The sequence below is a fragment of the Rutilus rutilus genome, assembly GCF_951802725.1.
Source record: "Rutilus rutilus genome assembly, chromosome: 3".
Lineage (NCBI taxonomy): Eukaryota > Metazoa > Chordata > Actinopteri > Cypriniformes > Leuciscidae > Rutilus > Rutilus rutilus.
The window spans coordinates 30060992-30205170 of NC_140211.1; the positions used below are offsets into that span (position 1 = coordinate 30060992).

Here is a 144179-nt window from a genome sequence, read left to right on the forward strand (position 1 = left end):
ACTTGAGGCCCAGTCAATGAAACCAGTCACTCACATAATCTTCAGACCTTACTGGGAGAGTCTGCAAAACACTTATATACATACATCTATCACTTAGAAATCAAAACTCAATGTTTTCAGAAATAAAAAATTGTTTACCCTCTTGCACTTCTGTTTATAGTGTAAATATGCCTAATTTGATCACTTAATAATCAAAACCTCAGTGTTTTGCGAAACAAATGAAATGTTTACCCTTGCATTTCTGTTTATTTTGTAAATATATACTGCATATACTTATGTCATCGCCTTTATTTGTATAGCATTCTATACAATACAGATGGTTTCAAAGCAGCTTCACAATAGTAACAAATTAAAATTCTGCTGTAAAGCAACTCTAACAAGCCAATGGAGTCATTATTCAGCTCAAATCAGTTTAGTGTTGATTCAGTTCAGTTCAATAACGGTAAAGTTAGTCAATTGTACAACAATTGTGCATGCATGCTGTATGTGTATTTGTGCACATACATGTATCTGTGACAAACTCCTGTGCACTCCACTGCACACTGCAAAAGACACAAGAGAGTTAGTGTTTTACATTTATCAATTTTAATTCAATGCAATTAGGGTTGACACATCAACATCGACCTACAATTGTTTCAGTGGTTGCTTGCTATCTGGGGACACTACATCCTGCCTCCTGCTATCTCAATCACCTTAAAATGTGTTTAAATAAATGTTTTTTTTAAAAAAATTTTTAAAATGAATTCAAAGCATTTTTGCTATTTGATACAATGGAATGTAAATCACCACCCCTTTTCAGCCATGCCAGGTAATGGTTCCTACATTCAGATTCATTCTGTCTCTCTAACATTTCTGACTGAGAATGAGAGTGCTGAGGAAGATTAGAGAAAAGTGATCCCAACAAGTCATTCCTATTGTGACAGTGTCACAGGAAATACCATTACATCAGCCTTAGAAACTGATGATGCAACCAATGTTGCAACCTTTGCTGACAACAAAATGCAGGATTTTCAGTATTGACAAAAAAAACCAAAAAACCCTTTTGAAATCTCCTTTTTGAAATCTTCAGTGCGCCGTCATCTTTGTGAAGCTTAAGAGGTCAAAGACATTAGATTTTCAGGTTAACAGTACATTTCATATCAAGTTAAAACATGAATTTTAGTCTGAAATGTGCAGTAGAGTAGAATAGTTATTAATTATGGATTCTAATAAAAATGTGAAATCATGCTTTTAAAAAACTGCATTCATATGTTCATATATTGTCAACAGTAAATGGCCAAATGACAAATCTATAGCAACTGAATATATTTTTTAGCAAAATAAACGTGTATAGGTTTAAAGGGATCAGATTATCCAGCATTTATCTTTGAATGTATACTATTGATATATTGATGTAATAGAATATAAAAAGAGAACAATTAATATTTGAATAAAATGAATAAATGAATAAAATAATTTTGAGATTTATTTATTATAGTATAATGTTGTTCATAATAAAGAGGCCAGGTTTGCAACTCTGGTTGTCCAGCAGATGGCAGGATATGCTGCATTCTTCTTACTTGGCTAAAATCAATTGAAACTGTTTGAAGAAATCAGTTGATACCATCCTTTTTTTTTTTTCTTTTTTTTTTGGATCTGGATCTGGATCTGTATCCACATCTCCTTTCATTCACTTCTCTTTAGGGTGATTATGAATTCAATCACACAGACGTCATCAGAGGATTACAGGCATTATATTTTTTTATTTGGGAATCTGTTTTCTTATTTGAATGTGTCCTGTCACACTGTTGGCAGGGCTTCTGCCAGTCTCACATTTTCTGACACCAGACAAGCCATAATCCAAAATCAGATGTTTTCCTTTAAACTTCCCTTTGAAAGCAGCAAATAATCCTATTGTCTGTCCTGTCCTGACAAGCCTCCACTGAGCACAGAATGTGACTGGGGCTGTTGCTTTATAGCTGCCTTCTGCTTAGTGTAATAATGTTGTGGATTGTAAATTGCACATTAATATGGAGAAAAACACTCATTATACACGTATTCATTGTGTAGAACACATAGCCAATCCACTTAGAATTTGATGGGTTTTTATTCATTCATTCCTGGAAATGTTTGACAAAACACTGTTTCATTTGTTCTTATACTGTAGTCATATATACAGGCTGTATAACATCAATATAATATCTAATCAAATGTTTTTCAAAGACTTTAAGCCTGGTGGATTTGAATGACATATTTATGCTTATAAAGTTAACTCTGACTTTATTCACAGACTCAAACAGTGTTTAAACTTCTGAACATAGTGATTAAGGTGTTTGTAGTGAGAAATTAGATTAAGATATCAGTTTTTCTCCTTCAAGTTCTAGGAGATTTGTCTTGAAACTAATGGAAACAGGGCTCATTACACTTGCATTATATTTAATTAAGTCTTTCCCACAGAAATTAAAAGGCTGAATTGCAATATTAAATACAAAATGTTCCCCACAGGATATGCTTGCAGGGAATAATACAGTGTGGCAGTGTATGGGAGCTGACAGCAGTCTCTACTTAACTTGGATTGGGTTGACAGACAGCGGGACTGCACTGCTGTGGACCAGGGGAATTCTGGGGTGATGTATGAATTTGCAGACAAATGAACTGTGAATGTGGGACTAGAGTGAACTCCACCCATCAGAGGTCAGAGAATGCACAAGCTGCCATGAGAGAACAACATATGGTGTACCACAGCATATCAAACATACTGAAACAGTAGAATTGGCCTCTTTGTGTTTAAAGGGGCTATTTGTAAAAATTGAGGTAAAAATATCCAAAAAATGAGCTACACGCATCAAAAGAATGAGAAGAAATAAGGGCGATGATGTCATTAAAAAAATGTCAAGTTATAGTGCTGCAGAGATATCAACCTAAATTAGCATTAGCATTACTAGCCACGGCCCGACAGGTGTCGTAATACCAGTTTCGGCCATGGGAGGCGGTATGCGGGCAACATAACCACCAGCCAAACATGCAGTACACGAATAACTCGCACGGCTTGTGGGCGTACTTGAACCTGATGTCAATCGTGTGGAAAGTAGCCTACAGCCCCACTACTACATTCAAATAAAATCTGATAAAAAAGGAACAGAACCAGAGTAACCATTGGCACTGCTTTCCATCGCTGGAGACAACTAATGGACATGAAAAAAATGAGGTTTGACTCCGAACTTGCAACATTTCTTTTGGATTGGTAAGTAAGATGCTGTTAGTATTTCGTTAGAAGTTTGTTTTATATGTTTGTGTAGATTTTCGGGAAGTTATAACATAGAAATGTATCGAAGGCTGTTCGATAAACGTATATAACGTTCATAAATACAGTATTGTAATATAGTACACATAGCACAATCTCTATTGCTCTTTTTTTCTTGCCAACTACGTGACCTATATTATGTATATTAAATGGCTTTCCTGAGGTAAATCTGACATAATTGTTCTCCAGCTGTGTTATTGACCTCTTCACGCTGATAAAAAAACACTGATTGGTCGATATGTATGAGGAATACATTTTGGTAAGTTGTAGCCTAACGTTACTGTATCTTTCAGTGTTCGTGTTTTTTTACTATTATTAGCTAGTAGAGATGTTCGGTTTACGTGCGCTAGGGATCTGTCGTGTAACATTTACAAGCGCCAAAACGGTATTTATTGTTTGAATTGCGTGATAAAATTGACAGAATCTGAGAGCTGAGATTTTTTTATATCATAACTAATCTGCTCTGTCTAGTCTGTCGGTATCCGTGTCCTCTTTGCTTCGCGATTTTTCTGTGCGTGAGAAAATTGATGTGTGGGGTGAGAGCATGAGAAAAGTGTTTGCGTGTCTCACGGTTAATGCGTGAGAGTTGGAAGCTCTGGTTATGTTGGCGCTAGCTTGGTCAACATCAGCGAATGCTGTCTGTCAAATTAATGTAATTCAAACTAACAATAAAAATGTAATATGAACAAAACGAATATGAACATATTCACTGGTAAAGGTGAAGGGGAGTAGCTTGAAGATATTCATACTCTAGAGTAGAGCAACTCACTTTCTGGAGGTATACTGCCCCCATCTGGTATGGAATGTGGAGTATGAATTGATTTATTTTTACACAGGGCACCTTTAAAGGGGCTATTTGTCCAATTCAGAAACCCTTGTTATTAGTGACACTTGTGGACGTTAAGTGAATTGCAGCCAGCAAACTCTTTGCTCGTGCTTGCAACATAAAGTACAACAAGAGACTGAACGTGATTCAAGATCCCGATATACTGGTGGCCGTGACATTCTTTATCGCTCTTTGCTTAGAAGTAAAAAGAAGTTGGAGATACTGTTAACGAACATCCAGACGCCGTTCATGTTGCTGAGGGCTTTAAATGAATATGTGAATATTTGCTGCGTGCTTTCCTCTCAGTAACAAAACAACAAACGTGACAGTGGTGAGAAAATAGCAGTTGAGAAAGCATTTGATCATAGGATGTGGAAATGTTTGCACAAGCTCTGCAATTCACCGGGATCATGTCGACAGATGAGGTAATTCAAATTACACTGTTATGATAGTTTGAATATTAAATATATTTGAGACTATAGCAGTAGAGGCTCCTGAGCATAAATTTATGTAGGGCAGATTTTTTGTCTTGGCGCTAGTTTATGTTAGATATTTTGTAAGCTTTATATTCTAATCGCTGAACTGAACACACACATGCAGACACTTATGGCTGAGGTCTAGTGTCCTTGTGTTATTATGCCTGAGGGTGGCGCTCTAATGTTGATTGGCGCTCATAGGATGCTATTTTAGAATTGCCTTAATGAAGTATTTATTGCCTCAGAATGTTGTTTTGGAATATTAGCCTACAAGTTGAGGAGAAGAATGTCATGTCTGTTTTTAGAACAAACATAAAACAAACAAAACATAACTATATAAATGCTATTCACACGAGCATGAGCCATCGCAGTCTGTGAAAAGGGTCCTTTGCGTAAGAAGTTGCTTTTGACAAATCACATAATAGCCTATGGCACTGCTTGCCTGTAGTGTGGCATGAATGGGTTCAGCGTTTTTTACAACAAGATGCCGATGCTGATGCCGTGCTACTCCGGACCCGTCCAATCTTGCATTTATGTCAGGAAGAGGACCATTCCAGATGTTATTTAATTAACACCAAACGAAACTTAAACATAGATTTTAGAATATAAACTACTTCATCGGCCAGTTAGGTTTACTAAATATGAAGTGTTTGTATGCCTGCTATTGTGCGGTTAACTTTAATCATGCCCAACAGATATGTTTTAAAGCAGTGGGTGAGTAATTCACTCCTTGATTTGCTTAATAAAAGCCTACTTTGAGATTCTGTTGAGAAACATGTTTATAGTGCATTATTTTCGTCGTAGTGGGGCACTGCCCAACCTGCCCTTGCAGACGGGCCATGGCTGGACTATAGACAATATAGATCTTAAGTTTAAATCACAGTCCCTTTTCTTTGCATGACACATTTACATAACAGTACAGAATGGCTGTTTTGGCATTATCCTAAACATTGTATAAGCATTCATTTCATGTGTCAAAGAAAGGAGGCTCTCTGGAGCGCACGGAAACATCACATCCTTTTGAGTTCCCGGCAAAAACGTGTCCTTGAGATAAAAATTAGTCTACACCGCAGGCTTTCAACCTAGGAAGTCGGGGGAAGGTCTCAAATTTGAGTTTAGTTACTAGCTGTAATTAGTTTAGTTACTTAAAATTCAGGCTTGGGTAACATGATGAAGTCCTTCAGTATATGGCACCAGAAATTATACAGAGCAGAATTAAATCAATATAAATGTAATGGCATTAAACATTAATTAATCTCATTGATCAAAGACAATAAAAAAAAAAAAAACGTCAATATTATTGTAATCTAAACATTTTCATTTCTCTAAAGTTGTTAATATTCAAAATGCTTTCATTTTAGATGTGGCCAATATGTTAATAATCTAAATTTCAGCATCTAGGCAAACATACAAAAAAGTGTGCTTGGGCTACACTTTACATACAAATACCCACAATTACTAATGAGATGACATTGGTTTTTATTGTATCCTGCACTGTCTAGACCCCTTGCAGTGCTTGTAACCATTCTGTAGTTTATATGACAGTTATATGACAGATAGTTATCCTGCCCGATATATTGTGCGTCCTTGTGTCCTTGCATTAATTCTTCAGTATAATTTACACGTTTATTGCCCTTTAAAATGAGGAAATTTGAAAATTCTTGAAAGTTAAATCTAATTATTTATCCTCTGTTTAGGCATATATTCTCTCTTTCACACACAAACATACTTTTTATACTCTACATCTTCAGGCAATCATGACAATATTTGGCTCCCTCTATACAGGAAGCCAGTCCATGAAAGCCATGAAAGAATAAAATTACAATCCATCATTGACAGCGTAATCCCTGCTAGTCTCCACACACTTCACAGTCGGCACAAGAACAAGGGGAGTGACACACACCCATCAATATGTTCTCTTTCGCAGAGATTATCTCACCTCACAAACCTTCTCATTCTGAAATGTTGGGAGCGCTCCAGTCTGTGCAAGAACAATAAAGTCAATAAAGTTGCGTGAAATGCACATATCATACAGTGACAGTCTGTGGCTGTTCGTGATCCAGACTCTTAGACTTACTCGCAACTGTAGTTTAGAGTGACATTCAAATTGCTTTATTGCATTACGTCTGACATGTTAAGAGAGAAACAATTCAGGAAATAAATACTGAGGGTACAAATTACTAATAGGTTTGAAATGGTTTGTGTGACAACTAAAATTACTCTCTCCAAAAGCAAACACAAAGAAAACAATGGCCTGATATTTATCAATTAGTCAGGTTTGAACCTCAGGCATGGTATTGTGCTTGGCGTATTGGTGAGCTGAGGTCCACATGACTGTTGTAGCAACATGGCGTATAAATACCAGAGGTTGCTAATGTGATTAAAGTTGCAAGTGATGATGTGAATACACATCACTTCGTGAATGCTAGATTGATGTCACCAGGTATGGAATACATCATAGCTGATTTATACTGTACCTCTAAACACTCGCATAAATCTATAAGTAAACTAAGGTGCCACGTTAGATAATATAACACTTAGTTGAAGGTTTAAAGCTCCCGTTTACCACACAACCTAGAACAATATTTTAGCTATGCCTATTATCAACCGTGTGTTCCTTTCCTTAGCATTTTTGGTTTAATATACCTTTAAAGACAGACCAACGAAGTTGTGAATTGATGAAGCCAGCAGCCTGCATTATATGATTCTGTAGAGAAATCTCCACCGATCTGACAATCGAAACAAGTCATTTTAATGGTTAATTCAACATACAAATCATAACCATTATAATGGACTTTTTTTTTTATTCTTACAGGAAGATACAAGATAACAGACAGATCAAATTATATGATAATTTAAACTAAAATCAACATTTCAACACATGTATTTGGTGAATAGCCAGTGGTGAATCGCTCAGCAGATTTATGATGACTTATGCTTAATGGCCTGCTTTGTGTAAATCATTAGCCACCAGCTAATGTTACCTGCTTTATCTCTTTGGTGTGTCATCTTACTAGAACAAACAGTATGAAATGGACAACTTCAGGGAGTGACGGAGGCACACAGTGAGTGAAAGACTGGAAGGGTTAAAAAAGAATATGAAAAATGTGGCCCAAAACTTCAGGCCTCTCATTCCTCTCTTGACAGTATTTTGTGTGTCTCTGGCAGTGTGATTAGTCATCAGCTTGAGTGGTCTGATTTGACGGTGATTATTACCATGTGAACTGTGAGCTAATGAAGCCCATTATCCATTATGAAAGTATGATGTCATCACTTTTTTGGAAGGATAGAGAGAAAAGGTCAGAGGGGAGTTTTGTTGTGGGAAAGATGGTAACTGCAAAAACTTGTGTTCCTCATACCACACCAAACATTAATGTGACAAATTTTATATTGAATTTTGCTTCCACACAGATAATAAGTCACTGATGCACTGAAGGTTTGAGGTGGCTTTCTTTTAAATGTCAAGTAGCCTATGAATATGCTCAGTAGACCATCAGCATGGCAAACAAGCCATTCTGCTTAAAAAAAAAAGAGCAGTCAGTAAAGTTCCTCCACGCCATGGTTGTCACCATTATGTTCCGTTTAGTTCATGGACTTTTAGTTTGTTTTCGTCAGCCACATGTGCTTTGTCTCTGTTTCCCGCCACTCATCTGTTCCTATGGTTATGATCGTTAGTTAGTTCAGTTCAGCTGTGTTTAGTCAATTACCTTGTTTGTGTTCGCTACTTAAGTTGTGCCTTTGCTCTCACTCATTGTCTGGTCAACATAGTGTATAGCGTGTTGCTGCCTGTTTTGCTATCATTTATATTATTACCATTTAAACCTTCATGTTTGAAATATGTCCTCATCTTCGTCTGCCTTCCTGCAACCACCTGTGACAATGGTATACTACCACAACCCTGGGATTTTGTATATTAAAATTGCATCCGTATAAGGCCTTTTAGCTGACCCATGTAGTTGGGTAAAAAAAAAACATACTGTTATGAAGAAAAAAACATTAATCTTACGAAGCTAATTTTAACTTGCATTAAATGTCGAAAGAATGCTCAGTTCCATTTTTTTTTTTAAACAGAACTCGGTTCTTGCACGTGAATTCTTCCACCTATGCGGACACAACTCTAAAAGTGTTACCCATGTTATTCAGAGCTAAACAAACAGTGTGACCAGTGAAAGCCAGTCAAAATGTCATTACATCATGAAAATGTAAACTCGGAGGAAGACTGTGAAGAGGCTTAGGATGCCATTTGGGACAGGGCCATACTATTCGTAAAGTCTAATTCCAAAAAAAAAAAATTCAGAGTCGATTCTTTACTGAATCAAATATATTCTGTGACCCAGTAAAATCCATTTCCCAAGAGAAAAGGTGTGTTCAAGGCACCTTTGCAATTCAAAGACCTGTTTCAACACCATATCTTAGTTTTTGGAAGCTTTTTTATTAATCTTGGTGCCATTTTTGCCCCAACCCCCCTGTTAATTTCAGACCCGTGTGTGAGCTGTGTCATGGCGGTGGGTGGGGCTTTTTTTTGTTGTGAGGTCCGTTTCAAGTGAACTGGGTGAAACATTGCAAAGGCCGCTACTGTTGACTTGAAGCGACACTGCGCAGATCAATAGGTGCATGACACTGAAGTACCACAAGAGCAATTAGAGAGACGGCTCCATATGCTTTCGAATCGCTCTCGCAGTATTTTGATGTCATACACCAATCGGTCTGTGCAGCACCACTTCAAGTCGAACACACCCTGTCGAGTCGGTTATTTTTAGTGGATCATATACTGCATGACCAGTGAAGTCTGATTCCTGAGAGAAAGGCTGCATCCGAAATCGCATACATCCCTGCTATGTAGTAGCGAAAAACAGTTTGTGACAAAATAAGTATGTCCTAATTTACAGTAGGCTACTCATAAAAGAGTAGGCAGAAAGTACCCAGATGACCTACTATTTCTAGCGAGATTCTGAAGTGCGCATACGATGGACACTTTACTATCCCATGAGGCCACAGGAGAGGATGTGTGAATGGCATTGAAGCAACTCGACGCAACTGATACACTACTGTATTTTACTGTACCTATGGTTCGTGAAACCTCAATCAGTGTAGTTACTGACCAGTTGTTCATATGACATTGTGTAAAACACAGTGTTATAATCATAAGTTTGTTGTTTGTTGCACATTTTTGCTTTGTTGTTTTAGAAATTATTGGAACAATCCCAGCATTTGGCAACATAATTGCATTTCTTTCTGAAATTCAAAAGAATCATTAATGCAACCATTATGAAAAAAGGATTATTAAATTCCTTGTGGTTCCATTGCTGCTCAGTGCTTCAGGAATATTGTTATAATCCCTTGCTATAATTTGGGTTCCAGTGTGACTGGATGTGCATGTTTACTGTTAATGTACGGTAAATAAGCTTAAAACATGCTAAAACCCAAACCTTGTCCAATAGATCAGATGTACATCATTTTTGGAAAGGTTTGTATTATCTCTTTCAGCTTCAGTATGTCGGGATGCTAATTTAGTTGGCCATTTTTAGAGTGTGGCTGCAGGTATATTACTGTCTATTTGAATCAGGATTAATCTGACCTGAGTTTTACAGACAGCATGCAACACAGCCAGAAGCATTGGCAAGCAATGGCAATAATATGGACGTGGTGCAGAGTGCGAGCTGGAGGAATGTTCTAGATTAATGATGGGTTTAACAGATACTTGTTTTCACACTCCCAGGCGCCTGCACAAGGGAATCTTACTGGACCAGGCACAATCAAACATGATCTCTGTTAAAATCTCCCTCCAGTCCAATTTGGCTGGGCTCCATGCAGTGCTACCTGCTTGAGGAAACCTTATCCCTGAACTTGCTTCGGATGCCCCCACGAGGTGGATGTTAACCACAATGCTTTCTACACATGTGCAGGGGTGGAGGTGGGTGTTGTGGTGTTGGAGTTCTGAAGCAGTAGGGTTCTGAGGAAGCTTCACGGCAGGGGAATTGTGCAAATAAGGATAAAAAAATAATAATAAAAAAAAACAACAATGCAGAGAACCCTATATTTTGCTTTGAACCAGACAGGATGTGGGATTAAGAGGAGCAGGAAAAATAATATTGAGCTAAAGGAACCCACACACACAAACAAACATGCAGTTTCAGCTTCCAGGGCCTCTCAGCTTGACTCTTTGAATAAGCTCTTCGAGTGCAGACATGCTCAAACTGATTTGTTTGCTCCGTGTCCAAAATACGGGTTCCTCTATAGCCCCTGGAACTGGAAGGTTTTTACTTTAAGTAATTATTATGAATGAGAGACATGAGAAAGCAGGGAACATCCTTAAGACAGCCAAAAGAGGATAAATAGGGTGAAAACACAGGGTGAAAACCACAAATGGAGATTGAAAGATAAAGAATGGGAAATTAGAGAAGGTTTCGCTTAGTGCCAAATGTGGGTCAGGCATGACCATGACCTTCCCATACTGCAGATGTTGTCCTCTTTGAAGCATGTTCTTACCATCCTAGAGGGAGTCTACCAATAACACAGTTGTAGACACACTTTCCTGTGCTGAGCTGTGTAATTTATGGAAGGGGGGCGCCCGATGGTGTCACGAGAGAGGGGTTTTCCCTGTCAGAACGAGATCCTGGTTGCTGGCAACAGCCCTGGATAGAGCCAGCGATGAGAACCGATGTAGATAAAGTCATGAGCAAAGAACGGAAAGAGGCCCCTCTTGTCTCTTGTATACACATCCTCTCAGGCTGCCAAGCTTGGAGTTGCATGTTCTGCACAGCTCACCATAAACAGCTCTCGCAGTCCGACAGACTTCATGCCTGAGTGGGGCTCCTTCAAACCGCTGAATCATGAAATGTTTCAAGAATGGTGTCATCGCACCAAAGATTCATCATACAAGACATTGCCACTGGAGGGAGGTGGTGAGCAGCTAATCACTCATGAAAGATAATGCTGGGTACACACCAAAAGATAATCGGGCTGATTTTGGGCCGATTTCTCCCCTTCCGACAATCCTAGCTATGTCCCGATTATCTTGATGGTTTAACAGATTATTTTATCAGATTTTCCCTTGGTGTGAGGTGTGTTAAGAGTGTCCGAACCTGCTCGGAAGAACGTCGGAGCCGCTCCGATCGCGAATCGTAAATATTAAACATGTTTAATATTTACGATCAGAAATCCTGATGTGTGGGGGGAACTCCGAGGACAAACGCGCGCACGCTCTGGAGATTATCACGTGAAACGAAACAATATCCAATCAGAAAGCGAGATGATGGAAGACACGGTCATTCTCACACACACACACACACACACACACTTGCAGGAAGCTTAATGTTAAGATTTAGTATTCATAAGTGTAAATTTCGAGGAAACAAGCCTTTGTTTTTCATTTTAAGAGCAGAAATTTTACAATACCTAAACACAATATTGGGTTTGAAAAATAAGAAAGCTGCAAAGTGCGTTTCAATCTGTAAACATTTTCAAATTTTTGTTTAACTTTTAAGTTTGTCACTGTTTATGTATATGTCTTTTTATGTTTGTTTATCAGCTTTACTCTTTGTACCCCCTGACTGTAATTGTATAATTCTTAAAATCAATAAAAAAAAAGATAAAAAAAAAAAAAAAGCTGAGTGTTAAGGGTTCAGTGAGGTTCTATAGACTAGACGGGATTAAATAACTTTTTCTAAAGAGACAATAAATCCAATAAAGAATAAATAAAGACAATAAAGAATGAATATATTTCTGTATAAAAGGTTATAATGGTAGGTACAATGGTTTTTTCACGTGAATTTTCTGTGAAAATCATTCCAAACACTATCGCAATTTCTTCCTGCATATCGTCCGTCATGCTTATTCTGAAGTCTCACGATATTTTGCGAGATTTCCTGTGTTCATAGTCGAGACTCTGGTTGAAAATCTGTTTGTGTGTGGTGTGCTGTCTTTGTCACATCATGGCACACCACACACTAAAGGAGCAAAACGCATAAATCTAGGATTTTTTGTCCTCATGTTTGTGGTCTGTCACATTTTGAAAATCTTATAAGATGTAAAAAATCTTTTGGTGTGTACCCAGCATAAGACAGCTGAATGGTCTGTAACAACCTGATCTAAAGAGAATGGCAATTTCATATGAATCTGCACAATGTGATTCTTGTAGGAAAAAAAACGAAGCATGAAGGTCCACCCTATAAACCTAACCATCAGTGGAGAGTATAAGCAGATCATATAAAAATGTATTAATGAAAATGTACAAATTAGCCACCAATTTGTCATGAGAGGGTGTTGGCTGTAAAGAGACACATACAATATGTTGCCATTAACTCTTTTGCCACCATTGACGTGATTTTCCGTCATTTTTGACATAACACTTGCCCACCATTGACAAGTTTTTCTGATAATCCATGCTTTCACCGTTATATGGTATGGCGCGATGTTCCTGAAATAGTACAGCACCTCCGGATCCAAAAACAAATAGAGAAAAAGAACTGCGTAAACCAGAAGGAGCGGATAGAAGTTGCTAACGCACAAGTAAGCTAATGTGATTCAACAGCATTTAAATCAAAACTGAAATGTTGAACCCACAAGAGATATATGACTGTGCAAGCTTTGGGGGTGGGTGGGTGTTGATGGACTCTACCTACCTGATATATGTTTTGAACATTGGTTTGAATCTGATCCGGACAAAGTATGACAAAAACTCGATTTTCTCAGCTTTTTGTTCGAAATGTTGCTTTTTTATGAAATGTACCCACAATCAAGTGTTTATTATTTAATTTTTTTTAAAGCAGATCGAGGCTCTGTTCTTTATTTTGAAATATTGACTGTTTCATATTCATACAACAAATCTGAGGGCCATGTAAGTTTTGTGAAAACCAGTGTTGGGCAGTAACGCGTTACTAATAACGCGTTACTGTAACTCAGTTACTTTTGACATTAACTAATACTGTAACGCATTACTTTTTAAATAAATTAACTCCGTTACCGTTACCATATGGTGCGTTGTCCGTTACTCTTTAAAATTAATTATGTGCGGCAGTCATGGCGAGTCAAGGCGAGAGCAAGGCGAACAAAAGCGAGTCAAACGCCGCGAGCGCCCTTGAAAGTGCGCGAGAGAGACCGTTGGAGAGTGCGCGAGAGAGACCGATGTGTCCGTGAGCGAGCTCGGAAGTGAGCGAGAGAGACCGATGTGTCTGAGAGCGAGCTCGAAAGTGCGCGAGAGAGACCGGTGTGTATGTTGGAGAGCGCGCTCGGAAGTGCACGAGAGAGACCGAATGTGTTCGAGCATAATATAGTTTGTTTATAAAGAAATTACACACTTCAGCATTTGAATAATATCTGTAGCATATTGGTATCATCTGCAACGTTTTAATTAGTTTACATATGAAACAAAACTCCAAAATAACCTGCAAAGAACGTTCCCAGAACACATCTGACCGGTTGTGAACACGACACGTGCGGCAAACACGACTAGAATTTGGCTTAAATAACCTCTGATGGTGACGTTCTCTGTAGGTTATAGAAATAACCCCCCCCCCCCCCCCCCCCTGAAAATATTTCAAGTAGGCTATACAGTATGTTGAACAGTTGTAAAGGTGTGTGAGTTTTATCATTTTAATTTGCACTACAAAGAGTGTATGTGTATGTATATTTTTTATTACTGTTTATTTATTTTTGGTACATTTCTTAAGAAGCATCATTTATTTTTAGACTTATTTCTTGGCCAGCTGTTGACTGTGCAATAAATATTAAAAGTTCTAAACCTTCCATTGTTTTGTTGTTCCTCTATAGTAAAGATAACATTTTAATATTTAAGGTAATAGGTGTCTCTCACAATGTCCCACACCAAATTAACATTAGAATAGTGTGAATTAGTGTACAATATTTTATAATAATAATTTATTATATTTAGTGTCCATTTTTCATTTAACTTTTTTTTTTAAGTAATGCAATAGTTACTTTTCCTGGTAATTAGTTACTTTTGTAATGATGTAACTCAGTTACTAACTCAGTTACTTTTTGTGAGAAGTAACTAGTAACTGTAACTAATTACATTTTTTAAGTAACTTGCCCAACACTGGTGAAAACGATAAAAAATGCTGGTGATGGCTGGCAATTTCTTTTAGTAAACTCTGGTGGGGAAAGAGTTAAAGTGCTGCATCTCAGAGCAGGGGCTGTGGGGTTAAAGTTGCAATGAAATAGAAATTGCCACATATCTTTTCTTCAGTATTGTGACGACATCCAAGTGTAGCAGATTATTGAAAAAGCTAATTCAGGACAGGGATGTGGCCGTTGCACATAATAATGGATGCAGATGAATGCAAGCTTGCAGGGTCAGAGTTTTAGTGGGCTTAATGATTGGAGAAGTTCAGCATAAGTCACCAGAGCGGACCATGTTGTTTTCACTGGAAGGTCCAGTTATGACATTTTTGATTAAACATTACAAGATTGAACACAGTAAGATCTATAACATGCATTTAGAAAATTGATAGGGTGAATTTTCATTTCAGGCCGACTATAAAGAAAACCGGTGAAGAGAGGTCATGTCCTCAGATACTTTGCAAGCACCAAAATCTGCCCACTTTTCATCTGATCACTGACGGCAGGCTTAGAGGGATCACTCTTGTTTTTTAATAATGTTTTCAGATGAAACCGCAACCGGGGCGCTCCCTTTCTTTAATCTTCCTTTCCGGTGACATCAAATCCTCATTATTGTCTTACACACGTGTGAATGTCTGTGTGTCCTTCACAGAAAGGGAGAAAGGGAACGTAAATGATTTTACATGTGCTACTGTTGCAGAGGCTCATCTGTATAGAGAAATAATGGTCTGAAACCGGGAAAAATGTCTTATGGACAATATACAGAGATCAAGACTGTGGTTTGGCAGTTGGAGGGAAAAATGCAAAAAAAATGTGTATGAAAGATGAGCAGTTGACTGAAATAAGATTAATTAATTAATGTTATCAACTTATGATTTCATTTTCTTCTTGAGATCACATCATCTCTTTGCGCATGTACATAATTAATTAGGAGGACACTTTGAGGACGAAGTCTGCTGTCAAGTACCCTATCTGAATTCAGAATAGCATAAAATACGTCTCTTCCTTTTTCTGGCATAGAAAGTTATTAACTAGCAGAGCTACTCCAGCCACTTTATTAACCCCTTTTGTCACAAATCAAATGTTTTTTATAGGTCAAACTGGACAGACAGTTTTGGAAAATGTACAGCATTTGTGTGAATAGTTGCAATATGGATACAAAAAAAACGGAAGCTTGTGTAAATAGCAGATGCGGTACAATTACTGGAAAACGTAATCTGGCAAATTCTTTCATCATTTACTCATCATTTACTTATGTCCAGAGCCATAGAGAGAAAGAGTTGCGACACTCTTTGATGTCGCCGCTATGGCTGTCACGTGGTTCATGTAAGCCCCAATAGTTCCAAAACATACGCTGGCTGTCATGTTCTTCTATGGGACAGACAGCAGCGATTGTATTATTGAACGGTAAATATAAAATAAAACACACACCCAAGTACTTTTTCAGCTGTTATTGCATTTTGTTAATGTCAGTTTTGCATTTGGAGATAAGTTTTAGACTATATTTTTGGAGGGAAAAGCTTAGTGTTCATGTTCGCATGGGTAGTAGCACTGGCTTTAGCGGCTCTAACTTAACTTTTCCATATCATTCATCTGATGATGGACGTCTCATGATATTTATTTTAGCGCAACTGGGCTGTATTAGGCTATTGATTCCCATGATTTTGCTTATAAATTCCGATTCAGCCATTAGCCTACCTTTGATCACGCAAAGAGGTCTGCGGTGGCGGTCCGTTCAGAATTCGTTTAGAAGCTAGCTCACTTCTTCTGATGAAAGTGGCCACCCCCAGGACCACAACGTGAAACATGATCATATTAAGACTAAGAATATAATTTTAAGATTAAGCCATACACATATTATCAAAACTATAACAGATTAAAAACGAATTTACGCTTTTATGTTTGGGTCTATAGGTAAGTGCAGAGTGAAGATTTTCCTCTATGGCTCTGGGTTAGTGTACAGAGTAGGCTAAGAGTAAGGGTAGCTGTAACTCAATCCAAGTAACTTAAGCAATTCACTAACAAAACACTTGTAACTTCTGTTACAGCAATTGAGAGTTGAGACATCAATTAAGCATCGAAAAGACAACAAAAAATGTGTGCTTGTGTGAGTGTGTGTGAACAAGAAAAACAAAAACCAGGGGCAGGTGATCCATGAAACAGACAGGACTGGTGATGGCCATAACAATCCTATGGTTCACACAAGCTGCTTCACTCAAGACAACAAAACATAATGAAAAGTTAGTATATCCCAAAAAATTAAATTAAGATTAAGATTAAAATGAATTAAGTCGCTATAAAGGTGGCAGCGATTCATTACCGAGCTCTTACTGTCACAGCTGACGAAGTCGCGCTAGCTAGCTAGCAGGCAGTGCTTGAAAATTGGTTGAAACAACCAACATAAAATATAAATAATCACACTGTGCATATAAAAATGAAGACCAGTATAAGCGTCGCAAAGGGCCTCTGATACAATATAGACAGTTGACAATTCAAAAGAGGTCGATATTTCAGCAATTTACCTCTGGAACAACTCAACGCGCAGCAATGTAAGTGAATGGTGTCCAACGACCAAATGACAGTGTTTGGAACTAATCCGATCTTCATATCCCGGAAGTAGGCGGTTAAAAGCGCCGCCATTTTTTACAACGGAGGTCTATGGGAGTGTCGCAACTCTTTCTCTCTATGGCTCTGCTTATGTCGTTCCAAACCGGTTTGACTTTAATTTCTGTAGAACACAAAGGAAGATATTTTGAAGAATGTTGGCAGCCATCGACTTTGATGTCCGTTGACTTCCAACACTGAACATTTTTTAGATGAAAAAGTCAGGTTTGTACTAGTAAATGATGACCGAATATTCATTTTTGGGGAGAAATATTCCTTAAATGAGTTTTGACTGTGGAAGTGGCAGTTAAAAACAAAGACTGTCTGGGAAAGTGACACTGGAGCATCTGGTGAGCTGCGTAAAGCTACTTCACCAGCAAACATGATGCTTCGGTAAATATAAATATATATATTTATACTGTTGCAATACACTGTTTCTCAATTTGCACACACTTTCTTGTACAGTTTTTGTTCTGTTTACTCTGCAGATGTTTATTCTTATTCTCTTCTTGTATATAATATATGTAAGTGCTCAGAGATCCTGCAAACTGTGTGTGAGTACACTTAGCCAATAAAGCTCTTTCTGAATCTTATTCAGATTATTTTGCATTGCAAAGTGGAATGTGCATTTTCCTGTACTTATGCTGTATCTTAAAAAAAAACAAGCTTACTTGAGTGATGCTTACAGATACTGTTCCATCCAGACACACCAGATGTTTATTCATTAAGGTAGCAGATTCAAGAATTAGAGCTAAGGTATCTTGCTGACACCATTCTGTTTCCTCCCAACATGGTGTCATCCCATTCTGCCAATCACTGCTTAAGGACTCCTTAGAGAAGCCAATGAATGTTTTGCCACCACAAGACTTGTCTTCTTTCAGGATGCTAATGATCTCTGACCCTTGCTCCATAAAGCGAGCCCCTATCAGCATGTTTTTAAATCTGACAGTGACAAGAAGAAGAAGAAAAGAATGTTTACACAGCACACTGTGCACCCATGGGCATATTGAGGAATTTTCACTATAGCTGTATGGGATATAATGATATCAGATTTCAGCACTCTAAATCAGGTTTTTTTTTCTCCCTTGCAAGAGACCTCCTTCCTAAAGTAAATTAAATGTATATTAATTTGGTGCTGAATCTTCAGGATCATTACTGCAGTCTTCAGTGTCCCATGATCATTCAGAAATCATTCTAATATGCTGATTTGGTGCTCAAGAAACATTTCTGATTATCAATGCTCAACATTTATTCAACTTTTGTCAATCAAATAAAATAATCACGATAAATATGATTTCTGACCGTTCTTGAGAAAAATTGTGCATTATTTTAAACATATATTAATCTCCTTACTACACAATTTAACAGCCCTAATAGTACATTTTGAGAAAAAACAATTCTCTTAAATGTTTCGTGAACCCTCTAGCACCCCCTTGTGGCCCCCTAGTTCGAAAACCACTGCTCTAAATAACAGAAAACATCCATATCTCCATTTATTTTACAAACCACTTGTCCTATGCAGGGTTGCTGGAATAGAAAGCATCTTGCTGAGAATATGATGAAATATTAATCCGCATGGCATGATTTCCATATGGTTGTTTGAACCTTAAACTGTGATTCTCTTCTGTTGTTTGTGGGGGTGAATGTTTGTGTGGGTGTATGTAGGTAACCCTTAGCCCCCGGTGTGGCCTCTAATCGATCAAGTCTGTTCCTGCCCTTTCATCTGCTGCTTGGCTAGGCTTGACTGGCCACGTGGGCTTTGCAGAGTTCATCCAAACCGAAGCCCTGACTCAGCAAGTGACCAGAGGGCAGGGAATGCGAGGCTGGGAAAGAGCTTTACATTGCGGGATAGAGCCTCAGGATGCACAGACCTGGAGTCTGTGGCTGCCAGCAACCCTGCAACACTGAGGCACTGTTCAGACTCTCCAGGATACTTCTGATTTCTTTGACTGGCTCAGATTTTTAAACCACGATCAGTCTCAGTGAAGCAGGGATGTGTATTAAGGCTTTTCGGAAAAGTTGTTTCCATTATTTGAGAAATTTAAGTCAATATTTGGCTTTGACACTAATGACTCTCATTTGAAAACACTAATGTGGTAAATGGATAAAGGTCGCCTCTATCCTTTAGACTGAGAGACAGTGGAAAGTGAGCTGGCCTGTGCTCTCTCTCACAGTTAGAGGTGTGGTGCAGTACTGTATGTGGCTGTATGGAGGTGGTGGTGTAAACCAGAGCTCCATACTACGGATCCTGTCTGTTAATGGTTCTGCATTCACCCCTGATTATTCTAAATCCCATCACTCAATTTGGGAAGGGTCTCCATTCTTACTCTCATTTGTTTTCTCAAGAGCTGTTCCTATAGAGGCCTAATATAAATAAACCTCGCCTTTCTTCTTCACCACTGGCCTAAAACTTTGTGCGTGTATTAATCTTTGAACATTAAAATAATTGTTGGATGTTTTTAAAAAATATTTATTTTTGTATAATATTTATTTAAGCGCCACAATCATACATAGGACAAACGGTTAAGAGAATGGACGGATGGATTTATAATAAAATCCTTGAATGTAAAGTGCCCTTTATTTCAAGCTGGCACAAACCTCATATGCGAAACCTCATGCAAGTTTTCAAAAATGACCAATAAGACCACATAATATTATGAAATGTCATTCTGATATTTTGTATGATGTCATTCAGTGAGCAAGTTATACAGTGGATTAATATTGATTATAATTGTACTAATTATGTAAATCTGTTGAAAAAGTCATAAACGTGTCTTGCTATTTACCCCGTAATTTGTACGCTCATTCTTTACATTGTCTTTACACATTCTTCACAAGCCTTAATGTCCTGATTATTAACAATCAATGTTCATAACAACATGATATCTGAAAATACTGTATATAGTCAATTTGATTGAGAACATAATAAAATAAATGAGCTTAGAGGATAAGCCACACATTCAGTACTGTAAACGTCATTTTACGGTTGCCTACAACTGACACAGTATTTGTCGCTGCATGTAAATATTTACAGAGTGTAAGATGATGTCATGTCTCGAGTCCCTTGTTCAAAATGCTGATTGTCTCTGCTGGGAGCAGCAGACGTGGTACAACTCCAGGACTGCGCGGCCATATCAAAACAGAGTCACTGCTCATTCTGACCAATCAGGGCGGAAAATTGGAGACAAGGGGCCTACGTGGACTTCTAAAGCTGGACCAACAAACAGCAACCCACACATAGTGTTTCCTTTGCCTAAGAGCCCTTTCAAATGTCCTCACAGATTACACTAACAATCCCTATTGAAACAGATCATTGGGGAAAAAAATGTCATCCCATCAAGATGCAATTATTCATGAAGGTGGGGAACGATGGGATATGGTTGTTTTCATCACGCCGCTGGGAGGTCTGGTGTGGGACAAACTGCCATGGTAAAGGGAATGACAACTAGTTCTACCTTTAGTTTAGAACAACACAATAACACAACTAAAGGAATAATCTGGGTTCAGTACAGTTCAGTTCATGTTAAAGGAATAGTACACCCAAAAATGAAAATTCTGTCATCATTTACTCACCCTCAAGTTGTTCCAAACCTGTATAAATTTCTTTATTCTGCTGAACATAAAATATTATATTTTGAAGAATATGGGTAGCCAAACAGTTGATGAGCCCCATTGACTTCAATTGACATAGAATGATAAAAAAAAAAAAAAAAAAAAATACTATGGAAGTCAATGGGGCTCATCAACTGTTTGGTCACCGACATTCTTCAAAACATCTTCCTTAGTGTTCAGCAGAAGAAAGAAATTCATAAAGGTTTGGAACAACTTGAGGGTGAGTAAATGATGACAGAATGTTAATTTTTGGGTGCACTAACCCTTTAAACTTAAGCTTGACAGCACTGTGGCCTAATATTGTGGCACAATCAATTTGGGTTATAGTGAGTTAAAGTTAAAATGTTAAAGTCACATGAAATGGAAATTCACACTATTCTGTAAATTCATGCTAGTGACCTTATAGTGAATGATAATTGTCATTCATGTATATCATTTTTTTTGACATTTTGCCTTCATCAAATCAACAACTGATGCATCGAACCAAGTCCTTGCACGTATATTTTTTCTTTTCCGAAAAATCTGTCTCAATCAGATGCACCTCAAAATACGGAAGAAAAGACCTGCCAAGACTGTTTCAATAGTAGGCTATAGCCACAAGAAGTAGACAATATGCATGTTAAAAAAGATTGCTTACTAACCTTTTCTGTATAAGGGTATGTGCCTATAACCTTGATTTTTGCAAGGGACAAGTCAGAATATTTTTTTTTGTGTGGTAAGCATGCCACACATGCAGCTGTTTCAGCTTGAATTAAATATATTTAAACAGGATAAAAATATTTGCAATCACTTTAATCTTCACTGAGAACTTTGTAAGAAACTCCCCCCTCACCAAAAAAACATAAACTCATAAATCTTAATTTCCTAGTATTTTCACAAGGAATGATTGAGGTTGCACAGTCAAGAAAACGAATGCTTGATTAGCTCAGCTGTGGTTTTGCTCTGTGACAGACAGTGGATAATGGGTATTTACAGTGCTGCAGACAAACATGTCTGAGCGTGCGGCTGTATTGTGCTCGGTCTCCCGCAGTGAATGTGTTTTAACGAGGAACAAATCGTCTGTGGATTTCTTAATTGATGACTCTTATATTTACAGAAATGTATTTCCACTGCTCTTCAGGCTCATTTAAATTTGAAAACAAGATGTGAAGTTTGAGATTCTCTGAGGGTGGAGAGTTTTCAGGACGTATCAGTGTGTTTTGAAAGATCTGCTTCAACACTTCTGTTTAGACAAGAGGGATAAAGGCTTTTAGCGAGAGAAATGAAGCTGATGACAGAGTAATTTACAGCATGTGAGCCAGAGAACCGGTTGCAGTCTTCGATGAGGGGAAGGATTTATTGTTAATCTCATGTGCTATTGCGTTAAAAACACCCCTAAAACACAAAAACCGTGCCAGGTGAAATGCCATTATACCCAAAGCTCCTGAAAATTGCAGAAGCAAAATAAACATGCCTGATTTATCACCTGAGAGGAAAGAGCTCACTCTACACGCTGTAGAACAAAGTTGAACATAACAAAGCCACATTGCTCCTGATGTTTATCACCCGCTGACTGGTGCAGTGCTGAATGTCTTGATCTGTTTAATTCATTACGTGAGCCTCAGAAGTCACACACCCTGTAGATCAAAAGATTGCAAAGTGAATCAACTATTGTGTAAAACTGTGCTATTGTGTGTTTGGAGTTATGTATGCTGCTGCGACGTGTGTGTGCTAACTTTAAAAGTGCTGACTGTGTTTATTCAAACAAAATCTCATCATATTCAGGGCTCGAAATTAACTTTTTTACTTGGTAGCACTGGTGTCAGGAGCACCAGCAAAAATGTAGGAGCACCACAACTACAAATTTTATATTAACAGATTTCATTTCACTGGGGCTTTACACATCCTGTGGCCAAGATTTGAAATTTGGTCTTCTGGCTCTATATCATCTCACCCCGATGATATTGGCACATGATTTGTCATTTGCAAATCAATATTTTAGGTCGCACAGATTCAATTTCAGGAGCATATGCGACCAAAATGGTCGCAATTTCGAGCCTTGATATTTGTTCTAGTATATGACTTTAGATTTTCTCACATGCATTAACAAAAATGTGATTTTAATCAGATTTTAAACCGCCTGTTTGGATCGGTCTGATACAAAGTCGTATTTCATGTGTTTCTTCCTGTTCAGACTATAAAAAAACTATAAAAAGTATGAGTTTTGCTTTCTGCCTGAACAAGGCCTAAAATGTGCTTGAATTATTTGATAAGAGCCAGATTATGATACCTTTTGAAAGCTATTCGTTAGCATTTCCATTCATCTTAATGCCGTTCGGCGGGAAGTGCTCAGATAATTTTTTTTCTTATGTCCTGCTTTATTCATCTAGGATCATGTAGTTACAAAATCTACCAACAGGGGCTAACTGGGTCATGCTAACCAGCCATACTTTGACCCCCTGGTCATGAAAAAAAATAATAAAAAAGCGCAGTTTTTCATCTTCCTATTGAGTATCTTATCCACAAGAAAATTACATTGTTCTGTCAGACCTGGGTTTTTTTATTCTCTTGAAAGAGTGCAGAGAGGATGTTCATGACACACCTTGGGGGAAATGAAGACCTCCTTCACACCACTTTTGGCACACTAAAACCCAGGTGTATATGAGACGTGAACAAACGACCTTTGTTTCCAATGCTTAGTTGAGTTTTTAAAAGGGAAACACTGTGTCTGTTGTTAGGGGGAGGTTGGCAGAGACCAACCGGAAAAATCAAGAGAAGAAAAAACTGAGTAAAGTTGGTGTGCAGGTGCTGTGGAGTTATGAAACTAACACCTCAGAAGACTGCACCTGAAATCTCAGTCATCGAGTCGATACAGTGCTCTCTCTCCACTGAGCTTTGTGGTCAGCAACACTTCATCCTCCAACTTGTAGAACTTGGATAACAATTTCATAGTTTCAGCATGATGATAACTATTCATAGTTTCAGCTGGCCCAAGAGAAGCCCACTTTTATTTTAGCAGAGCTACATTTTCAGTAAAAAAGACAAAAGCTTAATTCACCTAAAATCAATAGCAACTTTTAAAATAAAATATGTATTTAATTTATATATATTTATATATTGAAATATTGATATTTATTATATAATACTAATATATTTTAATACTTATATTACATATATAAATATAAATAGACTTATATAATTATAGGATTCTCATTGTCCATTGCAGGGACTGAAATATACAGTACAGTGACACTTAATATTCAACAATTTTATTGATTTGACAATGACATCACTGTTTTCTACAGAATTGCTTTATAGATAAAATTAACTAATTTAATAATAGATGATCTTTACAATGGAACTGAATCAACACAGAACTGACTTCAGCTGAACAATGACACCATTTTCTTTTAGAGCTGCTGTACAGCCCAAATGAACTCTGTTTGCATCATTGAATCACTTTAAAGCTGATTTGAAACAATCCATATTGTGTAAAGCACTATATAAATGAAGGTGACTTGAACTTTCTATTCATAAAAGAATCCTTAAGAATGTTTTACCATAAAAATAAATAAAAAAAGATTAAGCAGTACAACTGGTTTCAATATTGATAATAATAAGGAAAGTTTCTTAAACACCAAATCAGAACAAACCAGGGTAATGGCTGCTGAAAATTCAGTTTTCACATTCCAGGAATAAAAAAAATGGTAGTGTATGAAAGGTTCTGTGCATGAGCGTTCTTGGGCTTCAGAACCTTGGTGGATCTTTCCAGTGCTTAGTGTTCCTGTTTCAGATAATTGAGGTTGGTGAATTGCTCCTTGCAATTGGATTTTGACACCCATAGCTGGAACTTTAGGCTCAAACAGGCCTTCCAACTCCCTCAACTCCCTCCTTTACTTAATTTTTTTTTTTTTTTGACTTAGTATGGCCTCTACATATCCTCTATCATCTGAAATGTTCTTATTTATTGTTACTGTAAGTGCCCTTTTGGGTTTACATTTACTTTTACATTTAATCATTTAGCAGACACTTTTATCCAAAGCAACTTACAAATAAGGAGAGCAGAGAGAAGCAATCAAACTAACAATAGGACAACAATATAAAGTGCAGTGACCAGTCCCCAGTTAGTCCAGCACCGTACATGTAGCAAATTCTTTTTTTTTGATAGATATAGAATAGTAAGTGTTAGTATTAATGGGTCAAGTGTTGCCGAAAAAGATGCGTCTTCAGCCTTTTCTTGAAAATGGCTAAAGACTCAGCAGGACAGGTTGAGTTAAGCAAGTCATTCCACCAGCAGGGAACAGTTGAGGTGAAGAACAGTGAAAGTGATTTTGTGCCTCTTTGAGATGGAACCACAAGGTGCCGTTCACTTGCAAAACACAAACTTCTGGATGGCACGTATAGGTCAGGAGTAATGAGTTTAGGAATAGGGGTGCCAGTGGTTGTTCTGTAGGCAAACATCAGTGCCTTGAATGTGATGCGAGCGGCAATTGGCAACCGGTGCAATTTTGTGAGGAGAGGAATGACGTGTGCTCTCTTCGGCTCGTTAAAGACCACTCTAGCTGCAGCATTCTGGATCAGTTGCAGAGGTTTGACAGTGCAAACTGGAAGGCCTGCCAAGAGATCATTACAATAGTCCAGTCTGGATAGAACAAGAGCTTGGACAAGGAGTTGTGTAGAATACTCCGATACGAAGGCAAATCTGCAGGGCTGGGCAGTTCTGTCAGTGTGGTCTGTGAAGTTCAACTGGTCATCAATCACAACTCCAAAGTTTCTGGGTGTCCTGGATGGAGTTATGGTTGACGAACCTAGCTGAATGGAGAAGTTGGGATGGAGTGTTGGGTTGGTTGAGACCACAAGCAGTTCTGTCTTCACAAGGTTTGGTTGAAGGTCCTTCATCCAGCAAGAAATGTCTGTCAGGCAGGCTGAGATGCGAGCAGCTAGCGCCGGATCATCTGGCTGGAATGAGAGATTGAGTTGTGTATTATCAGCATAGTAGTGATAGGAAAAGGAAAAACCATGTTTCTGAATGACAGATCCTAGTGATGACATGTAGATGGAGAAGAGAAGTGGTCCAAGCACTGAGCCCTGAGGCACCCCTGTAGCTAGATGTTGCGACTTAGACACCTCACCCCTCCATGACACCCTAAATCAGTGGTTCCCAATTCCAGTCCTCGTGACCCACTGCTCTGCACATTTTGTAGGTCTCTCTTATCTGGCACACTCAGTTCAGTTCATGGAGTCTCTCCTAATGAGCTGATGATCTGGTTCAGGTGTGTTAAATAAGGGAGACATACAAAATGTGCAGAGCAGTGGGTCACGAGGACTGGAATTGGGAACCACTGCCCTAAATGACCTGCCTGAGAGGTAAGACTTGAACCATTGGAGTGCGGTTCCTGAGATGCCCTTTGTCTTGAGGGTTGACAGGAGGATTTAGTAAGTGGTTAACTGTGTCAAAAGCAGCAATATCCAGGTTTGAATGTAAAAAAAACAATAAGAATAGGATAAAATGTTCAGATGGGCCTCTGTTTTAAGTGACATTTGTTCAGAAATGTCAGAAATATGTCTTTTCATAAATTTCCCATTTGCAAAAACTCTCTGACTGAGATTCTGCAAATTACACATTGACACCCAGTTAAAACAGAGTAAAACCTATTGATTAGAGTGTAATTCTGTTCCTCACAGATTCATGTCAGATTAAAGATGGCATCTATTGTGACTAAAGGGTCCTGCAGCCAGGCCAGTCTCTGGACATAAGCCCTAAAATACTCAACCCCTCTTCAATAATATCTTAAAGTACATGTTCCTTTAAGTAAATAATTATAATACAGCTCCCAAATGACATGTTTTTTTCCTGCTTTGTGGTGAATAAGCAGAATGTTTAAAGAAACATCAAAGGCAATCACTCCACCCATAGACAAGGCACACCACAAAGTAGAGAAATTATCATAATCAGGGATGAAACTTTTCCTATAGAACAATTCTAAAAATACCTCATACCATAAAAGTTTTCCCTTCAGTTTTCTACCTCATGATGTTTACCCTCTAACTTTGGAAATGCTGACATTTTGAGCCCAGACATTGACCAGAAAGAGAGATTTAAAGTGTGTTCTGCCAGTGTGGTGAAAGAGTTAGGCACCCTGAGGTCTGTCACGTCCTCCTGGGTGAGGCACTGACATTTGGCACAGCCGGCTCACTGAGGGTTTATAGATCAACATTTTTTATTTAGTTTTTATTGCTATTTATTTTTTAGTCTTTCTTTCCAGTTTAGTTAATCTTTTTTGTTGTAAATATTACATTTTAATATATTGTAAAATATAATTTATTCATATGATAGCAAAGCTGAATTTTCAGCAGCCATTACTCCAGCCTTCAGTGTCACAATAACAATGTCACAAAAAATGTATACCTCAAATGCACTATAAGCCGCTTTGGATAAAAGCATCTGTCAAATGCATAAATGTAAAAAAAAAAGAAGACCTTTTTATGATTTATATCCTGTTATTCACATGTTTCTCAACTACATTGTTGCGATTATGATAGTTTGCATCTGTGTTACATAGACCGCAGTGGTTATTGCACAAACACACACGAGTATGTATAATCGAGTAAAGCCGATTTGGGTTTGGTCATATTAATCATTTCTATCTGGGAGGTGAAGCTGCTGTATTTGATACAGAGAGCTCAAGCATTGCTCTGTCTGTAGACACACAGCACTAATGAGTGACAGGCAGCTCCCACAAACACAAAGCCCTGCTTATCCTCTTTAAGGCATAAATCCAAATTCATTTGAGTAATCCCTGGCAAATATTCCCCACAGACTTCATGATCATCAGCTCTTCCGTAGTGATTTCTGGGAGAAAGCCGATGTGTTAGATCTGACCCCACGCCCAACACATGCTGATAGCCAAAAGGGGAAAAAGTCACACGTCAGATGTATTTACACAATTAAAACACATGGGTGAAAGTGAGCTCATGCCATTGCCCATTTCAATGGAAAGACTTTCTCCACATGAACCTTTGGTGTGTGTTTGTGTTTATACAGACGTGTGGGAAGTAAATGATCCTGTCTGCTGTCTCCGAAGTGTGTGTGTTTTCTTTGCTTTATTAAGCTTTACAGCCCATAAACCTATAGTTCTCTAGGAGTGCTGGGCTTTGATGGGGTGCTGTTAATTTTCCCTGCTCTCCCTCACTGTTGTGCAGGACTGTGAAACGCCGGTAAAATGACTGGGTTAAGACCTCTCTAATAAAAGCCATTACGTGGCTTGTGAGAACCGGCACGTGATTTACTTTTGGGGTCACTTGCTTCAGTTTTTTCACTCCTGTTTTCATCGGTATCTGCATGACTGTCCGCTTTGGATGTGTATATTTTGTTCTGAGACATGTATCGTATTTATTTCAGCCAAAGATCAGTGGAAATAAAACACAAAGTGGATGGCTGGATGGTAATTTATAGCTTTGTAAATATAGAAGCAGATCATGATGTGGTCCAGAGGGCACTGTGGAGCCAAGCTGTTGACAGTGAGCGATTGAATTTGCTCTACCCTCCCATTATTCAAAAATGTTGCCTCGCTGCATCCCGTGTGCTCTATCAGCTCTGCCTCTACACTTTGGGTCTGTGCTGATGTGGCACGACTGTGTTAGAGAGAGTCTGCACTCTTTCCAGGCAATATGAGCAACGAGGAGTTTATGACTGTAAACGTTGGCGAAGTCCAATTAATATGAAAGAACATGTAGTGTCATAAACGATTCATTTTCTTAACGTCTCTTAAATCAGCTCATTTTTCATAGTTGACTCCAAATAAAGCTTACTTAAGAATTAATATATCATGGCAAACAAGTTGAAGATTAGCAGCCAAGCAATCAGACAATGTATTAATTGATGAGCGGTTTCCACAGCGCAGGGGAGCCATAACATGGGGAAGGCTGGGAAATTTTAAGGGCCCTTTACAGGCAACTTTTTCCTACATGATTTTGTGATATAAACGGCCAGTTTGTGCAAGTAAGCTAAAACGAAGACTGTTCCTTTCCTATACGTGATAAGAGCGATCTAATGTGTGGGCTCCCTCTTAAGATGTTTAAGCCCGCACTTCAGACTCATAACACTCCAGCAGGTACTGACAAAGTCAAAATTAAGATATCAGAAGCAGAAAGAGAAACAGGAGAGAGAGGGAGTAACTTGAGCATTGTTACAGCTGAGTTATACGATTTTGTATACGTTCTTTTTTTATTTTGAAAGTCGGTTTCCTTTGCATTACTTTAATACCACTCCACAATCACAAACTCACAGTCACATGCACAACAATCACTTAAAGTTCTTTTAAAGGTAATTTATGTTTTGTTTGATCAATATTAAGACTAAAAGAAAATACAGTTATTCATCCACTGTTTATTGTCATGCTTATTCATAATTATAATATTTATCAAACAAATTTACAGGTTGGACTTACAATAAAACAGGGGCCCAGAATCAAGCACCCGTGCCTCAGCATACTGAACAATCTCCTCCATTGATGTTAATAAGAATAGCTTCTGGTAACCCTGTTACATTTTTCTGAGCAGTACCTACATTTTGAATTGTGAGTGTATTTGAGTAAATTTGCTTATTGTTAACTTACATATGTAACCTCAACCTGGATAATCTACTGACTGCTCTGTACTTTTTCTTCTGCCCATCAACTGAGTCTATGAATTACTCACATGTCCACCTCAGACAAGAATGAAGTAATGCCCTTTTATTCACTAATATAAAGGCTCTCAATAAGAAGAAAAAGGAAGAGGAAAAAAATAGGTCATACAATTTCATTGTAGGATGGGTAACTGGAGCTCTTCACAAAGTCATTGCCAACTTTTTCCTTTATTCGCACACACAAAAATATAAATTTGAATGGCTGATTGTGGTTAACAGCGGTGGCTTTGCTATTGATGGAGCCCTGCTAGCTGTCTCCCATTCACAACTGAGACCATGTCACAACGTGTCCCGTCACGCCTGTCTTGTGCCTCCAAATGTCAATGAAAGTTAAATATTTATCTGCCTAGTCCCTGTTACAGTAACCGTATTGTTTAAGAGCATGACTGACTTTTGTATTTTAATGTGGAAGAATCTCTGCACTGTGCATTCATCCTCTGTGGTGGTTACACTGTGTCAAGGGAGACAGGATGTCAAATCTTCAATGCTTCAGTATGTTGAACTTCAATTGATCCTATGTATTTTATATGTTATTATATATGTCATATATTGCTGATATATTAAGTAACTTAAAGGGGTGGTTGGTTATGATTTCACATTTCTAACTTTAGTTAGAGTGAAATGTTGCTGTTTGAGCATAAACAACATCTGCAAAGTTACAACGCTCAAAGTTCAAAGCAAAGGGAGACTTTCTTTTACAGAAATCGCTTTTTAAGGACTACAACAAATGGCTGGCAGGGACTACACGAGCATCTTCCCGGGTTAGTGACATCACTAACCCTAAAAATTACATAAACCCACCCCCGGGAACACGCAAGCGGTGTTGAGAATAGGAAAAGTTTTCTAGGAAAAGAGCACATTTGGGAGTCTGCTCAAGCTGTCGCATCCATCTTTTCACATCTATTGCAATACAGTACGTAACACAAATGCATGTCACTCTGTGGGCATCTTACAACAGCTCCCACACTAGCGATTTATTGATTATCATGAAAGAATATGCTAATCAATGACTTGAAGATAGTTAACTCCAAATCAGCTACATAAATGTATCAAAAAACCATTCAGAAACATCTTGTTGCATTCTACAAGTTGTCACTTCTTCTTGAGTCTCTCCATCATTGTCCGACTTCGGTTTGAACATAAAAGGCAGAACAGTTTCTGACATTTTAGTGTGTGTCTGCAAGCTGCTAACACACAAGCTCTTGAAGCTCCGCCCTCTGAGGCCGGCAGCAGCATTTCATTTGCATTTAAAGGGACACACACAAAATGACACGTTTTTGCTCACCCTCAAAAAGGGACAATTTTAACATGCTATAAAAAATTATCTGTGGGGTATTTTGAGCTAAAGCTTCACATACACACTCTGGGGACATCAGAGACTTTTTTTAAATCTTGTAAATTCACACAATACTGCATGTGGTGGTTCTCATATGAACAGGTTACTGCATTCACACTGAGAATGTAAACTGTGCTGTGTTGCATTCCAGAAGCATCCCGTTTAACAAAATGCAGACGGATATGTATTCAGTTACTCACTCAAAAAAACAGTGGCTACATCTAAAATCGCATACTCTCTGTGTAGATGCTTCTTTTGAGTAAGTAATTACTTTGCGACTGTTATTACAGTAAGAATGTGTATGTGTGTAGTGATGTTAATTTAGACATTTGTTATATTGTCATTGTTGTGTGACTTGCAAGTGTCGGTTGTGTTGCTTCACTTTTAATGCAGCTCCTCTCCAGTGGCTTCATGGTAAAGGGTCCATTGGATCTTCGCTTCAGAATCTCACTGGAAGTGAATCAGTGTTGTTGAATAAATTGTTTAAATTAATGATTCAATGACTTATTAATCAAAACCATCACTTGTTTTGTTTCTAAGTGAAAAAGTGTTGTTGAACAAATTTGTTGAATGAATGATTCAATGACTCTGTCATAAAGACCATGGCTGCTTCCTACAGCTGAAAAATGCTGCCTCCGCAGGCCACATTCAGGCACTGTCCCAATGTTTCGTGAGGTGCAACAAATCATTTAAATTGGCTGCGACCAAAAACATGCAGCTGACTTGTTGCCTTGCTGCCTTATCAAGCAATGACTTTGTAGGCAGTGTTTGCATATGAAGGTACAAAATAGAGGGAGCGTTGGTGATAACTAAGCAAATATTTAATTACTACAATAGTAATTTCTCGCTAGAAATTACATCAGAAGTGAAAAAATATTGGTCAAAAACATACATTTACACAAGCTGACCAGCAATTGCAACTTTCAGACACTATCTTTATTTTTTTTAGCTGAACTGTCACAGAATGGAAAGCACAGGATTGTGGGATATCAAAGGGAGCAAAGGATACATCTATGCTGCCTTCAAAAACCGATCAGATGAAGTTATCTCAGGAGACAGGAAGTGAAGCTTATATTGGATTTGGATGTGCCTTGATACCTTCCGACCTTGGAATATGTCCTCTGAAGGAAGTATTTTTAAGTTTCTGAACGCAGCTGTTTTGTTCCTAATTGAATCAGTGTTGTTAAATTAACAGGACAGTCACTTGTCGCAACCTACTGGTGTAGCTATTTAACCTGCAGAAAGACTGACTAAAAACCAATGCCTATCTGGATTGAACAAACAGAGAAGTGGAGTGATGCAATGCAGTGCTGTTGGATATTTTATACATTAAATATATGGCATATATCAACATGCTACAACATACTTCTGTTATGCCTACGTGTAATTTACTCTCTAACAAAGACAAAACAAAAATGTCCTCTGTAAAAAGGTGCAGACTCACTGGCTGTTTGAGCAGAGAGTTTCTTTGAGCAGAGGACAGGCATTGACGACTGTGAATGGGTCAGAGTGAATTGGCCTCCTGTTGATGCCCGGAGACGTCTCTTTAGCCTCTCTACATGAGAAGAAAGCCAGAGTGCCACTCGGCCCACAGCTAATATTGCCTGCGGCTATTTGCAAGACCCCATGTGATTGTGAGAAAACAGAGGTGGCAGGGGGCTAATTTGACAAAGTTAAAGCAAATCATCTTAGAGAGTGAAAGGAGCAAGTAAGACAAAAGTGTGTGTCTGTGTTTTCATACTATTGACGGGCCGGCCAGCAGGGGGCTACATTGGGAATTCCCAAAGCATGCTGAAACACATCCCCTCCTTTTTCAGTCTCTTTATCCTCAGTTCTGCTCACTAGCAATCTTCACACTTTTATGCTCTTTTCTCATTCATTCTCTCCAACTCTCACTCTCAACAGATTTCTTCCTCTGAAATGAGGCCTTCCTTTGGTGGTAAAATCACATTGCCAATTTGAGTCATGTAAAGGTAAAGTCTTGAATCCTAGCAGGCCTGATAATTACTTCAAATTTATTGGCTTCAATTTAGCCTGATCAAAAAAAAAAAAAAAAAATGAAATATGGTAATGTCCTCATTTATTCCTAAATCTAAAACTCACTGTCCAACATGGGAACTTTAACTCTGATTAACCTTGTACATAGACAGTCAACCAACTCTTACAATGTCCATAACAGAATTCACATACCACAAACCTTTTGGCTGCAGGACATGTGTCATAAATTATGTTTATAGATGGACATTATTTTGCAATCTCCTCTTTATAAAATCTAAAGTGAAATGCATGGGGTTTAAAAGGATATTACACTGGAGAAACGGTAAGCCATCAAGTAGACATGCAACACAAACTGGACGTTTTGTGACGAAAGACAATTAGCATAAGTCTGTTATTAAACCATATGTGAGGCCTTTCTGGCTGAAATGGAAAATAAAAGAAAAAATATTGCTGCAGAATAATACACACACCACTATGACGTTTGCCATTTAGAGACGTGGTCAGTCTCCCAGTGAGAAGTTCAGTCTATATTCATGGGCTATGATAGTGAACCTGGTAAGATAGATAAATATTGAGTTGTGTTATCTGTTGTGTTGGAAATTCAACAAGGTATTAAAACAAAAGGGACTTTTTTGAAAATCACCCGTACTTCATTCCAACTTGTCAAGCTATAAACTCAGCAGATGAGAGAGGGACTCCAACAGTTCATTCAATTCTAGAAAGACGCTTCTCTCATGGCTAAGTGTCTTTCCCATTGTTTATTTATCCAGTAATTTTAATGTTCATCTCCGCTCACCTCTCTTATTCTTAACCTCCAGAATGGCTCCCTCAGCAGCCTGCTCGGGGCTGAGATGGGCCCTGCCTCCTGGTGTGTTCAAAGGCTAGCATTATCCTCTAGAGGGGTGTAGGTTACAGTGCCATTCACTTTATGGGTGGTCAAAGGGTCAGATGTACATGTAACCACATAGGAGATAAATCTTTAAGTAGCAAGCCCAGGGTCAGATAAGTTGTGATGTATGGGGCGAAGTGGGGATGATATCAGATCCACTGCTCTCACGGACCACCATGACTCGGACACTCAGTTCATTTGTGACTTATTTAAACTGTGTATGTGTTGCCTTGAAATCAGAGCTCAGTGATACAAAACAATGAGATGCTCTTAGTATAAAGACCCAGATGAACTTAAACACTCAGAAACCCAATGTCTCTGTGACATTGATAGAATTTGTATGTCAAGATCATATGACAAGTAAACCATTCTACATCACATATTTTGTGTTTCGTTTCTGAATTATTATGCATTCAAATGTATAATCTAGTGTAAGTAGTTCTACACACCTGAAAAAAAGTCTTGAGTTAAAAACATGTTTTTAGATGTGCATTCATTTACACTAATTCAATGAATAGGTTGCAACAGTTAGGCTTCGCAAGTAAAAAACCCATTCCTTTTCTATTTAGAGTTTTTACCAATAACTCATAAACCTTTAAAGATAGACCTACTTTGAGCTCTGGTGTTGTTAATTAATGCTGTAAATGTTAAAATCGGGACTGTTCATTCCCTCTGGTTTCTAGCCCCATTGTAAATTATTAATCTGTGCATGCTAAACCTAAAGTAAAAAATGTTTTTCTTCATAAGAATTTAAGTCATTATAAAGGTAATAACTTGCTCTTCCTCTGAAATGAGGCCATGCAGACTATAATGTTAACAAACAGCCAAATTACTAATTATTTATAATTTTTTTCATTAAATCACATTCTGCCTGACTCCATTCTGGTGTGTAACACCATTTTCCTCATCCAGTCAATTATCGATAGTTAAAATGAAGTCCCATCATACATATTTTCCTGCTTAGTGGGACTGTAGCTCATTTCCATAATTAAACTCTTGTCTTTTTGTTTGATTATCAGATCCTTTTTGACTTTAAATCAAAGTTTGTAATGTTGTGATTTACCTCAGGGTTGGTTGCTTTAGTTCATAGTTTAGAACTCTTTAACAACTCTTTAAGTTAGTTTAGAACTTATTAACTTATATTATTTAATAAGTTTTTATTTAAATCCCTATGGACATAAAAAACTGGGTGTTATATTATTCCTCACTTTAATCCAATTGTTCACTATTTTCTTTTTTCTTCATTTTCAATAAAGGCTGATGATATCTGATGCATTACATAACTTTCTCAGATCTCACCACACTATAAAATGATGATTTATAAATTACAGAGTTTTATACCACATGCAAGTATATACTATCTACTTGACACGTCAGTCTGTTTGAGTAAATTGAGTAAAAATGGAGTAAAATGAGCCATAAGCACTGTATCTTTATCTTGATTATTGTATTTGGATTGTCCTTGGTGCCACTCCTTATCCCCCGGCTCTCTTTGGTAATTGTGGTAAGTCAAGAAAGAGGCTTCAGAACAAACTTCTGCCTGTTCCTCTAACCTCTTCTCTCCTGCAATTTTTATATTTCCACACATGAGGGAAAAAAATAACCCAAACAACAATATTTAGGCTGCAATTACGGGAGAGTTAAATTCTATGTCTGACAGCGAATGAAGGATGATGGTTTCGTATGGTCAAACACGCCACTCAGAAGATTCTTCGTGCGCAGACCGCTAAACTAAAAATACATTGGGTCTGATCTGTTTGCTCACTGCAAACAAGAACACAATGGAGACTTGCTGTGAGGTTTACTTTAACTCACTTCAACAAGCATAAATCAGATGCTAATAGGATGTGGAGTTTTTACTGCTTGAGTAGTTTTGTGAGCTTTCATGTACAACAGTAAACATTGGCGTTTTAAAGGTTGTGAGCACAGGAACAAATTAAACGAAAGCATGTAGATATGCTCAGTAGGTCTGTCACATTGAGTATTTGATAGAACAGAGTGATAATCCTTTAAAGAAGAATCGGCAGACTCCCAGGAGCCTCGTCTCCCACAAATGATCTTCCTCTTACCTAAAGCCTGCAGGGCTAAAGCCCACCTGTGGTGATACCTTACACAGGTACAGTAGCCTACATTCTTTTTTTGTGGATCGGAAGAGAAAGCAGGGTTGTCGTATAGAGCCGTGTATTTTGTTATCAAACATTTATTTTTCTTTCATCTGTTGAACACAAAAGAAGATATATTTTGAAGAATGATGGTAACCAGACAGTTGACGGTAGCCTTTGACTTCCATAGTAGGAAAGAAATACTAAGTCATTGGCTCTGGTCTTATTGTGAATGATTCATATGTGCATGATCTGAAAAGAAAAAAGGAAGTATAAGATAAGTAATAATTAGCTCTTTCTCTGTAATGACTTTCCTTTTCTGGTGAAATCACTACAAATTCCATTACCTTTCAAATTGCGCAAACTGAAATTGGGAATTGAAAATGCGGCCAATGGAAACACGTCAATTTCGCAAAAACTCCCATATATCGCCAAAAAAGTTTTTACGCTCGCATTAGGTGGTTTTTCAGGCAATTCGAAAAAGGGATATTTCGCAAAACTGCAATGGAAACAGTTTTTTTTTGCATTTACTGGTTACCTGGCCTACGTAAAGTCGATCATTCTTTAAAGATGACGTGGTATGTTTGGACAGAAGACGAGACAGAGTTCTTCATTAAACTCATAAAAGACAAAAGAATTATGAGAATACTGGACTCATATGTGTCATTCCCAAGTATAAGGGGCTTTCCTTGCCATTAATGCTTGGATACATCTCCTTCGAATAATAATAATAGCTAGTGCAGTGGTTGGTATATACGTAAACCTACCAACATCCATTGCAACGATTTTTAGAATGACTTCTCGGGAGAGGAAAACATGTTTTAGTCGCATAACATCGGTTAATGGAAACGCCGTAATTTCACAATAGTTTTTATCGACATTAAGAAAATATTAATTTTTTTCAGATTTAGAATGGAAACGCAGCTACTGAGGACATGCAAACAGCCAAATTGCAATTTGTTCAGCATTTTTATGAAAAATCGAATTCTGTCTGGCTCCTTTCTGGTATATGTAACACCATTTTCCTCAATCAATCAATTATTGATGGTTAAAATTAAGTCTCATACATATTTTCTTGCTTACTTTCCTGTTTGCTATTCACTTACTTATACAGTAAAGGTAAATCAAATATTTTTAGTACTATATAGGATATATTCAAAAAAGTCCATCATGGAAATGAGACATTACGGTTTTATGGGTCATCACTGATGGCTTTTAAAAGGGAATGGAGGAGGGGGCTTTATCCCAGATTAAGCAGTCATTAACTGCAGTCTTATCAGATGTTAAGGCATTGTTTAATACATATCTGAGTCTTTTTCTTTTGCCCCCTACACCACACAGACTTAAACATATGTGTGCAGGCCTACACACTCTAGGCAAATAGATATTACAAAACAGAGCAGCTACACATATACAAACCTCTCTCCCATGTATTTGTATTTATATGAATGTATTTATATGAGCATTTGACCCTTGTCAAGAGCCCCGTCATGTTGATAGTATTGGAGTTATTTATTTTTATTGCCCTGAACTTCAAGGAGCTTCACTGACGATGTCAAGCTGTTTTTTCTTAAACTAGGCTGCTTCTTAGTGCTAACATCATGAAATGTGCTTGATCAGTTATTGAGTGCTGACACGGTTTTGAAGTCTAAATTCTCAGGCCAGGTACACAATATCAGGGAATAAACAGACAGTAAACAACATTAAACAGACAATAAACAGCCACATCAGCGCCAATTTAACCATTATTTGACCCATAACACACGTGGACACAAGCTCTGATCTCTAGTTAACCCTTTAAAATACAAACACTGATAGCTTTTAGAATGTATTATGAATACATACGTATGTAGCCATATTTGCCATGATGTCTTTGAGAATGCAAGTTGGAAGTTTCCCGAGGCCTTCAAGTCATGAGATAACAGATATCAGGGATGTTCTCCAGGGTATGAGCTCAAGTCAAAAGGTCAGGCTTGAAAGGCAGTTATTTCCTAGACTACTTGGAGTTTCAGTGACACAGTCAAATAAATAGTGGGTGCAACCGCCACTCAAAGGTGTATAGATTCTTGTCATGGATTAAGATTTATGACCTCTCCAGTCAACATCCTAGTCTGGATCCCATTTACTTCCCACATAGACTTCATTATGGATTTAAACATTTCGTTGTTGTTGCAGAGCTGAATGGAAATTGGTCCATTCAAGTAGGTTGTGACTTCCACAATTTAGAAGATCTATAGGTTTATGTCCTCCAAAGCAAATTGAATGAGTGTTCTCAAAACTGAAGTTACCAAACACATGTCCTTGAGCTGTGCTGTGTTATTCTGCCTAAATTAATTGAAACCCTTAGATCATCATTATTTGTAGATGTGTTTCGACTGACCGTCAGACATTATGCTTCCAGTTTTGCATTCTGTGTTCTAAACGCAGTACGGGGTAGGCTAAATTAGGAGCAGATATGGGCAACCCTGACCTGGCATAGTTCTCCCCAGCTGGAGCCGCTGCTGGAAAAGCCATTTCTCTGCAACATGCAAACAAATATAAAACAAATGGTGTACAACCATGTAAAGAGAGGGGGGAACAAATGTTAGCAAATATGAGGTCAGAGGCTGAGTTATGACCTCACTGCCTATTGCATTACGTTAAATTGCGAAAGTTGCTTTAAACGATATTATGTGCCAATCTTTTGCACAAAGCACATCTGAACTGATGAAGAAACAGGTTTAAGAGTCATTTCATTTACTCCAGAAGTTTTTACTGGCAAGTATTGTATCTGCGCCCCTCTAGGCTTTCACTGCTCATTGGTTGGTTGTGTGACTGATTTTTGGACAGACATCTATGAGTGAGCCTTTTGACAATTTTGGACACTCCATTTAACATACTGTATAAATAAACCAATATGCAAGTAAATACCATGGCTTTATGGTATGTTTTTGCATGTTGAGCTACAGTATCTGTGCCCACTCCATTCAGTGGAGTTAGGGCACAGTTTTAAAACCAAAGAGAAGTGTTGGCACACAAACATATTGTAAATAACAACACTGTAGTCAAAGCAAAACCATCTTCCTTTGGGGTTTGATGCATTTGGCTTTGACAAGCTGAGCCCCCAGCCAACATTTACTAAAACATCTGACAACACTCTTTCTGAGGACTTTTCAAAACGAGGCTGGAAACTAATGGATTGTAAAGCACAATTAAACTCACTGGATGATTCTTTTCACATGGAGACTTTCTTTGAGCTACTTGTCATATGGTTGATATTGTGTACCTCCTCTGTTAATTAGAGGCAAAATCAGAAACCATTGAAATAAATAAATAAATATCAAACTACTTTTAATCCACCTCTTATGACGTCTTGAGTTGATCTTTATGCTTTGGCTGAACCTTAATTTTAAACTTTTATATGATTCATAAAGATTTAGTATGAAAATCAAGTAGTTTTATGAGATCCTTTAATAAACCAGTAAAGAGGGAAAACAATCAAACAAATGAGAGTGTTCAAGTCGACCCAAACGACAGAGCTCTTGTCTTAATAATATTTTGGAGTCGGTGTGTACTAACCTCTATTTGGTCATCATAAGGCTGGTAATCAAGAACCAGTTTTTATTCAGACATGAAAGCTTTAGCTTAAGTTCTGCCAGGAAGACTTAATTACTACGTCACTTATTACCTTCATTTCTATCCAATCACGTCTTTATACTTTCTGTATAAAAGATCGGTACTTACACATGTTTGAGTTCGCAGATGCCGACGCGACAACAACCTCCACCCTCCCCACCACCACCAGGATGGTCCTGTCCATACCTCCCAGGGGGGTCGGCTGCGCCCCTGCCTTCGTCTTCAGGCAGGAGATGCAGATCCGCTACCCTCGGATTACGAACTATGGACCAAAGAACTTTATAATAATGATTGCTGGGCTGTCAATAAATGTATGCTTCGTTACATCATTTTATCTCCCGAGTCTTTCTGGTAGAACTGGTTAAATCTTTGAAATGTGATTGGCCAACAAACGAGTCGGATCTTTTGGAATGATTTTTGACTTTTTGAAAATGCTTTATTGAATGAAAACGAACAATTAGTGTCGTCCGATTTCTGAAAAATGATTCTAAAGTGCAGATAATTTTTTTGTGAATCAGAAACACATAGGAATCTGTCAAAGGGTTCACTGAATTAATCTGACTCATTTATTGAATGTCATTACTTTGAAATGACAAAAAACATATTATGTTGTGTTGTAGGTTACTTATAAACTAAGGACTTTTGTTGTTTATTTGTTATTTTTCATTTAACGTTTAGGGCCAATGGATTACTACATACATGCATGGTGCCTCTAAAAAGTATTTCAAAGTATGTGGAAACTTCTTATCTACACCTATAATAAATTCTCTAGTGTAAGCATATATTGTAAGAATTGTAGCATACTAAATTAATTTCTAATTTATGTAATTTGACAACAGACTACTTTTTTCACTCAAAAGTTGCCAAGTAAGAAGAGTTTATCAATATACAACTAAGGTCATCTAGGTCACAACTAGGTCATCAGGAGATCTTGTTTGCACAGTGTTGAAAAAAGCCTGAATAGATGCAGTACATGAGCTTTCGCAGTTTTTAGGTTGAAGAACACTCTACAATAATAACTAAAACAAACTGCTGTACAAATGTAACCTACGTGTTAAATATCATCTGAGCGCTTGCAGAACAGATGACAGAACAGTTTTAGGAACAAGACCTGACGTGAAAGCGCTTCATTATACAGTACAGCGTACATTATCATAAATCATCCCGCAGCCCATTCACAACTCTTCAGTTTCACATTGAACACATAAACTCTTTCGACAGCGTGTGTTTACTTGCTCGGACCGTTCATTAAGAGGGAGTGCTGCGAACATGCTTCCCATTTCAATGAACTCTGTGCTCTTTTTATGGACGGTCGGACAGTGAGGAGCGCTGATGCGCCGAATCGCCCGCAGATGGTCGTCGCTGATTGGTGGAAATTTGAACCCCCACCCTTTCCCCATCAGCCGGTGCCATTATTGTCGTATAGTGTACCCCCGACACGCACACACACACACCCGCTGACTGTCAACGCTCAGCAGTCAGCAGTTCTCTGTGTACCTGCGCTCGCAAACAGAGGCGGTGCGCGTTACCCAAATGGACCCAGTGGATTTTACTTGAGGAACGACTGAAACAGGGCAGTTTAAACAATTACAATGTCTCTATATTGCTTTGCATGGATTTACGGATCGTTCCTTTCCCCGTTTTTAAAGAGGTAACAGTTAAGGTGCATGCATGCCAAAATGGATTGCCTTTTCCTTTTGCTTTGGAGTTTACAAGTCCCTCTGGTAAACAGCACATCAGTGAGACTACTGGCGAGTGTGTCTTTTGGGAACTTCATTAAGGCAGGTGACACACTGATAATTAATTATTTATTATATATACTGTACTCATTGTCATTTAGCAAGTTAATTGTGGTGAGCTGTTTGCAGGCTCTGCAGTTCTGTTGCTTCCACTCTGTGACATCGCTCTCATTTACCGGCGACACCGGCGGCCTCTATCAAGGTTCGTGTGCAATTTATAATTGTATTTCTATTCTTTATAATTATGACATGGCAATGATTGATGCCGATGGCGCTCTTGCAGTCTGGTTGAGCCGAAAATCCTTACCTGTCCTTATTGGATATACCTGTACTGCTAAATATATAAATACGCGGAAGCATGCTACATAGATTCGTGGAATTAGGGGGTTTACAACATAAATATACTCCCAAGATGTGAGTTTCCTGTCCCGGTGCACGCGTAGGCTACTGTATGTGTGGACGCATAAGGGATTCCCTCATCTCCTATCTGCCGCGTAGGAGATAGTCACTGAGAGTTTGTCTTTTTAATTAAGATTTACACAACCAGTGGAAAGTTTGGAAACACTTCCTCGTGAGATTATGGTTAATGCTTGACATTAGTTTTGTATATAAATTGTGGCTACATGAAACGTTAATTTATAGCCTCTTCATCATTTTCACAGCTTGCACAGGCTACAAAGGGCATTGAAATACTTGTAAGGCTAAAAAAAAAAAAAAAACGAAATATAGGTAGGCTACTACAACATAAAAGTGTAAACAGTGATATACAGATTTTGAGTCAGGAGGTAATTTTACAATTTTAATTTTATTTAATGGATAAGTTAGACCATAGGGAAAGTAAATAAGCCAACAAGTGTTGACAAGACCCCATGAAATGGTTTGACAAATGCAGCTTTCTTACCGGTATTGTATTTCGTATTAACAAAGAACATTTTGGTGGGACATGAAAGGGCTTATCCCTTAACGAATAATGATAAACATTTTTATAACCATTAGAATTCTTATAGTCTTTGGCAGGTGGTATTATGGGAGTGACAGTATCATTAGAGACCATTTCATCTGACATAAATGTGTAGTGCAGGATGAGTCATCAGTATTTTTGCTCTAATTTTCCTGGAAGAGAAAGACTGTACATTTTAAAAGTGTATATCTGGTAAAATTGTCAGCTTTTAGGAGTGTACTAGCATATATAACCACAAAGACAATAGACATGGAATCAAAGCCACAAAACAACCTGTCCTAATTCCTGATGGACAGAAAACTGTTGCTGACATTACAATATTAAGTTATATTTGTAAGACTAATGCTATAATTAACTGGTAATGGATTGGTATTGAGTCAGATGATTTAAACTGTGTTTGTCCCACACACAGATTACTATTTTGCCACACCAGTGCAAGTGGACTCACTTGGAGGCTACATTTCCCATGATGTGTCAAGACATGAACGAAGCAGGAGGTCCCTGTTAGAAGCTGGCGGTTTGGTGCACTATCATGTCTCTGCATTTGGCAAGGAATTGCATTTAGACTTGCAGCCATCCCATGTGCTGGCAGAAGGGTTTACCATACAGACACTGGGTGCAGAGGGCATCAACACAGCGACCCTTGACCCTTCTATTCATAACTGCCTCTATCAGGGTTCCATACGAAACCATTCTGAATCCTCTGTGGCTATATCCACCTGCACAGGTCTGGTAAGTGTCTCCTTTTACACTCAAAGATTACAAAGATTCACTGATTCCAAAACTTAATGAGCTACAATGTCTACTAGTTTTAGAGGAAGCTATGAGGCATCCTATGGAGCCTTCCTAAATTAAATAGAACCTCATAAGTGACTGATTTGAAATGCTCTACATGGGCAGCAATTTATGTGCTCAGACATTTCTGAACATTTCACCAAACAAATGTTTTGGTAAGAATATTCGGTTTGAAATTATTTTATAAATTGTTTTCAGCATTGAATAATATGTAAGTATTTTTTTTAAATCTAACTTTCTTCTGCAATGTTCACCATCTTGGATTTTTTTTACTGATCCTCTGGGATTCTCTTGCAGAGCTGCCTTTGAATTTGGCCGGAACATATCTTAAGAGGCAGCATAATAGAGTGGTGCAGGTTAGACGTCACTTTGTAGGCCAATCGGCAGTTAGCATCATACTTGATACAAAACTCAATAGGATTTTTCCATAGGCTTTTGGATTATCACAAAAAAACATCAAAAGTTTATGATACTTACACGTTTTGTCCATCGAGATAATTATCACAGATGAACACAACTTTGATACATTTTGAAGCCTAAATGCAGTAAAGACTAATAACGAGACTGCCTCTGTAGTCCCATTTAGCCACTTGTTAGCAACCGCCTTTTTCAAGACACGTTACAGCTTCAAAAAATCACGAGTGGGATAATACTGATGTATTTTTTGTCACAGAATAAAACATGGAAGTGTCTAGAGCTTGTGTTCACCACAGACCTCTTTGGAAGCCATTTAACAAAAAACAATTGACTCCGAGATGATGGAACAGGAAGTGCTAAAATGCTAACTCGGTTCCACGTTTTGGCCTACAAAGTGATGTCATACTTGACCTTTATATTAAGTTGCTAACAAGCTTTGTGTCTTGTGCATGCTTAGACACTGCACTGCCATCTACTGACGTGGATCAGTGTCTCTGAGTGTTGTCAATTACACTGATATACAGGGAGTTTAAGAGAGCGGTCTGCACAATGATGAATATCGCTCACCTGTTTAACAAAAGAAGCAACTTGAGCATCACAACCCAGTTGTCAAATGTTTACGTTTTTTTTGTTGTCTTTGTCAGTCTTTTTTGCTTCTTCGGCTGTACAGATATTAATTCAACCGTGATCTCCGCTGGTAAAACACAATAATAAGTGTGTTCCATTGTCTAATTTAGATATTTTTTTTATTTTGCAGCAAAAAACTTTTTAAAATTAGCATGGAACTGCTGAATGCGTTGAGTATGAATTTAGCTCATTGTTATTTATAAAAAAGGTAATCTGCGCTGCTCCATTGTTTCTTTACTCATTAAGTATGTGCTCTTAAGTAGCTGCCAATGTCAAGTAGCAAGTATGCAAACATATTTGAGTTATGGTTAGTAAGGTACATATTGTGACTGCTGGAGCTTAGGAAGTATACACTCTCAGAAAAAAAGGTACAAAAGCTGTCACTGTGGCAGTACCTTTTCAAAAGGTACACCTTTGTACCTAAAGAGTGCATATTAGTCCCTCAAAGGTATAGCCTGACGTCGTCATACTCAGATTCTAGTCAGAATGTGAGTCTGATACTGCTCCATTGGGCTGTGATTATGGGGCGTGTTTCAAACGAACCAGGAAGGAAAATGCCTCTGCACTCAATTGGATAGACCTACAACCAATCAGAGCAACGGAGTAAGTGACGGATGTTTTTCATTCATGTTTCCGATCGACAAATGCCTTGATCGCGGTTCTCTGTTCCTCTTTTAAAATGAATGCGCTGTCGATACTTTCTATAACAGACGCGATGGCGGAATCTACACATAATGTTTTATAAACAAAGTTCGGGAGGAGCTCGTTCAAATAATCAATCCAATCAACTTGTCATCAAACAATTACCGTCTACACTATCTGCAATGAGAGGAAGCATATATATTCACTCTGTCAACTCACCTAACATTCCTTGACAGTTTCCAGCATCCCTCCACTCACTCTCGGCTTGTTCTTCCACAGCCAGGAATACGGGGGGAGTACTTTGGGTTCGGGCCGAATACCGATCCCGGAGCCTCTCCTCGGACAGCACGCCAAATATGCATTTATTCTAAATGACTTATTTGTAAGTGTGAACTCGTGAAATCTCAATTCTCCAGCGGCAGTCATCTTTGTTGTAAAGTAAACGAATTCAACCCAAGCGCTCTTTGATGACGTGGATGATTACTGTTGCTCATCTGTTCATCATCGTATAAAGCCCGCCCTAACAATTTGATTGGTCCGAACAATTTTTGTTCGGGCATAATAGCTCCTCAACGGATCGAGTCCAGACCGAACTTCCCGACCTAAAAAATTTGTGGGCAGGGCTAAGTTCGGCTGGCATCCAGGCTATCAAAGGTACATATTGGTACCAAAAGTGTACATATTAGTACCGAAATGATACATATTAGAACCTTTTTGAAGGGTAATGTCCCAGTGACAGCTTTTGTTCCTTTTTTTCTGAGAGTGTATGGTGTTTCACTGATCGAAAAGTGTTGTATATAGTGTGCATGAAGAGCTTAGTAAAACAGGTTCACTGGAGCACTGAAGTATGACGTAAACCAAAGTAGAGACATGGCTTGTGTGGGATGGAGCATTGAGCTTTGCTTGACGTATCTCACGTCTCACCTTGGGTTGTGGGCTACTGTAAAATCATCCCCAGAGTTCTGCTGAAGGACTCTGCCTTCACTCCCTGCTCTTTTGTTCTGTGTTTGCCCTGCTTTCCTGTCTCCCTTGTTCTCTACAATTAAAGACAGAGTGAGGTTTCAGGCGCATGGCTGGCAGCGCTAATCTTTGCATTGTCCTTTTCATTAGTGGTAGCTTCTCCACTATAAAACAGCAGTGACCCATTCTTTTAAAACTGTGTGACAACACAATGTGATTTGGGAGCAATTGCATCTGAATAGACTGCAGGGACTCTTTGATCTACTCCCCCTTTCTTTTGAAGCTCTTTTTTTGAATGATGGCCCGAGCTCTAGGTGATTCTCTTGACGGTCTTAAAGGTGCCCCTATTTCAGATATACAGGGCGCCAAACAAGACCTGTGTGTCCCTTCAGATTTTGTGCTTAAATGTACAGAAGAAAAAGGAAATCTCTGAGAAAAAAGGGGTCTCTCACTCTGTCACTCTGCCTCTTTCACTCTCCCTTTCTTTGTTGGATTGAAAAAGAACGAGTCACAGAAGACTTTAACCCTTCCATGTCATCTCCGCTTGATGAGGAGCTTTGGATTAACTACAAATGAGAACCCATTCATCCCTCTGCTGATCCGCAGCAACCCCTTGTGCTGTGAAAGGCTAAGGAGGCAGTTGCTTAGAGGAAGAGAGGTTTTGTGTGGCGAGAATGCCAGTCCAAAAGTAAAATCAATGCTTATCTGGTTGAGAACCCCCACAGTTGAAACATTCAGAGGTAATGCCGTTCATTAGGTTACTGAGTTGATGAAAGCCTGATTTGCTTGTACTAGTCCTCCTGCTTGCTGTTAAACAGTGCATAACATAGCAGATGGACAGGGATTCTGTTGTTAAATGAAGAACAGGCGGTCCCAGCTTTTAAGTCAGGAACAGAGGGATTTACTCGCTAAATCCTGCTTCATTTAAAGTTTTTAATTACTGAGCGCTCTTCAATTGCTGTTATCACTTGCTTCAAATTGATTGTGTGGCCTCAGATTTGACAACATGATCAAACATCTTCCATCCATCCTTTAAACAACACACATCATCGTAGTAATGAAATCCTGGTTGATTTATGAATTAGTTTAGTCATGTGTGCTGTTTCTAGGTTGGTTCAAAATGGCATATGAATGCCAGTCTGCTTCAGTTTTTAAAAGCCGATTAGCAGGTGGAGCTTCTGAAATGGTGCTCTGCTACTTCCTGTTCAGAGGTCAGAACTTCCACCAGATCATGCTTCAGGGTCACATGGTTGAGCAAGTTCAGAGTTGCTTTTCCATAGACAAATCCACATCCTCAGGCCTTCCTTGGGTCACTGTTCCATATGGCTGGTGACAGGTTCAAGCCCATCCCCCTTTCTAGACGTGTTTTGGCTGGCCGGGCCACCATGCCGTCCAGAACTAGTTTAAGGATCACAATGAAAGACTTAGAGATCTTTCACAATACTGTTCAACTTAAATTTTTTATGGATGAACTATTCTGGCAGTGCTGCTATATTTAGTTATGATTTGTTTGACACATGGGCACTCATTTCTGGCTAGTCCAGTTTAACATATCCTTAGACCTGTCAGATCAAGTTAAAGCAGGTAATGAGACAGTAGACTTGACATGTTCTTATCTGTTTATGTTAATTGGCACCATTGTTTGCAATTAGCATGTTAACAATTAGCATGTTAGCAAGCGCTGCTGGGTAGGAAAACAATAGGTTGACTATAGCCTTAGGTTACAATTGTTGACACTGTGAATCAATTAATTATCTCAGTCAACATACATGGATGGAAAACTTCCCCTTTATCATGATGTACAACTTGATAGAGATGCTGTTTTTTTGTTTGTTTGATTAAAACGCACCCTGGTGCAATTGCTCTGTTAGTGCGGTCATTTGAATAAGTATGAGCGCTGCCATCCGAACCCTGGTGCGCACCAAACAAGGGGACAGAGACCGGTTCGAAGGAAATATGAATGCAACACGGACCAAAGACATGTAAACGAACCAAAAAAGGGAAGATGAGACCCTAAAAAGGACAGAATTCTCACGCATACCTGTTTTTTCTCATAGTCGTGATGTTGCCCATTACATTTCGCGACAGTGAATTAATGTGTAATTAATTGTGAATGTATCCCTATGCCTTTAGGTTCAGTATCTTTAGGTTTGGTGTTAAAAATGGCAGTGTGAAGGCTAAGCGGACCAGGACCAGAGGTCGCGTTAACCGAAAATGTTATGCCATTGACGTTTTTTTTTTAGCAGTGACGGAAAAATCGGAAGGCCATCTATCATTTTGATAGATTATACTGAGAGTGATCTATTGTAACTTGTAACTATACATTTTTTTGGGGGCAAAATCCAGTATGGGACGTGTGTGCCATAGCCATGCACACTTACTAGACCATTTAATTCTAGCGTTTAATGCTAAGGAGGATTCTAGCCTATAAGCCTCAGAAGGATTGGACAAGGAAGGACGCAGTCTCGGTAGGATGCATCCATCCGTTTGAGAAGCACCTGAGAAGTCTGTCCAAGCCGATGCATTTGATTACACACAGGCGAGCACCCAGTTTAAGCCCATTTTATAATGATAAAGTTATAATACTTATACTTACATAATTAAGTTTCTAATCCAGTTTGTTTTGTTTTAAATGGTGGCTGTCACAAAAATTTGACGGATTCATTAAAAAATACATTAAATATTTATAAAAAAAAATATTATGTAATATGGCACATATACAGTATTTAGCAAAATGCTCCTCTCTACATTTTTCTTGCTGATTATCAAGTTTATGGTCAATGAATGATTTTTGTAAGGTATAATGTTACGTGACATTGTTTGCGACACTGATTTAGCGATTACATGAGAATACAGATTTAGGTAAACTGTACTGTATCTTTCAACATATTTTCTGATATTTCATTCATGTTTATTTCGTTCTGTAACGTAGTAAAGAGGAAGGGATGATTGCGTTCATATCACGATCCGCGACAACTGTTCAAGATAAAAACTGATGCAGTGACGCATATTCTTTGTTCAACTTACTTTTCATAATATAAATAAATGCATAGCCTATATCCTTGTCCTGTAAGTTTGTGAATAAAAATGAAAATGTGAACTGAAACTGAAGCTATTAAATGTCTTATTATCATTAAAATATGAAAATGAAAAGGTAATAATAATTATGACAGAATTTTTACGATCTTGTACATCAAAATGACAGACGAAAGTCTGAAAGACTCACGAAAGTCTAACACAACTTTTTTTTTTGCTCCGGACCAAACAAACCAAGCGAACTGAACTAGGACAGGGGACTCACTAGATTTGCCCTTCACTGAATTCAGCTCTTTCCAAACATGTCCAATCATGCTGAACTTAGACATGACCTTTCTCAAGTCCCAAGTTATATGAGTAACTTATTCAAGCATACTTATTTTAAATGATCTGTTACTCATTTTGAATTAATCAAATTAATGTAAAGCCTTCATAAATGTACTGGTTTATCAGTTGATGTGACATTCAATGAGCAGTTGATGTGACATTCAGTGTAAATTCATGTAAATCATACCTTTTGTGTAAACTGTGCAAATGAGTAAAAACAAACGGAAAACTGAATCAATTGTGCACAAATGATATAAGATCTGATTTTTGCTAAACAGGTTTCCCACAGATTCTCTCTCTCTCTCTGGGGAGGGGGATGTTTCATGAAGTCTTTTTGGATGGTAAAGTGCTCTTTTATCTTTTATGGACAGCCCGGCCAATAGTCCAACCTCGTGGGTGCTAGACTGTCTGTGAATGTGTGAGGTGTGTGTGTGAATTGCTGCTGAAGCACTTCAGCTGTGTTTATTCAGTACCAGACCTGCTGGTTCAAGCTGATGCGCTAACGTGTGGGATTGCACTTAGGGACAGTTGTGATGCTAATTCACTCTGACTGGAAAGGAGGCAAGCTGTCAGTGTGCTCAAAGCTTGGATATACTGCAGTGAGAGTAGAGCACCGGGCCATTCAAACATCAATGGAAGAGAGAGGCTGGGAATTACCATACACAGACTCCGAGAGCAGATCTGTAGTGCTTGTCTGACTCAGGAAGTTGTATATGCTTTGGGGTTTCCATCAGACATGTTTGTTGTCATGATTGGTACTTATGGATTCTGCTAAAATGGTCGCTGTTTGGGGTCTCCCAGTTCCGGGCATCATAATTATATATTATATAATAGATATCATATATCATAGATACTTGATTGTTTTGAAATTGATTACACATAAAAAAGTAAGATCCTTGTGTCATTATTTTTTAAATATATCATTACTTCATGTAAAGGTCATGCAGGTCATGTAAATCAGAGGTTTTTAAACTGTGGTCTGAGCCTGGGTAATTTAGGGCTACATTTCTGAAAAATAAATAAATGTTTGAGTCCAAATACGTAAATCAAGAGATTAATCATGATTGTTAACCATAGATATATGTACATAGATTCATCATTAGCAGCCATTTCAGTGTGCCGGTATTCGTAAGCTGTCTGCCATATTGGATCAGTCCGTGAACATTCGAGAGCAAGTTGTCTGATCGTCTGCAGTCGTAGTTAGATGCATGTATTAATATGAAATAGACTTCAGCAGATGTGTTTGCTAAACTAACACAATACAACAAGACACAGGCGTCAGGTGACATTAAAAAGTTACCATAGTACCACTGTGAAGCTGCTTTGATACAATCTGTATTGTGAAAAGCGCTATATAAATAAACTTGACTTAAAAGTAAAAACATTAAAAGTACCATAGTAAAACCATGTATTGGGTTAATACATATAAAAACACAAACCAACACATTCTCACCTGTAAAAGGTTATCCAATTTCTTCGGGAATTTAAATCTCGGTGGTTTCACAAGCAGAAGCTGCACCTACGTGTCTGGAAGGGTTGGATAAGTCATATGCGTATACACATCTACAGTCATGGTCAAAATTGATGGCACCCCTGATAAATATGATAAAAAATGGCTGTAAAAAATAAATCTGCATTGTTTATCCTTTTGATCTTTCATTCAAAAAATTCACAAAAATCAAACCTTTCATTGAAGTAAAAGACCTGAAAGTAAATCACATTATGAAATAAATGTTTTTCTCCAAAACACGCTGGCCATAATTGTTGGCACCCTGTTATTAAATACTTTCTGCAACCTCCTTTTGCCAAGATAACAGATCTGAGTTTTCTCCTATAATGCCTGATGAGTTTGGAGAACACCTGACAAGAGATCAGAGACCATTCCTCCATACAGAACCTCTCCAGATCCTTCAGATTCACAAGTTCATGTTGGTGCTTCTTCTCTTCAGTTCACCCCACTCATTTTCTATATGGTTCAGTTTAGGAGACTGGGACGGTCATGGCAGAAGCTTAATTTTGTGCTCAGTTACCCATTTTTGTGTTGATTTTGATGTTTGGTTTGGACCGTTGTCCTGATGGAAGATCCAACCACAGCCCATTATAAGATTTCTAGCAGAGGCTGTCAGGTTTTGATTTTTTATCTGTTGGTATTTGCTAGAATCCATAATACCATGTATCTGAACAAGATGTCCAGGACCTCCAGCAAATAAATAGGCCCACAACATATAAGATCCAGCAGTATATTTAACCGTAGGCATGGGGGACTCTTCATCCCTGTTTGCACCAAACACATCTGGTGGGTTTGCTGCCAAAAAGCCCTTTTTTTTGTTTTATCTGACCACAGAATCCGGTCCCTTTTGAAGTTCCAGTCGTGTCTGACCACTGAATATGCTGGAGTTTGTTCTTGGAGGAGCAAGGAGGATTTTTCTTAAAACCCTCCCAAACAACATGTGGTGATGTAGGGGTTGTTTGATAAATTTTTTTTTGGGCTTTCTGACCCCCAAGACTCAACTAATCTCTGCAATTCTCCATCTGTGATCCTTGGAGAGTCTTTGGCTACTCAAACTTTCCTCCTCACCGTCCATTAAGACAATATAGACACACGTCCTCTTCCAGGCAGATTCGTAACATCATTAGTTGATTATAACTTCTTAATTATTGCCCTGACGGTCAAAATGGGGATTTTCAATTCTTTCGATATTTTCTTACAGCCACTTTCTATTTTGTGAAGCTCAACAATCTTTTGCTGCACATCAGAACTATATTCTTTGGTTTTACTCATTGTGATGGATGATTAAGGGGATTTGGCCTTTGTGTTTCCTCATATTTAAACTCCTGTGAAACAAGAAGTCATAGCTGGACAATTTCATGTTCCTAGTCACCCTGGTTACTTAAAAATGTAAATATTAATGGGAGATATTTTTCTCAAAAAAAATTCTAGGGGTGCCAACAATTATGGCCAGCGTGTTTTGGAGAAAAACATTTATTTCATAATGTGATTTACCCCCCAATTTCAATTCTTTTACTTCAGTGAAAGGTTAGATTTTTGCGAATTTTTTGAAGGAAAGATCAAAAGGATAAACAATGCAGATTTATTTTTTACAGCCATTTTTTATCATATTTATCAGGGGTGCCATCAATTTTGACCATGACTGTATGGTTTTAACACTACAAATAAAAACAAATCTGCATATATTTCTGTAAAAACATTTTGCAAGAAAGTTCAGAGTTGCAATGTATATACTTAAGTTACAACACATGTTTGTACATCTAGCAGTACATATAATATTTTCAGATAATTTTTTTCTCAAGGCTTTAGAACAATGACAACATAAATTGAAATGATTGTATATTTAACTATTTTGTTTTTATAGTATCACATTTACAGTTTTCTCACACAGTATAAAGTGTGTTCACATTAGCGAAATTTAATGGGCAAAAAAGGTCCATTGTCAATTGTCAGTAGTGTAGCATATGCACATCATACACATATACACATATACACAGTGTAGCACATCTCACACAAAAGTCGCTTTCCAAACAAGCTGATTTCTGTTGGTCCAAGCGTGAGCCCGTTGCAAAATCTTTCGCCATCACACAAAATTCATGTTTGCATGCATTCCTATTGAAATTACTGGATTTTGCCCCCAAAATTTGCTGAACAACAGTAAATGTGGCTTAAAATATACACTCAAAAAATTTAAGATTTACATAATTTAATTAATAGTAACATTCCAACAAATTGATTTGAATAATCCTTACGTAGTTTAATTGAATAATTGATTAAGGATTGTGCATTTGTGTCGTGATGTATCATATCATGAAGTATTTAGCGATAGATCCCTACACGTATCTCTACAGGGGCATGCCTGGGACCAGTCTGAGATTCTTCCTGCCACTATTTGACTCAGTCCCTTGAATTAACCACTCTGAGTCTGCTATAGTTGAGAGTCAAATGCTCTGCACCATGGGAGACAATGCTCAGGTGACGTGGTGGACATTTACACTTGTCTGAGTTTTGGGAGGGCAGACAGACAAATTGAAACCAGAGTGAATATATGCTGGGCTTCTTTGTAGTTACAAATGTTTCTCACTCCCCCTTTCATAATTCATGGGGTGTTATGCCATGTTAGCACTATAGGAGTTGCCAGGGGCTATTCCCTGGTGGTCTGTGTGGTGACAGTGATGTAGAGGCTACTTGGGGATGTGAGAGAGAGAGAGAGAGAGAGAGAGAGAGAGAGAGAGAGAGAGAGAGAGAGAGAGAGAGAGAGAGAGAGAGAGAGAGAGAGAGAGAGAGACTTTTGGGAGAAAGTAAGGAAGGGGAAAGGCAGGCTGTTCCTGTAATAGCTCTTGTTCTCACTCACTTGAAGACCTAAAACTAATGGCCAGTGGTAAAGTGGCTGTCACACCAGCGCTAAGAAGCCATAAATATTATAAGGAATCCCATATCTAGTGCCTTGGACCATTTGGGACTGCCATTTTCAAATTCTCATGTCTCCATTGAGGTTTAATTATGTTAGTCAAGCTCATGCATCTTTCTGTGAGTAATAGGGTTATGAAAGGACACCTTTTTGTCATTGACAACTTAGCTGTGCAATATCTGAGGCATGGGCAGTGCTTCATCTTTTTAGTCACTTCTCTTGTTTGGTTTATTTATGTTTACCCACTAGACCAGCTTTCATTGTGGTTTTACTCAACCTTGCTTAATAGATCTTAGTCAGGGTGGCACCATATTTAATTTCTGTCATCTTAAAAAAAAAAAAAAAAAAACCTTCAGCAGACAAAAACTCCCTAAAACAAAAGTTTTGAGTCAGTATTGAAAATGATGGGATATAGTGCCTTTACACAGTACATACCATTGTAATAACTCCAAGTCTATTCCTACGACTGTAACCCTGAAGCGGGAACGAATTGACGATTGACGCTGAGGGAACGTGTGATGCGTGTGACGCGTGATGACGTCTTGAAGCACATGTGAAATCAGTCCAGTGGTGTGGCGGAACTTCAGAGGCAGGCAACGTCACGAACCAGGAAACTATAAAGCCTGCCCAAAGCAAAGCAGCGATAGCTTCATAAAAGTCTAAAGTAAGTCACTGACAGGCACGTAGGAGATATGACAAGGTGACGCAGCATCTTGTTCCTTCTTCAGGGACCCGAGGTTACAGTCGTAACCAAGGCGTTCCCTTTCAAGGGAACTCTGCTGCGTCGATTGACGCTGAGGAAATGTCTATACCAGTGCCTCCATAGCGACAAGTGTCTGTCCTGTGTGAAATTGCGCGGAGCAGCACTAGGACGAGAGCACCTGGGACCCTGGTGTAGAGTCTAGGTCCAAAGAGTAGAACCTTACAAATGTGTGTGGTGAGGAGGACCACCCTGCTGGATCACATACATCTTGGAGAGCAACTCCTGACATATGGGCCTTAGAGGCCGCCATACTCCTAGTAGAGTGGGAATGAACAGCCATACTGCCCTACAAAGGCAAAAGACCTTAACTCACTAGAGTGTGGAACTGAGAAAAAGTACTTTAAAGATTTTTAGTTGTCCCGCCAAATTAATTATAGGTAGGACACTGGAAATCTGCCAAATAGATGTTTTAGTAATGAAAATTATATACATAAAAAAATCTTGAGCTCAAACTTGACTTTTGACCACTATTTTAAAGTTACTGTACTCTGCCTTTGTATTGTCAGCAAAAAGTGATAAGTCATGCCAAGGCAAAAGGCAGTAACTTCCACATTATCAATATTTGGTTGCTGATCACCATTAACAAAATCTTTATAGTAACACCTGTATAAAATCTAGTGATCATGGCATTTATTTTGTATGATTTACAATTATTTATAGCCATCTACTTATTGCTATCCTGTGCTTTGGTTGCATTCTGATGGCATTATTAATACATTTGACATGACAAAAAACCTCCATAGATATATTAGTCCAGCGTTGGCTCGACCGTGTTTAGGGCGGTGCTGAAGGCGCCGGCGAAGTTTTGGCACTCTGCCAGCTAGATGCATGAGTGTTTCAACCAGGTCCGGTACCCGAACTAGGTGAGGCGGGGCTTTAGTTCTTTGTTGTATTCATCTGCTGCGGCATGTGTAACATTTTCTGTCGACTCTGCATAATCCTTCGCGATCGATATCACACGTTTGTCGATGGAGCGGGTTCAGACCATATCTGACCGCATTTGTGCAGGACAAAGCTCTGAGGACATCAGAAGTTAGAGGGACTGATGGCAGCTGTACAAAGTACACAGGCTACACCGTAATTTTAATTTTAATGGACAGTAAAACAAAGGCAGATAACCGAACAATCTGGTAGGTAGCATTATTTGATAGAACACTGGCACAGTGACTTCATATTGACGCGGGGCTAAACAAAGGCAGAGTACCGTAACTCAATTTGAGCGTTCCAAAACAAAGCCAAAGAGCGGTAACTGGTGTTACGCCGTTCTGCCTTGGTTTCTCATGGGCTTTTGGAAGTTACTCATTATTTTCTCGAAAAAACAACGGAATTGATTCAAGATACTCATCCACATGATAAAGGAGGTCTTGAATGTGGCAAAAATATAAATAACTCATTTTCGACCAAAAACGAAGTTACGGTCTTTTGCCTTTGCACGGCAGCATAGGTAAAGGCTGTCTGACCGACTCATAAGCAAGTGAGTCGCACAGTGAGTCTGAAACAGTGAAACAGCACAGTGAGTCTGAAACCAGCAGACATTTCACCCTGTGGCCCAAGACTGGTTGCCCACTGAAGCTAAGCAGGGCTGAGCCTGGTTAGTACCTGGATGGGAGACCTCCTGAGAAAAAACAGGTTGCTGCTGGAAGAGGTGTTACTGAGGCCAGCAGGGGGCGCTCACCCTGTGGTCTGTGTGGGTCCTAACGCCCCAGTGTTGTGACGGGGACACTATGCTGTCAAAGAGCACCGTCCTTCGGATGAGACGTTAAACCGAGGTCCTGACTCTCTGTGGTCATTAAAAATCCCAGGATGTCATTCGAAAAAGAGTAGGGGTGTTACCCTGGCATCCTGGCCAAATTTGCCCCTTGGCCTCTGTCCATCATGGCCTCCTAATCATCCCCATATATACTGATTGGCTTCATCACTGTCTGCTCTCCACCAGTAAGGTGGTGTGTGGTGGGCGTTCTGACACAATATGGCTGCCGTCGCATCATCAAGGTGGATGCTGGCCATTGGTAGTGGTTGAGGAGATTCCCCCATCTTTGTAAAGTGCTTTGAGCACCCAGAAAAGCACTATATAAATGTAACAAAATATTATTATTATTATTATTATAAGTGAGAGAGCCTCAACCACCCACTTGCTCATTCTCTGCTTAGATGCAGGGGACCCTTTGTAAAGGGGGCCCGAAACATACAAACAACTGTTCAGTCTGATGGCCAGATCCCACATTGGCACCCTGGTACGAGCTGCAGACCTCAGCCTCAGTGCTCCACAGGGGAAACGAGATTCCAAGGGGTCTTTACCCAAAGACATTCCACCCAAAGGTGGTAAGCACCTATGGCCGCCACATAAACCTTTAGAGTGGACGGGGATAGACCTGCAGTGAACCGCTCCTGCAGGAACTCCAGCACTGTACCAACCGGGCAGTTAACTTGGTCCAACTGACGGTCACTACACCAAGAAGTGAAAACCTTCCACTTCAGGGCATAAAGTTTCCTTGTGGAGTGTAGAATGGTCTCAACAACCTCTGTTGAGAGACCTGTCCCTATGAGCTGGGCCCCCTCAGAGGCCAAGCCCACAGGTTCCACAGTTCTGGAAGGGGGTGAACAATGGAGCCCCCTGCTTGGGATAGAAGGTCCCTCCTGAAGGGTAACCCCAGAGGAGGCCCGTCAAGGAGAGACACTAGATCGGGGAACCGTTCTCGGCCTGGCCACTGCGGGGCTACAATAAGCTGGCAAATTTGGTCCCTGCGAACTCTCTTCAGAACTCCCGGGAGCGGAGCGATTGGGGGAAAAGCATACAAACGTAGCCTCGACAACGTTTGTACCATGGCATCTAGTCCCAGGGGAGCTGGACGCGTGAGGGAGAACCAGAGTGGACAGTGAGACGTCTCTCGAGACGCAAACAGATCCACTTGCGCCTGGCCGAACACCCTCCTAATCTGCTCCACCACCACATGTTCTATGGCCCCTTTCTCCGGCAGAGTTTTCACTTCTTGTTCCATTACCAGAACCTGCTCGGGGCCCACCACGGTGGATAGGACCCCCATAAACCTGGGCGGGCGAGACCCGAAATTGATTTGATAACCCTTTTCTATGGTCTGCAGGACCCAATGAGAAACATTTGGCAGTAGCTTCCACGCTGTCAAAATTCTACTTGAGGTACCAGCCTCTCGAGACTGGCTTCTGGTTTTTGTTGCACAATCAGTCCGACACCCTGTAATGGCGAATCGGCAGGGAACGACCGAACTGACTGCTCTGGGACCCTCCTCGGAGGGGGCGGGCATCCCAGGACCACTACATTTCCGGGTGGACCCTGAGATGTGTGCTCGCCGGAGACCACTGCGCCCTGAAACACACGAGGTGGTGCACCGTACAATGACGTGTTAACTCCTTTACTTCGGGGGAGACTGCCCTCGTTGGCCTGACCCCTCGGGCGTCAGGACCTTTTCCCCACAGCCTTCTTGGAAATAATGACGGTCCTCAGATCCGTCTTACCCCTTGAAGGCTGCGGTTGAGATCGCTTTCCCTGTCCTCAATATTTTTGAGGGGGAGCACGGGAAGCTACGCTCTGCTTTTGTGTGGCACGGTGTGAGGAGCTGGCTTTAGATGTTTGGGACTGCTCCCGCTCAGCAGCCCCGGAGACATGAGAGCGGCAGGGGAGGAGTTTCTGGAATGCAGCCGCCTGTTTGGCTGCCTCCTGGAACCTCTCGACGACTGAGTTAATAGCGTCGCCGAAGAGGCCAGAAGGTGACAGGGGTGCATCCATAAGGAAGTTTTTATCTTTCTCCTTTATAGAAAGATCGGAGCGTCCGCATGAGAAGCACATCACAGTGCTCACAGTCAGCGCCCTCGAGCAATGACTGTGCATGCTCCTCAAATAACACAGGCAGGGGTGCACACAGAAAAGTGCTAATCGTCTTTAATATATATATATATATTTAGACAATACAACACCAAATATGCAGAGACAGTTTCACACTGAGCGCTTACTGAAGACTCAGAAGCTAGCGCTGCTTTGCTTTGGGCAGGCTTTATAGTTTCCTGGTTCGTGACGTCACCCGCCTCTGACGTCCGCCACACCATTGGACTGATTTCACATGTGCTTCAAGACGTCATCACGCTAAACGTTCCCTCAGCGTCAATCGACGCAGTGCGAGTTCCCTTGAAAGGGAACTTTCTTTATGAATGGACAAAAGACAAAAGAAAATGAGAAAAAAAGGACAAAAGAAAATGAGAAAATCACTCACTGCTCTTGACTGAATAACTTTTGTAGCTTTAATAAGGATTAATCTATATTTAATTTATAATTTATGCAGTGAAGACTGTGAAGTGTTTGATAACTTTATTCAATTTCTGAATCCTACCTGTTAGACCTACCTAAAAATTGCAAAGCACCATTTACAATGTTACATGGTTGAAAAACAATGAAAACAATAGTTTGTTGTGCATTTAGTAAAAATCTGAACTGCCTAATGTTAAAATGTATAGCTTTCAATTATATGGTAATGCGGAATGGCTATAATTAACAGCTAAAATTGAGGAGAAAAAAATCTATTTCATAGAGACATCAGTAGCAGTATTGGAATCGGTGGTACTGGCCTTCTTTCATAAAAAAGCTGTCTTTGTGTTGTTTCTACATTATTATGGTGATTAAATGTGAAATTATTGCAATATAAAAATATATTAAAATCTTTAATGTTAGGTGTGATCACGATTAATTACAGAAAAAATGTGTGATAAATTAGTCATTTTTTAATCGATTGACAGCACTAATAAACATAAATTCTGACACAATGGATATTTCAGCGTAATGCCAAAGCACAGCACTGTATTCATTTTCAGTGATTCACAGTAAGATCTACTTTGCAAGTGCTGTGTTTGAGTCACTTATAATTTGCATTTGGGAACGCAATGTGCACCAACCATCTTGACAAATTCATAATAAGTATTGTTAATAAATTAGTTTGTTGTCAACAAAGAGAAGCGTTAAGGTCTCTCTGTGGTTTTCCACCAAAATGGATGCTCAGTGGTTTAAAGTTGAAATGCAAAGAAATTAAGGCAACCATAAATGTTAGTATTGTAATTTCACTGTTCTGTAGAAAAAAAAGTGCACGGGTGGGGTCAGGTTTTCCTTCTTTTTTGTCTCATGACCAGATGCCTGTTTGCTTCAAATGCAGTTTGAAGACATACTTTTGGGCTTCACAATTCACAATTTAAATAGTTAATCCAGGGTCATTATTAACCCCCAGGCAAACATAGTCTTGTTGCATATATCACACAGTTCATAGATTTTTTTTTTTATTAATCCTTTGTATTTAGCTATATACATGGGAACTGTCAGAAGAGGGCTTAAATTATTGTAAAAATAATATTTACAAACTTTTATATAATAGTTTAAAAAGTAAAAACTTTTTTAATAAAAAGTCTTCAGTTCTATTCTAACAAATTTATAATTTGACAATAAACTAAATCTTTTTGAGGAAATAAATCCTTCAAATCTGCCTATTCAGTTTGTGTTGTGTTGTGTAGACGTCCATTTTAGACGTCTCTATTAGGATTTTTTTGAAACCCCCTAACGCTTTCAGCTCTGCGATTGGTGGTCCAGCTGTAAAATGACATAGGGCCAAGCCATAGATCTTATTCAGAGCAGCGCCATGACAATAGATAAGGTCTATAGCAAACCAATGAGAGACTAATTTCAATCCCTCTAAATGGGTGAGGCTTGTAATTACTAAGTTTATGACGCGTTCCACATGCTGTGGGGAACACCATCGGACAAAATAAATAAAAAATGATAAAATAGCTTGCGCTGTTCGCTATGGAAACAGCAAGCAACATTAATGAGGAGGACATTGTTGCTAATTTATTATCCACGCCGTTTTCAAGATAAGCTTTTGAAGAAAAGCTGGAGTTAATCGGCAAAGGAAGACCTACACCAGAGCTTAATTTTGTGCAGAAAGCCACAGCAATTATAAGCGATACCACTGGATGACGGCATCAACCAAGAAGCTAAAGCTTTTACTGCTAGAATTGTTTGCTGTGTGGGTAAAATATTTAAATTCTAATAGGTCACGTGACCGCCGCTGCCACTGATTTATATGTTACGCTTTAGTTGAGAAAACAGTTATTATTCCTCTAAAATGCACGCAACGATTGTGTGATGATGCAATTCTTTGTAATGATGATTTCCATTTTATTACTTTTTGTTTAATTTTGGTGATAAATCACATTGCATTTCTTGTCAAAGGTAACTTATGCAGTACTATAGAAGAGGACACAGAAAGCTAGGCTGATTTTAGGCTGAGTTACATTTTTTCCCAACGAGGGAAGGGGGTGAGAGGGCCAAGGTTCAAGAGTCATGGTTTGATATATATCAAATGTTTCTGTTGCAAACTTAACATTTCAGACCTAATACTTACTTTTTAGCTCTGCGAAATATCTCAGATATCCCAGTGTTAAGCGCAGTTTGTGTAGATATCCAATATACAAATGGCCCTTAATTGTTTCATAATTTTTCTGAGCACACAAACACACACTCTCACCCCTATGTAGCCAGTAGAGCCGATGCTCTGGTCAGATGTAACCCAGCAGTGGAATGCAGATGTGTTTTAAAGCTGGGTAATAAGCAGCTTTGGGTTTCTCACTGCTCCCTTCCAGCCTTTAACAGCATGTAAGCACTTACTCATCTAGATTATAATACCATGGTTGGAGGCTTTAAAAACACTCAAAGTTTACACAAAGAGAAGCTAATTACGTTTCATAGAATCACAGAGACAGGCAATAAATTATTTCCCATACTTGCACTGAAGACTAGTCAAAGACAGATCTCATGAAACCACATAAAACAGACGATCCCTGTGGTGAAATCATCCATAGAGTACTGCTTTGAGTTTGAGGATAGTGGTTTATTAGTTAATTCCCAACATCTGATATTCCTTTGAATATGTGAAGACTCCGACTCAATGAGGGGAGTGAGAGTTAAAAGAGCTCTCATGGTTTCTGTGTTCGCTGTGAAATTGAAACGTGTTTATCTGGCAGCAGACAGTGGCCCTCTAATCTACATCTCTTACAAGTGTTTCTTGAAGGAGAGAAGAAGAAGAGACTGCGGTTGAGTGTTTCCCTTCGCTCCCTCGAGTGTAATAGGCTTTAAGTAGTCAGGTGTTTTTCTGTAGAAGGCTGTAGTTAGGCACTCGTGTAATTATGTGATCACCTGTCACACGTTTTTACATTAAAACGCATTGCAGCTCAATAATATCTTCTACAGCAGAAATTCCCAAACTTGTTTTTGTCTGCCAAACCCCTTTGAGCTAAAATATTTACTTGGAAGTACTCTCTGAGAGTTTAAGCGAATATCCATGACTATGAATATCCGTAATTATTAATCCATGAATTAATTTAATCATCTCATGAACCCCCTGCAGTTCCTTTATGATCACCAGTTCGGAAAACCTTGCTCGATAGAATCAGATTTGAAGACTGAACCTGAATACTGATATTAATTTCCTTTTTTAGAATAAAATTAGAAAAAAGAAAAGAAAATTGATGTTGTGATAATAGGATCCCTGCAGTTCTTCAGTTAGTTTCCTCTCTCATGTCTTCAGCCAGCTCCTTTCTTTTTGCATCCCGTAAGACATAATGGCCAAAAAAACAGATGGCCCCAGATGGAATCCATTTACCCCCATTATCGAAGCAAAGCAACTCCATCTGCTAACTGCTGGACTAAGTTGTTAGATATTTGACAGTAAAGTTTGTTATGTCTCTAAAACAAATGGAATACATGTGTGATAATTGTGTGAGTTGGACTGCGGGGCGCTTGCAGAGGTCCTCCAGGATGTTGGTTAAACACATGCTTGCGGGATGCCGTGTACGGGGAGGGCTTCACTGCAGGAAGCTATCTCAAATAATGTGCTAACATGGTTTATTCAGAAAATGACAGTATCTGCCAGTTTTTCTGAAAATGCCAGCTTTTGGAGCCAATCATCCCCACTCACTCTTAGGGCAAGTGAAAATTAGTGAAAAGAAATTTCTGTCAGTGCGGTTTTAAATGCAAACCCACATCACAGCGTCGGGAGTTGTCCAGTTATTTTTGAAAGCAGTGTTTCATAATTTCTGCACAACGTGGATCAATGGCATTGGCTTTCTGGTTGTGAGTAAAGTTTTAATGCAAAACTACACTGTAATTCCAATTCACTAATAATAGGTTGATTCTGCGCTATTATCATCAAAAAAGAATCTTAACCCTGTTATTTAAAGAAAGCAAATTACACGCTGCCCTTCTTTGGTAGATTTGTATGTGCCAGACGTTAGCTTGTGTCTTGTGTATAGTCTGTTTGTGCATTTGATGTTCTATATGCTTGAATGCAGATTTCAGTTTTACAGTGGCGCACACTATGACTTCTACATGAATCAAATGAAACCCCCACACATGGGCAGTGTGAATGAGAATTGATGTCCTGAGGCAGTGGAATGCACTTTTACATCCAATATGGTTATGCTCCACAGTGTGCATTACATTTTTACTAGCAGTGGTATATGTAGTAGTGGCTCAGCACTAACGGTGTCCTGCTGGCCTGGAGCCGGCGTGAGAGAGCTTCAGACAGAACTGTCATAACCGTCAATGCATAGCTGCAGTGCTACTGACATTTTTACATTCATTTATTTTGTATATCCATTTTTATGCCTTTCAAAATTGTTTGATTTTCTGTAACTAATTCTACATTGTTGTCACAAATTCTCCCATTGCCACCCGCCATTTTGCCATTGCCACTAAGATAATGATATCTAGCTAGCTAACATAGCTGAGGTTTTGACGAAATTAAAATCATCATTTGCTCACCCATATGTTGTTTCAAACCCATAAGATGTTTATTCATCTTCAAAACACAAATGAAGATATTTCTTCCAAGTCTATTCATCTCTCATTGATGCTTCAGAGAGTTCTAAAATATCAATGAACATACATAAAGCATTCAGCTTGCTTGACATGTGAGAACCAATCAGGTTTATTCTCACTTGTCACGCCAGCACATTTGAGCTTCCACCAGAACCATCAAGGTTTGTTCTTGGATGTCAAACAAGTACAGTTGAGCTTCCGTTTACCATTTTTGAGTAATCTATGTATGTTCGCTGATCAATGTTTATATATGTTTATAATATTACATTTTTGGGTGGACTATTCCTTTAACATAATTGTTATTTTGAGCAAATATAAAAATATATATATATATTTTTAATGTTCAAAATGAAATGCAATGAAAATTGCTGCAATGAACTGATCTACTGATCACTACTTGTGATCACCCTTTTCCCTGAGCTCACATTTGTAGATGTTGGTAAAAAACCAACAGCTCACATCAGTCGTCTCAGTTTTGTTGCCTTCAGTTAGTGGAAGAAAGCCATTAGCCGTGAAAGGAGAGGTCAGCATGGCTGGAGAGAGACGAGTGCCCTTGTTGCCCTGTGTTTAATGGTGGGAGCAGATGCCCCAGATCATTGCGGCAGCCTGCCACGGTCTACCGCTGTTTTCACAGCATGGGCTTTTGCGGGGACCGCCTCGGCCCTGGGAGTGGCCTGTGTTTACTTTGCCACCTGCGAGACGGGAGGGGTCGGGGCACACAGGATCAAACACACAGGGGCATGAAGAACACAAGCGGGTTCAATCAGTGATTGAATTCACAGCTATACTGCAAGGATTTGCCTGTTCGTGAAGGGTGGGATTAGGTAGAATTCCAAAGCCAGACGGAATGTGTGAGTTTCAGCAGTTTGGGAGACAGAGGTTAAAGATCTAGTCTTAAACAGGGAAGATGACCTCAGCCCGGTGATGAGAGCACCTCAAGTCATTCAGGATGATGCATTTTCCCGTGACAAATGGTTTCTTTACGACACCACGGGTCTCTAAATATTATGTTCGAATTTGTGTCAAGCCAGTATTTAAGAAAACATTCAGAATTTAGAGAGGGAGAGAGAAAAAGAGCATGCTGATTTCTCTGAAGCTTGTCTCTTTGTGAATAATGGCTCTGCCAGACTGTATATGGTCCTGGCACTGATGACTGGAGTACTATGAGCAATTTTACAACTGCAACACTTCCCACTTAGCAAAGCCAGACCTGGCAGGAGATAACTTCGTGGTCATATTTTACATGACCATATATAGAGTATGTTTGCACATATTGAACAGGAAAGAGACAAAAGTCAATAAATTAATAGAGATACACCTATTTTATCATTTATTGCACTCTAGCCTGTCTGCAAGAGCAGTAAAGCAGTCATTGATACAAAAAAATAAATCACACGTCAACCAACATGTATTGTGTGTTGACCTAAAGAACACAACTCTATACAAAATAAGCATTCTGTAGCCTAAAGAACCTAATGTAAATCAAATTATTCATATTATTCATATTAGGACAAACAGCATGATTGTGACATTTTTATACAATAACAACAACAGAAAACGATAATACTGAGGAACTCACATTTTACAATCCAATATTGCCTCTATGCACGGTGTTGTCCCTGAATGAATCCTCGTTTCTGAATGAATCGTTTAAATAAGTGGTTCTCAACCTTTTTTACTCCACGTCTCCCCTCCTCTCCGAAACAATACTTTTTTTATTCACAAAAACATTTGTATTCTAGTGTTATTACTTTTCAACGCCATGTTATTATTTTTTTTAAACAAAATAACTTCAAGATCGATTTAAACATTCTTTGCAAAAATGTCACTGCAGACATTTTTTACAACTTAAAAGTACTTACTTTGCTCAGTTATACAGTTACTTAAGCACAAGTCAGCCTGCCTTAACAAACAAGACCACAGGGAGATGCCAAAGGACTACATATAGCTACTATATGGATCCATTCAGAATTATTAAACACACCAAAACACAAATGAAAAATAAAATGAATGTGTGGAAACTCACTCATCAGTGAACAGTTCCTCTGCCAGAATAAGCAATTGTGTGTGTCTGTGTTTGGAGCGTCTGATGCCCATGTGTACATAAACAAAGATCCTCACAAACTTCTCCAAAACACACTTCTTCAGTGAGCATCCATTATAAAACACTCACAGGACATTAATTTTGACAACTACGTGAATATATTGAACAGAAATTCGATGTTATAGTGATCAGTGAGCCGAGAGTGCACATACACGGTTTGCTTTGTTAATTAAAAAATAAATAAAAATGTTTTATGTATTAATAATAAAATGAATGAATTATATTAATATATATTTAGATTAATTATTATTACATTAGTTATTTCGCGGCCCCTGGTTGAGAACCACTAGTTTACATGAATCATTTAATTATTACTCATTAAGTCCTTTGTTGCCACCTACAAGCGGAACAATGTAACCTGCAGAAAGTCAGTCGCTGTCAGTCACTGAGTACTGACTGTTTTCTAGAACACACACACACGCACACACACACACGCGCACACGCACACACGCACACGCACACTATATATTATTTGGAAAATATTTAGTTTCTATTGTTACATCATTATTATTATTTTTTTTACCATTTTTTATTTATTTTAATCAAGCAGATAATTAAATTTAATTACTTATTTTTATATTCATCCAATTCATTTATTATTTATTTTAATCAAAGTTCATTAATTTATTGTTTTAATAAATTATTTAATTATTTAAATAACACTTTTTATATATATATTTTTTTTAATCAAATAAATTTTTTATATATATATAAATATTTTTTTTTTTATAATGTTTTTCTCTAAACTTTTCCAAGCACTAGCACTCCCTTGTGGTATAGGCAACGCCATCTGGGTCGAGAACACTTAACAGTAACTGTACTGTCTCCTTCTTCACCGTAAATCCTTTCTGGATACATTTTAAGTGCATCATTCTGTATCAAATCATTTAGCCGGATCCTGTGATTTCCTCATATATAAAGCTGGCTAGCTCCATTCAGTCTGAAAAGTGTTTTCGCCGGTAAAGTCTATTCCGGCGCAGTATATTTTGTAACGTCCTAAAACAAATGGTAATGCCATGTTGGTAGATTAGCACCTGTAGAATTTCCTTTTGTTGAAAGCCCAGATAAAAGTAAAAAGCTACTATTATGTTTAGATCCATGTCCGAGGCAGTTCGACTTCACAAGCGCATTTCTTTACTTACTAAAAAAGAAGAAGAAGAACTTAACTGAAGATTCTCGTAATTTTGACTTTATTCTCAAAATATTACGACTTTACTCTCGCAATGTTTCGACTTCAATGTCTAAATATTTCGACTTTAATCACGAAATATTTCGACTTTATCTCGAAATTATATGACTTTATTCTCGTAATTTTAGATTTTTTTTGAAAAGATCTTTTTTTTTTCCTGTGTGTATCTGGTAATAGTGTTATCAAATGAAACGTTAACAGCTAAAACAGCTCTGGAGATGAAGTTCATGTGGAGTTTCCTCATTTAGAGAGACACTGAAAACGCATCATGCATGCTTTAAGTATGTGTAGTAGATTCACACAGTGAAGCACAGAGTATGCAGAATTCATATTTAAATAGCAGATGTTTGTGGTTTAATATTCACTGACACTAGTTCATATCATGATTTGCCTACAGCCCTACTTTTGATTTATTCTCATAAATTTAGCTGTGACATTTTATTTTTATGATGGGATTCCCTCCGCATTTTCCACATTGTGGAAATCACAGTGTCCTACTAAATACAATGAAAAGATTCATCATGTTAACCTAAAGAAAGGATTATGCCTGAATGTGTAGTACATGTTTGTTTAATGAAGCTGACATATATTGCTTTTCCCATTGGCAATACAGTTCTGAAAAGTGCTTCATTCTGAAACATTGCTATATTTTGCTAGAAACACTGACCCAAACCAAATAAATCTGAAGACACATGTGTATGACTTATAATGAAGCAATTAAGCTTTGACATGTTTTATTAGTAATGGCTAAATATGAGCATGTGTTGGCTTGCTGTGGATGTGTCCCAGGGCACCAATGCGTGTCACTATCATAGCAGAGACGATAAGCTTTGTGCTCGCCCTTGACCCCACACCTCATTAATCAACTGCTTGTGAATATCTGACCTCCTCCACCTACCTCTCAAACATGCCATCTAATTCAGCTCTAAAAGATACATAAAACTCCACCAAGCAACACAAACACACACACACACACACACGGACGAGAGGAGACTGGGTTATGCGATTTCGATCTTTCAATTAATATTAGTATTTTTCTGATAATGTGACTATGTTTGAAATTGAAGTTGTCATGAAATTGAAGTTGCGATAGTCTTTTCTTCCCTATTGCGAGGTAGGACTTTGCCCAGTCAGACTTTGTTCGAAATCGCACCCTATATGCTCATTCACTATTCCCTACATTACTCGTGTAATGGAGTGAATGAAAGTGAATGAAATCTAGGGAGTGAATTCGGACACTTAGTGTCCCAGAAAGGCTGCTGCATTTACATAGTTTGTACTTGCTGTTTAATAATAATCATTTGAAACTAAGTTAAACCTTAATTAAACAATTTAATAATCAATTAAAAAGGAATTCATACCTTTTTGGACCAGCGGTTTGGTAAATGTATGAATGGATGTTTTAGCAGCAGGCGCCCTATTATAGCGAGACGCAGGAATTCATTCGGCACGACCCTCACAGTCCATAATGGGTATTCTCTAGCCGTTGAGTGTACATGATTTGTACATTCATTATTGCAGTGCATTATGGGATTGAATGAGTGCACTCGATAACGTCCACTATGGTTTTGGACACTACTACAAATGGATGTCCCTTCAAATAATGCCCTATTTAAGGGAATAGGGGGCAATTTCGGACATAGCCGAAGATGTTGCTGCAAAAGGGTGGGAACGTTACTATGATTAAAGATTACAAGGGCACACGAATTCTAAAAAAATAAGTAATTTATAATAAATACTGCAATATACCAAAAAAAAAAAAAAAAAACTGTCAATTTTGATTTCATGGTGACTTTAATATTACCCACACAGCATGGTGCTGTACAGTAGGTTTCCTCACTTTAACTTCTCAGGTTTCCTTTTCCTTGGAGAAATGGAGTTAATTAGAGATTTTCAAGGGCTGAGTGTAGTTGAGAGAGGATGTAGATAGTATAGTCTATCATACCTGTCATGCCTGGCTTGTGGCCATGCTAATCATCACTGTAAAACAAGCTGCTGAAAAGTTACGCTGCATATGAACTTTCCTCTGCTCTCTGTACTGAAACATTTGATAAATGGGTTGCTCTTTAAGATGGCTTCAGAAGCCCCAGGCTCCTTTACATCCCGCCATGTCATCGTTTGTTTATTGTGTACTGACAGCTGTAACTATGGCGATGCCCGTTTTTTGTGACTCTGCAACAGCTGTTTTTTAACCACTGTTTCAGCTGGAGGGACCATGAATCCCCCACAACCAGGAATGTTAAAGTCGATGGTCTCCTTAAGGGCTTTTCTTTCCCTGACATCAAACTCACATAAATACCTCCATGTCTTTGATTTGATATATTTTCAGTCCCACATCTGTGCGCTCTGATTTTAACTTGGTCTTGAGGGTTATCTCAAGGGTAACGTGTCCTTTTAGGAATATTCCTGGTTAACTAGAAGTTGACCTCCGTTGACAGCATCTGTTACATGCTGTTGATTACCACTGAGAACAAGCACAAATCAGCCCTCAGTTTGTCAAAACAAAACAATAAACATGATGACAGTTGTGTCAGCATGTGATTACAATGGAAATCTTTTGGGCAATTATTTTATAGTGCGCAACAGATGCTGTTGATAGAGCTCAACTTGGAAATTATGCACAATATATCGATATCAGTTATCAACCTATATTAGAGAACAATATTGTAAATATATTGAATATATATATATATATATATATATATATATATATCGGCCAAAATTAGATATTTATTTGTTCATGTTCATTGCCCCTATTTTTACATTTAGATTACCTTTGCCATCATCCAATGCTCACTTAAAGTTAATCTTTAAAAACACTTATCAAGAAACTGTTAAATGTAATATTTAGAAAATCTCCTCCGTTCTCTCACGGCTCTCAGCCCCGCCCTGCTTGCCACACAGCATATTAGAATCATTTCTGACAGATCATGTGACACTTTACTGTATTTTTGATCAAATAAATGCAGCTTTGGTCAACATTTGAGACTATAAAAAAATCGTACTGACCCCAAACTTTTAAACAGTAGTGTATATACAGTACATTTGACATAGAGTCCAACTTCACTGTTTGTTATTATATGGTTAGCAACTCATAGCTTCCTCTGTACTCTGCAGTCAGGTCTGATCCGGTTCTCCGGCGAGGAACTTCTCATCACTCCGCTCCCACAGCATTTGGCTTTACGACACAACTACAGCGCCCCCTCTGGACATCACCCACATGTGATCTACAAGCGATCAGCTGAGCGCAGAGTGCATGCTGAGAAGACTGACTGGACCAGCGACTTTAAATCAAACAACCCCTATGAGGACCACCACCACCACCACCACCGTCACCATGATTACCAGCACGGAAAGCTCCAGAGACAACATTTCTGCGGACGCCGCAAGCAATGTATGTAAGGGAATTTCCTTTGAGCTATTTGTAGATGGAAAGTGCATCACATATGATTTACTTGTAGAATTTGTCAGTCTGCGTATAACAGCAAAGCCCTCTAAGATATGTTGATTGATTCCAAAAGCAAAATTACTGTGTCATTATTCTCATCTGTTGTGTGGAATTGAGTGAAAGCTCGGAAACAGCATGTGAAGTTAATGACTGTGCATTTCCTGGTCTGTTGTCGCCTCTCTGGCGCCAAGCTTGGAAACAGGAAAATCAGTTATCTGAGGCAATTTCCAGTTTCTCTCACTCTTTTTCATGAGTTTCCATACTTTTATCTCTCCACCTCATCCTAACTACAGATACTCCCAAGCCTCCTACAGAGGATCATTTTTTCATGCCTGATGAGTTTGAGCAGCAAAGCCGGGTGAAACGCTCTGAGATTACATCGAGCAAAGAGGGTGGCCTGAACGTGGAAACTCTGGTGGTGGCAGACAGGAAGATGCTGGAGAAACATGGAAGAGAGAACGTCACTACTTATGTCCTTACTGTCATGAACATGGTGAGAGAGCTGTCAGCAGTATTGTTATTGAGAAGACACTTTGATCTGGCATGTTCAGTGAACATTAACTTCTTTCTATAGTAATATGCAAAGTGTTGTTGTGCTGAACAGGTCTCCAGTCTTTTCAAAGATGGAACGATTGGAAATGACATCAACATTGTTGTGGTCAGTCTCCTTCTACTTGAGAAAGATCCGGTAAGATACATACATACATATGCAGTATCCATCCATCCATCCATCCATCCATCCATGTGATCAATTATGATACTAGCACATAACTTTTATGATATGGACATCAATTAAAACGTGATTCGGTTGTTGATTCAGTAACCACTATGATGACTCAAACCAGTAACTCGTTTTTTTAAACTTTTTACTAAAAAGAAGTTTTTTTCATCAGTTTTCAGTCTTTTTAGTCAAGCTGTTTGTTTTAATTCACTAAAAAGTCATTTGTTTGGCAATCAGAATAACTGGTCACTGTGTTTTTTATTCACTGCAAAGAATCATCTGATAAAAGTCATTAATTAAGGAATCAGACAATACTGGTCATGCTGTATGTTGTTTTTTTTTTCACTAAAAAGGGCTTACAAAAGTTATTTGTGCATAAATCGGACTATACTGATATGTTGTTTTTGAGTGCAGTCCTGCAACTCAACAGAAAGACATTTCTTGGCATTATTACAAATAATGGATATAAAATATGATTTAATTTGCTTTTGTGCTAAATAGTGCAGGAAACACAGTAACTTTAGCTAATTTACTCTCAATAAAGATCAATTTGATGTGTAATATCTTCATTTTTTTAAGGAATCCCAGTGTTTTTTTCCATTTCTTTCATACATGACAGATGTCTGATCATTCATTACTCTCTTATCTCTCTCTCACCACCCCTCTGAACACTTCATCTCTCTCGGTTTCACTGCTGTCAGCTGGGCCTGTCTATCAACCACCATGCAGACCAATCCCTCAACAGCTTCTGCCAGTGGCAATCAGGCCTGATAGGCAAAAATGGCAAGCGGCACGACCATGCAATACTGTTGACGGGGCTGGACATCTGCTCATGGAAGAATGAACCGTGTGACACCTTGGGTAAGGCACTTGACATTCACCATCCAGCAGCAGAAATGGGTCATGTGTTGTGATGTCAGTGGCTAATAGAGTGACAGGAGGCTGAATTACACAATGCCAAGGTTAGAAAGATCTTGTGGTTGGTGATGTGTGTCCTAGTCTGCCCTCAGGCAGAGAACTTTACCTGATTGAATCCAAGAAAGCTCAAATCCACTTTGCAGTCAGTTGGCAGTTTTTTTGCTATAGAGGCGTCAGCCAAATGTAATGAATTCAGCTCTGATGCTCCAAACCACAAGTATGCACTGCTTTGAATGTATGGCGAAGGGGAGAGCACTGCTTTTAAATTGCCTCTGTATGATGTGAAACTCAAACTCAAAGCTTTGACTTAGACCATGCAGTCAGAGAAATAGTCTGAAAGTGTGTTTATGCGTAATGGGATCCTGTATCAAATTCTATAGTTTTGAATATATTGTGGTGTGTTTAGTGATACTTGAATCATATATTACGGTTTTCATCCAGACCTCTTGGATTGTAATGTTTCTGTAAACAATCAATCTGATTCACGTTCCCATCATGCATCAGTCATTCATATAAATATTCATCCAGCCAGCCATATTTTGCTGTTTCTTTCTTTCTGCAGGTTTTGCTCCAATAAGTGGGATGTGTAGCAAATATCGTAGCTGCACGATTAATGAAGACACAGGGCTGGGTCTCGCCTTCACCATCGCCCACGAGTCAGGACATAAGTACGTTCATTCATTCTTTCAGGTCCCCCATAATTTCAATTTGGGAAACCATATGCTGTGCAACAGGCAAACATGTTGTTTGTGTTTGCTGGTTGCCACTGTGATAAGGGGAAGTTTATGTTGTACGTCTGAGACTTTGTTTTTATGACAGCCGTATTTTGAGTCCTTTGGTCCGTTGGCGCATTCTCAACATAAACTGGAACAAAATCTCTCCTGGAGAACCACCAGGCTGATAACATGTTGTGGGATTTGTTATTCTCAGTGGTTCAAACAATTTGGTCAAATGAAATGGACACGTGCGTCCAACATGCATGGTGTTTGGGGCAAAAACTTCACCGGCCAACAGTCATTAATCACTCATTTATTGGGGAGTGGTCATTTATAAACACATGGCATATCGTGCAACACAGTTCATGTCTGAATTTCGTGACCATAGTGCATTATGTTTATTTTGATGCATTAATTGATCTGATTCCCAAAGGGCTGATGAAAGTAAGTATGTAAATGTGTGAGTGTGAATCACATGAATTGTTATATTCAGTAGAATACAGAGATTATTGAAGGAGGTAATGTCCCACCTGACTCAGGGAGTGGTTTCTGTCCTGAGGTTGTACATTAATAGTCTCACTGGGTAAAACTCACAATATCCATCTCTCCCTCTTTTGCTCCGTCCTTTTTTTTTTACCCCAGTTTTGGAATGATCCATGACGGAGAGGGGAATCCCTGCCGGAAGACTGAAGGGAACATAATGTCTCCCACATTGGCTGGGAATAATGGTGTTTTCTCATGGTCTGCCTGTAGTCGGCAATACCTGAACCGATTTTTAGGGTAAACTTTCACTTCACATATCATTATATTCACTATCAGAAAAAAATGGTATATAAATATATTTTAGAAACGTATATATTTTATTGTAATACACACAGTAGATAGATAGATAGATAGATAGATATGCAATATATATAAATATATTTTGAAAAATGCATGTAACTATATTATTTATTTAATAATATATTTTGATAAACTATTTATATTTAATATTTTACTTATATACATAATAAAACATTTTCCCCGTTTGAGGTACATATAATATGGATTTTTTTTAAATGCCCGTTTCTATGCTCATGTTTCTTTGTATGCATTTGTTTTCACAGTACAGCTCAGGCTTCGTGTCTAGTGGATGAGCCCAAGCAGATAAGCCAATACAAATACCCTGAACAGCTTCCTGGTCAGCTGTACGATGCAGATATACAGTGCAAATGGCAGTTTGGCTCAAAGGCCAAACTGTGCAGCCTGGACTTTGTAAAGGTAACTCATAGTTCTTTAAAATATGCTATTAGGCTTCTCTTTCAGAGTTTGATTACATTTTTATGTTAAATTTGTTTGAACTCATGTTGGAATCGTCAAGTGACTCATTTAACAATTCAGCTTCAATCAATCCTTTTGACAAAACACAATGCCACAGTAGAATTCACAGAGATTGAGTTCATTTAGGGTCTCAGATATTTAAATGTGCTTCAACCTGTAATGTTTGTGTGTAGAGACATCATGGTCAACACAAACACATATCTGAGCTTTGGAAAGAAAAGGAACTTCTAAGAGGAAACCCATTGCCTCGAAATCAACTCTAAGTCTTCATTCACAGTCCATGTACAAAGGTTCAACAAAGATGGACAGGGCCCCCTTTGGCATCCGCTGTAGCTTTTAGCGCCTAACACACACATTGATATGCAAATAGTTATGCTTGGGAAATGAACATTGCGAGAGTCTATCTGTGGGATTAGCTCTCATGCTATGGACTTCCTTTTTGAGAGATCCCTGTTGCTTTTGTGCTCTTCGAAGACCTCGTACGTGCGCTGAAAAGAGTCTTGAACGTCGACCTCGATGGAAGGCAGCTGTACATCCTAATTAAGAATGATTGTGGAGATAAAACCCAATGTTTTTGTTTTCTGTCCCCTTAAGCCATCCCGTCCTTGTCACAAAGCCGTAAAGATGTAATTAGCCGTGGGAGCTAGTGGTGTTAGCTACCCGATGATCCAGAGTCCAGTGTTGCTAGCTTTTGTAAACCATGTCTCTCTCTCACTGTCTGCCAGATGCAATTGGGCCGTCAGCCAGCAGTGGCCGGTCTCCCAACCCCTCATCACCCATTATTATCGTTGTATTGTGGGAAGAAACAAAATGCAATGATAATAGCATGTTTCTTTTGGGCAGCACAGTGATTGATTTTGACAGGCTTTTTTATTTGTTGGGAAAGTTGATTGGTCGTTGCTGTAGAAACAAGAGGTCGGCGTGGCGAGGTGCAAGCCAGAGAGGTTGAAGGGTTCCCAGCGGGTGTAGGCTCGTCTTTGACTGTGCTCTCTGTGTGTTTATGCCCACCAGGACATCTGTAAATCATTATGGTGCCACAGAACAGGACACCGGTGTGAGACCAAGTTCATGCCTGCTGCCGAGGGCACCATCTGCGGACCAGACATGGTGAGTGAATGCTTGTCTGTTCACCCTTTCTCCTTCTTAACTCACTGAACCACCATTAAGGATGAAGACTGACCGGTCTCTCTCGGCATCTTTCTTCATACACACCTGCGGTATTGTTCTCTGCTTTGAGTAAATGTTCCATAAGGACGGTTAGTCTTTCCACTGGTTGATGGGGATGAGGGTGAGAGGTGCTGATGTGTGGGACTGTGTGGCTTGGCTGGGCCGAGTCCTGCTCTCCAGGTGTAACTCTGGGCTTCATCCCAAACCAGCAGGCTCAAGATCTCCTCAGCAGATACACTCTCTCCTTTACTTCACATCCCCTCAAATACCTTCTCTTTGACATGAAAGAGATCAGTTTGGTTTGTGGCCTTGTTAAATTTAAGCTTTTTTTTTATAATAAACTTTATTATTATATATTTTTTAAATCTGAGGAAGAAACAGGTTTTCATACTTTACTGATGCATGTGAGATGGTTTTTCCTTTTCTTTCCCATTATGCAGTGGTGCCGGAGAGGACAGTGTGTAAAATTTGGTGATCATGGTCCTAGAGCAGTACATGGCCAGTGGTCGGGCTGGTCCGAGTGGTCCGACTGTTCACGTACATGTGGTGGAGGGGTCATGTACCGAGAGAGATCCTGCAACAGCCCCAGGTAACCAACAACTCAAAGATTCAGACACTGCGCTTCAGTCTCATTCAGATATTGAGACATCATTATTGTTTTTTTTTTAATCAACTATGCGTTTGAAGAATAGGGTGTTAAATTCAGTTTGTGTTTGTGGTAGAGAGGAAATCCAGATAAACATGACATTCGATTGCTAAATGAGCTTTTTTAACACTGTGCTATGGCTATGCTATATGCTACGGTTGTTTATGTTAATTAAAATGGCCACTGTAGCGTGAAGTGAATGCCACTTTTTTATCATTAGACTGCCCTGAATGGTAGATTAGCTGTGAATGCTGGAAGCACATGTGTTTCCTGAACAACTGACCCACTGCGACTCGTAGATTACCCCCCGAACTTTGACACTCTGCATAATCTTGGATTAAGTGTGGTCAGGATTCACCATTTAGCTATGCCCTCTATTGAATGCACAAGGTCAGTGTTTGTACAGAGTACATAGAAAATTACAATATATAATGATTGCAGCACCAGAAAGAATGAAAACAGTAGACATTCAAACAAGTCAAGTCAAGTCAAGTCACCTTCATTTATATAGTGCTTTTAACAATATGGATTGTTTCAAAGCAGCTTTACAGAGATAATAGGAAAATACTGTAACAGATTATTTAGGCTTTACAACAGCTCTAGGATAAAGTTATTGTCCAGCTAAAGTTAGTTTTGATTGATTGATTCAAACAAACAAACAATACATGAATAAATACATAACTTGAATACATTTGGCATATGCTTATATCTAGAGCAACTTACATTGCATTAAGGTATTTAATATAAAGCAGGATTGTTAAAGATGTGAGTGTCTGTCAAATGCAAGATGTAGTTTTTATGTATTTAGGTTCAGGTTCTTCCTCTCTGTATGTGGTGGCAGGATTATTTGAGATTGGGTTTCAATAGACCGCAGGTGGTTTTGTCAAGCTGATGGAACATGGGATTGTGCTTCGTCAACATTTTGCTGTCTAGAGCATCTTAACATATTTTTGTTGGAATAGGAAATACTTATAATGCCTTAGACAGCCAGACCAACATGTCTGACATGAGTTCCAGTAAAGAAAGCAAGAAAGCAAGAAAGAAACTATTCAAAGTGATGTGAAGTGAGGTGGGGAACTTCATTAAAGCACTGCAAATACCCAAGGAGTATATTAAATATTAGATTGGGTACATATGATCTATATTATGCATTGTGATCTCATACAATGTGCTTAGCTAGAATCCTGGTTTTGATTTAAAGATCCTTGCAGAATGATTGCTTTTGGAAAGCAAATTTCAGAAAAAAAAAAAAAGAGTAGGCATTTCCCACATTATTGCAGGAAATCTTATTTTGTTAAAATTGAGATTTTACTGTATAGAAACCTTTCTATGACCTAAATATTGTTACGTTTTTGATATGTTGGATTTAATAATAAAAAAATAAAAAAATGGTGACATTTTTTTTTACCCCACAAATTTGGATTAAATTAATCTTACTTTGTCGGCAGTCATTAAAGTGCTTTTTGTGTGAATGTTTTTTTTTGTCCTGATTCTGATGGTCTGTATTAGTCCAATGGCGTCTGATCCACTAAGAGAGGTTTAGGTTGAAGTGAATCTGTTGGATGGGTTTGCTTTTAAGGCCGAATTTGCACTATAATCTGAGATTTTGGGGAGGTATTAGCCTCCATTTGCTATCAGTGTGACCCCCTTCATGGTTCAACAAAAATAAGGGGATATTGCAGCTTTTCACTCTGACTTCTCTTCTCATCGACCAGCTGTTTACACATATTTATGAGGTGCACACCACGAACATCTGCCTGCATTCCTTATGAAAATCAGAATCAGAGTTCATGTTGATCAGAACATTTTATCTGTATCAGTTCACTCGGAAATGAAGTGTTTCAAAAGAGGCATTTTGATGGATAATCTTCCCTTACTGCTTTCAGACAGCACCTGCAGCAGAATAGGTGTTGGTATGTCTTCTGTTTGTGGCGGTGAGGTTCAAGGGGAATCCCCGTACTTATCACTTCAGTATAAGGTCCTCAAGAGACAGCTGTTGAAGCCAGCGGCAAGAGATGTCATCTCACTCAAATAACATTTATCAATAAAAATGATCTGATAAATGTGCTCCCTTGACTGTATCCATACTCAGCAGCCAGATTTACAGGTTCATGCATCTTTGATATGAGTGTTTGAGAAATATCTCTCTTGACAACAGTCTAGTGGAGATAGTTGTTGATGGGATTGCCTTTTTGAAGTTTGTTTGGAAATATTGGTAACTATCAGAGTATGGGTAACATTAATGCACCATTACCAGAGGCCAAAGTTGAAAGAGTAGGATGCATGTACGATCACCCTCAGGAGTTCGGTAAAGCCTCTGACAAACAAACGATTAAATTTCATTACGTCATTGTTTGGTATTGTTTATTTATATGTGGAGGGCTCTGTTTTAATGCCTTGACTTTAAAGTGGATACCTAATGGCTAACAGTGTGGGCATAATGAGGATTTGATTAAAGATGGGGGTCTTAGTTATGGGTGATGTATTGAGAGTGTGGGATAGAGAAGGATGTGGGTCTAGGTGGGGGGTTTTGGGGGAATTCAGGCAAGCAGACAGACAGGGTGACCTTGTTTCCTTGTTTGCACCCAGTGCTGCTGTTCATAGATTTAACATTCTCCAGTTGCAAAACAGTGCTACAAAGTCTTGTCAACAGAGAGAAAGGAAGAATTATATTCCCGTTGCCAACAACTCTTGTGTGGAGTTTAGTATGTAGCACAAAATTAATTTGGGTGCAGTTGTTTGAATGTGTAATCAGAAATCCTACACATATCCTTCTCTTCCGCCTCTTTTCTCCAAATCTCTTTCTTTGCTCTGTGTGTTGTTATAAGTGCTCTACCATATGGAGCCATAGTACACTGTTGCTAAAGCTCTAATAGGATCAGCCTGAAAACCTGCTCCAAAAACAAAAGCAGACATGCACAAACAGCCGTCTGACAGCACTGTTAGACTATCATTGATCTCGTTGACTTCTCCTGACTCTTTTAGTCACTTTTTCAGTCTTGAGACTTACCAAAAACATATCAGTGAGTCAGTGACATAATAAAAAAGAAAACATTATTAAAGTAATTGAAGCCTACATATTTTAGTATTCCGATCTGGAAGTTAGCATCACGCTGGTTCCCTCAACAAAAAGCCAATAGGATTTTCCCATTGGCTTTTGGATTATTGCAAAAAAAAAAAAAAAAAGAGCTCCGTGACCAACAAAAGCTTATGATTCTTACATATTTTGTTGCTTAAATACAATCATCAGAAGTAAAAAAGCTTCCGACAAAATCTTTTGATCTTTATTTCAAATCTTCAAGCTAGAAAGTTCTAGTTAGCAAAATTTGAAGAGCGCAAGCATAGACCTTATGTAGCCCCGCCCTTTTTCAGCGCTGCACTCGTTGTGTTCTCTCTTACGGTTTGTATTTCCACAGCATGAAGGTAAGATTTATGAATGAAAAAATTTTTTGCTACTTACATTTGTTATGACATCTGCTTCAAACATTACAATGCTCATGATAACTTTCTATAACTCTACAATATGTAAATCCACTTAACTAGCTAATTACTCTTCGACAGCGATGCCATAGAAATATACAGAGCTACCGCAAAAAATGGAAGTTCAAAGACAAATTTCTAAAGATGACTGCGCTCTTGATTCTCGGCACATAAGGTCTATAAACGATGCGATGCCATAGAAATTGGTTGTAAAACCCAAGGTTGTAAAAAGTGCAGTACTGAGTAGATGAGTTTTCCTTTTTGCCATGAGGATGTTTAATGCCCACAACAGTCTCTCTATTCTATTTAGCCACTTGTTAATAACTGCCTTTTTCAAAATCATGAGTGGGGTACTATGTTGTAAAATATTTTCAGTTTGTGTTTACCACAGATCTTATTTCAGGCATTTAACCAATCACCTATTCAAACGATGCATTAATAATATAAAACAGAGGTAACTCTGTATATTTGTTTTCACTGCAGCTGAACGCACCACCATTCTAGTGACCCACTTATTCCAACTCTTCAACCCACCAGCAGGTCATGACCCACAGTTTGAAAATGGCTGCTCTAGTCCAGACAGTAGAAGTATGTTGTCAGTTTTGAGATTAAAAGTTATTCATTTATCTCACTGTGTGTATTTTCCCCATGCTTACTGTGTTTGATCACTGTACATGCATAAAGATGATGAGGGATTTTTAAGAGCATGAGGAAGACTTATCTGTTCTCTCTGTGAGCGGTTTCCTAACCTCAAGTGTGAACATGCAATAAAAAGCTAAAGGCCAGAGAATAAAAGAACATGCACAGACACACACATTGACAAGCCCATGGCGCAGTCCTTTGCTTTGAGGTTAGGCTACAAGAGGGTACCCAAGAGTCTTCCACTTTAAAGCATGCAGCCATGCCGCAAGCATGCCTCTGCTCTCACAGTCTCAGTTACAGGAGCTGCTGGGCTGCTTTTCCCTCAGGGAAAGATGGTGACTGTCTGCTTCATGTGGCACTCGGAGGCATTCCTGTGGCATTTGGGAGGAGGCTGCCGCTCTTCACCAGCCTCCAGCTGCCTCAGCAACACAGCCTGAGAGCTGACCTGATATATAGCCTTGAGTGCAGGAATCAGCCATTACAGGTTTCAAAGTAATAAAGGTGAATGAATGAATTTTCATACTGGTCCAAGCAGGTTTATGATAATGTGGTGGTTGTTTTTTGTTGGATCAGCAGAGTGAAAAAACTTCATAGTAGTACCTCAAGGGTACATATTACTAGTCTAAGGTACTAAAATGCATCTTTTAGGGGTAGAAAAGGTGTGAGGTTGTCCTTTTAAGGGTACTGCCCCAGTGACAAGTTCTTGTACCCCTAAAGTAAAAATGTTCCTCGTTTTTTCCACACATTTTTCTGACAGTATTACCAGCATCCAAAACAAAACATTTTCAACCAGTTTTCCCATTTGACTGCAATGGGGAAGCCAGTTTACTCAGATTACACAATGTGTTAAAGTAGATCAGCACAGCTGTGTATTGTCTTGTTCTTGCTGAAGTTTATTATTCAAAAATCATTGCTGTTGAAAACAAAGGCGAGTCCAAGTCATGAATGGAATTGCATCCCAAACACTTTATATCTTTTACAGCTGTCAGTTGGGATGTAATTCAGTCAGACACATCACCGATAACACTCAAAGGCATTCTCTTAGTGCAGATGCTAATGCACATCATATGAAATGTATCTCACCAGAACCTCTTCCAAAAAATACTGAATGGCTGTCATTCCACACGAATGCTTGCTGAGGCACATCTGTTCCTCTCTCTCTCTCTCTCTCTCTCTCTCTCTCTCTCTCTCTCTCTCTCTCTCTCTCTCTTTCTCTCTCTTTCTCTCTCTTTCTCTCTCTCTCTCTCTCTCTCTCTCTCTCTCTCTCTCTCTCTCCTCTCTCTCTCTCTCTCTCTCTCTCTCTCTCTCTCTCTCTCTCTCTCTCTCTGCTTCCATTTTCACTTGTGCTAATTGCTGGTTGTTTCACCCAAGCCCACAGCACAACGGCAAGTTCTGCCAAGGCCCCAGTCGACTGCACCAGCTGTGTAACACCAAGCCATGCCAGCCCAATGGAGTGGACTTCAGAGCTCAGCAGTGCGCCGAATACAACAGCAAACCCTTCAGGGGATGGTACTACAAATGGAAGCCATACACCAAAGTGGAAGGTATTTGGGAGATATTTGGGCCTTAATGCATTAATTATGAACAAAAGCAAATGTCTCATTAAGTCTGTCCCTGCCAGCTTTTTTGATAATTTTCACAAAAATTTCCTGGCCTCCAGAATATATATATATGTATATTGTATGAATATCTGATCATGCAATATATCAAAACAAAGAACAGAGCCTCTGCTTTAAAAAAAAAAATATATATATTCTGGCTACATTAATTTGTTTTTTCAACACTTGAATGAGGGTAAGTTTAATAAAAAAAGCAACATTTTGAACAAAAAGTCACAGCCTAGGTCCGTATTGGTTTCAGAACGATGATCAAAACATAGATGGAGTATATCGCTTTCATCAACTCCCCCAAAGCTTGCACAGTCTTGTAGCTCTTCCTGGGTCGACATTTCATTCGGTAACGATAGGCAGTTTTGATTTATATGATGTGTAATGTTTGATAATCGCGTTATTTTACATGTGCATAATATGCGTAATAGCGCCCCCTACCATAAAACAGTGAAAACATGGATTGGCGGAAATGTCCTTAAAGGAGAACTCCGGTCAATTTTAACATTGAGCTCATTTTTTTGTAAATTTGGAGTGCTGTCAATACAGAGAACAACGACAAAAATCGGTGTTGCCTACACAATGTTATCCTCTTTTTAAAATTTGCACCCTGTTGACTTCAATGGGGCAAGTTTTAAACCTGCTTTTAGCCTCTTAACATCCTTGATGTGTCATTACAAGTGCACAGCTAATGTGAGTGATTCCTTCAGAGTGATCACGGGTGAATCTGACTGCAGTAGACGTGAAAGATATTAATAAATATGATGTTATTTCAGCCAGCGCACATACCTGTATTTTCTTCCTGTTTTCGGTCGAAGTCCATAGTAATCGATTGTCGAGTTCACGCGCGTGATCATAGGTAACTAAACCTATGCGTGTGAACTCGACAATCGATTACAATGGGCTTCGACCGAAAACAGGATGTAAATACAGGTATGTGCGCTGGCTGAAATAATATCGTTTTTATTAATATCTTTCACATCTACTGCAGTCAGATTCACCCGTGATCACTCTGAAGGAATCACTCACATGGCTGGGCACTTGTAATGACACATCAAGGATGTTAAGAGACTAAAAGCAGGTTCAAAACTTGCCCCATTGAAGTCAACAGGGTGCAAATTTTAAAAAGAGGATAACACGGTGTAGGCAACACCGATTTTTGTCGTTGTTCTCTGTACTGACAGCACTCCAAATTTACAAAAAAATGAGCTCAATGTTAAAATTGACCGGAGTTCTCCTTTAAGTTGCGGGAAAGTGTTGTGTCATAAATGACGGAAAATTACATCAGTGACGGGGAATGAGTTAACGAGTGGAAGAGAGCACAGGAAACAGTAATATTGTGAAATTTTATTACAATTTAAAATAACTGTTTTCTTTTTTAATATATTTGTAAATGTAATTTATTCCTGTAATGGGAAAGCTGAATTTTCAGCATCATTAATCCATCCTTCAGTGTCACATGATCCTTCAGAAATGATTCTAATATGCTGATTTGCTGCTCAAGAAACATTTCTTATTATTATTTTCAATGTTGAAAATAGTTTTACTGTTTAATATTTTTCTGTATCCTTTGATGAATCGAAAGTTCAAAAGAAAAAACATTTATTTGAAATAGAATTTTAATCTATCATTATAAATGTTCTATAAATCTAATGCATCATTGCTGAATATAAGTACTAATTTCTTAAAAAAGAAAAAGAAAAAATCGTACTGACCTCAAACTTTTGAATGATATATGTAACCTCATCAGACAAAATCTTACAACAAACCTCTAAAAAACATTCATCCTTGACCTTGCCTACTTTGAGGGGTTTTAATACCCTCTGATATCTGACTCAGCTAGAACAGGTGTGTTTTTAAAATAGTAATCATTCCCATTTGTTTCTGACAATATGTGTTGAGATTGTTACATCGGACAAACATATTCCACCCAAACGATTTATCTCACCTAATGTGTGTTGACTGAGCAGTGGATGGATTTGGACTGGAAACATGTAGCCACTCGTTCTGTGAGTGCAGTGCACTGATCAACCCTGTAGACAGGTTTGTACCTGAAAAGGACCCATTGAGGCTGTTTATGTATTTGGGCTTCCTTATGAGTTAGTGGGCTGGAAGTGAAAAAGGGAAAGGATAAGAACATTTGGGTACCACCCTGTCAGTTTCTTTAAAACTAAAGAGAAAGCCTAGAGAGGAGATGCTGAGCTGTCTCCTGGTGTATCCAGGCGTGTCAGTGGGGTAATTGGAGCTCCATTCCCTTATCAGTAGAACATGTCTGGCCTTGGTGTTCTTTCAGTGACTAGTACAGGTGTTAGGAAGAACTTACCCCTGTTTGACTGGGCTGTTGGCGTTAGATCAAATTGGATTAAACGCTGACGTCTTCTGTTGATAAGTTTCACTTGGCCTTTACTTTTAGGGACATTAATTTTACTATTGTTTGGTTTCCCTTTCAGCTGCACCTTTAAGCCTGTAACATCATCGTGGTTTTGCAGAATTTAAATGAAGTGATTTACTTCGAAGTAAAAGCACAAGAATTATGATCTAATATGTTCACAATAGAAGGACAAAACAGGTTCATACTGTGCTGCTGTATTGAACAAGCCTGGGTCTGTTTCTTCTGACTGGGAAGTGTGGATGCAGATGCATCTCTGATAGGTCCATATTTTTCTCTCGGTGGGAGAGTTGGATAGAGCATTCCCCTACCGTCCCTCTTGCATTCCAGCTTTATAGGCCCATTTGTAACAGAGTTTTAAATTTTAGTGTAACATATGTTTTGTGGGGATGTTCTGTACAGCATGGCGAGTCTTCTAGTTGCTTCACGGCCAACCATACATAGCTTACACATGCCCAGTAATTAGCACTAGACCGTAGTACACATTTGCATTGTGTCTGCTTTGAATAAAAGATGCATGATGGAAAGCAAAGTTCTCTCTTTTATGTAGCGACTATACAACTACACAGACAGACATAATTTTAAAGAGAAGTTATTTTATTTTATTTTATTTTATTTTATTTTATTTTATTTTATTTTATTTTATTTTATTTTATTTTATTTTATTTTATTTTATTTTGTATGCAGCAATTTGTGTTTGAGCAATCCAATACTCAAGCTCAAACTACTTGACCTATAAAATGTGATATGGTAATCATTCATTTTTTCTGGGTTTGTGCATGTGTGTCAAAGAATTGTTTTCCATTTGACATAAAAGTCCACCTGCATTTTGTATGAAAAAATGTTCATAAGATCATTGCTTCATATGTCTTCATGCATGAAACTTCATAGCAGATTGCTGAGGTGGAGAGCTTAAAAAGGTCTAACATAAAACCACTCTGAAGCTATAAGATCTAATGACCCTATTCATCTCCTATCTAGAAGAGGACATCTGCAAACTGTACTGCATTGCTGAGGACTTTGATTTTTTCTTCGCTATGTCCAGCAAAGTCAAAGATGGGACGTCTTGCTCTGACTACAAAGGAGGCGTGTGCATCGATGGGATATGTGAGGTATGTGAGGAGATGCAGATTATGAAATAGTCATATTTCTGGCATCACATTTACCACAGATTTTTCATTGGTTATGTTCAACAGGCCTAATGGGCTAAACTGAGCATGTCAGTTTGAAAATTTCATTTTAAAAACTTTTCCTGTGTAGCCGGTAGGCTGTGACCAGGTGTTGGGATCAAATGCCACTCTAGATGCCTGTGGGGTGTGTAAAGGAGACAACTCCACCTGCAAGTTCTACAGTGGCCAGTATACCCTTCAGCACAGAGCCAATGGTAAGGTGCTTTTAGAGGGTTTTCCTTTCATACCTTCTGACCTTCTCTGACAAATCAATATTTGGAAGAGAATAACAGGCTTCAAGAGACAGAAACAATGAGTAAATCATTATAAAATAATATAAATATGTCTAAAGCATTGGTTCTCACCTGAGGGGGTACACAACATGACCCTACAACAAAATATTAACAATGTATTCTTTACTAAAAATGTATTTTCTAATATCTGCAATTTGAATAAATCTTTATGCATCTATAATAGTCTTGCGTTTTTACATTGGCAGTGCAGGTATAAAAAGGCAATGCTGTGTCTAATAACTCAAAGTGTACAAAGCCCAGGACGTCCCCTGTAGGAGAAACCAAAACCCGGAAATCCGAAGGCCACTGCTTTGCAGTTTGTTCCCTCAGTTGATAAACCATCCTCACAAATTATTAAATTGTTCCATCGGTTTCCATGGATTGATAAACCATACCCATGAGTTTATAATCCGTGCTCTCAGATACCTTTAGTTTTTGAAATCCGTCCCCACAAATTCATAAATTAAAGGTACAGTTTACAAATCTAAGTGCATGGATTATGATCTCATGAGTACGGTTTATTATTCCGGGGGCACGATATGTCAAACCAAAGAAACAATTGAAGAATTTGTACAGAATTTGTTATAAACGGAGGGAAAAAGCCATGGCCACAGATTTGCAGGTCTTGTTTTTTGTTTTTTTCTCCTACAGGTGACTTCCAACACTCCGTACTATGCGTGCCAACCATAATTTTATTGGTCCATGTATAAATTGTTTGGAAACCTTGATACATATTTTTCAGGATTCTTTGATGAATAGAACATTCATAAGAACATCATTTATTTGAAATAGACACACTGTAAAAAATTTCTAACCTCCCTAACTCAAAATTTTCTAGTGACTGATAACATCTACATTTTTCAATTGGCCCAAGTGAAAATCTGTAAATTTAATTTTATAATTTACAGAATTTCACTTGGGCCAATTGAAAAATTTAGATGTTATCAGTCACTAGAAAATGGCTTTACTACCATTATTGATCAATTAAATGCATCATTGCTAAAAAAAAAAAGTATTAATTTCTTTAGTTAAAAAAATGAAATCTTACTGACCCCAAACTTTTGAATGGTAGTAGTATATGTGTGAAAGGGACAGTAAAGGGACTGAATTTTGGAGGATTGTAATTAGGTGGTACTTGATTGTTCTGATTTGATCAAAATAGTTTTAGAGCTAGTGGCCCAGAATGAAATAAAATATGCTAAACTAAACTAAACTAAACTAAACTAAACTAAAATAAAATAAAATAAAATAAAATAAAATAAAATAAAATAAAATAAAATAAAATTCTTGCAGTATAGGCAAGTCTGTGGGCCACTTTAGAGCTCCTCTCTTCAGGCTTAACAGAAAACGGTAATGTATTTTTTAGAGCACTTTACACAGCAAGAGCTCTGCAGTCTGGCACCTCTTTGCTCTAAAGGAGGTGATAATGCATCAGCTCAAAGATGCCTGTTTTCTTTGGGCCTAAAAAATGCAGAAACTGCAAAAGTGAACAGACATGGCAAACCTATATATATATATATATTTTTTTCTCTCTTCAGAGTATTACCCCATTGTGATGGTTCCTGCTGGAGCGAGGAGCATCAGGGTGAAGGAGATGGAGATCTCTACCAGCTACCTTGCTGTCCGCAGCCTGAAGCGCGGCACCTACTACCTGACGGGGGATTGGACGGTGGACTGGCCGGGCAGATTTCAGTTCGCCGGCACTACGTTCAACTATCAGCGCTCTTTCAACCGGCCTGAGACCTTGTACGCCACAGGCCCCACTAATGAGACCCTGCTCTTTGAAGTGAGTGACCCCCGTCCCCGTCTGGCCTGACACCTGTTAGCGAATTAGCCATGACAGGGTCTTGGCAAGAGTACCGTGGCCATTCGGTCAGATGAAAACAAGGCTGAGGGACAGTGGGCGGGCAAGAGAGAAGAGAAACAAATGAGGGAAAGATAGAGAGAGAGACAGAAGAGAAGGCACACAAATGAGTCAAACGGGCAGACTAACGCCTCTGTTTGGGATTAATTGCAGGCCAGAGCCGACATGGTCATTGTGACTTTCATCTTCAGTATGTGGAGATTCAAGATCAAACGGTGCGACATTGTGAATAGCACTAAGCTTTGAACTTGCTGCACTGTGTGCTCTTGCTAATGGGCAGCACAGGGCACCTCTTACATGATGGCTGACGAGTGTGGGTTCAGATGACCATTGAGGTTAAGTCATAGTAAGGGCGCTTCATATATCTGCACAAACCTGAAGTGCAGATGAGAAAGGGATATAATTTGATTTCAGAAGAATCATTTAAACCTTTATGCCATTGTGTCCTGCTGTAATAGATCAGTTCTGTGGGATATGTAATATTATGCTTGTTCTTGGGAAGAGAATTTACTTATCCATGATATAACTGTATATATACATTACAATTAGAAATGGATTTTGTTACCTCCAGACCAAGAAAAAAATGTGAGGAAACAAGTTTTATGTAAAACGTGGGAAAACAACTTTGCTTACATTGAGTTTAAGGGAAAATGAAATGAGATCTTGTCAAGATTTCAAGTAGAAGACGTTTGTTATATCGAGATGTAGAGATGTTATGACCATGACAACCCTAGTGAAAAATACATATACCAAAATGTATTTGAAATACATTTATGTTATGCTAAGTATACTACAAAAACATTTACATATTTATGACCTTAATATAAATAACCTGCAATTGTACTTTTGGTATACTAAATTGATATACTGAAAGTCTGCTAAATTGGAACAACTAATTTTGTACGTAATGCACTTTAGTTATTCAGAAATAGAGCTGAGGTCCAACTAAAGATATACTTAAGTATTTGATTGTGCTAAAATGGGACTATTGCAAGTATACTTTAGGTACACTTTAAATATATTGCATTTAAAGATTGATATGTCAGTAAATATGCTAATAGATTTATTCTATACTTAGTATGAAATAAATGTATTTTAAATACATTTTGGTATAGGGTTTTTTCACTAGGGAACATAAGCCTGAAATAAAGAATAATGCTGTAACACCAAAACAATTCAATTCTGCTGAATATTTTCTGAAATATTTGTTGTAACCATCACAAAATGTTACATCACAGAACATGTTTGGATTTCTTTCTGTTGTTCACTTACCCATGCTGCACACAACAAATGCTGATACATTATGTACAGTATACTTACAGTCTTTGCAATCAAACGTCCACATTTCTTTTGTTACCAACACCTCAAACTGTTAAAAATGAATTTGGTCTTGATAGTACTGCAGGTGTTGTGTAAGTGAGTTGTATAAAAGTTAAGCATGCTTCACTTAATACACTTTCATTTTGATCTTATTTTCTGGCCTTTGATCTGCACAGTACTCAACCTGTGTGTTACGTGAATGCAGCATTCCCCTTTATCCTACATGCCCTCTGTTCATTACATTTTCCCCAGGGTGGGCAGTGGCAGCAGAGGTCTGATTTGCAGATGAGTTGGCATTAATCTCTCTAAGTATGCTCTGTAATTTCAAAAAGAAGAGGAGGTTAGAGAGAGATTAAAAGATTAAGATTTCTGCAATTGAACTCAGTAGATCAGAGAGGCTTGGAGTTGTGATTCGAGGGAAGCAGCTGGTCAATTATGCTTGACTGGATCTCTCAGTCTACCCTTCTACTTCAGCTTCAAGACCCTTATTGAATGCCAAGGAAAATGCACTTTAAGAAATGTGAATGTACGCTTTGACTTGGTTCCAGAACTTGTAATCAGCTCAGCAAGGTGGATTGAGTGGCACTAGACAAGACATATCAGAATGTTCCCTTCAAACTTCAAACTTCTGATTGAAACACTCTTTTCATTTTCATTTAGGTATTGACATTCTTGTAGCATTCCTGTAACAAGCATAGCTTGTAGCAAACCCAGACTGAACAGAAGAAATTCCCCAGAGAAGATTTCCACATCAAAGAAGGTGGAGCCTCAGAGCACATATACCTATTACGTAATCGCCATGGACCAATCATAGTTTGAAGGTGTTTACCAGCTGAAGCAATCTTTTCCGGAAAGTTCAGCATTTTTCAAACTCCCGAAAACAAACTCCAATCGAACTTGAACTCATTGTGGCCTGATTTTGTTCAAAATGACATCACACCAGTTTATTCTTTGATTTTGCTTAAAGTACAGTATATTGGGGCCTTTATATGTGGTATCCATGCTCCCATTCATCAGTCTTTCATCCACTCTTTTTTCTTTATGATGGGAGAAACTTCTACTCTTCTAGCCAGGGTACAGATGGATTTTTGTGTAGTAACCCTATACTGGGAGTGCTTGATAATGAACCTGTCCAAGTGGTCCTGTTCAACAGAGTTCAGTAATTGCCCCAGATTTTCCGTCATTATTTAGAATGACTAGGGTGAAAGATAGTAAGGGGATGTCTAGTGTGAGAATGGGAACAGAAGCATGCAATTAAGCTTTTATTGCAACATAAGACAATATAAGACACAAGGAAGCAATATTTGCATAGGGAATGATGTTTGCATGTTGAATTGATAATCAGAATTGTGATTCATGTTGCATATGTTAAGACTGAAACTCTAGACTTCCTATATCAGAGCACAGACATGTTGCAATGGACTCATGTGGGTCTTGACCCTGGATCAGAAGAGGTAGAGTTTCTCCATGTGTTGTATCCATAGTCAGATGGCTAGCCGGATCACAGATGGATCAGAGACCTCCTCCTGAGCCTGATTCTGGAATAGCTGCTCTGTGTTCAGTGCCAACTGTAAATCTGGACCTGCCTTGAAAAGGCTAGCGTGCATGGCCTCATGGATCACTTCCAGGGCAATAGATTCAGCCTGGATGCTCGGAAAGAAAGTGAGCCAAAAAGTTTGCTAACTTGCCACTGTCTTTCAATATACTTGTTTTACTTCCTCTGGAAATCATCTATCCTTCAAACACCACCTTTGTTTGATTTACACAATACCTTCTGATGTTCTGTTGATAGACTCTTTGCCCCTCTACTACAGGTCTCTTGCATCTCATTGAACTAAAAACATGAATGCACACAAACTCATGCCTCTCCATCCATAATATAAAACATATAGTCACAACACTAAACTGAACCCAATTTTGGCTTGTAAAGAAATTGGATGGTTTTAGCTAACCTGTTAATCTGGCAGAGCACTGAGGCTGGGTGAAGAGTATTTATCGTGTTTATTGTGACTGACTTAAAGATAATCTTCCCACATCAGCAGCAGCCTGCCACACTCTTCCTGTTCAAAACATTAACTCACTGAGGGCAAATCCATAGTAATTAGAGGTTGGGTGGCATCTGCCTAATCCACTACTTCAGTTTTCACTCTTACTTACGAGAAATTTGGGCTGCCTTGCAATTACTGTTGGCTTGTGTAAACACTGCTGTAACTCTTCAGTGAGTGCAGTGACCCTTAGTATTCGATCCTTGTTTAGCTGCTTTGTTTGTACTTTCTACATATAGTTTGGTGGTTTACCAGTTCCAGTGAATTTAGTGTCATTGCATTTTTTTATTACAAATAGTCTGAGGAAAATCCCCATGTGGCAAAGCCTAAGTAAAAAAAAAGAAAAAAAAAAGCTCTTCTTCTTGTCTGAGGACTTTTCCACTCCATTAGAGTTATCCTCAGGCCGTCCTCACTGGCCCTGGGCACATATTTAGTGAGAAACCTGCTGAACTTCCTCTGTGGTCTAGTCTCACATGAATGACTGTAAGATCTTCTCCAGGAACAGCCACCAAAACTATAGCATACAGGCCTAATGAAACATAAACACTGATGTAAATCTTCCTGGGAAGTTAAGTCTCATTGTACACCACTATATGAAAATATTCAGATTCACCCAACCCACAGTTTGGTCCACTTGTGCCGTTTTCCAAGCTGACAAGCTTCATTTCAAACACATAGACAATCTAATTTAAACATCCCTCCAGTGCAGCATCACTAGGAACACTGTGGTGTCGTCTCTCAGTCCCAATGGAGCTATAGCCACAAAACAGCACCAGACACTCTGGCACCTTCTCCCTTGCTGGAGAAGACATTCAGAAACAAGTTAAATTTCAGTTTGACTGAAGCAATAATTTAAGTGTTTGAAAATGTTATGAAAATGACTGAAATCAGTGTGTAGTGTGTACTTGAACAGTAGTGTGTACTTGGATGGACAGAAACCTGTCACTTAATTATAACTGACCTATGATTATCTCTCCTCCACAGATTCTTCTTCAGGGTAAAAATCCTGGTGTATCATGGGAGTATACTTTTCCCCATCCAGAGAAGAAGCACAACTACACTTGGTCTGTGGTGCGCTCTGACTGCTCAGCGCCTTGTGCTGGGGGTGAGTCGGTGCCAAATGTACGGTACATGTTTGTTTTTTTGACACAAGTGTGAGAGAGCGGAGAGTTTTTGTGCTTGTGTGCTGTTGAGAAAGGAAGTTTATGAGTGTATTTGTCCAGGTCCATCAAATGCACCTTTGTGAGCAGGACAGAAAGACAAAAGTGTGCCCCTCCTTCCCTTCAGACCTCACAATCTCATTGGCTCATCTCTGTGGTAGTGGCTCCTCCATTCACAGTCAGTTTTCTCTGAGTGTTGGTGGCAGACAGACAGCACTATGACATGCCCAGAGCACAGATCTCTATCTGTGCTCTCACACAGTTTCATTCATGCTTTTCTTTAGAGCAGACCTCTGGGCAGCCCCTCCTGGCCTCTCACACTGACAGAGGCCCAGCTTTGTTTGCCTCAACAGAAGCCACACTACAGTACTGCCATTCATCCTGAGCTCCCATAATCCCCAGAAAGACCATTCATGGACAGTGTGCTCCAAGCTTTCCTTTTCAAAAAGTTTGCTCTGATGATGCATTCATTTATCTGAGATGGATCTCTACAACATATCCAAAGAGAGTAGATGCAAAGTGTTTGTACTCATCCGCCATGCCATCTGTTTCAAACTCTCTCTCAGGTCGGGTCTCGACGAAAGCCCTTTGTCTGCAAGATCAACACACGCAGGTCAACTCTTCGCTCTGCAACCCTCAGACCAGACCTGTGGTTGGCTCTCACCTGTGTAACACACAGCCCTGCCCTGCCTAGTAAGAGTCTCTCTCTCTCTCTCTCTCTCTCTCTGTCTCTCTCTATGTGTGTGTGTTGTGTCTGGTTTCCCTGTGCCATACTTGCTTGAGATTTGACTATCTTTCAGTTCATTAGATAGCACTCCTGAGGGTGCTGGCTGTGTTCATTGTGGCCAGGCAGCGCTCACGTCCGCACATCGAGAATCGTTTCGTCCAAACCCTGCCGGAGAGCCGCTTCAGGGGATCGAGAATGAATCTCGAATAATACCCAAAATCGGTCTCAAGAGGCTGGTTCCCTTAGTAGAATATTTCAAAGCATGGCAAGACCTGCCAAATATTTCTCCTTGGGTCCTGAGCACAATAGAGAAGGGTTACAGGCTGCAGTTCGATTCCGCCCACCAAAATTCAGCGGGGTGGTGTGGACTGCAGTCGACCCAGTGCACGGTCGGGTATTGGAACAGGAAGTAAACTCCCTGCTGGTAAAGGAGGTCATAGAGCGTGTTCCTCCTCCGGAGAGGGAGCCTGGGTTCTACAGCCGCTACTTCATAGTTCCCAAGAAGGACGGGGTTGCGCCAATTTTAGATCTAAGGCACTTGAATTGGTCTCTGACGAGATTCAGGTTCAAGATGCTCACTATTCCCATCATCGTGAGTCAGATCAAATCTGAGGATTGGTTTGTCACGATAGATCTAAGAGACGCATACTTACACATATCCGTCCTTCCATCTCACAGGAAGTTCCTGAGGTTCACTTTCGGGGGCGAGGCATTCCAATATTGGGTTCTTCCGTTCGGCCTAGCTCTCTCCCCTCACACGTTTATCAAATGCATGGATGCAGCTCTAGCTCCTCTGAGGCTTCAGGGTATCAGGGTGCTAAATTATATCGACAACTGGCTTATTATGGCACAGTCACAAGAGCTGGCAGTTCAGCATCGAGATGTCGTCCTTGCCCACATCCAGAGCCTGGGGTTGAGACTCAACACGAAAAAAAAGCGTGTTGGCACCAGCCCAGAGAACCACGTTCCTGGGAGTGGTGTGGGACTCAGTCATGATGCAGGCACAATTGTCTCCTGCACAGATCGAGTCCATCCTGGCCACGGTGACCAGAATAAAGCTAGGCCAAGCCATCACTGGAAAACATTTTCAGAGAGTGTTATGGCTCATGGTAGCAGCGTCCAACGTCATTCCATTCGGCCTGCTGCACATGAGGGCCCAGCAGTGATGGTTGAAGGCCCGGGGAATGGAGACCTCACACCGAGGTGGTGAAGACGATATGCAAGAGGTTCGGCCCAGTGGAAGTTGATTTGTTCACATCTCGAGGGATGTCCCACTGTCCACTGTGGTTTTCTCTCACCCATCCAGCCCCTGCCGTTGGATGCCATGGTACAGACGTGGTCGAGGCCTAAAGTGGAATGTGTTTCCACTTGGTGTAGAGAGCGTGAGATGGACCCAGTTAACTGCCCGGTGGCTTCAGTGCTGGAGTTCCTCCAAGATCGCTTCTCGGCTAGTCTTACCCCGTCCACACTCAAGGTGTATGTGGCTGCCATTGCGGCTTTCCACGCTCCTCTGGGTGATGGGCCTCTGGGGAGACATCAGCTGGTCATACGTTTCTTCCGTGGGGCTTGGAGGGTGAGACCTGCAGCTCGTACCAGGGTTCCGACATGGGACCTGGCAGTGCTTCTCGAAGGGCTGATCGAGGCCCCCTTTGAACCTCTGGAGTCGGCTGAGGTCAAGAACAAGGAAGCTTTTTTACTAGCCATTACTTCTCTGAGGAGAGTTGGAGACCTTCAGGCGCTCTCAGTTTGCTCCCATCTTGCATCCCAGGCCTATGTGCCTAAAGTGCCTTCTAATGTGGCACGGCCTACAGTTCTGCAGGCTTTTCATCCCCCACCTCACGTGACGGCGGATGAAGAGAGACTTAATTTGCTCTGCCCTGTCAGAGCTCTCAAGATATATATTCAGAGGTCCTCTTCATGGCGAAAGTCAGACCAGTTGCTGGTTTCGGGTTGCCCAAGAAAGGGCTTCACGCTTCTAAACAGACCATCAGCAACTGGATCGTTCAGGCAATATCTATGGCTTATCAGGTGCGCAGTTTGCCTTCACCTGTGGCCGTGAGGGCTCATTCAACCAGAGGCATGGCGTCGTCTAGAGCCCTCCTTTCAGGGGCACCGATCCAAGGATGGGCCACCCCTCATACTTTTATCAGATTTTATAGCCTGGACATTCCTTCTACACCAGGCACTCTTGTGCTCTCGTCCTAAGTGTGCCTGTGCGCAGCTTCAAACTGGGAAAGGCAGGGCTTGTTGTGGCATAGTGGGTACTCATTCCCCAAAGTGTCGTATCAACGCAGTTCGAGTTCCCTCGAAATGGAACGTCTCAGGTTACGACTGTAACCCTTGTTCCCTGAGAAGGGAATGAGACACTGCGCCTTTCCGCCACACCTTCCTCTGTCTGGAAGCGACTTGCTTCATCGCAGAAGCTAACTCTGTTGTGTGCCGGCGTGGCGGCACACCGTCCCTTTGTCACTTTGTAGCTTCCGTGTATGCCGTCACGTTACGTCATGACGCAGCACCAATCAGGATTGGATTAGTTTCATTCATACTTCAGATGCGTTACGCTAAGGGCGTTCCCCAAAGTGTCGTATCGACTCAGTGTCTCGTTCCCTTTTCAGGGAACAAGGGTTACAGTTGTAACCCGAAACGTTTTTTCACTAGGGAATGTAATGGAATTTCAGAGATTTTTTTTGTCGTATTTTGACATTGACTAAAATGTAGGGTGGGGACTTGGGGAATCGGTTGTTGATTGTATTGAGACAGATCTGAATGCGAGCTTGCAGTCGATTGTAAGGAAAGAGCAGGAGTTTAAGCGGACAAAATGATTGGAGAAGTCCGGCGGTCACCATAGAGAAGTCTGTTTTTTTTGTGTGTTTTTTTTTCACTGGAAGATCGAGTTGTGACATTTTGATTAAAAGTGAAATGCAAAAAAAAATGCATGGATTAATCGTTTAGAATAAGATCAATTACATGCATTAAAAAAAGCTAGGGGGAATTTTAATTTAATCTCAAATACGTTTTTTTTTTTAAGTTTAGTTATTTTAATTAAATTGAAATTCTACACCATGTTTGCTACCTCCATTCAAATTTTAAAAGGATTCTTAGTTCAATTCTCAGTGGTGTCCAACCATGCTCTCAATCATTATTGATGGGCACGGTGCCCTGGTATGTCTGTCTGAAATCAGCTGTGGTAGCTTCAGCTTGAACCCAATTTAAAGCTCTGAAAAGTCACGTTCTCTCTCGGGTTCTCCTCTCTGTTTTATTCCTTAAAGAAAACAGGATTAACATAGCCTCCAGACAGGGACTGACTGTTCCCTCACTGTCCAAACTCCAGCTCCAAGCCACAGCCTGCCACACACGCACCTCTTAAATTATACAAACACAAACCCACATACACACATACGCAAACCAGCTTTCTCAATAAGGCATATACACACAAATTCTAGTCTCTCGTTCTGTCTTGTCTTTTTGTTGACTACGGTGAATTACTACTCAAATATTCCAAGAATTGGTGTATTATTCATACATCATATTTATCGAAGACTCCCATTATATTTACAATGAGAGTTATGAGTGAAAAGGATAATGTTATATTTGGAAAGGAGGAGGATAAATGGAAAAAAAGTCACTTAAGAAAAGACATGCTTAAAGATCTTTTTACATGGAAAAAAGAGAAAGAAAAGCGGGGACTGTCTCACTAGGGACCCTGGGAAAACATTCTCAGCCTATAGGTGTCAGAAATCTTCTCTGGGCTCTGGAGACTATGAAAGGATCTGCTCAAAACAGCCTTTCTCTGGGTGTCTCAAAGCTAAAGTCAATCTGCCGGTCTATCTTCCTTTTGAGATTCCTGCTACCATTCTCAAAAGAGCAACACTCAACTCGACTTGATTTACTGATCTCTTGCCTTACAGAGGCATCTACATACCCAGCATCCTTCACTTGCAAGAGTGAAAGGCATTGACACACCATTTTGGCACTCAGATAACAAATCACTCCTCCTGGCTTTCCGTCCTCCCTCCATCCTTCTCACTCTTTCTCTCTCTCTGGCCTTACATAGTGTGAAATGTTGGCTGCGACCTATTATAATGTGCAGGCTATGGCGAGGCGATGCTAAAAGGGGAAATCAAGACCATATGATTGTTTCCTTACAGCAACAAGCTCTAACCGATTTGGCTTGTCCCGTTCAAAGCCTGACAAATAGTCCAATAACAGTGTAATTGAAAACAACGGTAGGGTTGAAGGGAGAGCAGCTTGTCTGCGGCGGTGCTGGATATGTGGAAACAGACTGCACGGGTTCCCATCACTCACCACCAATGTCTGTAACCCAATGACACTTTAACTTGGTGAGCAGAGGTACTTTGATTACCGGTAGAGATTACCAGTGATCCCACTCCTTCAGTTGGCGACACACCTTAATGACATCACCCTTCTGTGGGTCACACAATGAGTTAGTTACATGGATAAGGGAGAGTTTCTCGAGCTATGAAAATCCTGTCTTCATTTACTCTCCCTCGTACTGTTTTTAAACCTGTATTACTTTTTTTCTTGTGTAGAACGCAAAAGAAGATATTTTGAAAATGTCCCTGTGAATTTTTTTTTTTTTTTGTCCGTACAATGAAAGTCAGTGAGGTCTAATATTGGTTTGGACCACATTTACTTTCATATAAAATATCTTATTTTGTGTTCTGCAGAAGAAATAAAGTCATACAGGTTTGGAACAACATGAGGGTGAGTAATTGATGTCAGAATTTTCATTTTCATCCATTTAAGAGCTTTTAAAATGAAGGTACAATGGGGTATTATGTGAAATCTTAAATGGCCTTATGCTTTTTCTTTTCTCTTCATGAGATTCCCACTATTCAAGATGGATTTTTTTTCACTGCGTCTAGGTCATACTGTTAGGATGTTTATTGTTCAGACAGACAGGTCCTAAATCCCACAGTTACTAATGACCTCCCCCACTGTATGCCGAGCAGAGTCTGTTTCACTCCATTCTGAATGACATCACAGACTTAGAATATCGACTTTAGACTCCTGAAACATTATTTGTTTGAGGCATTATGTACTTTGATTTATGACCGCCGAAAAAGAGGAAAACTAAAAACAGGGTGCAGGAAAGGGAAAATAAATAGACCTTTGGAAACACTTCCAGAAAAAGTATTGGCATGCATTCAAAACAGGAGAAAAAGACAGAAGCTTCTGCTTATCTTTCCAGCAAATATCTTCAGTGTTGACAGGTCTGCCCATGTTTTATTATGGAGCAAGAGAGACGGCATCCCTGTGGGGATTGAGCGAATCTAGCCGACCAGGAATGGAACGCTAATCTCCAGACTATGGCCTACAGGACTCAGTCTGACAACGTACTCCCAGCTGCAAATGCTGCCTTGCTGCTTCTGTGAAGCGAGGAGCACGGTGACTTCAAACATGGGCCGGGCCCAGAAGCGGCCAGCTTCATTTGTTCCCTAAAATGTCATTAAAAGATTAATGCACGTGACTTAAAGACTTTTGCAGTGCTTTTCTTTTAGTTTCTTAGCCGTGTTGCATGATTATATGTTTGCTTTTGTCTTCAACTGACACTCATCAAGCCTTTACATTTATACAAAAGATTCAATGAAAATAATCTATCACGGTTTCCACAAAATGTTTCTTGAGCAGCAAATCAGCATATTAGAATGGTTTCTGAAGGATCATGTGACACTGAAGCTTAGGAATTAATTACATTTTAAAACATATTCACATGGAAAACAGTTATTTTAAATTGTGCAATACTACCGTAAAATTGCAACAATACTATAATTCAACTGAAAATGCAACTTTTAATGACTTCTGCAGTTTTAAAATGATTCAACCCCCTTAATAGAATCCCTCGCAACAGCACAAATCTGCAAAACAGGTGTTGTCTCAAGCACACCTGATGCAACTAATCAAGGGCTTCATTAGCTGCACCAGGTTTGCTTGAGCTAGAACACATGAAATACATAAACTGGCTAGGTTTTTTAAGTGTCACATTTAACTGCATGTTAGAAATATGTCTAAGTCAAAAGAATGGTCATAAATGTTAAGAGAAGATATCATCGCCCTTCACAAACAAGGAACAGGATACAAAAAGATAGCGAAGGCACTAAATGTTTCTACAGACACCGTTGGAAGCATAGTTTGCAAGCTCAAAGTGAAAGGAACAGTGGTTACACTACCTGGATCGGGCAGAAAAAGGAAGCTATCAACGGCTGCAACCAGATTTCTGAGCAGGTTCAGAAAAACCATTGAATGACTGCAAAAGACATACAGTCTTGACTTGGTGTCAACAGTGATACTGAGTTTTCAGCTTGCACTGGCTCTTACTAAGCGCATGCTGTTTCCATGCCAGAAATCCAAGACGTACACCACTACTGACCCAAAAGCACAAGAAAAGTGCTCAAAATCATATAAATAAGCCACAGAAGTTTGGGGATTCTGTTCTGTGGAGCGATAAAACAAAACTGGAACTTTTTGACCCTATGGATCAGCGTTATGTCTGAAAGAAGACGAATGAAGCATATGCTGAAAAGAACACTCAGTCTACAGTTAAGCATGGTGCTGATGCTCTGGGGATGCTTTGCATCCTCTGGCACTGAAAACCTGCAGCATGTGGAAGGCAAGATGGATTCATTGAAGTATCAGGAGAAAACGTCATGTCATCAGTGAGGAAGCTGAAGCTTGGGCGCAATTGGACCTTCCAACAGGACAGTGATCTCAAGCATACCTCAAACTCCACTTGGTTGCAGAAGAAGTCCTGGAATATTCTACATTGGCCATCACAGTCACCTGACTTGAACCCAATAGAAAATCTCTGGTGGGATTTGAAGAGGGCGGTTGCAGCATGCAAGAATATTACTGAACTGGAGGCCATTGCTCATGAGGAATGGGCTAAGATTCTTCAGAAACACTGTCAGAAGCTGGTGTCTGGTTATACATCTCGTTTGCAGCAGGTCATAACAGCAAAATGGTGTTCTACTAAATACTAAAGATGCTTGCCATGAAGGGGTTGTATCATTTTGAGACTGCTATTTGTTTGATTTGTTCATTACAAACAGCTGAAAGTCTGTACATTTTGCCAATAAACCTGCTTTGCAATAGGGGTTGAATAATTTAAATTACAACTGTACATGATCACTGAAAAAACCAAAGACTACTGTAATGAATAACAGTAAAGACCAATTCCTATATAATACAACTAAACATACCTAAAGTTTTTAATGCACAAGCTTTGGTTTGTTTAAAGTGATATTTTTAGCAAAGGAATTCACAAAGTCGCGTGGGTTTAGGAAAATACATGGTTCTCTTAGAGCTCTTAAACTGACAAATGCTTCCAAACCAAAAGCATTCCACAGAGAATGCTAAAAAGTGATTTTGAATAAGTATGAATTATGGGTGCATCGTTTTGGGCAGACATGGAGAAAATGCCAGCAAAATCAGACTGTATCCGGAAATGTGAAGCAGTCCACAGTATTGTCCCCAAAGATATGTCTCCTTTAATTGTATGGCTTGAAATATGCAAGTTATTGAAAGATTCCAGAAATACAAAATTAAAACAAGAGCCAGCAGCGGTTTGCAGTGAGGCACGGCATGTCAGCTCTTTGACCAATGACACATTGTCATTTATGTGGCGAGGAGAGCACGAGGGGGAGTGAAAAGGCATATTGTGCTGTGGATCGTGTTTCTTCCCTCAATTAAAATAGCAGTTTAACCATCTCCCTCCAATTTGTCAGATGGCTGGAGAGAAAATGAAAGGATTTTTCTCAGCTCCGTGGCTCAGGTCTGTGTGAGTGGTTGGGTGGAACCGGGTCTTCTAAGAACTCGACCCGGGGCGTCTGTCCGGTGTTGTGGCCACGGCTCTTGTCATAGCTGTCATTTGCTCTAATCTCTCCCTGGCCTGCCCAGCTCTATTTTAAAAGCCTCTTTTCATCCACAGCCAAGAGAAGCAAGGACAGAGTTGCAATCTGAGCACTGGAAGAGAGCTGCTGTGGCATCAGTTTTGATTTTTACATTTTGCTTTTGTCTTTTAGACTTAACTACCCTTTGAATTTAGCCAGTATTTTGTCATGTCATATCCTTTAAGAAAATTTCAGTTCACAAAAATAACATTTTATTAGATGGAAAAGTGCAAAATGATATATACACATTTTACAAATTTTAGTCAGATTTCTTTTTTGTTGTTGGAAGAAATTAATACTTTTGTTCAGCAAGGATGCATTAAATTGAACAAAAGTGACAGTAAAGGCACCTACAATTTTACAAAAGATTTCTATTTCAAATAAATGCTGTTCTTTTGAACTTTCTATTTATCACCAAATCCTGAAAAAAAAAGTATCAGTTTCCAAAAAATACTAATCAGCAGAACTGTTTTCAAAATTGTTAATAATAATAAATGTTTCTTGAGCAGCAAATCAGCATATTAGAATGATTAGGATCATGTGACACTGAAGACGCTGTGTCAGCATTTATCAAAAACGTTAACAATGTCCTTGTTGTGATAACCTGAGCTGAAATAACTTTGAGTACATTACTGAAATACAATATTCTGTCAATTCTGTATGCTTTAGTTATTCATTTTCTGTGTTTTAGTGTGCTGCGGAAAAAGTGCATTCGCAATGTGACTTGCACATTTATTTATTTTTTTACTGAATGATTGGCCATAAGAGGGCACTATTGCATCACCACAAATAGTGCCCAAAAGCACAAAATTTGACATATTGAGTATTCAGAAAGAAGCCATTGATTCATTCCAGCTTTTGTTCATCATATTGCTGCAATGAAACGGATTAATCTATTACAGAACCTTGGAATGTCTCATTTACTTGCCAGATCTGTGTTTTGAAATATTTTGTCATGTGAAAATTTCATAATTAGAAATCATATTTATGAACTCAGGATGTGTGCATCCATTGATAACATTTAAACTCTTTAGCTGGAAATGTAAATGCATGTGTGGTGTATATGCCCATGTGAGCCCACAGGGAGAGGGTGGGTGCAGACAGATGTATGTGTTTTTTTACATGTCTTTCCATCATGTCGTTTACAGAGTAATCAGATCATAATCTAAACAAAATCTACCTAATGTGATGATCATTAATGAAGCCCTTGTGTGTGTCTAAGTGTGTCAAGTACCTGTGCCATATGGATGTAAAGTGTCTTCCATGTTAAAATATGCTGAAATGTTCAAACATACGGCTCGCATCTGAAGGTCAATTTGTTTGTCTTGACAGTTGGACGACAGGCAAATGGGGAGTGTGCAGTAGAACATGTGGAGGCGGGCAGCAGACACGAAACATCCGTTGCATGAGGAAGGTGACATACCAGCGTGAGGAGGTGACGGCTCACTCCTTATGTCCAGTAATAGCTCCGGCTCAACTACAGCCCTGCAACACTCAGGCATGTCCTCCAGAGTGGAGCACTGGCTCCTGGTCACAGGTATGTGTACATGCACATGCAACCTACATAACAGGATGTCATCGTGGGTTGCACAACTAAAGTAAAACGTAAAACTAAAGTAAAGTTTTCCAAGGAAAATAAATAAATAAATATTTACTTTAAGTGTACTGTTCAAAAGTTTGGGGACAGATAGATAAAAAAAGAAAGAAAAAGTAATCGTTTTATTGAGCAGGGATGCATTAAATTGATCAGAAGTGACATAATCATAAACTTTTGTAACATTATACAGTGAATGTGTTTACTATTTCTAAAAAATACTGTCCTTTTGAACTGTCTATTCATAAAAGAACTCAAAAAAAAAAAAAAAAAAAAAAAGATATCTCAAGCAGCTCAACCTCTCAAGCTCAAGGTTTCAACATTGATAATAATAAGAAATGTTTCTTGAGCACCAAATCAGACTATCAGAATGATTTCTGAAGGACCATGTGACACTGAAGACTGGAGTAATGATGCTGAAAGTTGAGCTTTGCCATCACATGAATAAATTACATTTGAAAATATATTAAAATAGAAAATAACTATTTTAAATATTTCACAGTATTACTGTTTGTACTGTATTTGTTATCAAATCAATTTCAAAATTCCTAACTAACAAAAGTCAGGTCCTGACATTAGCAGTGGATTGTTGATGTATGTGATGTTCTGTGGAATGAGTAGGTTTGTCTCACTTTAAAACATTCCATCCTGTTAGATAAAGTTACAGAAGTTAGTATGATATTATAAAAAAATTAAAAGACGGTTATAAAATATTAAAATTAACTTCTGGTCTCATTTACAATAAACCGCATGTAATCTTACTCTCATTCCTTCCATGAGGCTAACAATGGGCAATTTTAGCTCTTTAATTTGATCCTGTTCATTTCCTTGCCTTTGTGTAAGCAATCAAGTTATAATGAATAAAGTTTAGTTGTTTGAGCTTAACCAGAACATGTCTCTGAAATTCTGCTCTACCCTTTTATAGAAATACTTACCTAAATTGCAACACAAGTGTATTCAGTTGTAAAAAAGGGCTAAAAAAAGTACCGCATAACAGCAATGACCCAAATATGAGGTGAAGATTTGAGATGCCCTGAATAAATATGAGGTGAAGATTTGAGATGCCCTGAACAATGTCACATCAGTGCTGAAACACTACTGCCCCCTGCTGTTATTGCACATGTAGCACATGCCTCTGTTGCATTGCTCACATTAAGAATCTATTCTGGACTTAAGAAATGACCATGCAAATCGCCTCTCTGAAACTGTAGTGATGCTTGGAAGTGTTTCTTTAGATAAATGAGTACTTTAAACACGGTATATTTTGTAATATCTTTTTTCTTTTTTTTGTTGTTGCCTGTGTGTGAATATTTGCAATAATATATTTGTGTACCCTGAACTTGATCTTCCCGTTTACACACACACCAGCCACAGAGAATGTTGAAACACATCACTTTTTTCATTTCGTCATCAGCAATGTTGAATTCTTTAACCTTTTTTTCTTCAGTCGAATCTTACTCAATATGTTAAATCATGAATCCGTGTTTTGAATAAACAGTTTGAGATCTTTGAGAAGTTTTTGCAGTAGTAGTTGATATTGACTAAATTCCTTCTAAAGGTCAGAATGAGTTCACACCGCCTGTCTCAAGAGTTCATTTCAACTCTTGTTTGAGGTGAACAGCATGCCACTGTGACCTTTACAATGTTTAAACTAACATCACTCAAAGACCACATGAGGGTAACTCTCTCTCTCTCTGTTTATCTTTCTTTCTTTCATTCTCTCTAGTGCTCTAAGACCTGTGGGCGAGGGTTGAAAAAGCGCAGTGTTTTCTGCAGGAGCACTGATCCAGGTGCCAGGGCTGTGGTGGTGCCTGACAGCATGTGTAAATTACACCTGAAGCCCAAAGCCCAAGAGACCTGTGTGCTGAGCCGCTGCCCCAAGAATGAGCGTCTGCAGTGGATAACTACCGCCTGGGGAGAGGTAAAGCCCCTCATAGGAATATCAAAGGTTACGTTGAAGCGCTCACACAAACGGTTCATATGTAGCATGAGCAAATAGTCACCAGATACATTAGAACATGGCTCTGTTCACACTAGCATTTTCAAGCAGTTTACAAAAGTTGCTTGTCCACACTGAAACAGATTTACTGTTACCAAATATTCCACCACCTACTGGTGTGTCCAGGTCACACTCAATCGACATTATGGGTTACATGTATGCTTAAAAACACAATCCCTCATGTTTTGACGGTTTCATCTTTGCAAGGATGTAATATGAAGATTGTACAAAATAAAATGTATCTTTAGTAACAATGTGTAATTGAATTAGCTGGCAAATATATGTAAAACCATAGATACCCACAATATGTGTCACATTTTGTGTCACTAAAAATGCATCATAGTTTTCAAATTTATCCACTTTGGAGGGTGTCTTCAAAAAAGCTGTCTCAGTGTGGACGGGAGGCCAAACCGTACAGAAAAAGATTTGTTTTCAAATGTATCCGGATGAATGTAGGACACACGCTATCGTGTGCAAGTGGTTAGAGCAACATCTGTGCATGAATATAACACACATTTGATTCCATACAGCTAAGTGGCACTTTCCTTTCTGGATTTGTACTTAAGTGTCTCACTCTTCTCCAGACTATAGCAGCATTGTTAACCGTTGCTATGGAGGCATGAGTTGTCCTAGTAGAAAGGGGTCAGAGGAGTATTTACGTGTATATACCTTATTATCTGATTATCTGTCTGGACGTTTTATGCAGTGTTCGGCCTCCTGTGGAGCAGGAGTAAGGAGAAGAGAGCTGCATTGTGGAGAGAAAGACTCCCAAGGAGGCTACACTGAGTTCCCTTCAAGGAGGTGCAGGAACCTACGGAAGCCCCAAGCAGACCTCAAGCAAGCTTGTAATAACGGCCCCTGCCCAGAGCCCCCGCCGCCCCAGCTCCTTCAGCCTGGCCCAGACAGGGGCGGCACTTCTGTGACTCTGGGCTGGTATTCCTCCCCTTGGCTGCAGGTATGCACAACTAGCTCTTTATAACCAATCAGGGATCTGTTCCGTTAATATTCTGCCAGATTTCTAAGCTTTCTGTCCTGTTCATGTGTCTTTCAGTGCACAGTGTCCTGTGGCGGTGGGGTGCAGACACGGAGCGTTCAGTGTCTGAGACAGGGGCGTCCGTCAGTGGGCTGTTTACCTCATCAGAGACCCATAAGCTCACGGGCCTGCAATACACACTTCTGTCCTGGTCCAGTCCCACCTCTCTCACCCACACTTAAAGGTACAAGCTACTTGGCCTTTAAATGTAAATGTATTAATTTAGAAGGCACTTAAATCCAAAAGCGACTTCAGTACACACTACCGTTCAAAAGTTTTGGACTTTTTTAAAAGAAATTAATACTTTTATGCAGCAAGAATGCATTAAATTGATCAAAATTGACAGTAAAGACATTTATAATTTTACAAAAGATTTCTATTTCAAATCATAGTCTGGACGTTTTTATTCATCAAAGAATCCTGAAAGAAATGTCATGTTTTTCACAATTTTGTTTTTTCAACATTGATAATAATAATAAGAAATGTTTCTTGAGCTGTAAATCAGCATATTAGAATGATTTCTAAAGGATCATGTGACACTGAAGACTGGAGTAATGATGCTGAAAAGTCAGCTTTGCCATCATGCCGTCATATTCAAATAGAAAAAATTGCATTTTAGAATTGACAAGAGCCTAGATAGGGCTTGTGCTGCAGACTGAAATAGAAACAGCCTCATGACCAGACTGTTTACACAATGTGAAGTGAAAGCAGTTAATCTACTCACATTGTTAGTTCTCTTCCTTCCTTGCAGTTTTAGAATAGTACACAACCAGGAAATTGATTTCCACGACATTTATGTGATGCGACCACAGAACGTACAGGGAGGTTCTCACCTTCGGTTGCCACCTTGAACACCACCCCAACTTTTAGCTCAACTGTTATCTCACTCAACAGTACCTGCAATGCCTGAGTGGACATACTTCTGAATTTGTAATGAACTCTCATATCTTGTTCTGTAGCTCAACTGGCAGAGCGTGATGTTAGTAATGTCATGGGTTGGATTCTCAGGAAACATATACTGATAAAATGTATACCATGAATTTACTTTACGATGAAGCATCTGCCAATTGCATAAATTCATGTATATTTTCCATAGTGTTAAGTGTCATTGTTGCCTTGATTACATACTGTATGTATCATAATCAATTATCAAGCTTGATAAACATCACTGGTGTTTACATTTATTCATTATGTAGTGGTAAAACAATGTGCTTTTTACTTGTTGATTTACGACCACATAGTAGGTCAAATGACATTGTGCGCCACTATTTAACAATAAGAAACTGACATACATTGTGTGATAAAACAATATAATTTAAATGAACAAATCATAATTGTTATGTTTAAATATTATGACAGTTAGAATGTAGAGATCTTCATCTCTTTCTCTGGTAGTACATGGCACATACCACAGAGTCATAAGTGTGTGTGTGTGTGTGTGTATTTATATAATTGTTTATTCTCATGGGATAACTGAGTGAGGGCCTTCAGAGAGCAGGTCAGGTCCTTATCAGTATGCTGGTGCAGTAATTCCAAGTGGTTTGCAACATCGCCACAATGTATCTATTCAGAGTAAACAGTACTTACAAAAACACTGAGTGCTTGTGTGCGCACTGTTGTTTTTAAGGCTCAAAATAAATAATAGTCATTATGTGTCTTCCCATTAACAGAAGGCCAGCCTTGCATCGACTTCTTCAGCTGGTGTCATCTGGTGCCTCAGCATGGTGTTTGTAATCACAAATTCTACGGTCAACAATGCTGCAAGTCCTGCTCCGCCAAAAGACAGTAAATCAGAAGATCTTCACATCCCACAAGCCTCCTCACGACTCTTTGAGATCTGTAAATCATTGTGATAAAGATGACCACTACGGACAAAGTTGACATTTGCGAGGTGTGGCACAGAAAGAGGCATTCCAGTGGACCTTGTCTTGGACTGATGAGAGATAATGAGAGCTTGGTATCGAGGAACTCGAGAAACTCTGTACATCGATGGTGTATCAAAACTAGAATTGTGGTTCTTTAATAACCAATCCGCAGAACATTTATTTTGTAAATAATTTTATGTTTGTTCTCTTAAGATTGGAGATGTGACCATTGGTTAAAGCCATTAAGAGACTTCCATCATCAGTTGATTTATATGCTACACTGAAGAGCACCAAATGAGCATCGGAGTTACTCTGGTTAATGTGCACACCTGAAGTACTTTATTATTTGGGGTTCGCTCTTTGAGCTCCAGTCGAACCCATAACCAGAAGATCTGGTCAGAAGTGAGACTACATCTCTACAGTGTTTTTGTGTCCCACTGCACTGCTTTTTAATAGTTTTTCTATGTAACACGTACTTGATGAACATCTCTGACCGTTACTCCGCGTCTTGATTTTTTCTTTCTTTTTTCGGCTCACACATTAGCGCTTCATTTTTAAGACAACGGGTCAAGTTCAGAGAAGTTCAACGTTTTACGCACAGCAGAACTTATCAATGTCAAATTCAAAATAGTGGACCAATCAGAAAAAGCCAGGGCTGGGGCTAGCATCGAGTGTGTATACAGTACAATCATTTGTCGGAGGAAGAGTTTAGCTATAGCTGGGGTGATTTTATTATTATTATTTTCATTTAAAAAATAGGATTCTGCTTTTCAGATATTTTCGGTTTTGGTTGCAGCATATTCCATAAAAGGCTGTTTTGAGATGTTCTGCTGTGTGCTTTCTTGTTTGTTTTGTTTTTTACTCTTCGTCCGCGCTGCATCTCACATTTTTCTCACGTCTGCATCTAGCCTGCATCACGACTCCTTAGCCTGTAATCATTTAGTCTAAAGGTGTGGTCACATTTTTCAGCAAAAACCATTATCATATTTAAAACAAGCAGCGTTCTGTTGGTAAACGCATTGAATCCATGTGACCTGTTGCGAAATCTGCATGGGAAAATCGTTTGCCCTCACGCCGAATTCCCGATCGCATGAATTCCTATTGAAACTACTAGATTTTGCCGAACAGTGGTAAATGTGACCACACCCTAATACTGCCTGCTTGACTGCTTATCAATGAATTAATGTTTTTGGTGCTATAAGAAGTGAAGTGCTCATTCTCATTCCATTGTTAATTTTGTTTGTGATTCAGTGAATTCAACTTACCGTACATCACAATCTTATGTTTACTTCAGTATAAAACCCCTCTACTCTTGTATGTTTACAAAGTAACTTAAACTTTTACATTGGTCAAAATCCTGTAGTCAAGACAGCATCTACAGGCTTCTGATTTTAACAAACATTAACATGCTCAATTTCCTCTGTAGAACTGGTCTGACCTGTAAGGCTGAGTCACAATCCTGTTTGATCGCCACAGAAGACTAAAGCAGACAAGATAGATTTATCATTAATGAAGTTCAGTGCTTCTGCTGAAATATGTAGTGGGTCCATTGGCGGATGAACTATGTGTATGAGTGCCAGTATGTGTGTGTAATTTGTGTGCAGTCCATGCAGTGCTGTCTCCCACAAGGCGTACGAGAGGACTGAGCTCGTCCCGGACGAGTGTCAGAGAGAGTACAGAAGGTTGTGCTCAGTCACTTTGGAGGGACCAATTAGTGTGCAGGAGTGAGTGTCATGTTCAGGAGGAGGAGGAGCAGCAGCTAACAAACCCAAGCCTCTGAGGACTTGGGACCTCATCTCAGTTTACTTTGTTAGTGCTCTTCATCTCTTTCTGTTTCTATCTCTCTGTGTGTTGTAGTTGTTGGGCTAATGTTTTGAGCTTGACAGAAGAGTGGAGTCTCAGCTTAGTAACAGGATTCAGGAATGACGGTCCTGCTCTAACAATAAACATTGGAGCAGATGGCACATGAGGTATAGCACCACCACTCATTCTGTCCTCGTTTCATTCCAAACACTTCATTACCAACTCCCAATCCCTGGAAGGGATATTTGCATACACTAAGAAGTGCAAAAGGTCACTTTTAAAAGTAGATGTTGCACTGCAGGTTGCTCTGTCCTCTTCTTTTTTTGTTGTTGCCTGAACCATTTTAAAGGGTACTTTCATTTAGTTGTAGAACTTCTGGATCTCCATAAATCAACTCTTGTTCTTTTACAGTATGTTTATTTTTTTTTCCTTACTTGACTATAAACATGTTCCTAATCACAAACAAATGGAAAAATACATTGTTTAGCCTTGTTTTGACATTATGTATGTTGTACAAATGATGAGTCGTGTCTTTCTTCAATGTCTGAATTTAATTTTTTTGTAATTTATTGCTATGTCTAAATAGTTCCTGGGCTACAGTGTTGTCTGGAGAGGAGCTGACGGTATAATAGCACACTGTAAGTGTGAAATTTAATACTTCCACTGAAAGTTTTATAATAAAAAGTCTCTGATTTACTGTATTCCTCTAGTGAGGCTTTTTTCTGCTACTGCTCCTGCAATGGCGAGTACAGAAAGCCCTTGAATGATGAAAATGCTGCAATATTTAAGGAATGAAAAATGATATGCTGTCATCACAACAAATTACTATGAACATCAAGCCAGAAGCAAAGTGGAGTTTAGACAAAATACTCCCTAGCATATTATCGACAAGGAAAACAGACTTGTTCTTGTGCAAATATAAAACGTTATTTAAAATGTGCCACTAAGGGACAGACTGCATGCATAGTAATAATAAGCTATAAACACATGAAAAAAAAAACTATAAAACAGATAGCAATGTGTCCCAGCCAACCGTAACGTTAAATACCCCAAACATTCATATTCCTCACTTCTCTTTTTGTGTTCCAGGCGAAATGTTCCTGTGTGTACTAAATGCCCTAGTAAATCACACAGAGTTTGCTTAAGTCCTCCCTCGACACTCTTGAATATCTATTCCTCCTCATAATATGCATTCATTTGTCATTTTTGTCATATTTCTTAATTTCCTGTGTGTACAATTATTTGTGATAATTTCTGACAGCATCGAGAGACTCGTAAAAGAAAGGAGCAATTTCTCATCCGTGTCACTGGATGCACAGACACTGATTATGAAGACTGAATACCAAGCATGTCTGTGGCATTTCTCTATCCTCTTGTGCATGGTGCAAAACTCTCTTTGTTTCTCTCTCTCTCTCTCTCTCCTTGCCTGCTCACACAAACATGCACACAGTCTCTTCACTCTCTGGAATTCTATGTCACTGTGTCACTTCAGCTCCGGCAGTATGATGCTTCTTTAGAGTACCCCTGACTTCTGACAGGCTTTCTTAACAGGGAACTGGCCATATAAGCACACTCTCTTTCTCTCTTTTGCAGCCCTTAGATGAAGTGAGAGCTGTCATCTCTTTAAGACATATCTCCAATCATCAGCTAAAGGGTATCATCTAGAATTCACTCTGTGCCCTTGCAGACAATAGATCACTCTATGGGAGAATGCACATTTACAGGATACATAACTATAAAACTGTTTCACGAGTTCACATGTTAATGAAATCTGATGTAATATTATAATGCGTATTTGGCTTGCTGTCCGGGGGGAGGGCTCCGAGCTCGGAATTCGGCCCGACCCCAGAGTACTCCCCCCTATGAATGTATAGATCATGGGTATCTATGAGCAGACCCATCTGAATGTGAGGTGCTGGGGTGGTGGCGGGATGCTGAGAAATTTGTCATGAGACAGGAAGAAAGGGAAGGCTTTATTTATACTGGCTTCTTCTTGTGCTGATTGGATGATTACCTGAACATGCTCCTCCCGAACTTTGTTACATAAAACTTCATGTATAGTTGATAAAGTTTTAAAAGGTTCCACTTCCCATTTCCCCGTTTGTTGTTTGAGTTCATTATCCAAACAGACTCTACAGTTTCCTGGCAAAAATTCATCTGTCAATAGCCAAAGCTAGCCAAATTAAAAACAAAACAAAAAACAGGGTAGTGTCAGGAAGCCCCACCCACACTAAATTATCATTGGATCCCTCCTCATGTATATTAACAATCAAATATTGACAAGGAGAGACTTGCAAAAGTTTTGAATCGGATATTATTTGAAACATCTCATTAAGTTCTTATATTTGGTGTTGGAGGAGTGAAAACGTGCCAAAACAGGGAACTGGCCCTTGTGCGGTTCTGTCTGGCTGTTTGTGATTGAGTACTTTGCATTTTATGGACATTATGCAGTTTAGTTCACTATTTTGGTACTATGATGGTGCACAGTTTGTGTCCAATTAGGGTTTGGCATTATGGAGATATATATAACAGTATATGTTACACACTTTTCTTCTTCTCTGTCACCAATGGAGTTTGGGTTCCTTGCCACTGTTGCCTCTGGCTTGCTTAGTTGGGGACACTTAATATTAAGCAATATTAATTTGATTGCACTGACAATATTGTATGAGATCTGAACAGAGCGGGACGTCACTGTTTTCTATGGAGCTGCAAACTGAACTCATTTTATATTTGATGGTCTTTGCAGATAAACAGAGCTGAATCAACCCTGAACAGACCTCATCAGAATAATTACACTATTTTCTTTTTAGAGCTACTATGCATCATCATTGAATCATTATTTTCCTGTTTTTCCCTGTAAAGCTGCTTTTAAACAATCTATATTGTATGAAGGGGTATAAAAGCAACTTGACTTGATAGAGAGAATCGACATATCTGCACAGTTTTTGCACATCTTGGGCACGTGCAGGTTGAAACAGTTGATTAATAAATCGACTATTCGTGTAAAGTGAATGTAAACAGTTGGGGAAAAATCGATTATCAACGTGTCAATATATTGACTCTGTACATTAGATCTTAAAGTGACAGCAACCTGCTAAGTCACCATAAAATAAAAATGGACAATTCTTTTTTCATTTTTTTTTTATGGAATATTGCAGTATTTATTAGCCAACAAATGATTTATCAGTGCACATGCATTCTTTTTTAATTTTTTTTTTATTCATTGTAATTTTAAAATCAAAATAAATTCCCCTCCCTGTCCCAATGACATCTCTGATGATGAGTTTTTTTTCGGTGTGAGGGTGGGTAAACCTGTCACTCACATGAGATCGCAGCATTAGCAATCCAACAATACAATTAATTCCCGATGGACAAAATCATGTCCCGCCCTAAATTTATTCTTATTTTTAGAAGCAGTTTCACTTGGATACATGTTAAAATAGGGAAGAAAAGACTATCATAACTTCCGTTATACACTCACGGCTCTTGATGAATAACTTTTGTAACTTTAATAAAATTAAAGCATTTTGATTGTAATTTATGTTTTTGTATTTTTTTATTACAAAATTGTAAACAAATTTATGTTTTTTTTTTTTACACTTGATTACTTCATTTAGTAGTATTTCTTATTGAACACTACTGGAAGATAGACCTATAAAACCTAAATCCCTGTTTATTATAATTAGTTTTTGCTGTAATATTGAAATTGATTCAGAGAATTTTGAATATTCACTGCTATCCAAAATGTTGATATTGTAACAAATTGATTTCCAGAAAAGTTACCTATAATGTGATGTAGGCCTATATCATTGTTGTGAAAATGAAATGACACATATCACAATATAAACTTTTGGTCATATCACCCATCCCCATGTTCATTGTAAAGTCTGGATCCTGAGGCAAAACCAGTTGAGAACCACTGATCTAGAATCACAGTTGCACTCATACAGGATATTCACACAAGCATCCCTCTCAGTGTCTGCTCTTCTCTTCCCAATTCTTGATTTTTACACACACACACGCACATGCACGCGCACACACACACGCACACACACCATTTCTCATTGCCTCTGTGGGAGAATTTCAGCGTAGGTTATTTCGGGAGGATTAAAACGTCAGTGTGGGTTTAGATGGCTGTGATTGTGTCTAGGCTCAGGAGCGGGGCTCATTTGTAGCTGTCAGTCGGCATTGGCCTTTTCTCAGTAATGTAAAGATGGCAGTCTCCGTTGCCCCGTTTGTCGCTGCAAGAGCGATCTCGCAGATTATCATCTCAAAGGGACTGATAGTGGCTTGCTCCACCTTTGTGTGGCTGCCTCTCCAGCTGAGCGGAAGACCCCTGACCCCCACAGTCTCGACTCCTGGAAGCTCTGCGACTTTGAAAAGTTTTACTGGTGGCATTAAAACCCTGTCAGAGAGTCTATTTAGGGGAGATTTGAGGAATGCCACCCACGTTTTACAGGCTTTTGGGGGGAAAATAGGGCTGTGTTATAGAACTTGACATTTCTCATAAAACCTGCACTGTGAAGATGGTTTTGTGGTAACATCTCGATTAAGTAGTTTTACTCAAGGCAGAAATATTATTTAATAGGTGTAAATCAACCCAACTACATTGGATTACACCAACAACAATATTTTAAGGGTCAGTTCAGATAGAAATACAGTTGTTCCTTAAAGGGAAAAATTTCATTTCTTTCATCTTTTACTGGCTTTCTTGTCATTTCATACCAATATTACTTTATTTCTTCTGCAGAGCACAAAAGGAAAAATTGAAGGCTGTTTTCTATGCTCTTTTCCATCCATTTACAAAGAATAGAGACTGAAGCTTTCAAACTTCAAAAAGGATGCAAAAGTGCCATAATAAGTCCATATAAGTCCGTATAACTCTTATGCTATATACAAAGTTTTCTGTTTTACATACTATATCTCTGTGCCAGAAACAGACCAAAATTCTCACACACACACACACACACACACACACACACACACACACACACGATTTTGATCTCACTCAAAATCACTAAAATGGTGACATCCTCCCTAACATTTCCCGGCCAACTAGAAGTCGCGGTGTCTTAATCTTTTGAGTCATATCATTGCAATAAATCAATGCACTGACTCATACTGTAGCAGTTTAAGGGGTACTTCACTGCTGCCAAAAAGGGTTTTCAATAAAACTAGTCTGCTTATACTGTAGAAAGGCAAAAAATAAAACAAAATCTGTGCTACCTGACCAGAAAAAAAGGCTGTTGTTTTCCTCTTTATGTAGGACAATATTGTTGATCTATAAAGGCCACTCCCACCAGTCTGCTATGGTGTTATGCTTACTAGAGTCAAATACTCTCTTGCTTTAGTAGAAAATACTTCTTAGCAAACGTTTTAGTCATAATGGTATTGAATTGTATTGTTCCCAGGAGCAAGAATTTGAAGAGTAAACATTTAGCGGGAGTGAGTTACTTTCGGTTTCCAGTGAAGGATCCAGCGCGTTGTAGGCAGTAAGGCTGTAAAGAATCATAAATACAGAGAGAACACCGTGATGGAAAATCTGAAATATCTTTGTGTTTGTAGACAACATTTCAAACCACAAACACGAGGTTGTATGTAGACCAAACGGAAGAGAAAAACTGAAAGAAACTGTTATACCAATTGTGCCCAAACCCAAACCATATAGTGTTCCATTTTTACCATAGTGCTGTTTAAAGTGCTCAATATGTATGTAAAAATTTCTGTCTTAAAATGCGTTAAAATAACATTTATTGAGGTTTCTTCAAAGGTAGCGTGTTTTTTACAGTATCTGGATGATGACGTCATAAGAGGGAGTGGCAACCCATACTCTGCTAGATTCCTACTGTTTGTGGCTTGACTATGGAGAACGAATGGAAGACTGGAACAAGCCAAAGTCTTTTCAAAATCTTGCCGTCATGTAGAATAGCAAGGAGGGACAACGACTGAAGACATCGTGTCAGTAGTCCTAATCAGAGCTGTAGAGATGCACACACTGCACAGGCACAATGGCGCTTTGCCGGCATCTGCTGACAGAACGCGATATTGTCAGTGCTAAAACGCAACTCCGCAACAAGAGGGAGCTGTCGCGAGATACCCGCCTTTAACTGGATTAAGCCGAGAAAAGCCGTTTTGGACGGACCGAGCTCAAGGCGGATGAGCGCAGCCCGCGGGAGGGCAAGTGTGTTTTTGCGGCGGGGTCCAGTTAGCGAAAGATGAACAAAAACCACAGAGTGCCGAGCAACCGAACTCTGAACGCCGTGGAGGTGAATTTTGATGTATTCATACATCCCGCACAAACACAATAGTCAACCATTTTTGCTAGCTAGGTCTCCAATATAACTGCTAAAGTTAGCCTACTACTTGCCGTTAGACTAACGGTAACTCTAGGCTTGGAGTCCCTCTTATGACGTCACGCCCAGCCTAGTGGAAGGGAGAGGGAGTGCTTAAAGGTGAACTAGTAACTTTTTTTACCTTAACTGAACAGCTTCAGAGTCATTGGAATGGTTATATTACTTATTTCGGGTTGAATGGTGGTCGTTTCGCACCCCCCTGGTGCCCCTGAGCGGAAAATACGCACTTGCAACTTTGGGGCGGCGGGCCGCCGGCTGCCGCGTCAGGAAGTCTCGCGTGATATCAGGTCTCGCGATGTAAACAATTGCTTTACGGCCAAAAGAAATCTGCTAAAATGCCGTCATTATTGCGCTCCCTCACGCTGTTCGAACCCGAATGAAGAAGACGTTTTAAAGAATGTCCCATCTGCTTTGATGTCGTTGATCTGCTAGCCTCTGGTGTCTGAGAATCGCCAACGAGTTTTTACAACAGTGTTGTCAAATATCTATTCCGAAGCTGTGGGGGGAGCTCTAGAGAGAAACCTGCGAGCAAAAAGCGAGAATACAGCGAAGAAATCCCGAAGTTACTGAATGCAGCTTTAAAACCACTGTAAAAAGTACCAACTTTTCATATTATATTCAGCATTTTGGTATAAAAAACATGCACAACAATGGTGGGCGGTTCTTATCTTTATGTTTAATAAGCACATTGCATTATCTTCGTGAAAAATTTAACCTGCAATTTACACTTTAAAGAGAAGACAACGTACAATGCCATTTTTTGTGCTAAACCCACTCTTACAATAAATGTTCCATTAATAACCCTCTGTCGACATTGTAACAATATAAAGTAGGTTGAAAATCAGGTAAGTTACACTTTAACATCTTACTGGAGAGAAAGGCTGTCGTTGAAAAACAATTAAAATGTTGGTGTTTCTCACTCAATGCTATTGTATGATGCACAAGGATCACTTTTATGATGCTTTTATCTTGGTGTTTTTTTCTTTTCTTCTAAGATGGTTTTGTGATTTTTTTTTTTTTTTCCTATGCTTAAAAGCTCGAGTTTATTCAAATTGCATGGAAAAGATCATTGAAACAAATTGTCTTCACATTTTCTCCTTTTGTGTTTCACGGAAGAAAGCAAGTCATACGGGTTTGGAACAACATGAGAGTGAGTAAATGATGACAGAACTATCCCTTTAAGATAACAACCACACATTTTCACATAATTTGCACAGACGGAGATGAAGGAGCTTAATGTTTTGTGGCACTGAGATTGTATTGTCACCTTATCAAATTATAAAGCACTGGGATCAGAAGATGTAGCCGGTCACGTTGACTAAAATGAAAAGGACTATTTCTAAAATTTCCTTTCAGCTTTGCCTTTTTTCCTTTTCTTTTTTGCCTCGTATTCCATTGTGAGACTCCAGTCGGAGATGCTCAGACACAGCACGATAAAACCCAATTATGATTATTATTTATCTTATTAGCTTTTAATTGGACATCCACACGTCTATTTGAAATGTTACATTGTCCTAATATATTCCTCTCTATGCTCACTTACTTTCACATCCCACCTACACACATAGATAGATAAACAGTGAAGCAATGGAAGCACAATGTTGGCACTTCAAACTGAGAAATCCACAAACACCCCCTTTCCCTCGCTTTTCTGAATAATGCATTTTGCAATGGTTAAGGGCAAATTTACTGCAGCATGTCTCTGTACATCTCCTCCACAGATCATTGATTAAAATAGTAATTTATTGGGTTTTTTCCCTGTACGCTATGAATATTATTGATCTGAGTGTTTGTGGCTGTGCTCTCTCATCTATCTTCCTTTGAGCGACTTGTTCAGATTTTGCTCCCCTTGAAATGTAAGAATTGATTACAATTCCTATAGCAGCAGACAGCCGCTGCCTCCTCTTCAGCCTCGCTGACCTTGGCGCAGAGAAAAGATGCTTGTACATGACGAGAGGAGCGTTCATTCCTGTATTCTCTTTCTCTCTCTCCTCCACTTTAACCTCTCCACTTCAAGGCTATTGCGATGCATTTCATGACTCTTAAACTGTTGTAGCGTATTACCTTAAAAACCACTGGCAATCTGAAGTCCTTCCTTTTGACACTCTAGAATTAATCAATTTACTGCCGAAAGCGGATCCATTTCTTGTCAGTGTATTTCAATATTTCATATTGTGAAACAGCCTCGTACCTGAACACACACACACACACACACACACTCACACATACACCTACAGACTGACCCTCTTCTCTCTTCTCGCCTCCCCTGAGATGCTGTGTTGGAGGACATCGATTTATTTTACATAGTAATACAAACAGTGGGAGGGAACAGGTCACCTCAGCTATTGCCACCTGTGCGTTGGTATGAAGCACATGGCACAGGTCAGTGAAGCCCTTTCTGCTTGAGTGGCTGCTGCATATTTCATTGTACGCATGAAGAATGCCAGACGTCCCTTTAGAACGGGGACGTTCGAGAGGAAGCAGCAAGTGAAGCAGCACTGTTCCGCTTGACTCCAGTAGAGGGAGGTGCTCACCTGCTGTTGAGCTGCAGGCTTTGTCTCCGAGGACATGGAAACAGAATTCGATTCCTTCAGGGATGAACTTCAGAAGTGATCACATGAGCATTTAAGGAGGATCTGCACTTGCAAATGTGTAGATGCAGAGTATAGCTTTCTTTTCTGATGCAAAATCTGGGGACTGATGTATTCCTGTTTGACCACAACATTTGTTTAGATGCATCAAATGGATTTAGATCATTTCATTGTTATACTCTTTTATGGATTCTGGTCAATGGCACAAAAGCAGAAATCTAAATTAAACACAAATGCTTTCAAAGTTACTTTGAATTCTTGTTGGTTTCATACAGTTTAGATTTTTTTTAATTTTTTTTAATTTTTTTTAATCATAATCAGGTTAATTTTTAATTAATAAAAAAAAAAAAAAATGCTGGTTGGTCATAAATGACAATCCCCATTATTGAATATGTGATGATTATGCTGGAGTACTCAGTAAGGTTTTCTTTTAAAGAATTTAAGAGGCTTTTCTTTTATTATAATATTTTTAGGACAGTTATATCATTGACATTTTTGACTTTATGTCTCCAAAAAAAAAAAAACTTTAATTCAGAAGATAGTCGCTATAGAACAAGTGTCTTGCTATTTAATTTTTAATGTGTTTTGAGTAAACTAGAATATGGTTCAATACATTTTTTTTACTATCTCACAATCATCCAAAAAGATTGAAAAATCACTAGGGCTGTCACGATTCCTCTATTAATTTATGTACTCAATTAAAAAAAAATTCCACAGTTGCAATTTGCCATGTCAAGTACTGGCAAAATACCAGAACTCCATTATTAGACCGTTCTTTACACGCGTGTAGATTACGTGCATCTGAGAGCATCTTCGTTCGCCACATAAACTGTTGACATTTACATGCGTAGAGAGCATCTGAGAGTCATATCTCTTCATATGCTCTGAGTTTGGGTTGCTTATAACATTCATATGGGTACACAATGTGCACCATTTCATCAGATTTTTAAGGAAAATCATTTATAAACCTACGCCAACACAAGAGAATACATCAATATGTTTCTAAATATGAAAACTGTTGTTCATTGCGATTTCAAATTTTAAACACTCTATATTTGTCAGGGTGTGTGCAGGCAGAAGAAGACGAGGAAGGCAGAAGGCTCCAATACAAAGTGTTCACTTATATAACTCAAGCGACACAAAATGGCAGGATACACACACAGGTAACGACGTTACATAGACGAGAACGGACCAAGACTGACTGAACAGAGGGAACTAAATACAGACACTGATGAACATAAACCAGGTGACACAGATGAAGGTGATTGACAAGACACAGGTGATGATGATGAATTAATCATGGTAGACATGGCAACGGATAAGTGGCGGGAAAACAAAAGACATGTGACTAATAAGACTAAACAGGAACACAATGGTTACAATATTCTTGTTCAAGAAATTACAGTGGCTGTAGCATTTCTATCGTAAAGAGGTGGGCAAATATGAAAGATTAAGTAAACATTTGAACTAAATGTCATTTGGCCAATATTAAACAAGGATTTGATCTGCTGTAAAGTGTAACAACACCAGGCCGTTGGCGTCCTCTGCAGGCAAGTTATAATACATAAGGTGACTGTTTATATGATGTATGTATTTTAAGAGTGTTGTTCTATAAAACCACATGATCACTTGCTTTTGATACTTTATTTGAACCAAATATTGTTGCCTCATTGTTATTGTATATGTATTTTAAGTCATTTTAAAGGCTATTTTTATTACCACAGAAAATATACGATTACTCAATTAATCGTCAAAATTATCGACACAGCCCAAATACTTGTATTACATTTTAGCATTATTGGACATGGAACAAAGCTTCAGTAATCAAAAAGAGGTTCAGGTTTTCACATGTGAGCTTTAACCATTTGTGAAATGTATATGAGAAATCACAGGTTTCAGTTTTCAGTATGTATACAGGAGCTGTCACACTTCCTTTACTTTAGTTGGTGGTAACTGCTGTGCATCTTTGTTTAAGTGTCTGTTTGGTGGAGCTGACATTGTGCATAGTTTGTCTAAAAAAACTCATAGAAATTGACAGAGACGGTGTTCAGCACTCTAAAGGCGAGCTATTTTTACACGGCTGTCTCTGAAGATCCCTCTAAAAGACAAGTGACAGGCAGGTATAACTCAAAACTGGCCTGCCATCTCCAAAGATAACGCCACTATCTCAGCTACCTGCAACTGTTTTGCTTCAGAGCTGTCAAATTTGTCAGCAGGAGACAGGGGAGTGTCGATGACAGTTACAGCTCGCACTTAAGTCGTGTTCTTTCTTTCTTTTAGTTTATTTTTTTCAACTCGTCGCCTCTAGTAAAGTGAGCATGAAAGTGGTGAGTTGTGGCAGCGTTGCTACCCGTTGTCGTTATTAAAGCACAAAACAAGCTGTCACTGAAAGCCGAGCCACGCTCCTGACGGGCTCGGGAGCCTTCGCGTGACGCGCTCAAACACAAAACAAATAAAGCGTGTGCGCCTCTAATAACTTTAAAATAAATAAATCATATTTACAAATCACTCCATTATTAAGGGGAGCGACAGCGAGCGCCACGAGCGCACTTTCCTTCTCTGCATGTGCCCAAAGCCCAAGGCACAGCTGTCAAACACGGTAACAATTACAATAGATATCACAGCAAATGAAGCAAATCAATCACCTCTCCAACCCCCCTCCCCCCCATCACCTTCTCAAAGAAAGAATAAACAATCATTAGCATTCTCCAGCGCCAATAAGGTCTGTTTTGCTCTGGGAGGCTCACATTCTCATTTGGGATCCACAATCGGGGGTGGAGAGGGGGATGATTGCATTCCCATAAGCCCTTGCTGTGGGAAGTTTACTCTTTTCTCTACAGTCTGCCAGGCCCCCCCCCCCCCCCCCCCAAGAGCCCACCGTCTACCTGTTCACATCCCTGGCATCACATCAGTTAGGGGAGATTTAAAGAATCGTTTCACCAGAACCTGTTCAGGGGGCTGGGGGGGCTTAATTAGTCCAGAGCGGTGCATGCTGGTGGAGAAGTGATTACCAGACCAACCCTCAGAAAAAGAGCTGTGAAGTGTAGTTTTGGAGAACAGCGGGACACAACGATTAGTTCCAGCACAGATGCAACAAGAGGAGAAACAGAGACAGTTGTTTTGACTCCTTAATACCTTCCCACTGTTCCAGGCTGGAGCCTGAACAAGGCACACTCAATAAAGAGGACTTCTCTCGTCGAGTGAATACTGCATCACAGCTGTTGTTATCAGAACCACAAGTGTGGAAAATCACAAGATCAGGCTCCTTCCCCTGTTTCTAATGATGTAAATAAAGCATATAAAACAATAGTGAGAAAAACAATGATGGTAACACTTTATTTTACGGTGTCCTTGTTACATATGTACTTACCGTAGTAATAACAGTAAATTATGCATATTTACATTGCAACTAACCCTCAACTAAACCCTAATCTTATCCTAACCCTAGTAAGTACATGTAGTTGCTTAATATTGCTCAGTACTTAAATATATAATTACACTGTAACAATGACACCTTAAAATAAAGTGTAACCAAAAAGATAATGTAATTATTAATTGTAATATTGTTTTTTAACACTGGAAGAAAAGTTACTTGAGTCAATTAGTTTGCCTTGATAAATTGATGAGTTTTCATATGACTATAACTTGTATTAAAGGGACAATGTGTAGTTTTTTAAGTATTTTATTATCTAAAATAAATATGTCCTAAATGGTGTACAAATACCTCTGCCAATGATCTGACTTACCCTCGTAAACGAAGAATTTATTATCTTTATATACATGGGACGGGTAGGTCCACGGAGGCTTCCATGTCGTTCCGCCATCTTGAAAAACTATAATAGCAGAGAGGGACAAAAAGTACTAGGCCAACGCGTTTCCACAACGCGTTTTCGTCACGTGACTGAAAGCAGCTGAACCGGACAAGAAGATTTGAGAGACGCTTGTCACTGCCCCGGCAAGTTTAAAAGGCTCTTATTTATAATGGAGGACCATACTTATGCGGAGCCACAGGACCGGAGATTGCAAAAAACAAGGGTTAATGTCGGGATAGCTTTTTGCTTTCAAAAGAGACGCTGAACTTGCCTGCTCTCTTCTCAACAGGTAAGTCAATGTTACAGCTTTTTTTCATTGCTTGGTCGCTTCTCTGCCTTTGGAAACTTTCAATTCTATCAAACATCCGTTTGTTCGTTGTGTCAAGTTGCAGTTTGTTTGAAATAATAAACCTGTTCACCCGAAGGAAAACTCGATGAAGTGCTATTAGAAGACAAACCCGGCCATAGCTTTTTGGTAAATAACGGCTACCGTAGAAGCAACACGCATTTGAAAAAGCGAGGCGCTGTAGAGCATTATTCGTTTGAATGCAAAATACAATTTCACCGCTAGATGGGAGAAATTCCTACACATTGTCCCTTTAAAGATATTTTCAAACATATACTTTTTACTAGAAAAAAAAAATCTCACTGACTATATTTTGGTCTTCTGCCATTCAATAGCTTCGTGTGAGGAATAAACAGAAATTAAAGTTATTATCCGCTGATCTTATTAGCTTTCATGTATAAACAAATCTGTCATGTCAAGAAGTGTTATGCTAAGAGCAGTGTGAACATTCTGCTAAACATCTCTTCTTGTGTTCTGTGGAAGAAAGAAAGGAGTAAATGACTTTTCTTACCCCATTGGCAATTTTTTCTTTCTTTCTTACTTTTTAAGCAAGAATCTAACAACATTTAATGAGATTTATGCTGAACGCGGGAAAATAATTTGCCAGCGGGGAAGAAAAAAAAACTAAAAAAAAACACTTAATTCAAGAGAGATGTGAAAACAAAGTCTTACTACATTACACACTTTTACTCGTCAAGTAAATGTATCTTGTTTTAATGATAGTTCGTTTTACAGGAAAAGCAGCCAGAATTCTGATTAGGAAAATTATGTTCAGTAGTGTCGAGATTTCACTGCTATTTTAGTCTATTATTATAGAGCCCGTTCTCAGAAATCTGAGTATAAGCTTTTAAAGATGAGGGATGATAATGCAGCTCTGTTCTCCCTGCTGCTCTTCAGAACAGAACATTAAACTCAAAGCGCTACTCGGCTTATTTTCAGCCACGCTTTTAGCTTGGAAGTGCTGGATATTGCCGCAGAGTGTCTGCTGCCTGAATACTCGAGAGCGTCTGTGGCCACTGCAGTCCTCTCACCCAGCATAGGTTATTTATGTCTGTGCCGTGAGAGGGGTCAGTGCACAACACGGGCCAGAGCCGTGCAGGAGGACTGATTCCGGAGATGAGGATGTTGGTTTATCCAGAGACACACGAGCCTGCTCATTCCCTGCTGACTAGTAAGATGACAGGTGAGGCGGAGGGGTTTAATTTGTCAAAGACATCTCACTGGCAGTGTTTGTGCCCAGCTGTGCATGTTTGTGTGTATGCATATAGGTGAGGGGGTGTGTTTTCAACAGAAACACACATCCTAGTCCAAATATATCCTGGCATATTTAGTCTCAGGTGCATAGGCAGATCCAAACAAGCACATCTTGGTTTGGTTTGCAGAGACGAACATGCGCAAGTATACATGGCAACACGTGTGCGCACATATGAACACCCAGCGAACGGAAAAGAGGAATGGAAGTGTTGCTGTAAACATGGAGGGGGATTCGTGGAGGGTGACGGTATATCAAAGCCAGCTCTCTGTTTCTAGGGTAGATCAGAGATGACTTTCCCTCCTCCATCCCTGCACTCTTACGGAAGCTTTTTTTCCACCACGGAAATTTGACTTTTTTCCCACAATTGCGAGTTTATCTCTCGCAATTGCAAGTCATACCGTATACCCATAATTGTGAGTTTACATCTCGCAATTCAAATTTTTTTCCCTGAGAATGCAGTTTACATCTCTTTTTTTTTTTTTTACTTTTTTTTACTCCGAATTTTGAGTCAATTCTGTAGTCTCGTAATCACCTACTTTATTTTCTTATTCTGTGGAGGAAACAAGCTTATGCTCTCTGATATATGCAGCTATGAAATTAATAGCATGCTCTAGTACAACTCTCCTTCTTCTGTCTTCCACTGTGCGTGTGCGGGGGAGTTTTCCTTTTCGGATTAAGGAAAGGCTTCAGAGCAGGCAGCCGAAAAGGCCTCTAATGGGGGTATATCTAGAGAGAATGACAGCAAAAGCGAGTGTTTTTTTGTGTTTATTATGCGTTTTAATGGCTTTGGGTGTCCGGTGAGCTGCTAGAGTTGTGTTTTCCATGCACGCCATGTCCCCATCTCCTAGTCTGCCCTCCCCTCTGGCCCTGTGGGATTTGGAAAAGCACTCTGTTGAGGGCTCATCAGCCGCCTGGCATTTGATCAATTCGGAGGTCCCTTTGTGCAGGTAACCCGCAGATAAAAGACATTGTTATCAGCAGAGGATCGCAGGCAGATAACAGGGTCTGAGAGAAAGAAAAGGAGAGGATGGGAGAGAGAGAGCGGCGGAGAGGGAGACGAAGAGGGACAAGGAGAGATGCGGATAATGAAAAAGGGAGTGACACGTTGGAGGTCAACACCTTGATTTGAGCTGTTACAGCTGTCAGAGGTTTGAGAGTGAAAAGAGAAGGCGAGATAATGCTGATGGTCTGGTAAGTGGTAAAATACTAGTTAGGGAGGGTCATTTTTATCAGACAGGTGTAAAAAGCAAAAGATTCCCCTTCCAATCTTGAATGTATCTTCAATGTATTTTTTTGTGCTGTTAATCTTTTTTTTTCTTCTTCTCTGAATCGCTCTAATGGAACTTCACAGTTGCTTTCAATGTAAAAAAAAGAAAAGAAAAGAAAAAAAAAGTTTTTTGAATTCTAAGGTCATGCATTGAGACGACTGTAAAATGGCTGAGTTCCATCGAGACCAGAGCTGGAGATAAATTATAAGCATTTGACAAACAGCATATTGACATCCTGCACACTTCGTTTGATGTGCATTACTCACTGTGTCAAAGACATCTGAGGACAAGCAAAAAGCGTGAGCTGTAATATAAAGACGCACAAAAATCCACATTCTTTGCTTTGTGTGTTATCACTGCATTCTTTCTGTACTTCTCTCGTTTTTAATTTTGTTTTAATTGAAATATTTACTAAGGCTATGGTCAGTTCTGTTGTATTTGTAAAAAAACAACAGAATGCTTCTGCTTTGCCCCATCACAGCCTGAAACTCCACAGCAGTGATGATGGACAGAAATGTCTGCTGATAGAAGAGTGGCTGAGAGAGATAGAGGGAGACAAAGACAAAGGTGGTCCAGGCAGAGCTGCCCTGCATGCGTTCTGGATGGGACAGGGCTGTGCTCTAATTGGACGAGAGCTTTTTGCATCATGGCTGAATCCCCAGATACTGAATCCTGCAGCCACAATCCACTGTGAGTTACTCCACCTGTACATTCAGCGGGACAGAGATAGCTTTCTGTCTCTCTTTCTTACATCCTTCATTGTCTTCTTTTTCATTTGAGAGCTTCCTTCCTTCCTTCCACTCCTTTGTTCATTCGTTCACTCCTTTCTTCCTTCATTTCTTCCTTTGTTCACATGTTCACTCTTTTCTTTTCTCTCTTCCTCCTTCCTCCCTTCATTCTTTCATTCATTCATTCGCTCTTTTCATCCTCTCTTCCTTCCTTTGTTTATTTGTTCACTTTCCTTCCACTCATCCATCTGTCATTCATCTTTTTCTTTGTTCATAAGTTCACTCTTTTCTTACTCTCATCCTTCCTTCCTTATGTTTTGCCTCATCCTTTGTTCTTTCTTTCTTTCATTCTTCCTTCCTTCCTTCGTCCAAATGGAATCCTTCCATCCATCTCTGCATCCTTCATTCACTCTTTTCTTCTGCTCATCCCTTTTTTCTGTTATACCTTTCTTCCTTCTTTCCTTCATTCACTCTTTTCTTCCTGTCATTCTTCCTTCCGTCCTTCATTTGTTTAATATTTTCTTCCTCTTTCCTTTGTTCATTCATTCACTCTTTCCTTTCTCATCTTCCTTCCCTCCTCCCTTCATTCATTATTTTTTTTGTTTCTTCATTTCTTAGTTCCTATAGTTTTATTTGTTCACTTTCCTTCCACTCATCTATCCTTCCATCCTTCTTTCCTTTGTTCACTTGTTCACTCTTTTCTTTGCTCTCTTCCTTCCTTCCTCCCTTCATTAATTAATTAATTAATTAATTCACTCACTCACTCTTTCCATCCTCTCTTCCTTCCTTCGTTTATTTGTTCACTTTCCTTCCACTCATCCATTCATCATTCATCTTTTTCTTTTGTTCATACGTTCACTCTTTTCTTACTCTCATCCTTCCTTCCTTATGTTTTGCCTCATCCTTTGTTCTTTCTTTCTTTCCTTCATTTGTTCATTCTTTCCTTTTTCTCATCCTTCATTCTCTCTCTTCTTCCTCATCCTTCCTACCATTCATCTTAATTTACTCTTTTCCCACCTCCTTCTTTCTTCCATTCGATCACTGTTTTCTTCCTCTCTTCCTTCCTTCATTCACTTTTCTTCCTCTCATCCTTTCTTCTGTCATACCTTCTTTCCTTCATTCACTCTTTTCTTCCTGTCTTTCTTCCTTCATTTGCTCACTATTTTCTAAGTCCCTTCATTCATTAATTCATTCATTTGTTTATTCATTCATTCATTCACTCACTCACTCTTTTCTTCCTCCCTTCCTTCCTTTGTTTATTTGTTCACTTTCCTTCCACTCATCCATCCTTCGTTCATCTTTTTCTTTTGTTCATATGTTGACTCTTTTCTTACTCTCATCCTATTTTCCTTATGCTTTGCCTCATCCTTTGTTCCGTATACTTCCTTCCTTTTCTTAATTCTGTCCATTCCTACCATTCTTCATTCACTCTTTTCTTCCTCTCTTCCTTCCTATGTTCATTTGTTCACTTTGTTCTTCCTCTCAACCTTTCTTCCTTGCTTAAGGCGTTCACTCTTTCCTTCCTCCTATCCTTCTCTCCTGTCTTCCTTTGTTTATTTGTTCACTCTTTCCTTCCACTCATGCCCTCTCATCTGTATTTCTTTCATTTATTCATTCTTTCCTTCCTCTCATCCTCCCTTCTCTCCTTAGCTTGTTTATTTATTCCTTTGTTGTTATGTCAGTCTCAATCTCTTTCCTCTGCTTTTTCTTATCCTTTACTCAAATGGAAATGTGTGTGTGTGTGTGTGTTTTTTGTTGGAGGGGCAGGGCTATTCATGGCACAGTGACAGGCCATCAGCTCAGCACGACACATCCAGATTTGCAGGAGTCCTCCACACATTCAAGACTATTACCCATGACCTTTTACTGTAGGAGAGAACACCCCCCACCACTGTCTAAAACAAACACACACACACAAACAGAGAGACACAGACATGCACACACTGCCCAAGCGCTGTGTTCAGATTCACCATATATCAACTGCAAAGCAATGTTCAGAATTGCTTTTATGGCCAGAGGAGATGCTGGTTTATCAGGCTAACCAGCTGTTGGTTATCATAAGCTCAATGCAGGTGGAGACTCTGAAATGGCAATGGCCGGACAGCTGTAGATGCCTTTCTCATCAGCGTTGGAAGTTGGGAAAAGTGACAGAGTTTATCACCTCCTGCCCAGCCCACACCCGCCACACACTGCTTGTGTGACACCGCCTGTCACAGCTCTGTCCATCAAACAGGACTTACCGCCCATATAGAGTCACAGATTCCCCGTCCCAAGAGGCTCAGAGGCAAAATATCTGCTGGGTGATATATATCGCTGCTACCACCCTGTCCCCTCTGGCAACACAAACCCTTATTTAACTCACACAGTTTGCTTTGACTTCCTTTTTTGCAGCCATAGCGGTTGCGTGTTTTCAACAGGACAACTTTGTTCTGTGATGTATATCCCAGCTGCACATGGTGATCACAGCTTGCTCTCTTGTTTTTATCTCTCTGGATAATATCTATAATCACAACACTGTTTCAATAGGAGCACACCATCCAGGGCGTTTGTTCTCCCCTGCTTCATCCTCGGAAAAGGGAGGCGTCTAATTTAGTCTGAAGTGTGATGCACTTTTTGTGCTGTTGTTTAGTTAGTTGTGCATATTGTGTGCTGGAGGACTACATCGAGAGGTTTTCGTTAAATGACTGGATACAGATGCGGGATGAGTGATGTTTGCATAGGTGGACGAGAGTGAGATTGCTGTTGAGAGTCTTGGGCTTAGTAGGTCGGCCTTGGCTTAACCTTTTCGACATGATAAGATCAATTGGAAGAAATGTTAGTTCAGTACTCTTGTGATATGCTTTACAGCTGTAGTAGTTGCAGATACTCACATACAGTTCTCCCCAAAATGTATAATGTGGTATTTACTGTCAAGCAATATAGCACAAGCACACTCTAAATATTTCACAGTTTGGAAAATGTCAAAACATGAAATAAGATATATTGTTCAAAATGAAGACAGTCTTGGACATGTTCTGATTGTCAAACTTTGTGTAATATGTTCATATGATGAACTGCACAAGTGATTATTCCAAAAGGACACATATGCAAATTTAAGAGGAAGTGACCTCATGCATCCATCAAAAAAGACAGAGATCAGTTGGTTAAAAATAATTGAACAAAAAGGTGTATTAGAAAAGAAATTTAGTTAAAAAAATACAATGTATCCAATACAATGAATTATGTATTGTCTACAATACATTTAGCAGACACTTTTATCCAAAACGAGTTACAAATGAGGAGAGCAATAGAATCAATTAAACTACCAATAGCGCAACAATATGCAAGTGCTGTGATCAGTCCCAGTTTAGTCTAATTTAATATAGATATAGAAAGAAAAGAAAAGAAAAGAAAAGAAAAGAAAAGAAAAGAAAAGAAAAGAAAAGAAAAGAAAAGAAAAGAAAAGAAAGTGTATTAAATTGCCGAAAAAGATGCATCTTCAGCCGTTTCTTGAAAATGGCTACGGACTCAGCAGCTTGGGTTGAGTTAGGCAGAGCATTTCACCAGCAGGGAACAGTCCAGGTGAAGGTCCGTGAAAGTGATTTTGTGCATACAATAATATTGCAATTGTTGTTTTAACAATGTGTGAGCTGACATTATTGATTATCTCACTCACTGTGCAAAAACAAAACAAAAACTAGCCTTAAAGGGTTAGTTCACCCAAGAATGAAAATTCTGATATTAATCTCTCATTGTTCCACACCCATAAGGCCTTCGTTCATCTTCTGAACACAAACGAAGATATTTTTGATGAAATCCATTAGCTTTCAGTCCCTCCATTAGTAGCAACACAATTTACTCATTCAAGGTCCAGAATAATAGGAAAGACATCATTATGACTCCAGTGGTTTAACCTCGATTTTATGAAGTGACGCAAGTAAAAAACAAAACAAAACAAAACATAATTTACCTCTATATTTACACAACACACGTGACGTGGTGTTCCCCCCTACTGGATTGCAGGTCTTTTTTTTCTTCTTTTTTTTAAATAAAGTGGTAAATCATGTTTTTTTGTACAAACAAAGCACCCGTGTCGCTTCATAAAATTGAGGATTGCAAATGGATTACTTTAATGATGTCTTTCCTATCGTTCTGGACCTTGAATGTGTAAATTGTGTTGCTCCCAATGGAGGGATTAAAAGCAGATTTCATCAAAAATATCTTCATTTGTGTTCCGAAGATGAACGAAGCTTGGAACAACGTGAGGGTGAATAATTAATGACAGAATAAAAAATTTTCGGTGAACTAACCCTTTCACTGTGTGATGTAGCCTACCATGCAGTTATGCCCTCAAAATTCTCGAAAACGAATTAGGTGAGTCAATGATTCAGTGGCTCATTTATAAAGACGGTCATTTGTTTTGGCCCTGATCAAATCAGTTGATTAAATGAATGACTTAATGACTCATTAATTAAGTGACTAGCCACCACCCACTGGCAATTTTAGTTCATATTAAAGTATCATTACATGTTTGTGTGTGTGTGTGGGGGGCCACTGTATCTTGTAAATGGATGAACAACTGTACTCTGCTGTTCTCATACTCAAACACACACCTCGCCGATCTCCTCACCACCAACCCGCTGTCATCCCTGTGACCTCTAAAGCTCCAGAGCCATTCTACCCAGTCTCCTTTACACTAGATCTAAAGAGAGCCACTCTCCACCACCAACAAAATGAAGCAATATAAATGATAATTTGTAATATTTCAACAGGGCCTGGCTTGACTCTCACTTATGTAGATGAATAAAACATCATTGGTAGTGCTTATTGCATATATGAGGTGGCAATGAAATGAGAACATTTTAAACCAATGTTCTTTAAACACACTCTCTCGGTGTGCACACTTTCTTCATTATATTTACATTTAGGTTTGCCGGGCAAATAGACCCCATTCTGCCGTCTGCTTATTGCATCTACCGCCGCTGTAGCTATATGATCAGTCAATGTTTAAAAGACACATTATGAAATGGATCATTTTCACAATTGCATTGTCTTACGCCCGGGCAACTCACTTTCCCACCCACAATCCTCAGCCGGCAGCCTTCAGCACTGGACCATAAGCATCAATTTGCAAAGCTGCCACACAAATGCTTATCAGGCAATGCCCCGACCTTGGTCTTCTCATCCCTTAACAATTACAGATAACAAGATGAACACTAGAAATGAAAAGGCAGCAGCGCTGAGTGGGCCTAGATTGGAGCTGTGTATCACCAACTCCTCTTCACATTAACCTTGAGTTGATGATCTCGTCGCGGTCGTTCCTTTCATGATCTGAAGCAAAAACAAAACGGCTAAATTTTAGAGTGCAAGAAAACTGCGACGCCTTGGCGAGATTCTTCACTTCTTCCTAATTTTGTTTTGATGGTTTGGATCTGTTTAATATTGGGCCTTGCCAAGGAGTGAATTTGTTGTAAGGCGTAAATATTTACGCGGGCGCAGTAAATGTGACCTGTCTCTGGCAGGATGAGGCTGTTCATGTAAACGGCCCTGTAGTCGCAGCATTAAGTACGGTGGAGAGCGTAATCCTGTGTAAAAGTGTGTGCAGGCCTGTGATAATATTTTGATAGAGTCCATCAGTGACATGACTCCTTAAGCCTGATTTACGAAGGTGCTGTGCTGCAGATGCAGGGCAGAGAGAGAGAGAGAGAGAGAGAGAGAGAGAGAGAGAGGGGAGTGGATGGAGGGAAGATGGAAAGGGTCGGAAATGTTTAAGCCCTAACATCCCTTCGTTTCCTGTTGAATGGTACCTGATAACTCCGGATCTAATTCCAATTGGGTTTTTCCCCGCTCTTGATTTACAAGGAAACGCAATACATCTTATTTATCACCACACATAGACACTACGGCATAATGATTGGGAAACACCGCCCTGAAAGAACAAGCCAAACATGTGCACTGTATAACCACAGCACTAATGTATGCTTTTGCTCCTTATCTTCTCATTTCCTAGCCACAGCTATTGCCATTTCTGCAAAACACGTAGAAGCTCTAGTGTTCCTCTCATAAAAACCTCATAATGCAGTATCGAATCAGGAGGAGAGAATGGGGGCAAGATTAGAGGAAAATCACAAAATGTTTGATGTCTCGAGATGAGATAAAAAAGAAACCAGCAGTACGAAAAAACTCCAAATGTTTGATGTTTCCGCATCGTTCAGCCTATTGTGAGGTTTCAGGTTTTACATCTAGAGCAGTTAGAATGGCACTTAAGAGGTGAACTGCATGTTCTACACAAGATGGCACTGCATCGCCTCGGTGAGGGAGATGACTGCTCCAGGCAGAGATCCTATCTGCAAGGGATCAGCTAAGGGGAAAGAATTCGGCTTTGATGAATACAATGACTTTAAAGACACAATAACTAACTTCAGCCATTTCATGCCACATTTATCAAGAATATCTTTCTTTTACACGAATTACCTGAACATTGCAAAGAAAGCCAGACCAAAAATGAAAATCCTGTCATCATTTACTCTTGTTACAAATCGATATGACTTTCTTTCTTCTGCTGAACATAAAAGAAGGTGAGTAAATGACAGAATTTCCATTTTGGGTGAACTGTACTTTTAATGATAGTTTTGAAAAAATAAAAATTATTAAAACAAAATTTTTTTTGAGAAAATGAGCTGCTACAATAAAAAAAACAATAATAAATGTTTTGGACCTGACATTTTTTCATGTAAATACGTGTACAAAAAAATAAATAATAATTTGGAAAATGGCATATAGTAGTGAAAATAAAGCTTGCATGCACATATCAATATAATATAAAAGGATTCATGCCAGGGCTTAACAGGGTCATACATACAGGTCATCAATAGTACGTAGGAGCTGGTAAAGTTGCCTAAATGCTGAAAGCATGAAAATGTATGAACAATTAACAATTTTCATCTGTTCAGGGTGTTCCCCGCCTTTGGCGGAGAGGCTGTCACCCTGCAGAGGATTGGCGGTTTGAAGAATGGATGGATGGATAGATGGACTTAACAACCTACTTTGTCAATGTCACATTTTATAGGGTAATTGTGAGACCAACAACTTCCTTTGGCATAAAATGCAATTCTCTGCGACTGTACTGGACAATTCTTAGACATCTTCATTTGTCCAGTTTATTTGACCCTGTGGTGCATCCTCAGGCTTGTGTTGGGTTCCTTAAGCATTTCTTCTAAGTGTAAAATATCTTCCTCTCACTCTCTCAGTTGTTCTCCCCTGCTTTGAAACCCCCCACTGTTTCTTGCCCCATAACTGATACATTGCTCATAGGGTGTTGTTTTTGATGTCAAAGGCGTTCATTTTATCCAGGCAGTGATGCTGTCTTTGGTAACTACAAGTCTTTCAGCATCGTTTGAAAAGACCAGAGACTGTTCTTGATCAGAAAAACATTGAGCATCGCAGCTAAAAACGGCATGATGTTATGTGTCAAAATGTATTTTCAGAAACATATTTTTCCTTGACTCAGCATAGTTTAAAAGACATCAAATAACAATGACAGAGAGATCAGGTGAGATGAGTCTTTGACCAGGAATATGAGAGAACAAAGACAAGGCCATGCTTTTGAGGTCAGCTTATTCAGTCGAGCACTGTTTTAGGATAATGATCTGTCAGCTTGTAGTTTTTACCTTGTCATGACTTCATATCATTGGAAAACAACAACAGCTTATCTTATCTTATCAAAGTCACTGGTACAGCTGAGACAAAACTCAGCTATGTACATACCCCAAATTCATTGTTTTATGAACAAACCCTCATTTTGTTACAAACGTGGAACATATTCAAAATATCTTCCTTTTTGTTCCACAGAAAAAAAGTCATACAGGTTTGAGGTTAAATAAAAAATGACAGAATTTTCATTTTTGGTGAACTTAATGGGGCACAAAATAAAAACAAAACAATGCAATACATTGCATTACAAAGTTACATCAGTTTACCTGCAGTAAATTTCGACACAACTCTTCATGATATTCTGGCACATACCCACTGACACAAATAATGTCTTTAGGCAGCATTCACTGCAGAAGTATACTCTTGCATCTAAAAGTCTTGAGAAAAGTATATTTACATTTATATTTATGCATTTGGCAGACGCTTTTATCCAAAGTGACCCACATTGCATTCAGGGTACACATTTTATCAGTATTTGTTTTCCCAGGGAATAAAATCCATGACCTTGGCATTGCTATAGCGCCTTGCTCTAGTGATTGAGATACAGGAAGGCTATCACCATTATTTGATCGAAACAAACAGAAAAAACCTGTTAAAATGTAAAAGTATACCCCTTGAGCCATATGAGTTTAATCCCCTATGAAGTATTGAATTGTCCTGACAATTTTTTTATTTTTTTTATTTTTTTATTTCTCAGTTAAGTAAATTGTGGTGTTGGTTTCTATTTGAGAGCTACTCAGAGAGTTGATGTCTGCAACTTGCCCAATACGGCCCATGGGTTTGAAAGATAATACACCTAAATGGAGAAAGTCAATCTGTCCCCTGCTTCACTTGTGGTGCTAAAGTGATTCCGTGGTGGATTTCTCAATGCTCGTTTGTTGGTGACACTCACACCGTTTAGTTCCGGTAACTCTTCATTTTTCATATGGGGTCATTTTGTCATTTGAACACATCGACTTTGTCTTTCCTGAAATTTTGCACTGCGGTTTGACTTGAAAAGGCGAAAGACAATTCTAGTAAGTACTGCAACACTCAATTAGAGTGAAGATAGTTGTACAGCCTGTTTCATTACTGATGTTGGTTACTTTTACTGTATATTTGAAATTCAGATTGGGCTTTTACCTATTAATTCAGTAAGGGCATTTCTGCATGGCTGATCTATCACCCTGTGGAATTTACTGAGACACAATCTAATAAAAGTCATGATGAAGAGACAAGGCTCATATCCCTTTAAAATTAGATTATTATGGCTTTCCGTACTGCTCTTGGTAAATGTTAGAGCCTAGCCCAACAAAATTATTTAGAGATGCTCCTAAACTGACATTTTTATCTGCAGACCGAGTGTTGCATTGTGCCTTTACCTCCTACAGTGATGATATATACATTTGAACATACCAGGGTTCGCGTTAATCACTGACATTGTCAGAAAAATCTGAAGGCCGTCCATCATTTTGACAGATTACATTGAGAGTGATCTATTGTAACTTGTAACTGTAATTCCAAACCTGTCCAGTTGGTGGCAAGTGCGCTCCAGTGCAGAGCGTGAACAACATTCAGCCTCCAGAACAAAATTAAAACAGCCTCGAGAAGTTGGCTGCATCCGAAAACTTAGGCAGCATTTGCGCATGAAGGTACCTCACAGTCTTCTGAGGCAGTGCAATGGTTTAACTGATATAGAGCTCAAAATAGAGTGAGCTTTAGTGATAACTAAGCAAATATTTAATTTATTGCTAACAATAGTAATTTCTTGCTAGAAATGACATCAGAAGTGGAAACCGTTGGCCAAAAACATACATTTACACACAAACTGACCACCAACCGCAACTTTCAGACGCCATCTTTATTTTTTAGCTCAACTGTCACAAATGGAAAGCACGGGATTGAGGGATATCAAAGCATCTTCCGAAGGCAGCATTTTTAAGCATTCGGGCACAAAATCTAATGTCAGTTGTCTCTGCATCAGTCTCCCTCAGGCCCGGGGTGGGTAATCGGGAGAATCGGAAGAATTCCCGGTGGGCCGCTTCACTTTTGGGCCGGTTGAGGAAATTTTTTTTTCTTTTTTTTTTTCACATTTGTCACGTTAGTTACATTAGGCTACACACGTTCCGCATTCTGACACCGCAGTGCGCAGCCTCTGCATGGGTTGTACCATGAGAGGGAGTTCTCCCCTCCCCTCCCCTCCCATAGAGTTGGTTGGGTCCACGTTTTCTCAGGTAGGCTACCGCGGCACCGCCGGCGCCTACCGATAGCTGGGCCGGCCCTACCGTAACGGTATGCGTCAGGGAGGATGGATGGGAGGAAGAGGCCAGGAGGGGTTGAAAAAGCCAGGTTGAAAAAAAGAAAGGCATTGGAGGAGGATGCTGCCAAATGTGCCAAGCTTACAGATTTATTTTCAAGAGGACAAACACAAGTGGCAACAGTAATGATTAGCATTAGCAACGTAATTATTCGGCTAATACTGTTGTAGCGTTGTCAACCTATTCACAAGCAAAATATAAAATTTAATTAAAATATTAGCCTTTTTGTATCACCCAATACATGGCGATTCATAGACTTATTAATTTATATTATGCAATTTAATATTGATGATAACAAAACTCAAGCTATGAAAAAATTTGCACTGTTGATCACACTAGTCTACTTTAATTTTTCACCAGGAAATTTGTTTTGAAAAACTTTTATTTTGTACAAAATGGCACATAGTCACACTTGTGGTGTTCCCAGTAAAAAATGACCAGCCTACAAAAAATAGCTTATAAATCTCTCATTATACTATGTTATCACCCAATATTGGATTCAATCTTTTTGTCAACTTGTTTTCTTTCAATTAGGACTAGTTTTATATTTCTTTTTGCATCTGATTAATCATAGGCCTCATTTATCTGAGAGTAGGTATCAAGTTTTTTTTATTAAAAAAGCATTATTTGTGAATATTTTTGAATACTCCGGCCCTGGTCTCCCTTGATGTGTTTGATTACACAGAGGCATAATTCGAAAATTAAAATGACAGATAATAATAGATTATGACGGAATTTTTACAATCCTGTTCGTCAAAGTGACGGACAATGAGAAAATCTAACGCGACACATGTATGACAAAACTGGTTAAAGATTTATGTTTAGCTTCAATAGTTTTAAAAAATAAATCGAAGAATGAGACTGTATCTTCTCTTTTCCTGGTGTGCCGCGTTAATTCAAGCATCACGTTGTTGTAGAACTGGATACATTGGGTCCAATGTGGGTCAGTGTTACAAATAGGATATACGGGATAACGTCTTTATATACGTCGTGCCAGAATGCATCACTGAGATTTGGTTCTGCTGAACAGATTTAAAGCATTCCATATGCATGCAGAAACAATCAAGACAACAATAACATATGCCTGGCATTCTGAGGGCTAATGCTTTGTGTATTTTTTCCTATCCCCCCCCCCCCCCCCCCCACGCTAAGTAGGTTTTAAGAGCCTTTAGTGAAATGAGTATAACACAGGCCTTTTAGAGCAACACGCTCGCTTTGATCATTGCTTTCTCTTGTGTGTATGTTTGTGTGGGTGACTGCAACCCATTCGTTGCTGTATAGTTATAATTAGGCAGTGAGAATATATACGTATATGTTAAATTTGAAGGAGAAAATGCATTCTCATGGAAAAGATTAAATGGGAGACTTTTGGAAAGTCCCCAGCTCGCTAAGTCTTTAAATGGGCTCAAGCTGCGCTCAGTAAAGTACTACAAAACGCCCATAATTAATCCTCTATTCTGAGCTCCGTTTCTCAACTGCTAATAATGACGTACGAGCACAAAATGGTTCAAACCAAGAACTACTTATGCAGGAAAACAAGTTTGCATCCAAACGCAAACATGTCTGAAAGCAACGGAGAGGAGAGGAAAGAAAAGAATGAAATACATGAAAGGGAGTGTGTTAAAAAATCAGGCCGCAAAGCCAGGGAGACAAGGGAGTCCAAAATATGCCACAGAAAAAGGTCAGATGTCGCAAGATCCTCCTGTCTAATCGGTTATCATCTTCTTTCATTCCAGATGTTCGACTCCTGACATGCTTTAATGAATGGCTGAGCTCTTTTAGTCCTGTATCACCAGCACTGGTCAGTTACAATCAATCACACCTGCAGAGAGAGGAAAATCTATTGACCTTTCCCTGTCACATTTTTCAGATGCATGCAGGTTTTTTCAGCCAAAATATTTTAGCCTGTAGTCATGAGCTGGGTGGGTTTTATTGATTAAACATTAAAGGGCAAGAGAGGCTCTTGGCCTCCTCTCCATGTGGGGCAGCAGAGGGACTGACCTAAAATCCACTGATGTTTTTTCTGGATACCTCCAAAGCTCTGGTCCACGATCAAGTGCTTGCAGCCCTATAACTGACTCTTTTCAGTGAGGTCATGTGGGATACAGTTGTGCTGTGGGCCATCTCTCTGCTCAAACACACAGTGCAGGTCTGCAAATTAACACATTTAAGCCGTGCAGCTGGGAGCAAACACAAACGCTACTCGTTTTTTGTTGCTTATAGGTCAAATTGCTGTGGTGGATGGTTTCATAGTCCTCTGCAGCTTGAAATAGGGCCAATTTGAGCAAAAGCGATGAAATACATTGTTTGTTTTTTTGTTGTTGAAAATAACGCTTTAGCAAACTGTCTTTTGCAACCTTTCAGTGCTTTCAAAATCGGTTTGGCCACACATTTGACAGCAATCTCATACCTGAAGAGTCTGCACTGGAAATGAACAAATAGCTTATGTGATGGACATGCAAAACCACAATCAATCCTTTTCAACGTAGGATAGTGTGCATTTGCCACACTTTTGAAGAAATAGAGGTGCTAACCTCTGCTGTCTATCAGACTGCAGCCTTATTTTTGGCTGTCACTTGGTAGATGCAATCAGCCAACAGTTTTTCATCTAGTCACCTCCTCTATTTCTGTCAAATCACAGTAGAGAATGGGAGCATGGGTAAAGGTCAGAGATCATTGTCTCTCATTATTTTTTTCTTTCGCAAAAGTGTTGAACTAATTTGAAAACTTTGAAGTCTTCCTTAAGGGAAGCACTTACTGTTTTCTCTGTGTTATTATTGAAATGACCTACAGATGCACACCGGGGGGCTGAGTTTGTTGTGCAGTTTAACACACTAAATCGTCTGTGCTGTCACTCGGCATCTGTTCAATCGGAGGGAATCTGGTGCAGTGCGAATTCGAGTTTTAAATGTCTGCTTAAAGCGGTTGTCTGAAGTGAAGTGGGCGTTCTATGTCGCTATGGCTGCCGTCTCATCATCTGGGTGGATGCGGGACATGCTGGTGGTGGTTAAAGAGATTTCCCCCAATCTCTCTGTAAAGCATGCTAAAAAATAAATAAAAAAAACTTTACACTTTACACTATGGTACCTATGTTTGTATTCACAAGTAGGAGATAAAATAATGTCTCCATTTCAAGGTTTTTAACATGACAGTACAATGTTGTGAAGCAGTAATTTTCCATTGTTTTCCCCTTGGTATAATAACACTTGGAAATGTACTGGTCACACAAAGTCAGAGCAGTGAGTAGTGTAACATCTAGACAAAGTCTGCACATTGAAACATACGCAACTAAGATTATTCAATAAACTCTTTTTATTATCATCACTTCGTCTCCTGCTTCTGCTCTTCCCTGGTTTTCAACCTCTCTGGCTGATGACTTGGTCACACTTTAGTTGAGGGTCCAATTCTCACTACTAACAAACTATTAACTACGACTTTTGCCTTAATAAACTCCCAATGACTGCTTATTAATAGTTAGTAAGGTATTGTTAAGTTTTGGTATTGGGTAGGATTAAGGGATGTACAATATGGTCATGCAGAATAAGGCATTGATATGTTCTTCATAAGTAGGGGAGAGGCGGGACGATTGAAACGCGGGACGGATGAAACACTGAGATTTCCTTGGAAACCACTCACGTCATGTACGTCAAATTTCGTCAGCACATACAGCACGCAATGCCTACCATACCCGCGAAAACATTTCTTCTTTACGTCGTGCCTTTTTGGAGTTAAAGCCGCAAATCTGTTTTTGAGTGCTGTAAGTGAATTATTTCGTGCGGTACTTTTTTTTGACTGACAAGTTGGATTTATTGTTTCATGTGCCATTGTAATGATAATACGGCAGGTGTATTAGTACTGCAACACACCCTTAAGTGTGCAATAACAGAGTTTTTTAGTTTAAGGGCAAAAGAGGTTTAAATGACAGGAGGCGCTGTCGGGACGGTTGAAACAAGTGTTTAAACCGTCCCGACCGCGCATCCTGCCAGTTAAACCTGGTCATAGCCTATACTGTTCATAGATTCATATACTGTTTCTAGACTTGTGTTTCTTTTAATGCAAATTAATTTTCAATTACGCAACACATGCTATCTCTGTAATAATCATCAATTGTCCAATCTTCAATAAATTTCATTTATCGTCTTCTGGTTGACCTCGTTTTCTTCATAATAACAGGCTAGCAAACACTCAATATGACTCAAGGAAGAAATGTAAGAAAATTAATTGTGAACGGATTTGTCTGTCTTCGTCAAAATAGCCTATTAGAAAGATTACAAAATGCGCATATAGGCTTATCGCCTATTGTTTGTTGGGCGACAGAACAAAAATGGTTAATATGAACCTTTAAATAAAAATAAATTACAAAATATTTGTAACAATATGTACATAAGTTACTTGTCAGGTATTGTTCACAAAAATAAGCATTAGATGAATAGTTGCCGTTTAAACTGTTATGTTTCATCCGTCCCAGCCCTGTGTTTCAACCGTCCCGCACAGGCGGGATGATTGAAACAAAGCACAACTCCCGTTCAAAGTCAAATTTTACTTAAATCATTATATATTTGTACCGAATAACACATGATACTAAGAGAACACATATGTGAGTTGTTAATCACAAAAAAATAAAAAATCTATCTGTAACCTTATCTTAGAAAACGACGTTTATCTGAAAAGTGTTTCAACTGTCCCGGCTCTCCCCTACTAATAAACAGCCAATATCCTAGTATGCGAAAAAGCAACTATTGAATAGTAAGAATTGGAACCTAAACTAATGTGTTACCTAAGAATTATATCTTCTGGCAGGGATTCAGCTTCCGGGGTCGAATCTAATATATTTGATATTTCTGACATTTTGCCACAAACTAACAGATCTGAGCTAACATGAACTAAAAATAAACAGTTGTATTTCTATTTTATTTTATTTTATTTTACTAACATTAACAATGTAGATAAATACTGTAACAAATGTCTTGCTCATTGTTAGGTAATGTCAGTTAATGCTAACTAATGGGACCTTTTTGTAAAATGTTACCCAAAAATAAATAAATATCGAATTAGGTTTGAGGATGGCCCTTTTATGTCAGTGCAAAAGTGAAAAAGGCAGAGCTTTAATTAGGCAAAACAAGAGAAAACACCACGTTCTGCCTGAATCAGTCTCTGTATGTGGTGATATCACACACTTTAATTTTAACGCGTGCAAAAGCGAGGAGTCTGTCGCATCAAATTGCATTTTGTACCATTCCCCCTTTGATCATGTTAAACAGAGAGGTCCCCGGAGGAGCATTGCATGTGTTTACAGGGTACAGTGGCGTCGGAGAGGCATTGCTGCAGCTTAGTAACAGCAGAAATGACAGCCATACGCTCCCACTGTACTGCTATAAATGTATGACATGCCTGCGCCAGACTGTCCCCCCACCTCATCCTCCCATCCCCTCTGATTAAAAAAGTACATCTGAGACATGCACACAAGCATGAAGAATGGAGCAGCACACATGAGATGTAGAAATTATGGTATGCATTTGTTATTAGGCATTGCAGCAATTTATGCTGGGTGGGAAAGGAGAGAACAGTTTCTGTGGTAACCTGCAGAATACAATTTAGTGGTCATTGAGTGCTCTGGGTCAACTAATAGTTTCGCCATGCAGTAATGAGCTCCAGGCTAAGAGAGATAAATAAATATATAACTCGAATTCTACTCATTTTGCAGTGATCAAAACAGATGACCTATTTTCTCTTCTGGCCGGCAATAGTTTGACGAACAACCCTGCGGCAGGGGATTTTTTTTTTTTTCAGGTAAGCGCCAGTAGACATGCAGCTATAAATTTTGAGAACAGACAAGTCAGCAACAAACCAAAAATAAAAGAGCAAAAAAGAACAACAATCACTGCTAAGTCATTTTGACTGAACTCATTAAAAATTGACTATGTAGATGGATGCAATGGCATGACTGCAGTGTTTAGAGAATACAAGTGATGAAGAGACCGAAAATTCATCTGACAAGTGTAAATATTCACAGATAAACAAACCAACAACAGAATACCAAAACAAGGACAGTGGCTCTGCCATATTGAACTAGTTATCTGCACATTTTAACTTCAACATAAAACACTTTCAAAGGATTATTGGTGACCTAGAGGCTATGGAGTGATAAAAGGATTTTTTTCTGATTTAGTCATTTGTGGTTGTGAATGAAGACCAGAGTGAGTTTTACTGTACTTGGGCAGATTTGAGCAGATTTGTAATTTCCATAGAAAAGTATGTGATATTACCTTGTTCTGATGACTCTTAAAAGGTCAAAGAGAGCAAAGCTTAATTTCCAGCTGCCTCGCCTACTGTGATATCCGACCGTCAAGAGGAAACCGAGACTAAAAACTGAGAGAGCTCTGACACACATACAGTCGTTTCGACATTAATTCAGCATAGAGGTAAAAGACAGACTAAATGAAGATGTTAAACACTTTGACCCCTTGTTAATAAGTGTTCATTACACACGGAAAATGGCCCATCTGTTCAAGGTTCTTGCGGAAGATAAGACGTAACGAATCCTCGAATAGCACATTTAACCTTCATAAATTCTAATACCGTACATAAATGTCTCATATAGGCACATCCCTCAGAATCATGGCAGCACTCCGCCACTTTCATAACCTCACTATGCTAAACAGAATCACTCAAAGGTGAAGAAAAACGTCAGTTTGAGGTGATGAGGTTGCAGTGAAAGGTTGTGATGACAGAGCAGGTATATTACTATTCATGTGACTGTAAAATTCCTCCTTTAGTACTGAAAAAGCTCCTATTTGTAATCCAACTCTGGTCCACCTTCACTATCGCCTGCATATATCTATGTTGATGAGTCGCTCCATAGGGTCTTAAACTGTTTGAGATCTGCCAAGCTGACTTTGTGATCTCCATCCAGCCTCCTCGGGCGCTCCCCTCTCCCAATGGCAGTGATTAACGAATACGCGATCATCTCCATCATTAGTCCTACCCCCCTCTGAGAATATGCCACAAGCAAACCAACCAGAACCTGAATGACCTGCTCTCTCCTCCCACTCCTGCCCTGGCTCCCAGTCAGACTCCTCCGGTTCATCCAAGACCAAGACATCACCATCAGGGTAGTGACAGCAGACGGCCCGGCCCAGAGCCCATGATCCCAGCTGCACTGGGGCTGAAGAAAAGTAAAAAAGAAAAGTAAAAAGGACACAATGCAGAGGGACAGAATAAAGTAACTAAGCTTAGTCACTAAAGACAGGCTGAACATTTATAGACAGTGAAACAAAACTATATCCCCCTGATATCCTTTGGTTTTAGGTATGATATATTTGTACCATTTCGGTTATTGGCTGATTTTATTATTATTGACAATAATTATCATTATTATTTTGTATTTTATTATATTTATAATAATAATAATAATTTACAGCCAATATTGTATCATCAATATGCTTATTTCTCTTGTTTTTACATTTAGATTAACTGTGCCATCATCTAACGCTCACTTAAAGGTATAAATAAAACCGGAATCATTTTATCATTTTCCTTAATATATTATATAAAATATATAATAATATATTTTGAATATTTATATATTCAAATTTGAATGAATATCCATTTGTTAATGCACCTAAATTCACTTAAAGCATTTACAACGTTTTAATGTTTGTATTTTAGTTTTTATTATTTATGTATTTAAACAAAACCATAGAGAATTTAATATTGGACATTTATCGTTATTTAAAAACTATTGCCTTGTTGGCCACAATTTTTTACTTTGTGCATCCCTAGATTTTGAATGCCACTAAAACACCCACTTTGTCTACAACCTTACAAGACTAGACCCTGTTATTATTTTGTCTCACTTCTGTTGTAAATTGTTGTTTATCTGATGCAAGCCAGCATAAAACATCCATATGATAGCATACTTCAGTGTGGACTGAGGTTATAACAGTTTGCCATCTATAGCCATGTCTGAAAGGAATCCACTTGCGTCAGCCATGAGAAAACATACCGTCACCCCTCGCTGGCCAAATAATTACGGACTTTGATTATTCCCATTTTTGTCTGGAGAGCATGTGGTCATTGCTAACAGGCGCACACGCATAAAGTCTGGTGCCACTGATGCTCTCGGTTTCAGCTGTAATTGAACCAAATGGGAATCAGCAGTGCCATAGTTCATACACCGTCAGTGTTTACATGCTGATACACAAGAGACCGTCTCATTAGCGCCTCCTTCAAACGGCCCTACCAAAAAAAAAAACACACTAGGCCTGGGATGTTGAGATGTGTTGGACTTGGCTAAGGGATGTTCTTGTGGGATGAAAGCACATGTGGAATGCCAACAGCACCGAGGCAGCATTCTTTGGATTTATAGTCGTCAATTGTGAGGAACCGATTGGTCATGAAGAAAAAAAGGGAGAGCCTGTAAATTGGACACTGAGCTTCAATAGACCATCTGTGAAAGGATTACAAACTGTTCCTGCATAAATAATGCTTGAAAAACAAATTAGGACAGATATTGTAGCCAGCCAGTTTGTTGATTGAGTTCTTTTATGAGACTTTTCCAGTTTTTTTTTGCAAGAAATGGTAATCTTGACATATCAACTCTAAATATTAAAGAAGGGTTACTGCATATTGCTAAATAAATCATTTTCATAAATTTGAATGGAATGTCATATAAAAGTTTCCATTCATCTTAGGTTTCTCTCGTTAGAGTAAACTTCGATCCTGATTCTGCAAGTGCCTTTTAATGTGAAAGAGCACACACTGTCTGTTTGCTAAAGGTTTAGTTTTTGTGCTGTGGCCCCCACAGTTTTTCTTTCAAGGCCAATCACCATCTATCAGTGTTCATATTGATGTGGTCTAATTGTAGAGCACACTTGATCCTGATCTTTAAGAATCCCCGCAGGGAGAGTAAGCGAGGCCATTTATTTCAGTGGTGCCTTCCTTCTTACAGGTCCAACCCTATGGAGGAGCCAGACATGGTATTCAGAGATGCTTAAAGGACGGGGCTGTGTGTTGTTGTGGAATAAAAATAGCAGAGATGTTAATGAATGGTTTATGATTGTAGCTCTCTCTCTCTCCACATGAAGACAATCTATAGATGATGGTAGATACAATAATCCCTTTTAAAGGAAGTGGCACAGCCCTTAGGGGGCTTATTGTGTTTATTTAGCCTTCTCTTTGTCAGAGAGTTATCTGCCACAATGAGGTGGCTAGAAGTGTAATTCCTTCATGGCTTACAAACATCTCAGTGACATGACTTTTGTTTCTGTACGCTCTGTAATGCTTTCCCTGCAGCTAAATATTTGGAGATAAATGGGTAAATGGGTAATGCAAATGTAACTGTTTCTAAATAATTAAGGATTCTGAATGAGTTCAGTATAACATACATTAATTGAATTGTTTAGATTCATTACGCATCATGAGTTTATACTTCATTATAGATTGTGTACCGACATTATACAATATCATTACAGAAATGAGACATAATTGCTTTATCCACGCCAGGTTTGCAGTACCTATAATATATAATTATTTGTATTTATTGCTGTTGTAAACATTAGTTGTTATTTTTGTTATTATTGTCATTATCATTATTATTGCTACACAAACAGCAAGTTTATACTTCATTATGTACCATCATT

The 144179-nt window shown here is 39.1% G+C and overlaps 1 protein-coding gene across 1 annotated transcript; it reads left to right on the forward strand.

Moving 5' to 3' along the window:
* Positions 1-41101: 41101 nt before the first annotated feature.
* Positions 41102-107214, forward strand: adamts18 (ADAM metallopeptidase with thrombospondin type 1 motif, 18; the record flags this gene model as incomplete). The annotated part of the gene is made up of 23 exons (XM_084404325.1): positions 41102-41140; positions 41358-41430; positions 42602-42921; positions 69478-69754; positions 70102-70301; positions 70413-70496; positions 71231-71390; positions 72010-72115; positions 72806-72943; positions 73270-73423; positions 74495-74590; positions 75091-75239; positions 80790-80962; positions 84396-84526; positions 84675-84798; positions 86415-86662; positions 91090-91210; positions 91832-91958; positions 101235-101439; positions 103223-103417; positions 104202-104450; positions 104547-104712; positions 106199-107214. The coding sequence occupies 23 exons, from the start codon at positions 41102-41104 to the stop codon at positions 106315-106317; spliced, it is 3654 nt and encodes a 1217-aa protein (XP_084260451.1). The 3' UTR covers positions 106318-107214.
* Between the last annotated feature and the right edge of the window lie 36965 nt (positions 107215-144179).